At 46.0% G+C, this 138065-nt stretch overlaps 15 protein-coding genes, 3 long non-coding RNA genes, 1 other non-coding gene and 1 pseudogene across 22 annotated transcripts; 11 read left to right on the top strand and 9 right to left on the bottom strand.

Moving 5' to 3' along the window:
- Positions 1-13607: 13607 nt before the first annotated feature.
- On the bottom strand, positions 13608-16298 carry LOC117856882 (uncharacterized). The gene is made up of 3 exons (XR_004640668.2): positions 16075-16298; positions 14508-14590; positions 13608-13966 (listed from the first exon to the last, which is right to left on the bottom strand). It is a non-coding gene; the product is annotated as an uncharacterized lncRNA (long non-coding RNA).
- Positions 16299-16324: 26 nt separating this feature from the next.
- Positions 16325-17827, top strand: LOC117856878 (universal stress protein PHOS32). The gene is made up of 4 exons (XM_034739316.2): positions 16325-16726; positions 16804-16913; positions 17038-17156; positions 17501-17827. The coding sequence occupies exons 1-4, from the start codon at positions 16555-16557 to the stop codon at positions 17574-17576; spliced, it is 477 nt and encodes a 158-aa protein (XP_034595207.1). The 5' UTR covers positions 16325-16554; the 3' UTR covers positions 17577-17827.
- A 286-nt stretch (positions 17828-18113) lies between these two features.
- On the bottom strand, positions 18114-18823 carry LOC140222750 (uncharacterized). Its single transcript, XM_072293825.1, has one exon. It carries the CDS (start codon positions 18500-18502, stop codon positions 18296-18298), a length of 207 nt encoding a protein of 68 aa, XP_072149926.1. The 5' UTR covers positions 18503-18823; the 3' UTR covers positions 18114-18295.
- A 2639-nt stretch (positions 18824-21462) lies between these two features.
- Positions 21463-25143, top strand: LOC117856877 (rop guanine nucleotide exchange factor 7). The gene is made up of 7 exons (XM_034739315.2): positions 21463-22108; positions 22220-22336; positions 22420-22574; positions 23432-23506; positions 23595-23885; positions 23996-24355; positions 24449-25143. The coding sequence occupies exons 1-7, from the start codon at positions 21895-21897 to the stop codon at positions 24869-24871; spliced, it is 1635 nt and encodes a 544-aa protein (XP_034595206.1). The 5' UTR covers positions 21463-21894; the 3' UTR covers positions 24872-25143.
- A 646-nt stretch (positions 25144-25789) lies between these two features.
- LOC117856881 (uncharacterized) lies at positions 25790-26566 on the top strand. Its single transcript, XM_034739319.2, has 2 exons — positions 25790-26245; positions 26367-26566. The coding sequence occupies exons 1-2, from the start codon at positions 25906-25908 to the stop codon at positions 26381-26383; spliced, it is 357 nt and encodes a 118-aa protein (XP_034595210.1). The 5' UTR covers positions 25790-25905; the 3' UTR covers positions 26384-26566.
- Positions 26567-26633: 67 nt separating this feature from the next.
- Positions 26634-29877, bottom strand: LOC117856880 (uncharacterized). Of its 4 annotated transcripts, XR_004640667.2 has the most exons (7): positions 29605-29877; positions 29112-29187; positions 28577-28755; positions 28396-28450; positions 28257-28305; positions 27690-27740; positions 26634-26986 (listed from the first exon to the last, which is right to left on the bottom strand). XR_004640667.2 is itself a non-coding variant. In XM_034739318.2 (6 exons), the coding sequence occupies exons 1-5, from the start codon at positions 29749-29751 to the stop codon at positions 28289-28291; spliced, it is 474 nt and encodes a 157-aa protein (XP_034595209.1). In that variant the 5' UTR covers positions 29752-29877; the 3' UTR covers positions 26634-27740; positions 28257-28288. The 4 variants fall into 4 exon arrangements, 2 of the variants coding, with proteins under 2 accessions (XP_034595209.1, XP_034595208.1); XR_004640666.1 differs by having other exon boundaries at positions 27690-28305; positions 29605-29876; XM_034739318.2 differs by having other exon boundaries at positions 26634-27740.
- Positions 29878-47348: 17471 nt separating this feature from the next.
- Positions 47349-51169, top strand: LOC117856847 (transketolase, chloroplastic). The gene is made up of 7 exons (XM_034739275.2): positions 47349-47830; positions 48303-48393; positions 48489-48594; positions 48689-48971; positions 49058-49206; positions 49614-49767; positions 49876-51169. Exons 1-7 carry the CDS (start codon positions 47411-47413, stop codon positions 50830-50832), a joined length of 2160 nt encoding a protein of 719 aa, XP_034595166.1. The 5' UTR covers positions 47349-47410; the 3' UTR covers positions 50833-51169.
- A 1069-nt stretch (positions 51170-52238) lies between these two features.
- On the top strand, positions 52239-54856 carry LOC117856848 (ras-related protein Rab11C). Its single transcript, XM_034739276.2, has 2 exons — positions 52239-52692; positions 54062-54856. Exons 1-2 carry the CDS (start codon positions 52528-52530, stop codon positions 54545-54547), a joined length of 651 nt encoding a protein of 216 aa, XP_034595167.1. The 5' UTR covers positions 52239-52527; the 3' UTR covers positions 54548-54856.
- A 12239-nt stretch (positions 54857-67095) lies between these two features.
- LOC117857559 (uncharacterized) lies at positions 67096-72002 on the top strand. Its single transcript, XM_034740288.2, has 4 exons — positions 67096-68407; positions 69302-69675; positions 70896-70956; positions 71132-72002. The coding sequence occupies exons 1-4, from the start codon at positions 67643-67645 to the stop codon at positions 71735-71737; spliced, it is 1806 nt and encodes a 601-aa protein (XP_034596179.1). The 5' UTR covers positions 67096-67642; the 3' UTR covers positions 71738-72002.
- A 2604-nt stretch (positions 72003-74606) lies between these two features.
- On the top strand, positions 74607-77105 carry LOC117857151 (pentatricopeptide repeat-containing protein CRR2, chloroplastic). Its single transcript, XM_034739659.2, has one exon. It carries the CDS (start codon positions 74780-74782, stop codon positions 76751-76753), a length of 1974 nt encoding a protein of 657 aa, XP_034595550.1. The 5' UTR covers positions 74607-74779; the 3' UTR covers positions 76754-77105.
- A 376-nt stretch (positions 77106-77481) lies between these two features.
- On the bottom strand, positions 77482-84138 carry LOC117857150 (delta-1-pyrroline-5-carboxylate synthase 2). The gene is made up of 21 exons (XM_034739658.2): positions 83916-84138; positions 83167-83238; positions 82976-83079; positions 82787-82889; positions 82531-82692; positions 82078-82355; positions 81364-81514; positions 81089-81253; positions 80919-80996; positions 80699-80788; positions 80531-80617; positions 80340-80426; positions 80174-80270; positions 79980-80083; positions 79327-79402; positions 79048-79198; positions 78906-78974; positions 78697-78763; positions 78201-78271; positions 77958-78037; positions 77482-77844 (listed from the first exon to the last, which is right to left on the bottom strand). The coding sequence occupies exons 1-20, from the start codon at positions 84006-84008 to the stop codon at positions 77959-77961; spliced, it is 2184 nt and encodes a 727-aa protein (XP_034595549.1). The 5' UTR covers positions 84009-84138; the 3' UTR covers positions 77482-77844; position 77958.
- A 5119-nt stretch (positions 84139-89257) lies between these two features.
- On the top strand, positions 89258-89331 carry TRNAV-CAC (transfer RNA valine (anticodon CAC)). The gene has a single exon. It is a non-coding gene; the product is annotated as a tRNA-Val (tRNA).
- Positions 89332-89830: 499 nt separating this feature from the next.
- On the bottom strand, positions 89831-90633 carry LOC117856064 (uncharacterized). Its single transcript, XR_004640607.2, has 2 exons — positions 90493-90633; positions 89831-90414 (listed from the first exon to the last, which is right to left on the bottom strand). It is a non-coding gene; the product is annotated as an uncharacterized lncRNA (long non-coding RNA).
- Positions 90634-90744: 111 nt separating this feature from the next.
- LOC117856061 (PRA1 family protein A1) lies at positions 90745-94542 on the top strand. The gene is made up of 8 exons (XM_034738484.2): positions 90745-90902; positions 91586-91626; positions 91729-91807; positions 93336-93422; positions 93521-93609; positions 93720-93791; positions 93874-93999; positions 94204-94542. The coding sequence occupies exons 1-7, from the start codon at positions 90745-90747 to the stop codon at positions 93975-93977; spliced, it is 630 nt and encodes a 209-aa protein (XP_034594375.1). The 3' UTR covers positions 93978-93999; positions 94204-94542.
- A 4230-nt stretch (positions 94543-98772) lies between these two features.
- On the bottom strand, positions 98773-100913 carry LOC117856062 (NADPH-dependent aldo-keto reductase, chloroplastic). Its single transcript, XM_034738485.2, has 7 exons — positions 100703-100913; positions 100499-100549; positions 100313-100389; positions 100110-100197; positions 99742-100014; positions 99436-99666; positions 98773-99189 (listed from the first exon to the last, which is right to left on the bottom strand). Exons 1-7 carry the CDS (start codon positions 100811-100813, stop codon positions 99106-99108), a joined length of 915 nt encoding a protein of 304 aa, XP_034594376.1. The 5' UTR covers positions 100814-100913; the 3' UTR covers positions 98773-99105.
- A 567-nt stretch (positions 100914-101480) lies between these two features.
- Positions 101481-105347, bottom strand: LOC117856060 (aldo-keto reductase family 4 member C10). Its single transcript, XM_034738483.2, has 7 exons — positions 105000-105347; positions 104782-104832; positions 104230-104306; positions 104015-104102; positions 103167-103439; positions 102792-103040; positions 101481-101812 (listed from the first exon to the last, which is right to left on the bottom strand). Exons 1-7 carry the CDS (start codon positions 105108-105110, stop codon positions 101729-101731), a joined length of 933 nt encoding a protein of 310 aa, XP_034594374.1. The 5' UTR covers positions 105111-105347; the 3' UTR covers positions 101481-101728.
- A 1405-nt stretch (positions 105348-106752) lies between these two features.
- LOC117855648 (NADPH-dependent aldo-keto reductase, chloroplastic) lies at positions 106753-115686 on the bottom strand. Its single transcript, XM_034738032.2, is given in 13 exon segments — positions 106753-107064; positions 107467-107715; positions 107801-108076; positions 108822-108909; positions 109042-109118; positions 109288-109338; positions 109574-109721; positions 113762-114033; positions 114035-114073; positions 114252-114339; positions 114494-114570; positions 115033-115083; positions 115167-115686. Coding segments are annotated over 13 exon segments (1602 nt in total). The 5' UTR covers positions 115269-115686; the 3' UTR covers positions 106753-106980.
- A 4386-nt stretch (positions 115687-120072) lies between these two features.
- Positions 120073-122807, top strand: LOC117855775 (CASP-like protein 5B1; annotated as a pseudogene).
- Positions 122808-124080: 1273 nt separating this feature from the next.
- LOC117858294 (probable mannose-1-phosphate guanylyltransferase 3) lies at positions 124081-126769 on the bottom strand. The gene is made up of 5 exons (XM_034741340.2): positions 126566-126769; positions 126162-126302; positions 125570-125632; positions 125241-125480; positions 124081-125170 (listed from the first exon to the last, which is right to left on the bottom strand). Exons 2-5 carry the CDS (start codon positions 126270-126272, stop codon positions 124499-124501), a joined length of 1086 nt encoding a protein of 361 aa, XP_034597231.1. The 5' UTR covers positions 126273-126302; positions 126566-126769; the 3' UTR covers positions 124081-124498.
- A 154-nt stretch (positions 126770-126923) lies between these two features.
- On the top strand, positions 126924-128401 carry LOC117858295 (uncharacterized). The gene is made up of 2 exons (XR_004640943.1): positions 126924-127229; positions 127331-128401. It is a non-coding gene; the product is annotated as an uncharacterized lncRNA (long non-coding RNA).
- The last annotated feature ends 9664 nt before the right edge of the window (positions 128402-138065 follow it).

The following is a 138065-nucleotide window of genomic DNA, read 5'->3' as shown; positions in this document are numbered from 1 at the left end:
TCCTTTAGAAGTTGTTTGGGTTCAATAGCAATCGTGTCGTGCTATCCGTAATGTTGTTTCTTGTCCGTTGATTAGTAGCTCGGTATATAGTTTTGCGTGAGAAAGCCATACTCCACAACATCAAAGAACACGACGATTACATACCCGTGATTAAAACAATTCGTTCTAGTGCTAATCAATACATGAAATATTGTCCCTCAAAAAAATACATGAAACATCGGATGGCAGCTGTAGTGCTCAAATCATGGTCCTCTTTCCTTAGATTGAGTTGTTTCCAACCTAAACCGAGTTCTTATCGCTAGATTGAGCATCCTCCCATCAATCAAATTGATCGTTCTTGAATTGAGATTGCATCCAACCAAATTCAGTTTCATGTGCACCTAACACAAAATATAACGGTACATCTAAATTTCTTTTTTTATGAATTTATGAATATTTATTAATTGTATTGGACATAGACTCTTTGAGTTAGTCTATTTATTAGGCCAGTCTTAGTGCACAATTTCATTGCACCGTTACTAAAACTACCATGTCAGCTTTATAATGGAATGAAAAAGTCTAGTGCACAATTTAATTGCACTGTTTCATAGATATGCTGCAACATTTTATCCGTGCATGGTGTTGTGATTAGATGTGTCTTGTGATAAAACTATAACATTCTCAGTACACGTTTCATTGTGTTTCTTGGGGCTTGGTAACTAAACTTGGTGGGTTTCATGGGGATGAAACTCTCCCTTGTCTCTTCATAATGAGCTAGCCAAGTCATGACATGTCTTATAATTTAAAGTCCGTAAAACGCTCATGACACCTCCAATGAGACTGGCCTTAATCGTATTGGACATGGAGTCTCTGACCTACCCTAGACCGTTAGATCTTTATAAAATCTGATGGTGTATATTTTCTATTTTTCTGATTAACGTGGTAATTTGTAGATCCTCTCGACCAACGTGGGTTGTCACGTTCTCTTTCCAACGTTAGAGCGCTGCCACACAAGACATCGTGATCATATTGTACTATGGAATTGTTTGTCTTGGCCAGCATGTATACCACGTGGGGCTATGCTACATGGCTACCACTTTAACAGATCTCGTGTTGTTTGTTTCTCATTGTGCGAGGTCTTGTGTTGCTTTTCATCTGGGCATCCTACAGTCCCATCGTGTAACATCCCGCGTTTTAGAGTATTCAAAAATATAGACTTTTTTAAATTTTTCTCTGAACATAAACTAAACTTCTTTTCCTGAAATATTCAAAACCTATTTTGTAAAATAAACCTTGCATTAACCCTACATGTCTGATGCACTTGATTATTTTAGAAACCCATTCCAAACCAAACTCTCAAATCCCAAAGATAATAATTTTTTTTCCTAAATTAATATTCAAACCAAATTTGAATATTAATTTCCAAATTGAACTCCTGTGAAGACCCTATTCAACCCTAGCCGTACCCCAAAATTTATACATTTCAAATTCCTCCAAGATGTCCCATATCTATGTCTATTCCAAGCCTCACCTCAAACTTCATTTAAGATGTTGTTTGGTTGGAGAAATGGTAACATAAATGTAAACGTAATGAGATCGCAGGGGTTTCCGTTCCGGAATGAACGATTGCGTCCTTTGTTTGGTTACAAGATGTAATGGTATGACTTTTCAGAAGGAAATGAACAACAGTTTGGACTGACAGACAAATTGGAAGCATCGAAGGCCTGCATCAGCAACGGGGCAAGGTTGGCTCGTTCAAGCGTCAATCCACTCGAGCCCCCGACAATGACGACAAGGTAATCTCTCCCTCGTCCGGTCGCCATTAAATCAAGCTCAGTTCGAACTTTGTTTCCAAATCAAGCTTCCTGTCAGCTAATGGAGTTCGATTTCCCTCAAATCGAGCGATCGGCCATAAACTCTAACAACAATCGAGCAATTGCTTGAATCTTGCACAAAATCTTAAAGTATCGTTGACAAGAATCTGAATCCGAAATCCTCCGTGAACTCCGCTGCACCAAACTCCATGGCGACAGGAGCAAAGAGCAGTGAGTACAGGGGTGAGGAGTGTATGTTTGATTACATGGCAGCTGCGTCAGTAGCGGAGCCACAGGTGCCGACCATGGCAATGGCAGCGGCACAGCCACCGGAGTCAACGGCGGCGGCGGCGCAGCCATGGGAGTTGACAGCGATGGAGGCGGCGGCGGTGCAGTCATGGAGGCGGTGGCGGAGGCATGGGCACAGAGCTGGACCTTGGGCAGTGTAGTTCGCATCGGGGGTGGTATTCTGATTATAGTGGGGAACGAGGAGTAATAGATTTGTATAAGCCTGTTATCTGATTACAGGGCTAATTGATTATGGATGACTTGAAACAAACAACAGTATCGTGATTTGTTACCGCCCCTAAAGTGATTGCGTTACATTTTATTGAACCAAACACTATCTAAATTTAAAATATAAATCAAAACCTAACTCAAAAACCATTTCAAACAATTATAAAACCTATGGGCCGTAACCTCCTATTCAGCCTGTTTCCCTTGTGGCCCGACTTGTTCTTGCCTCTTTCCCGCACTCATCTCGGCCTGGTCCTTTTCACCTGGCCCAGCTCCCTCTTGGCCCACCTACGATCGGCCCAGCACGCCACGGCCTTTCGGCCCAGATCATCTCGCCCTAGCCCAACCTGCCTCCTTCGTAGCCCACCTACGTGCAATGGCCAGTTGGCCCAGTCGCCCACATGACTCAACGCCGCCACCTTCCGGCACCCGCCTCCCTCGGCGCTGTCGTCCGTCAGAGTTACCGCACCACCGCGTCGGTTTAGCATGGCTCTACACCTCTGCACTCATGCACCTCCCGGAAGCTTGCCTTGCCCCCAAGCAAGATACCCCTCTGCCACCTTATCCACTCACCTCCCGCCTAAACCCTGCCACTGCCAGCCAATAATGGCTGTCGTAACCCTATCCTTGGTGGCCATAATCTTATACTTCCCTCTCTCCCTTCCTTGGCCACCAAGCGACCTCCGGTGACATGGCCGCCTCCGGCCTATAAAAGGCCCCCCAACCTTCACCGGAGCTCTCACCCTGAGCTGGCCACTCCCTCACTTTTTCCTTCGCAGCCAAGACCCTTCCTCCCTCTCTCTCAGCCTGCAGTACCCCATGTTGCTCGCCTCGTTCCCCTCTCCCTCCTTACCTACTTCGCGGGGCCGACAGTGACCGAGCCATTCCGGCGTGGTTCCGGTGGCTCGCATGGCGGCGACCATGGTGCCCCGGTGGCGCCGCCCGACCCCGGCATCTTTCCAGCTCACCGTTCAGCCCCGTTCCCCTCTGCCATTATCAGTATCTCTCTAAGTCAACCTGACAGTTGGGCCACCCGGCCAACGCCATCAGCTCCCGCCGTCCTCTCCCATCCCCTTCCGCTCGTGTACCCAAACCACGTGACCTACACACCCAGCCCACACCTCAGCCCACGGCCTGAGTCCACGGGTCCATGGCATAGTAGCCGTGCCACCCCCTACCCGTCAACCTCTGGTAATTGCTAGGTCTACCCAGCCATGTGCACCCCAAAGCTTACTTCAAGCCCTTACACACCTCCAAAAATTCCCCAGAAATACTAGGACATATTCTAAACCCAACCATATACTTCTTTGCCACTGTTCATCCCAAAAATGCCCTATACATATTGTCCTATCTTTTCTTTAATAGAAAACCCCCTTCTCATGTACACAAGTCACGTACCGCTCAATCTTCTTCTGAAAATTCCTAGAAATACTGTAGAGCAATCCTCTGCCTCAACGACCAAAGTGAGTTCGTCGAGCAAGCTCTGGCACTGATTTTCGATCCGCTTGACCTTGCCCGTTTCCACCTGACGCCGCGTGTCTATCTCCTAGCACCGGGTTAGGATGTCTAATGTGCAAGATCTCTAGCATCCGTTCTTGTCCTACCAGATCTTGCACGACTCCACTCCAGCGGTCGAAGAAAGTCCGTCGAGCAAGCTCTCTGGCTTCTACTTGATCTTACCGACAACGTCTGTCGCCGCATTGAGACAGATCGTTCGTTGTACAAGCTCTCAAGTTCTGCTCTTACCCTAAGATAAGGGAACTTGGCCAGCTCCACCTACTGTAGGGGTAAGCCCTAGGTGACGAGCACTGCCACGCAAGTCTCCTTTACCGTAGCCCTTGGCTCACCATATAATCCCCTAGCGATCCCCAACCCATAAGGATCTATCCAAATCTCCAATACGTTCCACCACATAGCCGTTATGCTGCCCAATTAGAAACCTAGATATCAACTAGGTCCACCGTTATGCCGCCCAACTGAAACTTCGATTATCATCTTCCCTTAGCCGATATCTCGCTTGACCTAAATCTCAATTCTCATGTCAACCTAGCTATAGTGCCTCCCATCCAAAATCTCAAATTATCATCCCAACCTAGCCTTTGTGCTGCCCGACCGAAATCCGAGAATTTCCGAAAAATCCAGCCACCCGACCCATTAATTATTTAGAAACATAATTCTAAATAATTAATATTTATCCATCCATGCCTAGGAATTCACCTTTAATTATCGGGTAATTCCCAGAATACTCATCATTTTCCTTTCTTTTCATTCCTTAGGAAATTTATTGGTGTATTATTTTATTGATTGTTATTTTATGCGCTATTATTGGTCGGTAGACGACCAGGTTCCACCCCGACACCAAGGATCCAGAAGGACGTTAAGGATTTCCGATGAAGGCAAGTCCCGACTCCTAGCTCATGCTTTGTCCTATTGAGCGTGAGAGCAATAATATGACCAAATTAAAATGGATTGCATTATTTTAAAATAAAAATTTAGGATACATGCTTGCTAGATTTACCCTTTGCTATTGAAAAGCCACCGGCCAAACTATCCTAGGAAAACTACTATTCCCTCCAACCCTCCCTATAGTAGATACGCTAGGTAAATGAGTCACGCCCCGTAAAGGGGGATAAAATATGGTTGGATCCTCTAACGGGAGGATTTAACACCCCACCATAAAATTTATTTTTATATAAAAGACTTAGGAAGGGTTTTTCGTTTTGGGGAGCGCATGAGTTAATTAAAAATGATAGTAACTGAACCCCTTGGGTGTATTTTGTGCCTGTGGGTAAGAGGACAGCCTCACTTACCTTGGTCATGTGAGGATCAGTTCATTGGGAGAGTCTTTCTTGTGACACGTACTGCCATAGTGCCTAAAAGGTACAGCCTTCGGTAGTACATGTTCATGTGAGGCGTTGATTCGAACCCCGCTAGCTAAACCTAGTCATCCATCCCAAGGGGCCAACGTGGGCAACGGATATGCCGGAGCAGGACCTTCGCATAGTCCCAGGTCCAGTCGGCACGGGTTGAATGTTTAGAGTGTCGGAGACCCTGAGGGCCGGAAGCCCTATTTTATATATTTGTGCACATTTTTCAGGATTGGATCCGCAAGGCGGATGTTAGTGGGCCCTGTTTAGACCCCAGTATATCCGTGGATGGACCTAGGGACTGCTGTCTAGAGATAGACATAGGCGGGTCATGGGTGTCGTAGGTCAGTACCGCCTAGGATCAAGGTATGAGTTGATTGAATGTATGGATATGTACATCTCTGCGCAAAGTTTTAATCTAACGATGGCCGAGGCTCGCGGTTATGAGCCAACTTTGTTAAAGCCCCCAAGATTAGTCTTTGGGTGGGAATTAGTGTGATGAAAATGCTGGATTAAGGTCATGGACTGGATTCCAGAATTGAAACCTTGGGACTGGTAGGGGAGGTAGTTTCCCTATCCAGGACCACAACTTTCATTATATAATATAATAAGAACCTCTTAGATAGTCTTTATAAAACTCACATTTTTAAATCCACTTTGCTTATGTGAGATGCTTTAGGCATAGGTTTGCCTCTCAATCATATTCCTTGACCACCTCCCATATTGCATTTAATCCCATATTGCATTTAATATACTAGTTAAGGTTGGGATTTGCTGAGTACCAACCATAAGTATACTCAGCCTTACTTTCATCTAACAGGTCTCCAGGTGTTGTAGACCATCTAGTTAGTTTATGAGCACCTGTGCTTCCCTTCGATGCGCTAAGGTAAAAACCTTTCATATATTAAATTGCACACCCTTTATTGCTTAAAATACGGAACTGTGATTGTAATTGTATTAGCTTACTGATCCAGGGACTAATACAGGTAATCAGCGCGGAGGGAGGTCCCCACACGTCGTGTCATCTCCTTCCATCTTCCTTCTCCTATGCTAGTTTCTCAATGCATTATAGTTAATGGATGCAAGTCCTCTTCTCACCTTTTTCCTTCTGTTTGAGGCTAAGCTATATTTCAAATTAAAGTTGCATTGTTGTACTTTACTCTTGTATCGGAATAATCAGTCAACAGTGCTGGTGGAGATATTTCTTTTTGTTTATTTATTAACATGGTAATTTACATGGGATCTTTAGGTCAGCCTAGACCTTTAGATCCTCATAAAATCCAAGAGTGTTTTTTTTTCTCTTTTTCACTCTGATGTGTGAACACTTTATCAATTTACATCATAAGTATTCACAAATCTTCTTGGGTGGATACACGCGCGCAACTCAAAGTTCGTTCAACGGTAGTTGCTGGTCTTAAGGACCTTCATCTCGTGCGCACGAACATACATGGTTTTACATGACTTTCATTTGTTGCTTCTTTGGATGCAGTGGACACTTTAGCATGCTTACATATATACATATATGGGAAATAAAGAAATCAAGTCTGTCTTTTCTTTACTCTAAAGGAGTAAAAGGGCCATGCACTTCCGTTATAAGCTTCGGACCCTAAGTGTGTTTTTTTCAACGGCAAGATGGCGTTATTATTATTGAATTAGATGGATGGTTATATACTTTTGGTTAACGTGGGAACATGTCAATTAAGACATGTATTAAGTTAGGAAGGGAAAGTAGATTTTTTTAAGACAGTCCGTTAGATCCTTATAAAATTTAATGGTGTGTATTTTTCTCTTTTGCCCGAGGCGGCGTCGCCGCCACCGCGAGTTGCTGTCCTAAGGCTGCTGTATGCTACGAAGTCAGCGAGAGCAAGTTAACGTTTGACAAATCTCAAGCCTGTCACTGCATCATTGATCTGTCCTCATCTAGCGGACTGTGGTCATGCCCTCTCATCTCAAGAATACCCAGTCGAAGTATGCTTTTCGCCCTTTACTCCGTTAGCATAAATTCTTGTGGTGCTTCTTAGTATATTGTAAAACTCATGTAATATAGAAATCCAATCTGAATACTTTGGGTTTTTCCAAATATAAGGGTCCATTTGTATTTCGCACCAGGGTCTCAAAAATATTGGTACAGCCCTAATTGACTTACTTTATTTAACCTAATCCAGAGAAGAACATAGCTTACGCATGCGCACACTCATCCAATTTGCTATTTACCCATATAGGCAGCTGTGCATAGAATTTTATTTCACGACACTATTTCTTCACACGTTGGGAGCAATGACTGTACTTTATACTAACCAAAATATCTTCAATGGCTGAAGGGGAAAATGGTATAGGATACTGGAATATTTTTACTATTGTTTTTTTAAGTGTAGATCATTCCACAGTTTTTGGACGAAACGTGCTTAAAATTTGAGAATTTAACCGGAACATTGAATATTCTTTATTGTGCATCCACGCAGGCCTCTTTTATTTATTTATTTTTTCAATTCCTTTTTGACTTGTCAAATACATATGGTAACACATGGAATTAGCATGTGCGCCAGATACGTGTAAATGCACGGATGTGTATCTGACACAGATCCGTATCCCCCCTATCCCTGTTTCCAATTATGAAATCAGTTACTATATTGTTTAATTATGAATTTTACATTTATAACTCATATTTGATATGGACTCTTTGATTTAATATAGGTCATTATATTATCATTAAATCCAACTCCGCATATTCTTCTCTTTTTTAATTAACGTGAAAATTTCTAGCCCCTCTCGACGAACGTGGTGACTTTATTGTATTAATATAATAGATTGTTCTGAAAAAGTTAGAGTGCTCCTGATGTTATTGTTACGACCCGCAAAACATCCAAAGAGGCTATTTGCACAGAACTTTCGAGCACTTATTACAAGTTCTTAGCCAAAACTGATTTTTTTTAAAAAAAAGGAAACGTAGCAGCTCTAGTACTGGTATTCACTCACGCTTTAACCGAACAAGACGTTCCACTGCTACAATTGAATTCACCTCCCCAGAGGACCTATAAAACCTGAATTCGAATTTCCCCAACTCGTGCAAGCAGCAGAGAGCCCCTCCAAGCCAGAACCAGCACGCGAAAACTCTGACACGAAGAAATAACGAATGGCCCGGTTCCTCGCCATCGCAGCCTTCTTCCTCCTCGCGACCACGTCCATGATCGTGACGGCCCACGCCGCCGGCCGTGTTCTCGACGAGAAGAGGGGTTCATCCGTCGCATCGTTAGCACCGTCGCCGAGCACCACCAGTCAGGAGCTCTACGTCATCGAGGAGCCGGAGCGCGGCATCGATGAACGTACATATCTCGGGGCTCACTGCGACGAGAAATGTGCTTACGAAAAACTTGGAGAGTATGCACAAAAACATCGCATCTTTGGACCGTGGTGAGCTCCTGTACGTCTTTCCTCGTTCCGCTGCATATCCAATGAACAAGGAGAAGGCCGGCCCTTCAGTGACCAGACTGGATCTGCCTCCTGTCTTTCCTCGAAGGACTGAAGACGTTCGAGATGCTCCATTTTTCCCCTCACTTTTCAATCCATGTGTTATAATAAAAATTGTATAAGAGATGCAAGAGACCTGAATGTTGTGATTTCTATTCCTATAAAAAACTAACTACTAAAGAAAAACATGCTTTATTGGTTTTAACTCTTAACCAGACATAATCAGGTCAGCCGTTGCTCAATAGCAGGCTACACTTAAGATGTGTTTGGTTGCATGCACCACATGATGCATGCATGAATGATCTTGGATAGGGTGGTTCAACGCTTGTACCATATGATTCACTCTAATTAGTAGAATAATGCATTAAGTGGAATGACATCATCCTGGATGAGCAACCAAACAAAAATATTTCATACATGAATCAAATGATACAACTAACCAAACCAAATACACTAAGTCGTGTCCTACGCGCTCGATATGTCAGGCCAGGGAGTACGCCGCTCTTCTAGACTGAATCAACCCATGGCCAGCGTCACTGAAATGCAGCCAACGACAGCAACCTCTGACAGCCGCTTATACGATAACCTTTGTACGATTGGAGGAATTATCATCCCGGTCTACACACTTCCCAGGCAGTTGTTGTCCTGAATTGCTTGTCGTGAGAAAATCGCAGGACTGGACGCGCACCAAATGCGTCAAGTTGCTTTGCTGATTTAAGCACGCAGTATTTAGTAGGACCAGTACATCGAACGGATGTGTTCTGAGAGAGACAGACCGGGCACTCCTCTCTTCTCGAAGGTGATGTGAAGTGCAATCCAAGTCTTAATCCCAAGTCTAAACCTCCCCATCATGCACGGACAAGTCTGTGTAATCCGAAGCAAGGGCGACGGACCGTGGCCATCTTCCCCGCCGTTGCACCTGCGGAGACCGTACACGCCTTTGGGCATTCGGCGACGAAAAGTTTTGCCCGGCCGAGCAGCTCGCGGGAACCACTGACGCCGATCGACTTGCCCCGCAATCATCCCCTAACCCACCAAACACCAAATCAACCTGAAGGCAGTTCCCGATTAATTTCATTTCACGACGCCTGACGTACAGCAAAATTATTGGACGCACTCCGGCCGGCCTGTTCGACAAGACACGATGCGTGCTGTGTTGCGTTTCTTCCTGTCATTCTGAACTGTCGCGACGAATTATCTTCGAGTGGTCTCGGCTCGTTCAGCCTTGGCCAATTCATTGAGTCGCGGCGCCTTACAAAAAAGAAAAAAAAAAGGAAAAGCAAAGGAAAAAAAGTACTAGCTGGGAAAGTGATGAGACGGTGGGTTTGGTGCAGCGTTTTCCTGCCAGCGACCTAACCGGTGACCGCCCGGCGAAGACGAGCGCAAATAATTGGTCGGGTTCGCCGGACAGTGACGTCGGGGACTTGAGGTTGCAGGATAGCCGTGCATAGTGCACACCGAGCGCTAGCTTATCGGCTTATCGCCGTTCGCCGGCAGATGGAACAGGTCTCCCGACCCAAAGAGTGCCGGGACTCCGACCCGACGATGGCCCGGAGACTTGAGCTACCGAAACCGCTAGAAGATGGTGAAGTGGAGCAGCGTTGAGCGACCGTCGGAGTTGACCGCGGACAAGAATGGGATGGGATGGCTCTCCAATTACACTTGTCAGTGCCTAGATGCTTTGCTTGTTCGACAACTTTGGGCGATGGGGGCATGTGCGCGCGTGTTCCTAACCTCATCATCCTGTGACAGGCATTTTTATTTGCTAATGATGTCTGACCTTAACCTGAATTGAGCATCATGCCATCATGTCTGACACTCTGACCTTAACCTGAATTGAGCTTCGCTAAACAAGGAAGGCCAGAACCTGGATCTAACAGGCCGCACCCGCAGAAACTAGCAATGACGGGACGTTTTTTTTAATACTTGATGGGACGTTGTGACGGGCTCAAAGTATACACTGCATGCATGTGAACAGCCAGAAGGCCCACGAGTCAAGTTCGCAACTCATGTGCGTTTCCACATTGAGAAGTCAGGGGTTTGCATGAGTGAAGAGGCAGAGGCAGAGCATCTCACCATGTGAAATCGCTTTTTCAGGTTGCAGAGGCAGAGCATCTCACCATGATTTCCACCCGAGATTGGAGACCCAATTAAGCAAAACATCATGAATCGTAGCTAAGAGCCCCCCAAAAAAGGGAACATCAAGTTCTATGAAAACCAATGGCGCCACCAATTCTGTGAAACTGTACTACATAGTAAAATTCATTGGATTGAGCCTAGCACCGAGAACAGTAATCGCAGCACTTGTCTTGATCAGAAATACCAAGAAAATTCTCCAATTTGTTCCTAGCGACCGGGGCTCCGAGGAGACTAACCAACGTGGGGAGTTTTTATAACCTTGCCGTATCTGTCCACCATGATCCGAACGCGATGTGAGCGGTAACGCATGGTTAGCAACTGGTTCACGGAGACGACCTCACAGTAGACTCCCGGGCAATCTCGCTTGATCACCCTCTCTGCCTCACTCGCTGTAAGGCCAACGACCCGCGGCCACGACCAGCCATGGTATGGGAGACTGTCAACAGGCACCATTTTCTAGGTTGCTCTCGTCGAACCTGACAATGAGCAGACGGCAGATGAGGAAATCGTATGACATCGAGAAGGAAAATATGATAAGGGGGTGTTTGGATACGAGGTACTAAACTTTAGGAGGGGTCACATCGGATGTTCGGACGCTAATTAGGAGGACTAAACATGAACTAATTATAAAACTAACTGCAGAACCCCTATACTAATTCGCGAGACGAATCTATTAAGCCTAATTAATCCATCATTAGCAAATGGTTACTGTAGCATCACATTGTCAAATCATGGACTAATTAGGCTTAATAGATTCGTCTTGCAAATTAGACTCCATCTGTGTAATTAGTTTTGTAATTAGATTATATTTAATACTTCTAATCAGTATCTAAACATCCGATGTGACATGTCATAAACTTTATGACTTCGCATCCAAACAGCCCCTAAGATTTCTATATATCTTCAAATCAAAGCAGGTACATCCATGTCTTGCTGCCAAATAAAATTTGTGAATGGAAGAACAATTTAGCAATTGGCATATGAGAGATGAGGAAATTGTATAGCATTAAAAAGAAATATATGATAAGATATCCATATATCTTCAAATCAAATCAGGAGGTATATGCATAGCTTGCCGCCAAATAAAATTTGTGAATGGACAACATCTGGCAATCGACATCGTGACGTGATGAGATGGTAACTATGTCTAGACAAATCGAAATCCAGAACTCACTTGTACTACCACAAATACATAGGATAAATCAAACGAATACACGCTCAAAACTTCAAAATTGGACGATTAAGCTATCATACTTTAGTCCTTTTGTTCTCCTTTGGAGAACGAACCTTGAACGATTCCCTTGTAACACTCTGAAAAAGAAGGCGCCCATTGCGTACCTAGATTACAAGCATAACCATAAGAATAGTCTGTTTTGCGTATCATTACAACTGGAATGGGCCGTATACAGCAAGCTCTTAATACAAGGTAATACCAAGCTAGCTAGCACTTTACGAGCAGAAAAAGACATTCAAAATAAGAACATTGGATACATGTAGTAGAGGTTGCATTTATCATGATACAGGTAATATAGACGTATGATGGGTAGAAGTAATATCTACTAGTCGCACTGTATTTTTGTTACAATCCTCGCTGCTGGCAATATAAAGTGGTCGCCCTTTTTTCGAGGATAAAGTGGCTGTGATTGATCTGGACTACAATTTGTCAAAAATTGGACACGGGACTTTTCTCAAGCTGGAAGTTCCTGGTAGAATCAAATTGATTCAAACAGGACCCTAACGCTATAATCTGGGACTACATCTTTTACGTAGAATACCATAACCAAAGGACCATTTGGAATGAATAGATGTTAAGGTTTCTCTTGACGGATTCTCTTGACGGTTTCTCTTGGCTTTCTAGATCACACACACACACACAAAAAAAAAAGATGGTTAATCTTAATCGCTAGAGCGTCAGCCGCAGCAACTGCAGTGCAGTGCAGCGCTGCGCTTGCAGTCTTAACAACGGCAGCATCTTCAGTTCATCACAGAAATTGTATTTTCCTATCAAGAATTTCACCATTTAAAAACAGAAGAAAACAAAACGTAAGGACAGGGAAAGCTAACAGATGGTACCTGCTCGGAAGGGGCGGCAGCGGAGTCAACGTGCAGAGCGGAATAGAGATGATTTTATAGATGCGGAAATTAGGGTTGGATCGGTGAAGGTGAAACCGGATTTGATTCTGAGACTGTACAAGTTACAAGGAGAGAAATCCTGATCGGGCTGGCCTTGACATAATAATGCGCCGGTTACTATTTTTTATCATTTGGACCATGGGCTGGGCCATCATCAGTGTGATTGCCCGCGCGCTCCGCATCCAGCCTGGCCCACGCGCTTCTCACATGATGACATGAAGGCGAAACCCGGCAAATCCTGGTTGGGCTAAACAAGGAGGGCCACTAGCACGCACGGGACGTTGTGACGGGCTGGGTTCAAAGCATACAGCAACCATGATGCTTGCTTGGGAACAGGCAAAAAGCCCACGAGGCCACGAGTCATGTTGCGAACTTTCAAACTGTCAAGCATATGCAGACATCATTGAGATGCATAGAGATGTATTTTTCGCATTAAAAAGAGAGAGGAAACATCATTTTAAGTGCTTGTGTCGTACTATGACTGACGACTAATTGTGCATCTTTCTGTCTGTCTACCATCTACCTCTTTCAGTTGATATTTTCCTTAACTGTTTGCAAATACAAAGCATCTACCTATGATGTTCAGTCGAGACTAGAGACCCAATTAGGAAAACATCATAAACTTGCCTGGATCTGCATAAAGGTCTATGAAAACCCATGGTAACACACATTGTATGAAACAGTGGTGATTCTTATGATGGATCCTAGCTAGCACCGAGAACAGTTGTGGCAGCACTTGTCTTGATCAGAAAACCAAGGGAAAAAAGGTCTCATTTTATTCCTAGCAGTTGGGCTTTGATGAGACTATCCAACGTGGGGAATTTTTACAACCTCGCCATATCTATCCACCAAGATCCGAACGCGATGTGAGCAGTAACACATGGTCAGCAGCTGGTTCACAGAGACGACCTCACAGTAGAGTTCCGGGCAATCTCGCTCGATCTCCCTCTCGGCCTCGCACGCTGTTTGGCCAACCAGGTGCGGCCACGATCTCCCAAAGTATGGGAGATGGACAGCAGGCCTCGATCTTATTGGTTGTTCTCGTCGAACCTGACAAGGAGCAGACAACAGATGAGGAATTTGTATGCATTGAAAAGGAAATTAAGGGGGTGTTTGGATACCCTGCTAAACTTTAGCACCTGTCACATCGGATGTTTGAATACTAATTAGAAGTATTAAATATAATCTAATTACAAAACTAATTGCATAGATGGAATCTAATTCGCGAGACGAATCTATTAAGCCTAATTAGTCCATGATTTGATAATGTGATGCTACAGTAACCATTTGCTAATGATGGATTAATTAGCTTTAATAGATTCGTCTCGCGAATTAGACTCCATCTGTGCAATTAGTTTTGTAATTAGCTCATGTTTAGTCCTCCTAATTAACATCCGATGTGACACTGCTGAAGTTTAGCACCTCGTATCAAACACCCCCTAACGTGATGAGATTTTCATGCGTTTTCAAGATCAGACAGGTATATGTATGGCTAAATACATAGGAACATGGCATCAATGTAAACCAAGGCAAATGAACTGTATTCCTTTTGACTCAGCTTTAGGATGGATAGACTATTAAGCATTTAGACCTTGGTCCTTTTTCTCTTTTTTGGAGAATGAAGCTTAGACGTTCCCCTTAGAACTTTGAAAAAGAACCCTCCCATTGTTGTGCCTACATCAAAAGTATAGCCATAAGAATAATCTTATAAAATAGCAACAAAAAAAACACATGTGCCAACTACTCTATGTTTTGGCTATTACAACAGGATTATACAGCGTGCAGAAATAACTTAGTACATATAGTAATAATAAACTGAAGTTTTAGTGTTTTAGTTTTGGAATCCTCACAAGCCAGAACATTTAGAAAGACATTCAAAATAAAAGATGTATTAGCAGGGACAGAGAGCTCAGTGAGCCAGGAATCATATAAAATGAAGTCAACTAGCCCACTTGTTAGTTTTTGCAAAGCATATCCACAAGGCATAAATCTGATAGTCGATAGATAAATAACATTTCTCTTTAGATATTTATCTTATAATCGTCAACACAAAAGGAGTCCCAAGCATAAAGTGTTTTGGCATGTTATATTGGTTTCACTTTGAGAAAAAAGTGGGATATTATTTCAATCCCCTATGTTTAAATGAACTGAAAGCACATAAATTTGTTCCTTAATTTTTTGTCAAAATGAAAACAATATAATGTCTTCATTTGTTGTTGACATTACAAATCACAAACACTATGTGGCTAGCCAAAGCCTAATTTGGCCTCCACTAGTCTCCACTCCTGAGCATGAGGGGGCAATGGCCCCCCATGTTCCCCTACTAACACCGTACACACATCTCGCATTTGCACATGATTTGTCATGATGATAATTTGTTGAAATCTAAATCTAACTAATATAAGCTAGTATTTGTTGATAGAATCAAATTGGTTGAAATAGGATTCCAACACGAATGGATTGAGGTTAACACTTCACTTGGATACCATATGCATTTGATAAAAGCGACCAAGACCAATCGGTGGTACTGATGAAAAACCAAACATAACTTACTTATTGCACTAGCCATGGTTGATCTCTAGACCGTCAGCCGCCCGCCTTCATTCTAATATGGCCGTTAGTATTTCAATTCATTACTGAAATTGCATTTTTTTTAAGAAACAGGAGGGGCAAGCTCCTACTGAAATTTATTATTAAAGAAAATCAAGTTCCAAAACAAGCAGAAAGAAAGAAAGACGAAAGATGAAAAATGAAAAATTACAGCCATCATATCAGGTTGCACCAAAGGTTTCACTCTATGCAAGCCAGCAGAGAGTATTTCTGCGATGAATTTTCTTCTGACCCCTTAGACCGATGGAGAGGAACCGTTAAATGTCCAGTCATTTTTCTGATCGACCGGATACTCCACGTCATCAAAATAATGACTTCCATGAAAAAAGAAATATTCAGTCTTCTCTGAATTTGATTGAAGATTCTGAGTGGTTCCTGGAAGCTATATAGGTGATGCCGATGGATGCCCAACAAGCTTTGGCAAAGCTACTGAAATTGCATTTTCTTACTACTAGTGCTGCTGCTATCACGAATATCAATTTTGATGGCAACCCAAACCGGAGGTTAACGACAAGGGAAGCCTATGAGGGAGCCAGGGAGGGGTGTACCTGATCGGAAGCGGCGGCGACGCGTACAAACTGAGAGCAGGAATAGATACGATTTTATTTTATATAGTTGCGGGGTTAGGGTTGGATCGATCGAGAACCAAGATAAATACCGATCTGCCAGGCAACGCGTCGATCCGCATAACACGTTGGTATTTATTGGTGATGAGGCGGTTACCGGTTTGGACCGTGGGCTAGGCTGGGCCTCATACAAGTGCATAAGGCCTGTGGGCCAGAACCAAACCAAGCGCACCGCCTGCCAGCAGGCCACGTCGCGTCGACCCGCGCGCTTCTCGTGACAGGCAGAGTCCGCGCCTCGCGGCGCGCCGATCCTCGTCGTCGTCGTCGTCTCGCGCAAGTGGGAGAGCCGCGGCCAGGGGATCGCACTCCACAAGCTTTGTTTGTCACGGGAGATCGAGGCCGACGCAATAATAACCAAAGCGAAAGCGAAAGGGGAAATCTAGCGGGCACGAGGCAGCGGCGATGGCGGAGCGGAGGATCGGCGTGGCGATGGACTTCTCGGCGAGCAGCAAGAAGGCGCTGCGGTGGGCGGCCGACAACCTGGTCCGCAAGGGCGACACGCTCGTGCTCCTCCACGTCCGCCACCACGGCCGCGAGGAGGCCAAGAACGTCCTCTGGTCCCACACCGGATCGCGTAAGCCACGACTCGATCGCCATGGCGTCCAATCCATCTGTTCGTTTGGTAATCTTGATGATTTGGATCGGTGGCAGCACTGATCCCATTCGAGGAGCTCATGGAGCCGCCGGTGAGGCAGCGCTACGACATGCCGGAGGACCCCGAGGTGTTCGACATGCTCAACGCCCTGGCACTGCAGAAGGAGGTGCGTGGCGCTCATCGATCGATCCATGCCTTTGCTTTATTACACTGTGCGTCTTGCCGTTCAAGCCCTGTAGCGGTGGTGATTTCTTTTTTTCTTTTGGTTCCATGCGTGGGTGATCGATCAGCTCTGCGTGGTGGTGAAGATGTATTGGGGCGACCCGAGGGAGAAGGTGTGCGACGCGGTGGGGGAGCTCAACCTCCAGTCGCTCGTCATGGGCAGCCGCGGCCTCGGCCAGATCCAGAGGTACGCTACGCTGCAGCAATAGCTGCATTACCAATTTCATTTCCTGGAAGAACCATCTGTCAGTTTACTATCTGCTCGTCTCAACGATTTGGAATTCATCAGGCACAAAACGCAACCATGCATTGCTTCTTGACAGTACTACGTAAATACAGTTTACTTGCATGATTGTAACCTCGAAGCTGGGACGTGGAGGAGCACGAGCGTGTCTCCATCATGCCGTCGGCATAAGCATAATACCGGCCAGTATTGTGCTGACGACATGATGGAACATGGTTATCATTTCATTTCTAGCTTTGCTTAATTTTTACCCTGACCATGCATTTTATCTGCCCGTCAATCTACAGGATTCTGCTGGGAAGTGTGACGAACTACGTGCTGTCGAATGCATCATGCCCTGTGACCGTCGTCAAGTCAAAGTAGTGAGTGTCCTTCGCAGTTTACAGGAGTACCAATCCGCAACTGGAACCTGGGCAAAACCCAAAGAGTAAATCCGATGTATTGCATCTTACAGTACTTTCAGCTGCTATTACTTCATATCGCGTTTACAATCACTTGTTGCCTACAGACATGAATAAGTCAATGATTAATCTGTCTGTGGGCTAAATTTTCAGTATCTTTTGTCTGCCTGAACGAAGATCTGCAAGCTATATGTAGCTGGTTTCCCGGCCTAAGGTTTTCTGAATTACTGGTAGCGGACTAGCAAGTGCAGGAATTTGCACTAGGCACACTGTGACGTTCAAATTGTTCCTGACAAATTTGAATCAGACGCTGTCGAAATCCATGGGATTGTCAAAATTTTGTATCCTTCCGTTAGCAATTTTCAGACATCATGCATGCCATGCTGCATGTCGATGAAAATTGACACGAAACTTTGATCGAAACAAACCACTTTTTTGAGGGGCATGCATTCTGAAGTCTGAAACTCTGAACCAAACTTGATCTTTTCGGAACAAGGAATTCCAAGAACATCTGAGTTCGCCCTTTAGTTCTTTATTGCTCAACGAGGAAGATATGGAGAAAATACATACAAGCATCCTCTGATTCAAGTAACAAAACTAAGCCCCAAAACTATAGAGCACGAAAATTTAAACGTTGAAGCACTAGCACATGCAGAGGGGGGAAAAGACACGCTCACATCATCAGATGTAGAGATGAGGCTCCAGGATGACGAGGAAGAGCATGAGCAGCAGGAAGTAGATGATGGCGTGGACGAGCATGGACGGCAGGCTGGTCTTCAGGTTCATGACGTCGACCGGCCGCTGCCGACCTGGCATCTGCAGGACGCCGCCCGGGCACAGCAGCGCGAACAGCGCCGTCGCGATGATCGGCGGCGCCCAGTCCCTCATCGCCGCTTCCCTGCTACTCTGCTACGCAGGCACTGCTCTGTTCAACTGGCAAGCAGGATGTGCAGGAGAGGGAGAAGTGGAACCAATGGAAGAGATCAAGAGACGGGCACGGGCGACAGGGAAGATATGCTCTGGTGATAAAAAGGTGGAGGGAAAGCATGGCATCGGGCGCCGAGCAGTCGAGCACACTAGGGCTGTCGACGAGGGAATCAGTGGACTGATTGATTGAGGAGGGGAGTCATCATAGCGGCGGATCGGGACCTTTTGGGCATGGGAACGGGGCTTTTGCGGTGGGATTAGTTGGGGGCTATCGTGTCTCGGCAAGCTTAGCACGGCGGTCGGCGGATAAGTGTTTCTCAGTACTCTAGTACTATTTGGGAAGAGCTTGATTGATGGCATGAGTGTGACTTGTGCTGACGACCTGAGTCGTGACTCGTGAGCCTGTTCGGGGGTGTTTGGATACACCCCGTAAACTTCAGTACCTGTCATATCGGATGTTTGGATACTAATTAGGACTATTAAATATAGTCTAATTACAAAACTAATTGCACAGATGGAGTCTAATTCGCGAGACGAATCTATTAAGCTTAATTAGTCCATGATTTGACAATGTGGTGCTACAGTAACCATTTGCTAATGATGGATTAATTAGGCTTAATAGATTCGTCTCGTGAATTAGTATAGGGATTATGCAGTTAGTTTTATAATTAGCTCATATTTAGTCCTCCTAATTAACGTCCGAACATTCGATGTGGCCCTCTTAAAGTTTAGTACCTCACATCCAAAAGTCCAGCCAGAGCAGTTCGTGGATTGCAGAATCGGGATTCAGTTTACGAGCGCGAAGTTATGCACGTAAACGTCTCCCTTGGATACTACTCCGTATTTTCAACTGAATTTTCCTGGAATTGAAGTTTCTCTGCAGCTGTTGACATGCATGAACGGGATATTTCGGAGCTGAAATGTTCTGTGATGTATTGCAAGGGCATTTACGAATACCACACAGAAAACCTCCCGTCTCGTCATTTTGCTTTCAGCTAAACTGTGCGCTCCTAGTCCTAGTCGGTGTCCGCGGCATGTGAGGTGTTGCTTCAGGATTCGTTGTTCTTGTTCTTGCACCACGGGCAGTGCCGGTGAAGTGAGCCAGGAGCCTTATCGTGTGACGTTGAAGGACGGCATCCTTATCGTCCAGCTCCCAGTAGCCACATGAACCTCCATGCTCTCATCAATCCCAGCCACGCTCCCCAGTTTTAGACGTAAATTCGGAAAATTCGCCGTGCGCTCGTGAGTAGCACGAGTTCATCAAGCAGAGGTCGGTCACCGCCCGCGGGACGCGGCGGGTACATGCTTTCAACTGGGACAGCCGGCTGCTAATAACCTGGGCACTTAGCCCAACGATGACAATGACAAGATGCTAAACCTAAACGCGCGCATCAGATGCGCTTTCCCCCGGGCTTCCAAGTGAAGACTGCATTTTCTGTAGCCTTTTTCTTACCTGATCCCCAGTTCATAGGAGCCCAGCTTATCTCAGTTAGAACGGCAAGTACGAACAGGAGATCTCACGTTGTCAGAAGTTGTATGCATGTAGCCTGAACAAGAAATCTCACCTTGTCAGAACAATGGTTGTATGCTTGCAGCAGCCGAGATCTTGCAACGCAGGAGGAACAGTGGTTGAAAATGCCAGACGCTGGCAGTCCGGCACAGTGGCACAAACCGGCGCACCACGGCACCAGAAAACCAGCACGGCTTCAAACGGAACACCGGGCGAGCCAAAATTTTGTCCCGAGCCAAACGATACACGGGCCTGCCGCCTGCGTGTATCGGAAATCAGGCAGACACAGGAGTACATGCTCCCCATTTGACATTTTCGGGTCCTACAGTAGTTTCTAAACGTTGGAGCGCTCACATGAGGTGACAGACAGACTGGCACTCCTGACACTCTCTGTCACTGCCCAAGCCGCTTGTTTATGGCCTTTATTCTAACACAAGGCCTGACATCTTGCTCCCTCGAGAAGTCAAGCGTGCTCATGTGTTACCTGGCTGCGAGCCTGTGACTGACAAACCGGTGAATCACAATGCATGATCGGCGCACGGCAAAGGACAAATCCCCTGTAGAACACCTGTAAAATCGGAGGGTTATGACTGGCAGCTTTAGAAGCATTCCGTTTGGACAGATAACACAGTCAGGGTGTTTGTTTAACACCTGTCGTCGTATCGGATGTTTCATATTAATTAAAAGTATTAAATATAAGTTAATTATAAAACTAATTGCAGTCTAATTCGCGAGACAAATCTATTAAACCTAATTAGTTCATGATTTGATAATGTGGTGCTACAGTAACCATTTGCTAATGATAGATTAATTAGGTTTAATAGATTCGTCTCGCGAATTAGCCTGTGATTCTGCAAATAGTTTTATAATTAACTTATATTTAATCATTCTAATTAGCATCCGAACATCCGATATAACATTACTAAAATTTAGCACCTGTTATCAAACACCCGTTAATCCATCGCCGACGCTGCTGCTGTACCGACGGGAACCATGACAGGATACGATCCAGAGTGGCCCCGATCGGATCAGGCCCTACTTACAGGTGCGTTTCTTCGCTTCCGGTGGAAGTGAGCGAGTGCGAGTGGCACCAACCCGGCGCTGAAAATTTAAGGCGGTTAGGGACGGGTTAGTTGTAACCAAGAGTACTCCTTTTTTTCCCCCCTCCGTCCATCATGAGTCATGACTATGCTCCCTTTGCGTGCCTGCCACCGATTCTTTCGTGTGTGGCGTTACTTCTCCAGTCCTCACCAAGGAGTGGGAGCTCTCACACCTTCAGCGTGGTGAGTGATACACGCACGGCAGGCGCATCGCCGCGGAGCGTGCCCTTCACGGGGCCTCACCTCACGCCGATCCGGCCGCTTCATTATTCCCACGCCTCGCTCCCACTCCGTATAACCCAGCAGTAACCGTTGCCGGCTGCCGGTGCCGCCCGCCCGTTCCATTCCACCTCGGCGTCTCTCCGCTGAAAAGTATACTCCGTAAGCCCAGGCCAACGGTCACTCTTCCCCCGGCGACCACCCAGACTTTTTTAAAGCCTCCGCCCCCCCGCCCTCGTCGTCTCCTCCTGCTCTCCCTCCTCTCCCCGCGCCGCGCCCGAGACCGAAACGCCAAGAGGAGCCCGGACAAGCCACTCCGCTCCGCTCCACTCCACTCCCGCTGCTCGAATCGCACACCCACGCGCTCGCCTCGTCGCGCGCACTCGGGGCCCGGCCGAGGAACGGAGCGGGGGTGCACCGCACTGCAGCAGCACGGTGCACGACGACGCCACCGGCGCGCGCGCGCGTACAGGCACGTGTGTTGGTACTTGACACTTGCTCCGCGGCAATTCCGAGCAAGGGGGATGGGGAGCGCGGGGGAGGAGGAGGAGGAGAGGGAGGCGCGAAGCGAGGCGGCGTTCACGGACTCCGTCGACGGGAGCAGCTCCAGCTCCGACGCCGCGTCCACCGACGAGTGGCTGCCCGTGCCGGCCCCGGCGAGGAAGCCGCCGGGCTGCTGCGCCCCCGACTCCGAGGTGGCCAAGCAGCAGCACAAGCACAAGCGCAGAGCGCCGTCAGGTGATTTTGCCGCCACTCGTACCTTCACGGCCTCGGATTCTCGCCTTCTCGGTGGCCAATTTGTCTGACGCGCGCGCGCGCGCCGGCTCTTGTGTTTTCGACGAATGGCAGAGATGGAGCTGATGAAGGAGCGGTTCGCCAAGCTACTGCTCGGCGAGGACATGTCCGGGAGCGGCAAGGGCGTCTGCACGGCGCTCGCCATCGCCAACGCCATCACCAACCTCTGCGGTGGGAAATCGTCGGCATTGCTTTTCTTTGGGAGTGGGGATTTTGCTAAATTCCTAATTAACGGGTGCCTCTTGCGTTCGCAGCCACCATCTTCGGGCAGCTCTGGAGGCTGGAGCCGCTCCCGCCGGAGAAGAAGGCAATGTGGCGGCGGGAGATGGACTGGCTGCTCTGCGTCAGCGACCACATCGTCGAGCTGGTCCCCACGTGGCAGTCATTCCCCGACGGAACCAGGCTCGAGGTATATACCTCGCCTTCGACATCCTCCATTTTCCTCGCTTCACATTCTAGTATTCTACTGTTCTAGCCGTAGCACCTAGAGCTGAAATTTGCAGCGACTATCACGCGCTTTCCCCATCTAAGAGTACGGTTCCGATACTGAGTGTGCAATCTCAATTTACGTGTTGGAAATTCAAATGGCTGATCAGATTTCTTGCTTGTACGGTGAATGAACTTTATATCACAAGTTGATAATCGAGCACCGCCCCACCCAAGAGTGACGATATGGTGGTTTGAAAATGGAATTCATATTTTCTGGAGAAGGTACTAATATCGTGGTTGTTCAAGAGCAAGTACAACAGCTGGGTTTTGATAGAAGCGTTAAGTGCACTAGAACTGTTTATAATGGGGCTATAGATGCATATGGACCACTAGGACATGTCGCTTAGCTCCCTTGGATTTGGTACCAAGTACTTACTTGATTTCGTTTTCATGCCGAAAAGAAAAAAACCATGGGAGAAAAGGTTAGCTGAATTGCTGAAAGGTGTACTAGCCATAGAAATTGCTGAACTAGTATTACGAGTTATTAATCTTATCAGTACAATTGCGTGCCTAATTTTTGGAATAGACACAAGAAGTTTCATACAGAAGACAGAAATAATCAATGAGTATCTGTTTATGCAGCTTGTAAATTTCCAACTGAAAGCTATTAATGAGTGTTGCTAAGGGAGCTGTAATCTAATGCCTGTACTCATTGCTTATGAATCACACACTGAACTCTGATGCAATCATGAAAATCATGGCGTACCAACAAGCATATTGCATATGCCTTTGCCACTCAATAACTGATTGAACAAATTTCTTAATGCTGTATCTCAGATCATGACAAGTAGACCACGGTCAGATTTATACATCAATCTGCCAGCCCTTCGGAAGCTCGATCATATGCTGCTTGTGAGTTATTCTGAACTGGAGCACAAATTTAGGACATGAGTTGATTGGAGGAAAAAATCGGTTATCTAACAGCAGGATCTTCTGACAGGAAATCCTGGAAAGCTTCAGAGATCCAGAGTTCTGGTATGTTGAGCAAGGTATTGCTGCACCGGATTGCGATGGCTCCGCCTCCTTCAGGGCGGCCTTTCACCGCCGTGATGAGAAATGGTGGCTACCGGTGCCTCGTGTCCCTCCTGGAGGCCTTCACGACAAAACAAGGAAGCAGCTGCAGCACAAACGTGATTGTGCAAATCAAATCTTGAAGGCTGCCATGGCCATCAACAGCAATTCTTTAGCTGAGATGGAGGTCCCTGAATCATACCTCGACTCCCTACCGAAGGTATACCATGCCTTATTCCCTGATCAAAACATATGTCATGTGCTATGCCCACTGCATGTATAATGTATTGGTCTCAACTCTGAACATGTTGCGGTAATCATGGATTTCAGAATGGAAGGGCAACCTTGGGTGACATCATATACCGCTACATAACGTCTGATCAGTTCTCCCCTGAGTGCCTTCTTGACTGCCTAGACCTATCCACGGAGTACCAGGCCCTGGAAATCGCAAACCGTGTCGAGGCGTCAGTCTATGTGTGGCGCCGGAGGGTTGCTGCAAAACCAGTAAACGGCTTGGGCCGTAGCAGCAGTGCTAGATCATCTTGGGGCATGGTGAAGGATATGATGGTAGACACAGAGAAGAGGGAGCTGCTCGCTGAACGAGCAGAGGGCCTGCTAATATGCTTGAAGCAAAGGTTTCCTGGATTGACACAGACAAGCTTGGACATGAGCAAGATTCAGTACAACAAGGTTTGTATCTCTATCTGTTTCTCCCTTTATTTTAGCCATTGTCATTTGTCAAGTCAGTAACTGATGCCACTCCTGTTGGTCAACAACTGTCAGGATGTGGGCAAATCAATCCTGGAGAGTTATTCAAGGGTGCTAGAAAGTTTGGCTTCAAACATCGTCACCCGCATCGACGATCTGCTGAACATCGATGAGCTGAACAGACACGCCGAACAGTTCTCAGCAACAGGTGATGCAGACTGCAAGATTGCTTGCAGCCAAGCTGCAGTTACATCCTTCCCAGTGCCTGCCTCAGGCACACCATTCATGACGGCATATGCCACGCCTAGCTTCTCGCCGGCGCAACTGGCGAGCCCGTCAAAGAAAGAGAGGACGTCCCTGACTCCAGGCAGACGGTCTCAGCATAGCAGGAGTACCGGTGCAAAGAAAGCCTTGACGGATCATGTCAGTACAGAAGTGAAGGGGATGATAATTAGCAGCGGTATGATGATTGATGTCTCAACGACTACGGAGCTGTAAAATCTAGGCAGATAGCTCATGAGATTGCCAAGAGTAGTAGTATGTGTGTATAAGTGCAATATGTGTGTGTGTGTGTGTCTGAGTTTTTACTGGCATACTGCATTTCTGATCTGTTGATGATAAGGTGTGTGCACTGCTGTTTGCTGACAGCCTGATCTACTCTACTGATAGCATAGACGGGTGCTGTTACATACTCTGTATGAGGAGCTTCGATCTGATTTAAATTTGTTGAGTTTGTACTGTTGAAATTAAGAAAGATGTGATTGGGGACAGTTGATGTGAAAACAAACTCTTGGTCTTACAATGGTCTTTGGCCTGAAATACAACCATTTCTGATTGCAGCCCCTTTGATCAACGCTCATCCAACATTCCAAACTAAAGGCTGGGCGGCGTTTCAAGCAAAGTTTGAGCCTGGGAGTCAAATCCCATTGGTTTCAGCAGAAAAGAGTCGCATGCCATTGGTAGCAACCCCAGTTAACTCTGAAGCTCTTGCCGCTCCAAGTTCTTACAGCCCTGTGATTCAGGGTCCTGAGTACCCTGCAAAAGGCCGTGTGACTCGGTTCCCGCGTTTTCAAGAACTCCGGCCTGCTCTCCAATCCCAAAAGTCAGGCCACCGACACGCCCCTAATGGTAGTGAACCAACAAAGGAGCCGAATCTTCGATCACAGGCCATTTACGTGGCAGATGTTCAGAGACTTGTATGGTCGTTAAGCCTGCCTCGCCATAGTGGATTGCAGTAGGTAAATGCTACTCAAACAGAGAGCACGGCGCATGCAGTGCAAAGACGACGCTAGTTGCCTAGTGCAGCGCCCACTTCTCCCCTTTCACACCATGAGCCACGCAAAACCTCAAGCAAACAATGATGGCTTCCGTTCACGCTCGAGGCACCCGGGCTGTATATATATACCCACCTCCCTGATGCCGAGAAGATCATCGCTTCATCAGAGTTCAGCTCAGTTCAGTTCTATGCAGTGCAGTGCCGGGGCAGGAGAGCGCGAGCTGTGAAGTGCACTAGGCTCTCTAGGCAGCTAGGAATGGAGCTCCAGGCGAGGTGCCTCTGCGTCGTCGCGATGCTCGTGGTGGCCGGCCTGGCGGGGATGGAGACGGCGCACGGCGCCGGGGAGTGCGGCCGGGTGCCCGTGGACCAGGTGGCGCTCAAGCTGGCCCCGTGCGCGGCGGCCACGCAGAACCCGCGCGCCAGGGTGCCGCCGAGCTGCTGCGCGCAGGTGCGCGCCATCGGGCGTAACCCCAAGTGCCTCTGCGCCGTCATGCTGTCGGACACGGCGCGGAAGGCCGGCGTGAAGCCCGCCGTCGCCATGACCATCCCCAAGCGCTGCGCCATCGCCAACCGCCCCGTCGGCTACAAATGCGGCCGTATGCACCCCTCCCCCCAGTGGATCCTCAAACGTTTTCCCTAGAACGAAAGATCGCCGTATTGCATCGACATCACCTGCTTTATTCTGCTTTGCTCACTGTCTGCTTTTTCACCGTGCAGCATATACCCTGCCATGAGAGGCCGTGAGAGGCGTTGATGAGGAACAAAGTGATGGCGCTGGCACCTGACGGGCTCCAAACTCTGAATGTCCAGATATGCTGTGATCTCTGTCGCGTGGAGCTTTTCACAGATCCCCTGAATAATGTGGCTGTAACAATGCCTGAACTTTGGAATAAAAAAATACTTTTTTTCAGAAACCATTTATACTGCAAAATGTAGTGACAAGAACAGTTTCCAACTTCAGTCAAATTCCAGATGGTAAAGGTGTGCAATGAAGTGATCACCGCTTCTCCAGCATTTTATTTTATATTTTGCTTTGGAGCGACGACCCAATTGTACATACATTTGACTCTAGGGAGTCAGATACCAAACTGCTTGATATTATTGGCAGATTGGACAGGGACCTTTTTATGCAACCTAACTCATACTGTGCTACTTCATTACATTGCACATCTAAAGCAGCGACTATGAAAGACACACACTACATCTGCCCAGGTGTGGTGACGCTTCTAAATATTGGCACCACCATTGGACGAAAGCGGGTCCACTATGATGCAGGTAACTGATGACACTACCAATAGTCAAGGAAATCGAACTTCACTGTCTCCCCCTTTTAGTTCCTGCCATACAGAATCCAATAGACTGGTGAGAGAAGTTGACAAAACTATTAATAACAAGCTGCGACAATGTTGTACATGAATAAATATTCATCAAAACACCGCATAACAACAGGCAGGGAATCATGCATCCAGATCTTTGAAATTGTAATCAAACATTGCTTCTCATATGAGAACTGTTGACAAAATAGCATTCTATCTTTGACAAAAGAACGGTTAATAAATTGATTTTCAGGATCCTCAAAATACCACATATCGTTCCTAAACAAACATTAAGTTCTTAGTCTCTTAGAGATAATATGTATTCCAAAAGAACAAAATGATGGAATGGAACTACAAGTAGTGTAGTTCGATAGAGTTAAAACTAAAATCGTTCTTACTTTCTTACATGGAACTTGGAGATATCATTTATTTACACTATTGTCTTAAGAATTCCCTGAGGCTCCAATAGAAATGAAACATCACATCAGTGTGCTCAACAGGCAAGTGTGCTTTCCTTGATTGCAATCTAATTCTAAGTGGGTTTATATGACACAATGCTAGCCAATGTACCATACTGCAAACGTTGTAACTAAATATTGGCCTAAAATAATACTGAAAACGATGTACCTAAGTATTGGCATACATCCCTATGAAAATGATGTAAAGCTAGGTGTTAACTAAAGCTTTTACTCCAAGACAGTTAGCCATTTTTCCACCCACTGACCTTAGCCTGTCTCCACAAGTACATCATTGCACATCAATTTGGCAGCTAGTTCTGCAGAAAAATAATTATCTACCAAGCTTTGATAAAAGCGCAAAGTGCACAAATAAATAAGTTTTCTTTTGATAGGTTAATACTGCAAACAGGAAAGGTAGACATGTAAATAGACTAAGCGTTGAACTCTGAGTCATTTAGGATGTACTATGAATTGGTTGGAAATCTATTTTTAGGCAAAAGTTGTTCGGACACTTATCCCTACAGATGTCAATAGAAACTTGATTTCCTTGCATAGAAAACCTTCGAGAAACTTGTGTCATGCTATAACTGTATGTTCTGACTTTTGGGGGAAAAAAAGGAGAGAGCATATGTTCCTCTTCTATCTAAAGAACTAAGATAACACGTGATGAACAGGACAGGTCAACATGTACGAACTATCAGCTGCTGATGTTAATATGGCATTGGAAAAGGATATTCACTGGTACAAAAATGTAAAGTGAATAACATATGTAAAGGCAGAGCATAGCATTAAACTTGGTAGCCCAAACAGTAACAGGATCTTCCCCCATTTACCTTGTTCTCCAAGGGAGAGGCCCCCAGATCACCTAGTAGTAAAATGAGCCTGTGAGCCCCACAACAGAAAATCAGAGTTAATGATCAGAAGCTTGAACAGATAGTCATGATCTGCCTTAATATTACAATAATGCTATACCTTGCCACCAGTCGCCATGAGAATCTGCGGCTGGATCCTTCTTGTCCGCCTTGTACTGGAAAAGAAACACACACATTAAATTCAAAGCCTTGCAGGCGTGCAGAGTAATTCACAATGATATAAAAACTGTGAAGTAACTACAAATTACAATAATTCTATTTCTGGGTATAGTATTTCTTACATTAGTGGAGGATTCTGTCCCTTGCTTGGTTGTAGAGCTGCCGTAGAAATAATCTCGACCACCATAATGCACAGATGACCCAAAACAAGATGTATCAACCGAATCATGTGGCAGTGAATGTTTACTATCCTTGGTGTATGTGGAACGACTCTTGGAAGGAGTCCATTGGGGTTTACCATCTGGAAATCAAATTAATATTTCTTCAGTTCATTTGCAGTTCCAACATGCCTCAGTGCTTTCAAATTAACCATGTAAGATGATAAACACAGATATTAAACAGTCGAAAGTCATGGAGACAAGAGTTAGAGGTCAAAAGTATTTCTGAGTTAACAAACCCATGTAGTCATATACACACTGAACTCCTACATCTATCATCTCTACAAATGGTAATTATAGCCTACATGGTTGTCAAGATTTGTCTGGGAATGGAATTATTCTCTTGCTACAAAGGCTGCCCGGTTTTATTAGCACAACAGTTTCCTCCTAATAGCATATAGGTAAGCAGAAATAACACTAGACTGAGTTCCACTAGTACCTGTCATGCCAGGTTGTGCGCTGCCGCTCTGCCCTTTGTAGAGAATGCTGTACAAGTCCTGATCTTTCCCATTTGCCTTGAAAACGAAAGGAAAAAAAAGGCAAGAAGAACGAATTTTACTAATGTATACCAACGACAAAGAAATGCTTGGCAACTATATATATCATCTTTTATAGGGAAATTACGTATCCATATCACCATCACGCTTAATAACCCTATAAAATTGGTTTCCGAGAAACACTACGATAATAGCACGTCCTCATAAAAGGGGTCGTATCCACATAAAAGAACACATCAAACTTTTGTGAGCTTTAACAAAAATGGAAAGGGGAAAATTATGGTATGTATAAACTAGTAACGCGCCTGCACGCGAGGAAAAACCCATCTGCATCATCGTAAACAGTAAAGTTAAAGAGAAAAAAAATCCACGTCGAGCGCCGAACCTCTCACGGAGGCAAAACATCGAACAGGAGAGGGACATCAAGAAACGTACCCCTGGTGCCGGCGGGTAGAACAAGCTGCTCAACGGGGACTCGGCGTCGTTGGCGGCGGCGGCGGCGGCTCCGGCGCCGCGGGGAGAGGACTTCTTCGGCTCCATGGCGTGAGGCTGGTGCTGAGCGGAGGACTTCTTGGGCTCCATTTGGGGTCGGAAAGGGGAGCTGCGAGGGATTAGGGCACGTGAAGCGGTTGCAGGCGGCGGCGGAGAGACGGGTACTCTAGGGAACACTCAACTGCTCGCCTCGTGGCGTTCTGTGCTCCGGCCTCCATGCGTGACCCGCATTTAAAGGCCCGGGGCGGGGACTTCGGTCGGTGGTTTCGTTGATCTATAAGGGGTTTCTCGTAAAAATGTAGATATGCTCACACATTACTTTGCCCATAAGAAAATCTTTATTTAATACAGGCTTCCATGTCTGCTGCATGCATATCCAATCTTCCAACAACTAATGGGTAGTTGGGATGGTATATATAGAGATGCTGCCTGCTATAAGTTCATATGTGGTAGGGATGCAAAATTTATTTTTGAAGTGTTTGGACATGTTGTACTTCAAAGAGAAGTATAGAGAAGTATAGTAGGGTGTCCGGTGAGAAATTTAAAAGAATCAGATGCACAGTTACTTTAGTGGCAATGATATGGTAGCATACAAATCAAGAAACGCACGAGTGTAATAAATTATTTTCCTAACATTATATCTTGTTGTTGCCTAAAAAACATTATATCTTGTTGTTGAAGTTAAACTAGTGTGTTGTGCTAGGTAACGGAAATGCATGGCAATCAAAATAAGTGGAGGCGTTTCGATACGGCAGCAATCAAGATGCATGCTGGTAATGAAACATTTCTCTCATCTTTGTTTCTTGTTCTTAAAGTTAAACTAGTGTGCAGTGCAAGGTGACGTAAAGGCATGAAGATTGAAGAGGCGGTGGCACTTAAGCGGTGAGTAGAGACAATAGAGGCTGATAAAGGTTAGATGTAGTGACACTTCAGCAGCGAGTAGAGACAATAGAGGCTGACAAAGGTTAGAGGCAGTAGCATAGCAATCAAGATATGCATGAGTGTAATAAATTATTTTCCTAACATTAGGTCTTGTTGTTGAAGTTAAACTAGTGTGTGGTGCTAGGTAACGTAAATGCATGGTGATCAAAATAGGCGGAGGCATTTCGATATGGAAGCAATCAAGATTGCATGCTGGTAATGAAACATTTCTCTCTTTGTATCTTGTTCTTAAAGTTAAACTAGTGTGTAGTGCAAGGTGACGTAAAGGCACGAAGATCAAAGAGGCGGTGGCACTTCAGCAGCGAGTAGAGACAATAGAGGTTGACAAAGGTTAGATGCAATGTAACGACCTAGCCTAGGAAAACAGCTCATGCCCACTCTACACGCTGAGTGGACCACATCTACACTGCAACTCGCTTACACTTTCGTCATCGCTTCACGTAAAAGGGTTAACCTAAGGTTGAAGTGCTTCCTAGAGCTAGCTATTTAGGTTGGCTCATCCCACTCTCCACTTCTAGAACTGGCATCATAGCTAGGTTATGGAAAGAACCCTAGTTAGCTCAGCTAGGTGGGTAATTAAAAGAGAAAAATCTACACCTAATGACCTACTTATACCAGTTAAAAGTGTTTAATTTCTAAGTGTATCATTCTCTTTATCTCTTACCTATCTTAGAGCTATCCTCTCCTCATGCTTAACCAATTAAATGTGTCAATTTATTCTTAACTTTTCCTATCTATCATGTATGCGTGCATAGGTAATGTCCTTCTATATCGGTGCTACTCCAAGGTTTTGTATCTTGTCTAACCTCAATGGCACTTCAGCGGCGAGTAGAAACAATAGAGGCTGGCAAAGGTTAGACACAGTGGTATATCTGTTAGTTGGGTGGCCTAATGGTAGAAGAGTATAAGGAAGAGAGCAATGTGGCATGCCGTCTAGGCATAGAAAGCGGTTGGTCGGTGGTAGATATGGACATGGCAAAGGGGGGCAGTGCCACGACAACTGTTCGGTGGCAGAGGCAAACAAAAGAGAAGAAGAAACGGCACGCCAACCATGAGAGGAGTGCTTATTTAGATGTAGACGTGGACAAGGAAAAAGACAATGGAAACTTGGGATATCTGCGATGGTTGGACGGTATGGTGGCAAGGTGTCATATTGGGGGACTATATGGATCGAGTCGTGGGATGGCGGTGCTGTAGAAAGACACGCATGTTAGGATATAAGAGAGAACTAGTAATGGATTTTTGTTATAAAGGGACTATGTTTTTATAGGAATTGTGAGGAGAAATGAACAAAAGGAAGAAAATGGTAGCATGTTTGATAGTGATTAGAGACAACAGAGGTAGATGGCTAGTGACACAAGCAAATAAGGGGATGAGAAGGCGGCACATCAGCTAAGGTGAAAGGAGGTTGGTGGTGGTAGAACATAAGAGAGGTTGATTGTACATCAATCACGATCGATAAAACCGTAATATAGGTGGACAATGGGAATGAGCTGGTAGCATTGTCGTCAATGAAGATATACGAGGTAGTATAAAGGTAGACACGACTGAGAGAAAGGATGATAGTAGCAGGGCGCCCTCTGCCCTACAAAATTCCTGGGCCAGCGTATTCCATTAGCCAAAGAGAGGTAAGCGGTAAACATTCTAGTGCAACCCTTAACGTATTGTTATTTGCGTTCCGATGCAGGCAACACGTCGAATTGTGGTGTGCGCACGGAAGATGGTCCGGTTTGGGATAAGACAGCGTATGTGGGGGCCCACGGGCCATGGCATCCGCGAGTGGGACCTAGGCCCACTTGGCCTAGTCATGAGCGACACGTGTGCAGATGGCAGGAGAAATGACGCAGCAAATGGGCACAAAATCAAATAGTGAAAGATAAGCTATTCAGTCAACATTCGACATCGTTTGTGCCATCACGTGTGAGAAGGAAATGCCAAGAGAACGAACATGCCACGGAATTGGCCATGTGTGTGTATTCAGAGATGTATGGACCTAATTTTACGGCGAATTTTCTATGTTCCGCTTGGGGCAAGAACATGTGCAATTTCCACCACCAAGGAGTTCCTTCACTGGCCCTCAAAGTAAATGGAAAAGGTTGTTCCGTCCCTCTACAGAACTATAGCCTACACTACACAGGTGACAAGAGCAAGAAGAAACCGGCCCGGCCGGGAGGGATCAGGATTGTAGTGCGGGAACTATCAGATAGAAAGATAGAAATTCCCATCGGCACGGCGCGTCACACTCATGCACACGCTGACTTCGCACTGGCGAAGAATCCACATGCCACTGGGGTTGCTATAGCCGGGGCACGGCATATACCCAGGAGGCCCCACGAACCCAACCAAACCCGGCTTTGCTCGCTTGCTTGCCTCGCCCCTTTGACCTCGCTGATTCCATTCATTCCCTCCCCGCCGGTGATGTTGAGCCCCCGCCCTTATCGCCGCCTCCTCTTTCCACCCCCCACGGCCATGGCCATCGATCGCCGCGCCATAATATCCCACCTCTCCTCCGGCCACACGCACCTTTCCCTCCCCCGGCCGGCGGCCTCTTTCCGTGCCGGATTCCACGAGCTTTCCGTGTGTGTATTCCTCATATCCGTCGCGAGTCAGCATAGCAACAAGTGTCGTCGCACGAGCCCCGTGTTCGCGAGTCACCACACTGCACCGGATTCCTGGCAGTTTGCGTTGCTCGGATCGAGGCTTTCCGTGAGGTGTCTCGCCGCTTTGAGAGCGCCGCGTCAGTTGGAGTGCCTGCGACGAAACAAACACCGCGGCAGGCAACCGTGACTACTAGCTCCTGCGATGCGGCGAATGCGAATCTCGCTGAGCACGCACGGCACCTGTAGCTTCAGCATAGGCCGGAACATGGCCACCGGCTGCGTGTGTGTCGATCAGCGTGTGCATGGAGTGATCTGTGCGGGCGTAGACCCTACGGGCCGGTGCTCTGAATGAACTCACCGAACTCCAATCCATCGGTTGGTTGCGCTGGTCCAAAAGGCACGGCAAGATCGCAACATTTCAACGCCCGGATCTTGGAAAGGAACCTCGCGAACGGGGTGGGATATGAGTCCCTGCCTGTTCCAAGAAGTTGGCCGGCCACGGCCAGCCTCATCCGCTTACTTGTTGCCCCGCATTGATCGAGCTAGGACACGCTACGCGCACCGTGGCGGCGTTCCTCGTCCACACATCTGTCGCGCCACCATAGGCTCCAGACGCATGTTGTAATCAGGCGCGCTGTGTCAATCGAGGGTCAGGCACGTCAAATCATCAACACCAACGCGTACCGTGTCGCGCCATGGTCGTGCGAGCGGAGCACGCGCATCGTCATCAGTCGCCTATCTTGACTGGATAATCTGTACTCATGTATCTATCCTTCTATCCTGAGCTTGATGAGTGCCTGATCCGGCAGTGGGGACGGACTGGAGGCTGTCTGTGGCTAGCTAGTGGAGATGTTATCTGAAGCGGATTTGCGTTCGTGGAGCAAAGATGCTGTCTGCTTTTGGGGCAAGCAGGCGATCGAGAGCACCAGCCGCGCGCGGCGAGAACATGAGAACATGCACGGTGCACGTACGCGCGCACTGCACGCATCGCGGCCCGGCGCGGCGATCATCCTTATCTCGATATCCCTGCTGCCCCCAAGATTCCGCCGCCGAGATCGATCGAGCTAGATCCGTCCAGGTCCGTCGAGGCCACTCGCGGCGGTGGCCGGTGGTGGCAGCGCCCGGCCGGCCGGCGGGGCGGGGGTCCCTTTGAGAATCGGCGTGAAACCGGCAGCCTCCGGCGTCCCGTCCACACGACCCGATTCGCCCTCGCGATTTTTTCCACGCCCCTGCCGCGATCCCGCGCGACCCAGCAACGCTCGCGCGCTGGTGCTGAGAGCCTGAGACCACGTGGCTGGTCACCCAATAATCGCTGCGTCCTCCGGAGACCGGAGCCTCTCTACACGTGCACGCGAGGCCCGGCATGCGGCATCGGCCGGTAGGCCCGCGCCGACGTGTCACTGATGCGGGGCGGTCCGTCCAGCCGGCTGCCGCCTGCCGATCTCACTAGCCGCTACCCCATCCGGGCCGGGAACCCGTCCGTGTCCATCCCGGCCGGGCACGGCGCCAGCAGCGGAAAAGCAGGGGTTTGTATCCGGCGAAAAGCACCGGGTGATGGGGGAGAAATCAAAGAATCATTCGCGTGCCGAGGACGGGGCGCTCGAGCTGGTCGAGGCGGCCGTCGCCCCCCCTCGTCCATGGTCGACACGCTGGGCTGTCGAGCTGGTGGGCGCGGCATGGGGGAGCTCGGACGGGATAAGGAAGAGAATTCGGCGCCGGGCATGTTAGGCGAATGGGGCGGGAAGCTTTCGGGAGCCGTCTAATCCGGCTCGGGATCGGATCAATCGCTGGGCCTGGGGACAAACAAAGCAGGATAAACCAGCTCGAGAGATCCGATCGCGGGTAAAGGTGTCAGGGCTGAGGTTCGGGCTGATCCTGGAATTGGATGTGGATGTTGTTCGCTCTGTTCGGGCTAGCCAGTAGATCGATAGATTTGTCGGGGCAGGGGTTCTAGACCGTTGGAGTGGTGTCGGGAGAGACGTGATTGGCCGGAATTGACAGCAGATCGAGTTTATGAGAGTTTCTAAGGCCAGTACGCAATCTTCCAAGTAATATATGTTCTTAAGCACTAATAAATAACTTGTGAAGTTTGTTTTTTGAGGCATCCCTTCGGCTTAGACCTTGGACCGTTTATTTATTTATTATATAGATAGCAAAGTAGGTTTTGTTCTCAATTTCTCATACATACTACACGAGTCCGCACTCAACCATCCATTACAGCAATTCACATCCTCCGCCCAGCAACCAGTTCTCAAAACTAAAACAAAGTGAATGGAACCAACTTATACTATTAGACATCCACCCATTTTGTAAAACAAGTAAACATCCATCCATAACTTGCCAAGATTTCCATGGCCCTCGTTTTAACGTACACCACCTAGAACCAGATTCATAATCCACTGTGTCGCCCTGCAGATTTCTTGCATGAAAGAGCATATTCTTTTCTTGGCGAAATCCATATAACCCAGCATACATCGTTCGCCCATGTTAGATTTGGAGACTCATTGCTGAGTCTCCAAATTTTTACCAATTCTCAAACAAGTTAGCAATATATTCTAGGAAAAAAATAAACAATATGCGACTTGGTATATTCTCCAAATAAATATAGAAACATGGCCACAAAAAAGTTTGTGTTTGATAGCTTCCTTCTTGTCACGTAAACAACATCTATCGCTACTCTTTTCAATTAGTCTTTATAACCTTTTGTTAAAACACTCCTTTGACTAAGAACTTTTAGAACTAATTTAAATGTTCAAAGAAATTAATTTGGAGATAAATATTACTATGATTCATATAATATAATTATATATTCATTGAACCATAAAAGTACCGTGTTAATGATTACACTTGAACACGTTTAATATAATCATCGACGACTGCCTATAATGTAATTATGCAATTAAATTAATGCATGTTTAAATTGATTGCACAACAAAGTCGGGTGATCAACACAGTTGTGTCGATAACATACAACCTCTTCTCAGTGGGTTGATTCCTTCGTTCAGTTCCGAACTGTTGATTTGAATTTAACTCAGACTTAGATGAATATTAAAGTGTACATTAATGTAGGTGAATCGAGCATAGTTTGATCACCTAAATTTGAGGAGATATTCATATTTTCAGCTAATTATTCTTTTGTGTAGTAGACATGGCAGCGAGACGCTCGTGGACTCGTGGTGCATGCACTCGAGTATATCTCCGTTAGATAAAAGGTAATGACTTCAGTACAACCGGCTGTCCTTTAAATGATTGCTACAGCCTCTAAGTATCTATCACTTATGTTCAATCAATAATTTACTGATGTGATAGTCTTTCCGATGCGAGAGTGTTTTGCATGTGTAACTGACAGGTCCTTAGACTTTTCACCCCCACGTGTCAAATCTGAAAAAGTTATAATTCTTAAACCGGGCATCAAACTCAAATTCCGATTGCACAGTTGCATTTCTTTTAATGATACCTTCAAAACAAGATCTCACTTGCATATGTTTTGACAATAATTTTTTAAGAGACATAAACTGCTTATATAGAATAAAAAATGCCGAACCCAATTGGTTAAAATGCTTAATTGATTTGCCTAAGTGACCTATCATTAAGCATGCATGAAATATCTGCTAAGTTGTGTTGCTCTCTTTCTGATCACACCGTACAATCTATCCTCGCAATATCACCATGAGTATCCACTTAATTCAACTAAGCAATTTTTTGTAAAGTTATAGGCAACTTTTATAAAAGTTGTAAACAAGTTGAATACACTAAAAAGCATTTTCTCATATAAGAAAAACATCACTAAAATATAAAGAAACGCAATGGTGCAATCTGATTTTGATTTGAAGGCCTATGAATTTTTATTTTTCAAAATCCCATGCATGCGTTGTAATTATGGATCTGTTCTTTTATCTTTTTACATGCATGCATGCGCTTCTTTTCTCCTAGAAACGGAGGCTGTACGCTCGTTCTAAATTACATCCGGCTGTAAGCTAGCCGGGTCCTAAATAAAATACCTATTTTTCCTCTAAAGATTTCCTATATTTTTTCCCTTTATATTCTTGGGTTTGGGCTAGGGACTATAAAGGCCCGGAAGTCGTTTCTCTTCTGGGCCGGACGGGCCAGGCCGCAACCAAACTCTCGCTTCAAACTCGCTCAGTAAACCCAGCTAGCCCGTCGCGGCCACGTCGCCCACCACATCATTTTCGCCATCCGATTCGATCAGTTTCTCCGTGAAACCCTCGCCGTCCGACAGTTCCTGCGGCCTCGCCTTCCCTCCACAGACTCCCAGTCTGCTCTTAATCCCCTGTTCAAGGGAAATTTTGCGTACGAAATAATGACCCTGTGACGGCCAGCTTGTAGGTCGGATTGGACCCGGGTCATCTGGAGATTGCTCGCCGGCTAGATGGAACCGGCGGCGGGGCATGATCAGGATCATCAGGCGAAGAGAAGGAAACCCCTAGACCATGCAGCGGCAGGAGGAGGAGGAAGAATGGAATAGGAGAAGCGTGAGAGGAGGATGACGAGATCGTTAGCCTCCGTCGCGACTGGGTACGATGCTACGCTAATGATTTCGGCTCATTCGATGCCCCAGGCCCCGGTAGACAAGCCAATTAAAACTAGTTTCAACTCGATCATCCAACGAGATTGGTCGAATAATTTACTTCATGGAATCTTGCTGTAGCTGAGTCCCCAATGCGCGCTATACGTTTGGGACCATCCCACAGTTTGCCGGCACCGATCGACAACGGAGTGCAGATCTTCTCAGTTGAAGTCCGCAAGATCATGGAGGGCCACTGCATGTCTATGGCTGGATCGCCACCAGAGACTCGGTAGGATCCCAGGCGCAACCTTGTTTTCCAACGCACTAGGGATCACTGTCAAATCATCACTCAAGAAGTATGTAACCATGTAACTATGTTCATTCATATTGAATTTCTTGTATCATCCTTCCTCAATGATAATGTGCTTTCCTGTTGAATGGTGTTGCTTGCAGGATCCATTTTTTGATGTTAACACGGGCCCATCTCGAGCAATTACGTTAATTGATCCGGTTACTTTCGAAGTCCAACTGAAAGCAAAGGGCAACACTGACTCTGAAGATAAAGTGCTGTGTTTCGAGGTCTACTATTCCCAGTATATCCTTGCGCTTATCTGGGGTATCGTCCTCCCCACATATTTACAGTAAGTTTCTCCCGCAACTGCTGCAAACTCGAGCTTGCGTTTGCAGTATTTGCTCGATCGATCGAGACCACTATCTAAGTTGACGGGTCATGGCCAGATGATCTCAAAGGGTTTATCGCTACCGGCGCTGCCAGCATCGACCACACGGGCATCGTGATTCTCGGATGGAAGAAGAATGGCCGTCAGCGGTTCTGGTGCGGTTCAGCTCTCGAGACGTGTTGTTTCCTGTGGAACTGGAATGAGAGAGCTGAAAATTGGTGCGGTGGCTTCATATGTCGATGGTTGCTACTCGGCTGTTGTCGTCGCAGATGGTCAAGTTGTTTTCACGTCTAAAGAGGCCGCCGTTAGTAGCCAGACTTGTGATCTAGGCTTCTGTAAGCTGAGAATCGCCGTTGCTTGGTCGCTCATGCCTACGTTGGGTTTAACTCCAGAGATATTCGCTGAGATCTAATAAGGTGACAGTGCAGATACATTATGCTATCAAACTATAGATCACTTTCAGACTGCTTATTTTTAAAATGTAACTTTTACGTCAATGAATTTGTCTAGCTATTATTTGTCGATCGATTAGTAGGTTCCTGTTATCTCTATCTCTATATAACGAATCCTGCACCAAGCTCTGCACTGTCATTGGGCCATCGTTATCTCGATTTCCCAACCGTTAGATCTCTTGCTAGGATTCGTCGTGCTTTTGCTTGTTTGTTTATAGAATGTGAATCCTTTGCTTGGTTCACCGGTGGCTGGCAAATTGTTTTGTTCCGCAACGAAAAAACTCCATCCGCTTCTATTTTGTTGTGAATTGTTATGGATCGGATCATTCTAGGAACGTTTTGTAAAGCCAATCAAACCAATAATTCAAAACCCATTCTTTGCAATTGGCTCACCCAATACTACAATCTCACTAGGAAGCTCATAAACTCTGCTCTTGTGCTCATGCGTTTGTCGCAACATAACATCCATAGGATAGGCTGCTGAGAGCACCATCGGTACACAATTGTTTGATGAAACCGGGAAAGTCAAGTTAATGTGAACATTCGGAGCAACTCTTCAGAGCAATACATATAATACTCCTATGTATTCCCTCCGTCCTAAATTACGTTTTTCTAGGTACATACCTTTTGATATGCACTTAGATATATATTATGTCTAGGTAACTCAAAACGAATAATAATTTGGGATGAAGGGAGTATAAAGCAAGTTGGTTCTTTCAGACATACTATTCGGGATGAAGGGAGTATGAAGCAAGTTGGTTCTTTCAGACAAAGGTGAAACATCTAAAATTATGAGCCATTCGTTACAAAAGTGAAATATAGCTCCGATAAATTGCAATTATTTCCTTACCAAGCAACTACAACTGCATATTTGTACTCACCTATGTACCAAGATGTCAGAAGGGTGGCTAATAACTCATTCTAGTGTATTGTTCAAGAGTAAATTTGCCATCCACAGCAAGCTCGGTTTATGTGAATCTGTACGATAAATGCATTCTCCAACACACACTAGAGCCTTTCTGCATATATCATCTTTAACACAGTAAAAAATATTTTTTGCTTAGCATTTTAATAATGCACAAGACTACTTGCTTGTTATGTTTAAGCTGTCAAAAATTTATTCATCGAATGAGAGCTTAAGAACTCAGAAGGGCCTCCCAATTGGGAAGCTAGTTCGCTCAAAACAGGGCACGACAAAGCCATGTCGGTGTTTCTAGTTCAAAACGAGGTTTATGTTCCAGATACGGTAATGCTACTGGTCTTACATCCGATAAAAGCAAAATATCGGACGGCTCATCCACGCGTCCAGCCTCACACCACACATATATCCTTTTATCCTTCCTCTCATTTTTTTTGACCGGTGGCTTTTCCGTGTGTTCTTTTGCTCCCCGCACATCGCCTCCCTGCTCTGCAGCTCAGGCCTTCCCTGAGCCGTGCCGCTCTAATCACTACTGGCGATTGCGTTCTCAGCTCCCTCTCCCTTAGAGCTAGTTTGGGAGCATAAAATCCCGCTAAAATCCTGCTAGGATCCTAGCCTTTTCCCCGGACAGGCAGCCCGCATGGAAACTGAGGCACGGACCAAAACTCCTCGCCATTTGGAAGCCCACGCCGTGGGGCTAGGCGACCCGTTCCTCACGACTTCCCCAAGGTAGGTCCTCCGCACCTCGAAGGTCCGGACGCCGCATCCCTGTGCAGCTCCCCGTGCGACACGCCAACGCCGATCGGTCTCCTCGTCCAGGCGTCGCTGCCCCTCCGCCTCCCGTCCTAGCGCCGCCCCCCCTCCGCCTCCCGTCCAAGTGACACCGTCGCTCCAAGCCTCGACTCCTCGTCCAGGCACCGCCGTCTCTCTGCCTCTGCGTCCACGGGTCGCCATGTCCCCTCCCCGTCGTCTAAAATGCCGCCTCTACCCACGGACCTCTACCTCCGCTGCCTCCTCCGCATCCACCATGGCGCCTCGACCTCGTCTTCGTCCTCGACACCTACCATGATGTGAGTTCTTCCTCCTGCTTCCTCCTCTATCAGATTGCCTAGGGTTTGCACTTCTCATGCCTGCAATGTGAGTTCTCGTAGTTAACATCTCAATTTCCAATTGTTCTGTCTGAGATCCAATCCTGGGAACATCAACTAACCAGCACGAGCACCAACACTGATTCAATTTTTTTAGTTAGATATATAGGTTCAAGTCCCAGATGAATCAGATATATACTCATCATATTTGTTATGAACACAAATATTGCAGTAAGAATGTATAAACACAAACATTGCAGTAAGAATGTATAGTTATATGTTTCTTGCCTCTTTCATTTTGCTTATCACATTCTCCTTGTCAAGCATCCATTTGTTTGTGCTGTCATTTCAGTAGGTTATTTGAATCGGAAAAAAAATGTTTACATTGATGCTGCACAATCCTATTAATTAGTTAACTTTACTGCAACAAAAAATGCATGCCTTGTTTCTTAACTAAATTGAATTTTAGTTAACTTTGACATCTTACTAGCTGCTGCTGAATAGTTCTTCTTAGCACTATTGTGGTTATTAGTAACTTTCCGTGCTGCCTCTATTTGTGGGGTCATATTTAAGAATGGAGCAGACAAGGACGCAAGGAAAAGAAGCTAGTCTATCTCTGCTGGATAGGCAGCTTCAGAGGTACAAAACCCTTACTATTCCTCACCTGGATTGGGGAAATTATATTTGTCTTTCCATTCTATATTGCGGTACTTTGCATAAACTGCAACAATCTATTTGTGGTGATATCGAGTTTGAATTCTGTTGGTGCATCTCAACTGATTACTGCAAGAAGGTTTATTGAATTCTGAAATATTTTTCTAAGACAGAATTATGATTAGTATGGACCATTGCTTATATATTATTGGGTATTAGTTATCTTCATAATAAAGATTTGATCACTTTCTACTTTCAACTTTCTTTGTTATTGTTATTGTAGAGCCTTGGTGAAACATCTATAAACTTTGACAGTGCTATGAACAAACTTTCAGGCTACAAATTATATGAACATCAAGGGACCTTGCTTGACAGACCTGGTTCGATTGCGCTGATCACCCATCAAAGGTCTTGCGGTTTCTTTCTTTCCTAATATTCCAAGGTGTGTACATCATCAGCTGCAACTTTAGTTCTTCTTATGCATTTGGTCACATAATGCAAAGTTTGGGCTGCATGGCCAGTTCGTGATCATCAGTTTATCAGCAGTGAGCAACTTGCTTTGCACCAGAAGCCAAGGAAAAAATTCCGATGCTGGTGTCCTGTCGGGCCATGTTATCTTGTCCTGGGCATTGTAGTATAGGTACCTTATTTAGTTTGACTATTAACTAGGTAGACTCTGGAGTAGCATAGGTATCGTATTCCTTCTAACTAGTAACTTGTCCTGGGCAATGTTTGATTTTGGGAATAATGGCACACTTGCTCAGTGGTTTGTTAACAAAATTACTTACCCATATTTACTTGAGTTGCTGACCTTTGCAGCTTCTAGATGTAAAAATATATATACTTTCTTTGACTTACCTGGTCTTTAACATGGTCAGATATAACTTGCAAGCTTTACCTGATCAGTTTTCTAGACCATTTTCAGCAGTGACTCCATTATTATTGATCTAATTGCAGATGTCTTATGGATTACACCAACCATAGGCTTCTTGAGGGACTCGACTTGCTTTGTATCTATGTCTACCATTGTCAGAGTGTATAATATTTTAGCTGGCTTCTAAATTTGTAACGCTAGAAAACTGTCCTTTTATGTCTCTTGCATCAGCTGAATGAATGTATTTTAGCTGGCTTCTAAATTTGTAACGCACAGAAAACTGTCCTTTTATGTCTCTTGCATTAGCTGAATGAATGCCATTTGTATCGGCTGAAACTTGGTACTTTCTCATAGATTGATTTGTCTAAATTTCTAGAAAACATCACGTACCATACAATGTGATGGCCTGATGACTTGGTGATAGATTTTGCTTGTTTATCAGCATGTCATCCCAAATGTGCTGCTCATGAATATAGTGATGGCTCGCTCATGTACAAAATAAAGGTAATGTTATTAACTTAGGATTACTACTATATGTCATATTGTCATGTATTCTTGGTTGGTATTTTTTTTAAAAAGAGCATGCATGGTGGTGGCACAGTCAACCGAACTAATTAAACATCATCGCAAGTTGCTCCCACAGAGCTGCCCCGCGTCAGGACCTCCTCCAAACAGCGACAGGGGAGGGGGCAGCACTGCCCTGCCGGTGGAGGGGAATTTCCAAGTTCAAAGTAATTCTCGTTGGGTCATTTTTTCCCGAGGCTAATCAACCATAAGCTGCCAAGCTAGCCCTTCTGCCCCTCCGCTTCCCCAGTGTCATCCCTGCCCCAAATCACGGATGTGGCCGCCAGTTCCACGCTCCATGGTTTGGTCGATAAGTTGGTTGGGAATCGGATAGTACTAGTGCTTGGCGATGCGATGAGATGGCGGCGACTGGCGAGCTATTTCAATTTGTGCCGTTGGCGGCCTTGCTCGTCGTCGGAGGATGTCGGCCTTGCCGACGGAATCAGAGTCGGTGGTGACCAGTGCAGGATGGCGACGACGCCCTAGGTATGCAGTTGATGTGATTTTCAATGGAGTAAAATGCACGGCTAGCCCACAAACTTCAAAGGGTATGTCATTTAGGTCATCGAACTCCAAAAGTGCATGTTGAGATCCTCAAACTTGCTAATCGGTTCTTGTGAGGTCCAGATCAACATAACACGTGTTAAACTGGATGCGTGGCATGGTAACTGTGTGCTAACGTTGATCTGACATGTGGGGCCTGCATGTCAGGCCCACCTATCTCTCCTTTCTCCCCTCTTCTCCCTCCCCCCTCTCTCCATCATACCTGGTGCCGCCGGCTCCTCCCAATCGTGTGCCGCTCCGGCCGAGCCCACCCCTATCACAGCTGTCAAGATACTGGGCGGGCATGCGACAGCGGTGGCGGCGGCAACGGACAACAGTGGGCGTGGGCTCGAATCGGCGAGCGAAGGGGTGGAGTGGCAAGCTGGCAGCGGCGGCCGGCCAGGGGGCGTGCGCAACGGTTGCGAGCTTAGATGCGTGGACGAATGGGTGGAGCGGCGAGCCGGTGCTGGCAGCAGGCGCAGGTGCCGGCGAGGAGGCGAACTGCAGGAGCTCAAGCACCACCGTCCACTGCCGCCAAGGTCCTGAGCTCGAGCGCCAGCACCAAGGTCCGCGTAGCACCTCACCTCCGCATCCCACATCGGCGCTGGGACCAGAGTGGCCTCGCTCGCCGTATCTTGCCTCCGCTCACACTCCCATCCTCCTCCACGGAAGGGCCTGTGGGGTAGCAGCGGCCGGCGGAAGGGAGGCCGACGGCCACGCGTGGGAGAAAGCAGGGTGGCCAGTGGATGGCCATCAGCTTGGGCACGAGCTTGAGCGCCGCCGCCCGCCGCCGCCGAGGGGCTCGAGTCCGGCGACGGAGAAGAGAGGGGAGGGAGTGGGCCTGACACGTTGGATCCGCATGTTAGGTCCACGTCAACGCAGTCACCATGCCACGCAAGCAGTTTAACACGGATTATGTTGATTTGAACCTCATGTGAACCGATTAGCAAGTTTGGGAACCTCAATGTGCATTTTCGGAGTTCGAGGACCTAAATGACACACCAGTTTGTGAGCCGGCCGTGTATTTTACTCTTTTCAATGTTGCATTATATTATCTCACGTCGCAGGAAATGGTTTTGGTGTTGGAGCATGTCACAAACTTTTCATGGTGTCTACAAGAAATATTATTTGTTGCATTACTTATTTTCAATGTTGCATAAGATGTTTTTAGATGCTTCAGCTGTTGTTTTTCCAAAGTTGTAATTCTTAGGAGAAACCCACGGACGGGAGGCCATCTCCAAGTGTCTCGAATCTGATGTACAGACAGCTAGAGAGACAGACCGTATAACCCACAGACAGGGGTTGTCTACAAACTGTTTAATACTTTACACGTACATTCATAAATATTATTTTGTATAACATTATATTTGCTATTTAATATGTGCAAGTGTTAGTTCACTAGAAATAAGACCACAGCAAGTAATATGTACAAGTATTCAGTTTACTAGAACAACAAGAATTCTCTTTCACATATAAATCATCATCTGTACATATATTGAATCTTCAATGATTACTAATATTCACAGGTACTGAAATTACTCTATGATAGAACAGCAATGGATGATTCAAGAGCCACTCAATTTGTAGAAAAATATTTTAGGACTGAGAACCAAGTGTCATTCAGTTCATCTCTTGTTCATGCAAGACAGGCATATAAACATTTTGCAAAAGAGCATCACTAACAAAAACATTTTGCAAAAGAGCATCACTAATAAAATCATTCCACCAACAAATTAGTGCAACTGCTATTCAATTTTGCATATATTAGAGCTGAAACTGAACTGCAACCACCAAAAATAGAACTGCAATTTTCTGAAAAATAGATAAGAGGAAACTAAGTTCAATGCGAGGGATAGAAAAAATAAGGTTTCTCACATCTCCTTCTTCTCCAATCTTCTCACTTCTCATGACATTACTCTGTAATATATATGTGCAGAAATAAAGCTATACACACAATTGCAATTAGAACAAATGAACAACCAGGTAAGCTATACACATAATTCCAGCACAAATTCTCCTCCCTTGCTTGCGTTCTCCGTTCCCTTTTTAGTCGTGCTGCCACTGGAATCGATCCAAGAGATCAAGGTGGTTGCACGAAGCCACTAAAGATGAGGAGAAATCGGGCTGGCTCCAGTGCATCCTCAATTGTTGTCGAATGGGGACAAATCGATGGCGCCAGATGAAGGTGTGGAGGAATCCGTCGCCACCAAGCTATTGCCGCCACCCGTGAAATTTGGGACCCCGCCGCCATGACTACGTCCTTGCTCTTCCTTGCCAGCGCCACGCCCTAGAACTCTTCCATCACCGCACGCTCGACTCGCTGGGAGAGAACAGACGCGGATGGATCAGTGCGTCCTGCAGGGTGGAAACAAAAAGATTCACACATGTTCATACCAGAGGCAGTAGCTTGACAGAGTCCAGGTGGAAACTTAACAGTAGAATTAGGATCTTACTTTTGGGCAAGAAGGAAACTAAATCAGTTTTTGCATCCAAAACATTGAACAACTTGTACATTCAATAGACAACTTGTACGTTCAATCAGTCCAGGATTGAAAATTGAAATAATCCCAAACTTATAATCACAGATTCATGAGTTTTGAGTGATTACCATGGTGCATCCCAAGCTGCTGAACGCCCAAATCCAGCGCAAGAGGGATCACATCGGCCGCATCCTACCAAGCTAGGGACGGGGGTGAAGGGGAACATGTGGTGGCGGCGCGTTCCGACCAGCAGCAGCGGCGCAGCCTGGCACGGCGCGCGACGGTGGCGCCTCGCGCCTGGCCAGCAACCAACAACCCCAGCGTGGCCATGGCGCACGAGAGAGGGCCACAGCCCTGCCGGCCACGGTGGCGTGCCATGGCGCGAGGGGGGGCGTAGCCGCGCAGGCCAAGGCTAGAGGCGGCGTGGCCTGGCAGGAGCCGCGGCGCAGTCGTGGCGATCGAGGTAGGTGGAGGCAGCGCTCCCCGACCAGGCGAAAGACGAACGGGCGGAGACGGCGCTTCCATTCCGAATCCCCACGAAAAAACTTCGAGAAGCACCAAATCCCCACGGCCATCGGTCAGGCCGGGGGCGGCGCTGTTCTCATGCTCCGCGTTGACAGGGCCACCGACGAGCTCATCGCCGCTCGCCTCTTCGACCCCCTCGCAGAGCACGCCGGGGATGGAGATGGATGAGGGGGAAAGCGAGGACACGGGGAGAGGAGGTGGAGATGGATTTGGCACGCAAAAATCCCGCGCGCGCCCAAATCAGCTGTTGTCCGCGCGGAATCCGAGTGTGCGGTTGACCCTCGGAGACGAGACTGTACAACGGTGCTGCGGCGTCTATTCCCACCTCGGAGCACGGGACGTGGCCGTCGTCTTGCGAGGTGACGGCGCGCCCGTCGCCTGGCTGAGAGGATGTCATTTTTGCACCGGCTCGCAGATAGTTCCCAATCACCCGTTGTACGTGCTTTGAGGGGATACAGAGGACATTGCATGAAACATGTCCATTTGCTGTGGTGGGATTTTTTTCCCACACAATCTGTTGAAATCGGATGCATGCGGGCTGTTAATTTTGTGGTGTGCTTTTTTATGATGCAAAAGATATTTTTGAATGCTCCAAATCCTTCAGGATCAGAAGTGGAACGCTAAGCAAGGGTGGGGAGGCTGCGAGCTCCGCGTCGAACAGAAAGAAGCAAGCTGGGGGACGGGATATTTTCAGATACGGACGGGCCGGGAAAGAAAATCCAGAAGAGAACACGTCAGGTCCAACGCGGCGCCAGTTCAGTTGTTTACGTGCCGGGCCCACCACATTCCGTTAGCACTTTCCCGAGACCAGGTGTCACGCCACCTCCGTACTCCCGCAGCGACTCGCCCTCTTCGTTAACGTGACCGCGACGCGCGTCCGAGAAGCATCCGCCCGCAACCATGGCAGCACCAACCCCCACCACCTCCGCCGCCGCAGCGCCCGGCTCCGGCCGCGGCGTCGTCCGCCTCCTCCGCTCTTCCGCCGGCTCCCGCCTTCCATTCGCCGCTGCAGTCAGGCCCGGCGGCCGACCGGCCACCGCGCTCCGCGCCAGGGCCCCGCCAGCGGCGCCCAAGCTGGTGGAGCAGTCGGTGAACACGATCCGGTTCTTGGCGGTGGACGCCGTGGAGAAGGCGCAGTCGGGCCACCCGGGCCTCCCCATGGGGTGCGCGCCGCTGGGCCACGTCCTGTTCGACGAGTTCCTCCGCTTCAACCCGAAGAACCCTGCCTGGTTCGACCGCGACCGCTTCGTGCTCTCCGCGGGCCATGGGTGCATGCTCCAGTACGCGCTGCTCCACCTCGCCGGGTACGACAGCGTCACGGTGAGCTCTTGAAGGACTCCCCGGCCCTGTCGGATTTTTGAGGTTTTTGTAGGAGTCGAGAAAATTTTGCAAATCGATGGCTGGTAAAGACTGGTAAAGACTGGTGTCGATGATTTTTGGGCTGCAAAATTAAAATAGTTACTCCCGAACGGGACTAATCCTTGACTGGCGATCAGTGACTCTCAATCCCTGCCAGACTTTACTTTAGGGGAAGGTTTGAGGAGAGTGTGTGAATCAAACCTGTAGGACGGTTTGATGGATTTAAAGTTTGTGAATCCAAATAGATAGTCCTGGAAAGTGGAAGGGCTCAAAGATTTTCTTCCAATATACTACAACTAAAGGGCACAAAGCTGTTGCAGTGTTGCTGTCCGTTCGATAAAAGGGCACAAAGCTTTGCAACATGGTACTATATTTCATATCCATGAACATCTTACTCTGCTTTCAATTTTGATAATCATGTTTGACGTTGCAGATGGATGACCTGAAAGCTTTTCGACAGTGGAGAAGCAGAACTCCTGGCCATCCAGAGAATTTCGAAACACCTGGAGTTGAAGTCACCACCGGTTTACCTGCTGAAACGTTCTAATTTTTTTTTCCTATACTCTGCCTTTTCTTTTGTGAACGATACTGATTTCTGAGCTTTTCTGTTGTCATATAGGTCCTCTGGGACAGGGTTTCGCAAATGCTGTTGGACTAGCACTTGCAGAGAAACATCTTGCTGCTCGTTTCAACAAGACTGATTTGAACATCGTGGACCACTACACGTAAATTATTAGCTACATGCTTGATAATTGTAGCAACTTTTGTAATGCACATATGGGACGGTGGTAATATGATGTTGTTACTTGATGCTCTTAGGTATGTAATCCTTGGGGATGGTTGCCAAATGGAAGGTGTTTCAAATGAAGCGGCCTCTCTAGCTGGTCACTGGGGCCTTGGAAAATTGATTGCTTTCTATGATGACAACCATATATCAATTGATGGTAATACAGATATTGCTTTCACCGAAAATGTGTCTGCCAGATATGAGGCACTAGGATGGCATACTATCTGGGTGAAGAATGGCAACACGGGGTATGATGACATTCGTGCTGCAATCAAGGAAGCAAAGAGGGTTAAAGATAAGCCAACTCTTATCAAGGTAACCGATAAATTGGTTATACTATTTATTGTATTCATTTTACCTGTCATTTAGTGCAGCCACATCATATTAATGGCAATTTATAGGTGACTACCACAATTGGTTTTGGATCTCCGAACAAGGCGAACACTTATAGTGTTCATGGAAGTGCTTTAGGATCCAAGGAAGTAGAGGCTACTAGAAGCAATCTTCAGTGGTTTCATGAGCCTTTCCATGTTCCAGATGAGGTGAAGAGGTACCTACTCAGTAATTAAGTTATAGCTAAATTCGTGCTGCACAATATTCTTGTAAGAGAAGTTACTGTACATAGGTGTTTGGGTCCGGTTCAATCAAACAGTAAGGTGATCTGTAATAAAAAAAAAAAAGAGTAAATCATAGTGGTATACTGGGAGCTGGTCTCAAAAGTACAGGAAGGGGGCAGAATGAATTCTCGCTATGCTACATAACACCTGTACCCATTGCTTTGCTTCTTTTTCCCTGATGAAATCATTACGATCATCAGTGCATATGTTTAGAATATTCTGCCTGTATAAGTCCTCGCATGCTTGATGATGTTTGCATATAATATTTAGGAGTAAGACAGTGTAATCAACTTAATATGTTTTGCACAGAGGTTTAATTAGATAAATTTATCAATTGCAGGCACTGGAGTCACCATATTGATGAGGGTGCTTCGCTTGAAGCTGAATGGAATGCAAAGTTTGCAGAATATGAAAAGAAATACCACCAGGAGGCTGCTGAGTTAAAGAGCATAATTTCAGGGGAACTGCCTTCAAGGTGGGACAATGCTCTTCCAGTAAGTGTTCTTCTGAAGCTCAACTGTCATGTACAATCAAAATTTCACTAGCTGTGAATGGTAGATATATTTGCATTTAATTGTTTTGTTCATTTGCCTCAATTGCAGACCTATACTCCTGAAAGCTCTCCTGATGCTACTAGGAACTTATCTCAACAGTGTTTGAATTCACTTGCGAAAGTAATACCTGGATTTCTTGGAGGTAGTGCTGATCTTGCAACATCAAATATGACATTGCTTAAGATGTTTGGTGACTTCCAGAGGGATACACCTGAAGAGAGAAACATTCGTTTTGGTGTGAGAGAGCATGGAATGGGTGCCATTTCTAATGGCATCGCAGTTCATAGCCCTGGCCTGATACCTTATTGTGCTACATTCTTTGTGTTCACTGACTATATGAGAGCGGCCATCCGCCTTTCTGCCCTAAGTGAATCTGGAGTGATCTTTGTGATGACTCATGACTCCATTGGCCTTGGAGAAGATGGACCAACCCATCAGCCTGTTGAGCAGTTGTTCAGCCTTCGAGCAATGCCTAACATTTTAATGCTCCGGCCTGCTGATGGAAATGAGACATCTGGGGCTTACAAGGTTGCAGTTCTTAATAGGAAAAGGCCCTCTGTCATTGCCCTCTCACGACAGAAGCTTCCACAGCTGAAAGGAACATCGGTTGATTCTGTTTCTAAAGGAGGATATATTATTTCCGATAACTCATCAGACAACAAACCAGATCTCATTGTCATTGGCACTGGCTCCGAGCTTGAGATTGCAGAAAAAGCTGCAGATGAGCTGAGGAAAGAGGGGAGGACTGTACGAGTTGTTTCACTTGTTTGCTGGGAATTGTTTGAAGAGCAGCCTGAGAAGTACAAGGAAAGTGTTCTTCCAAGTGAGGTTACTTCTAGGATTAGCATTGAGGCTGGGGTCACATTTGGATGGGAGAAGTATATCGGACAGAAAGGCAAAGCTATTGGCATCGACAGTTTCGGTATAAGTGCTCCTGCTGGGAAAATATTCAAGGAACTTGGTTTGACAGTGGAAAATGTCATTGCAGCAGCCAAGGCCCTGTGAACGATCATTGCGTTACTGAGCATACATGATTTGAAAGGTATGTTTGGGTCAGATCTGGATAATGTCAGCTGCTTTTAAGCACTATACATACCGATGTGGTTATATGTGAACTTTTGAGGATATTTTCTACTAGATGCAAGTTGTCCGTTAATACACCTAATAATGCATAGATAATCTGGCAAATTTGCTCGTTGCTCCTAGGAGCACAAGAGTTTCAGCATATCCGGAGAAACTCATATAGCATGCACATCACTGATGTCATGAAATAAAATGCTAGTGATACTATCACCTGTAATCGTGATCCAAATTTGAGATATTGTGGTATTCACTTCTTCAACCTTCTTCTACCACTTCTTCAGATGCATAGACAACGAGAGGCAATTTCTTATGTGATACAAGGTAGAGTACCAGGTTCAGTAGAAATTTGGGTAAGACACATTGAAAGGAAAAAAAAAAGACTTCGCTACTATTCCCATTTCACAACGCACAAGTAACTCTAGCACGGCCATTGCAGCGCCAGGACGTCAGCTCAGAACATCTGATTGCCATGGAAACAGAGATTTCGTCCAAAACTGCGGCCTTCGAGAGCAGGAACTTGGCAAGAATCCTGTCGAACTGGCGCCCTCTGTACCCTACAAGTCATCCTCTTCACCTTGTATTTGAGGCACCAATCGTTAGTCGTCCACAAGCTTTTGGGCACAAATACGTCGCCACCATCACGCAAGTACTACAAATTCTGGACCCCCTCCAGCATGGCCCCCGGCCGTCGCCCCTCCCGCCAAGGCCCGCGGGCGGTCCGAGTGGTCCTGCCGTATTCCAAGGCGTTTCTTCTCGTGTACCGCAGGGATTCTGGTTAGTGCCGACGTGAAATCGTCGTCCGTGCCGATGAAGGAAACGGAACCACGAAGCTGATGCGAATAGGTCAGTTATACGTGCCGGGTGAAAAACCAGTAAGAATGATGAGTATTCGAATCGGTGCTAATTATAGGTCAGTTATACGTGCAGGGTGAAAAACCAGTAAGAATGATGAGTATTCGAATAAGTGCTAAACTGCTAATTGGCGTCGGTAAACATATGTGTTCTGTCCTAGTATATAAAGAGAATTCTTAACGCCGGTCGGGCGTTCATCTACTTTGTGAAGATTGAAAGCCAACAGTGACCTTATTTTTTGGGGGCCCTAGTAAAGGCCCGCAGCAAAATGAGAAGGAATCATCCATCACCTCAGGCCCACTTAGATTTTCGGGAAAGAGCCCAAGCCCATTAACCAAATCATTCGATTCGGCCACCGACCGACGAGGGCACGGCACATTCCCCGTCCCAGATCTGATCTGACAGCTCCGCCACGCGCCGAGCCGAGCGGGGGCAAGCCAACAACAGCCAACGACGCGCCAGCCGTCCATTGGCTGGCCGTCGCAAGATACAGCCAAATCAACCGCCAATCACGTCCAGCTCAGCAGCGCACGGCCCTCCCCTCTCCTCCCTTCCACGGTCGCCGCCCATTCCCGTTTCCTCCTCCTCCCCGCATCCCCGCCTCGGATCTGCTGCCCCCACCGTTTCAAATCCCCACGCGAGCGGAAGAAACGAGCGGGCGAATCGAATCCCGTCCCGTTCGGCGAGCGGCGGCGTCCCGTCCGGCAGCAAGAGCAGGACCTCGTCGTCGGCTGGGCCTGGTTCGGGGGGCTCGCGCTCGATCAGATGGCGCACCGGGTGGACAACGAGTACGACTACCTCTTCAAGATCGTGCTCATCGGCGACTCCGGCGTCGGCAAGTCCAACATCCTCTCCAGATTCACCCGCAACGAGTTCTGCCTCGAGTCCAAGTCCACCATCGGCGTCGAGTTCGCCACCCGGACCCTACAGGTACCTAATCTACCCGAGCCTCCGATCTGATCGCGCCCCAATGTCGCAATGCGTGGTAGAATTGCGCATGATGCGGCGTCCGCTCGGCGTCATTTGGTCCTATGCGTCTGTTTTTTTTTATTTCTAAGATCTCGTGCCAATTTTTCTTGTTTAGGCTGGTAAGACAGAGAATTACGTTTTGACATCGTGTGCAACTACCGCTCGGTTTTCTCTGTTTTAGAACGCGATATCATGGATGAACGGTCTTCTGTTTTACCATTTGACTCTGACAAGTGACAACGATGTGCTGATTGGTAACCGTAGCATGGTTTCAATGACAATGAAATGCAGGAAACGCCACATTCTGACACACAATGGAAAATGCTATAGTTTTTGTTGTTATTGACTAGGTGAAATGGAAATGCAGCAAAATTGGAAATAAAGGCCGGACAGAGTATTGTGTGTTTTCTCACAGCAGTACATACCACATACAAAATGCATGTGCATAGTGATAATAGCTCACTAAATGTATAATTGGTAACCCAAGCACTTACATCGGTATTGTGTTGGGGAAATCAGTCTAGACTCTAGAGAAAAATAAACCGTCATCCCATAACGTATAACAGGGTTGGCGTCCCACCTGCTGGCGCAGATCTTGCAGTAGTGTTGGTAGATTGGTTGCTAGGAACCTTGCTCCTTTGGGTCAACATATATAGTCATGTACAAGCCTCATTGAGTTGTCAGCCAAATGAATTTGGTACTAATTCTCTCCATCAGTCTTCATGATAGAATCATAGAGATGGCCTTAAATGTCTCTTTTGCCAGTCATGTCCAATCTTGGTTTTATTTAATAGCGTGAGTGTACAATGGAACAATGAGGTACCATGATTGCTGTACTTTCATTTATACGTGCGCTGGAAGTATTTTATCACAAGTACATTATCTTGATTCATATGTAGGGACTCAAATAAAATTAAAATAATGGTGAAATTTGTGGTTAGATACTGTGATGAGATCTGTAGCCATTCTTTTTAATATATGGTGAAGATATCCTCGGAGATTTTGCCACTGTCTTTGGCTTTCAATGTGTTTATTACTAGGTTTAAAACTACTGTCATGAGATCTATGGTTCTCGTTACTGATTGTATGGCTAGGTAGCTTAAGCACATGTAGATCAGAGTTTTCCTTGCCTATTTTGTTTATCCAGTAGATCTCTTGATGTTCAGCACACAAAAATGTTGTTGTGCCACCCATTGTTCACCAGCACTTTTGAAAGTGGCCATTTGCGTTGTTGAGTTGGAAACTTAATTTTCTTACTATTGGTGTTGCATTCTGAACTTGTGTTCTGCATCATCTCAGAAGTGGTTCCTTTTCTCTTTTGTTGAGACAGATTGATGGGAAGACTGTCAAAGCACAGATATGGGACACGGCTGGTCAGGAGAGGTACCGTGCAATCACTAGTGCTTACTACAGAGGCGCAGTTGGAGCACTCCTTGTCTACGACATAACAAAGAAGCAAACTTTTGACAACGTTCAGAGGTGGCTCCGAGAGCTCCGGGATCATGCAGACGCCAACATTGTTGTCATGTTGGTTGGTAACAAGTCGGACTTGAACCACTTGAGATCGGTCCCTGAGGAAGACGGCCAAGCATTTTCTGAGAAGGAAGGCCTATCCTTCCTCGAGACATCTGCGCTGGAGGCGGTCAACGTCGAGAAGGCGTTCCACACCATATTGAGCGAGATTCACCAGACAGTAAGCAAGAAGGCGCTCGCAGCGCAGGAGTCTGCATCCGCCAGCGGTCGCTCCATGCAAGGAACCACCATTAACGTTGCAGAATCATCCACCGCCACGAAAGGTTCGTGCTGTTCTAGCTGAAGAACTGCGCCCAGCGAAAGAGGAGAGGTCCGGAAACATTCGTTTCTGCAGAGCTGCACATTGCTGCGCCTAGGTTGTAGATTGCTTCGCGTTATCTGCTTTCCAAAGCCATTAACTGGTGATTCTTTCATCAAAGGAACCTTTTCTAGTATCATACATGTAACCTGCCAGATCAAATCATATTCCTTTTGCATTTGTTGTTTTTAACTTATCCCTGTATACTTGGAAGGATCGAAGAACATCCTGTACTCTGTAACACATTCTTCTCCTGATGGCAATAATAAATCTCCAGTACCATTTCGACCTGCTGATCCAGCAGCGTGGCAATTGAGATATTCTCTGTAGGCTGCAGGGTCCTGACGTGATGTTAGACTGGTTGGTGGTATCTAGAGTCTTGAAGCCCACACACAACTTGCAAGCCGGGGCTCACAAACTACTGTCGGTATCCCTGTGTTTACAAGGCCTCCTCCAACGGAGCCACATCAGCTATCTCATAGCTTTCCATGTAGGATTCCCGCTGTCATGGAAGAGGAGAAAGCAAGGAAAACTCAACGCTAGCGTGCAACGTCTACAGGCCAAGATGAAGCTGAAGCCAATGGGCCGCGAAGGGGGGACTCAGGCCCGGAAGGAGAACTCACGTGTGCAAGGCCCAGAGTGGGAGTAGTCTGTTGTGCGTGTGCGCGTGATATATCATGAGAGTCCGTGAGAGAAGAGGGTATCAAGAAGAAAAACAACTCCTCCTCAATACAATCCTTCCTCTGTGCTTATCCTGTTCTTCCCAAACTCTCAATTCTTCTACTCCTCTACTTCCCAACTGCCCTTCAGCTAACATCTTGGCCTGTAGACGTTGTACTAACAATCCACTCTCGGCGTCCGTGCCATCCATGGTGTGGCTCAGCTCCGTGTAGCTTCGGATGGATGGACGCGAACCAAGCTTTTTTTTTCTATCGGATGAGGACGAGACGTGGAGGAAGAACTCGGGAAGATGAGGATAGGCATTATTCTATCTTTATATGTGGGACCCACTGTTTATATAGTATATTGTGCTAAGAGATGGATCTTTGGAGGATTAATCTCCTGTGATAACTGATGATGATGTGGAGATGACACCTAATACTGTAAGCTAGTTGCTGACTCTTATTGTTGGAGGAGGCCTAATACGTGATCCACTGCACCAGTGTTTCTGATCACCGTGGGTCCTTGTAACTGCCAAAACAACGACAGCGGCAGCGTGTACGTGCCATTGCCATCGTGACTGCGTTGTTGTCGCGGCCTCTGTTCCTTGCCCTCCCCCGTGCCGTGACCGCGCTCCAGCCATGTCGCAGTGGGCTTCCCATCGGCCTGATGGCCTCCCGGCAACCACTCGCATCCATCCACCGCACCGCACTCTTCTTCTAGGCGCTCGACCTCCGCCTCAAACACGCCGATCGCTTGCCGCGGTGGTTCACGCTTCGTTCTTGGATGGGATGTGCGGACGTGACCATGAGTAACTGCTGCATGGCCTACCACCCTGCCGAGCTCCGTGGATCCATCCTCCCCTGCGGTGCCCCCATCTCATGGCCTAGTAACAAAATCAACACGCTGAAATAAAGGGATGTGCTCGATCGAGATGTTACGCAGAACACTGAACACAAGGGGGCACGACACCGGGAGCAAAGTTTATGTGACGATTTTGAGTCACATGTTAGTGGCGTAGGAGATGCTAATTGCCTGGTTTTATTTGGCAAATTTGTTTGACCGATCGAAATGGTACGCAGAAGGGAATATGAGAGCACGGGGAGCGTAGTTTAATTGATAAAAATTGAGCCATTCGAAGCCAAGGAGATGCGTGCTATTTTATATCGAAATCTGCCGTACTTCATCCCGAAATATCTCCATGCCTGTGAGACCGTGAGGTTGCTTGTCGATCGCTGCTCAATCTATGCTAACCTCTGCACCTTGGATCATTTGAAAGACTGCGATATGCTTTCATATCACAACATGGGCGGAGCTTTGCTGAAATTAAAGGGGGTTTTGCGCCGCCTGTTTCTCAAATATTCTCCTTAATTTCACTACTAAGCAACTAAGCAGTGACCAAAGACAAACTACACGTTGTAATAATTAATTGTCATTAAAGAATCGTATATCAACAATTTTGTTCTGGTAGAACTAGGGATTAGATCTTCCGCAACATGTGTAAAATGCGGTAACAAAGAATTACATAGTTTATAAACATTATTACACTATCGAGACCAACTGAAAAGTGATATGCACTAGTAGTATGCGCATAGCATATGGAGGCAAATGCCCCTCACCCTATCTTCGCCCAAGTTTAAGCATATCGAGTTTTTTTTAAGGAGATAAGCAGATCGAGTTATATCTTCTCCACTGAGTTCAAGCATATCACGTTGCGCGTGAAGGACATCAGTTTTTCTTTCACATCTTTATTGGCCTAGTATAACCTCAATGTAGACGAGATTAGTATCAATGAAAATTACTTTCTTCATATATAAGAGCACATAATAATTGTACTAAGTTGCCTATAAATATCCACGTATACTACTAGTAACTTCCTATATCTACAGCAAACCTCATGCTGCCCATAGCAATGAATTAAGGAGCAAAAGGCCTACAAAGATGAGGGCATCCAAGATAATTCATGCAGACCGATAATGTTATTATTTTTTAGTTCCTCGGGAAGTAAATAAAGTTACCAGATCTCAATGGTACTTAAAAAAGATCAACAGTCGACACTATTTTGGCCATCAGAATTAATCCGAAGTGTAGTCAAAGCCAATATAGAGGAATAAACAGAAGCTGCTCTTAAGATAAAAAGCTGAATTAACTCTGTCGTACTTTTTTAACGAGAACGTGCGAGCAAACTCTGTCGTACTTCATCCTGAATTATCTCCATGTCACATTTTAGAGGTGCGAGACCGTAAGAGTCACTGCTGGAAAACTGATTGGTCCTAACCGCTTTTAGTATCGGTTTGTTTTCGACCAACCGGTTGGGAGCTCCCAACCGGTACTAAAAGTCACCCATAAGTATTAATGCAACGTAGTATTATTCATAAATATATATGTAGAAGATGTCTATATATATAATATTATCTCAAATGTAATATTATTGAAGGCGCTTTCCTAGCCCACAGTAGGCTACGACCCAAAGGGTGGGCTGGGCTGCCTATGCTAACGCAACTTTGGATCGTTTGATCCATAAGCTTCACCTTTCTATTTCTTTAATCCCAACTAGTCTTAGACATTGTGCTAAAAAAAACTAGTCTTAGATATGGGTCTAAAAAATAGTCTTAGACATATCTTACGAATAACTTGCCCTTTTCCGCTAGGAATGTGTTCTTGGGACCCTAACACAGCAGAAAACCTGTACTAATCCCTATCCTCGACCGATCAGAACTCACTGCTGCTGCTGCTACACTCTCTGCATTTTTTAGGCACAACACCGTGCCCACCCACTGCCTTTGGCACGCTTATTATACAATTGTTAAAGGATCTTGAGGGCTTGGTTGTCTAGGGACAACTTTTGTGCCTTGACATAGCATGTACCGCTGTCATGTCACATTTAGGCCACTGCAAACAAAGTGGTGGCATGTACATCCTTCCATTATCAGACCGCTTTCTATCCGGATACCGCATCCATCGCCAGTAGATCCTGCTGCCAGAGAGACTAGAGTGTCAGCGTCAGGAAAATCCTTAGTGTTAGGTGATAGCATGTTGAGTATCATTATCATCACCGAGCCGCGGTGCGCCTCGTCGCGTAGCTGTAGCCGTAGGATATGATCGGTGATCTCGCCTAATTTTAAACTCGAGGTGGAGCGGCGCGCGGGCGCGGCGGCGTGTGTCCGCCCATGCCGGACGGCGGCCGCTCCGGGGGCCACCGGCCGGTAGCTGCCGGGACAAGCCACGAACCCGAGACGAGCTGAAAAATTTTGTGCCCATGCATGCAATGCAAATGCAAAGCACCTATCGGCTATCGAGCATGGCCATGCATGGCGGTGTGATTTTCATACGGGGGAAATGCCGGTGTCAAGCCCATGACTCGCAGCCTTGTGCTGATCTTAATTTGGCGAAGCCAAGGGCCAATGCATGCACGCGGCTGGCTGGGTGGTGTTCTGGAGCGCATTGAATAGACTTCAGTTCTCGAACGGCGTGCTCATGTTTTGGCTGACGCCTGACGGGCGGCGACTCCATGCATGCATCAGCAGTTCAGCAGTCAGCATGCTCGGCCCGATCGACGGAGAGGGACCGGGAGGCAGGTCCGTCAGAAGCCAAGCGTAAATGCTTTGCGCAAGTGATCTGCTCCAGTGCTCCCGGACTTCCGGTCGCGGCCAGCAGCAGCAAGTAACCCGGCGAGCACGAGCAGCACAGCAGGTCAACGATCCACGGACTGACTACCAGTGGCGTACCCGCACATGTTCACGTCACCACAGCAGCTGCTGCAGTCGCCCGCACGCGACGACGGCCACTGTTACCCGCATGAGTTCCGTGTCCTGCATGCAAGGGCGCGCACCGAAAGCGACCATGGCCTCGCTTGTTCGCTCGTGGGGGCGATCGATCGGGCAAGCGAGCTGCAAGCGAGCGACCAGCCGAGCACCCGGCCTGTTCCGGTGTCAAATCACGGTCACTCTGATGACATGGCCGCTGGAGGAATGCAGCAAGCAAAGGAGAGATGCTCTCATCTCATCTCATCCGGGCTTGTACTGCACGTCACCTACGTAGGCATGCACACCCACTGATGCTGCCACCGCCTGCATCCATGTCAATCAAATACTGTCACCACCATCATCGCCGGTTCACCGGCTTCCTCCAGAGTCTCCAGTCGTCAGAGCCTCAGAGGGATCTCTTGATCGCTTTGCGCTTTGAATGAATGCTACGCCTACTGCCCGTCTGCGGCGTAGCCTGACGTACTAGCGTGGAGTGCATAGGGAATACGGACAGGGGACGGGACTGTGAGTGGCCAAAGTTCCTGAAAGAGAGAAGGAACCAAACAGATACGTACATTGGCATGCATCCGGTCCGTCAGTTTGTGCAGGCTTCTCTGAACTGACACTGGGGTCGTCTCTTAACTCGGACTAAATGATTCTTCAGAGAGACGCAATCTACCAGCTAGTCAGACTGCGAGTCGTTTCATTCGTGCCGAAATAAGGAAAGGAACTGTTTAAGCGTCATCGCATCCTCCCTCCCATTTTACCTGCGGGGTTCAAATATTTTCCTAAATTCACTGCAGCTATTGGCGTGTGCATTGGCCCAGGCGCCAGCTCCATTTATTAATTAAAAAGAATTAAGTACACCAGCTGGGCCTGAAAACTGGAACGGTCTACTTCCTTCCACTCGTTTCTTCTATACGACCAGCATCTCGCACCGCTCACCTTCGCATCGCCGCTCACTTCTGCTGCCCTGGATCCAGCGACGCGTTAAAACACCTTCGCATCGCCACTCGCTTCGGCTGCTCTGGATCCAGCGACGCGTTAAAAATCAGAGCCCTAGCTAGCTAGGAGTAGCAAGGAGAGCCAGGACTCTGGGAACATTTTTCTGTTGTACTCCGCTGGGAAAAAAACAAAAAGTATTCAAATGTAGGTTTTGAACTTTACTTTTTTAAGTATATTATCAACCACAAAACCGACTTTAACTTAAAATTTCTTTAAACATGAAACTTTTGATGCAACTTTTGTATACTTATTAACATACATTTTTAGATCATCAATTGTTGGTAGTGGTTAGTGAAGATTGGTAATTCTAGAATAGATTGTGCCAGCAGGTTTGCTCCTGATTTTGTAGGGTCTGTAGTCCAGTTCCGAGTGGAACGTAGGTAATTTTTTGGTGGACTGGTGGATAAGAAGTATTAATCAGGTTTAATATTGGCACGTTTATTTATTTGTTTAATTTGATTTGGTGCCATGGTAGTATCAACAAACTGACCTTGTTTGGGACTATAAACTTATAATTGAAGTTGTAGGGTGGCTTATACTAGAAAAGGGTTGAGAATCCACATGAACGACTTGCTAGCCTAAATTGTAAGTATATATAATAATTCAAAGTGTTCTGTATGTTACTAGATTAAATTGTACATACAACACCTGAAAAAGGTTCATCCATTGCAAGCCTAAATTGTAACTAGGACCTAAGGAACTCGAAATCCTATGTACTTTAAAGCATCAGTTTGTAACTACAAAACCATGTACTTTCATGGCAGCTAGAGATGCTTACAAGTTTTCTATAGTTCTTTTCTATATGCTACTTTACGATCTAGTCCTGTGGTAGAAATGGGGGCATAATTCTTACTCAACAATACATAGGCCCTGTTTAGACTTTAGTTAGCTAGAAATTAATCCCGATGTTCAAATGGTGGGGCTAAAGGTCCCAATTTTAGTTCATTAGCCCTTCAGACTAAGTTAATGTCAGTTAATTTTAGACATGAATTGTAAAAGATCAAAAACCCTCCTACTAAAAATCGTACCATTTCTTCCCCGCACCTACGAGAGGTAAAATGAAATATTATCAACAGGTTGGTTAAAAATTAGTTCTGACTCCAAATAGAACACCAAATAGAGCAAGGCTAATTTTAGATAGCTAAAGTTTAGACGTTTAAACTTCAGTCAATCCATCCAAATAGCACATATTCATAGATAGCAAAATTAAATGGACGGCATTTTTTTTTCTAAAAAGAAAATATTTGTTGCATCTCTTATGTGCGTCGACGAAGTTCAAACATGTAAACGACACACTTCTGTACAAGTTTTTAAATCCAGCTCAAAACCCACCAGAATATAAATAGGTTCCGCACAAACACTACAATGCACACGCACGCATGAGTGGCTAATTGTTGCTAACATATACAAAATATTTCAAACTTAGGAGTCATGTGCATCATCTTTTTTACCTACAAGTTTAACATCATTTTGAGGATAAAAAGAAATTCTTACATAGAAAGTTTCACCTATTTTTCGTACGTTTTAAGCCAATTAAATGCTAGGTTTTTGTCCACGGATCCGCTAGGAGAGGCTCAGCCTATGCCTTAGGGTGTGTGTTTTCAACCTTGGTTGTTAGCTCCAACACAAAATGAGCTAACCAATCGGACTAGAGCCTATTCCAACACCTGTGAGAATCGATACCTACACGCGTGTATCAGTAGCTAGTTGTTGTGCCATATACAATGACATAAACCTGTTGATCTTACAACGTATCTAAACATATCTTTTGTCTTACCTAGAGGTTCATTTCCGAAGAAATGCTAGATTTCTGCATTGCAAATCTAAAGTAGGCTTGGAACCAGTTTGGTACTCATCCAAAATTAGGTACATCTCTTGTCAAATGTTGCAATCCGCACAAGTCTAATGATAGGTGGGCTCTAGAGTTGGAAAAACCATGCGCGAACTAGCATAAACAACTGCCACAGAAAAGTTTGGAAGGGAAACAACTTTTGCCTTAGCATTTAGCAAGCGGAAGAAACGCATTTCCAAACCGGTTTCTAACTCCAACTCCAAACAAGCTAAGCAACTTGCCTAGACTCTATTCCTACAATTTTGCGACAGAGAACTAAACACACTCTTATTTAGATTCGCTGCCCCCTGTATGGCTATCGTTATCACTTTAAAATTTCTTCCTTTGGTAAGCCTATTTGGTTTCTTTAGTCCATGGACTAGTTCCTATCCTGTTTGAATCTATGGACTAAAGTCCATTAATGTAGATGAACAAAGATGGTATTACTCCTATTTTGAAGATGGAAACTCCCTGCTCAGATTCGTGAAGGTGAAGGCCTAAAGGGAGAGATTTCTGCTTCCCGTCGCTGTGGCTGCGGCCGACGACGAGCTCCTCGATGCGGCGTCACCGCGTGATGGAGCCCGTGGACCCACTCTTCCGCGGCGGCCACAAGGGCGAGGACGTTGGTGACGACCCGAGCGCCCAGAGGCAGTAGCTGTCAGGCAGCGCGTCGTCGAGCCCCGCTTCAGCGTCTGCCGTTGATGCCGACGATGAAGACAACAAGGAGGATGTGGACGCGACGGACCCGTCCGTGCCTGCTCCAGCTGGAGCTGTCGCCCAACGGCGCCCTCGAGCTCGGTGCCGGCGTCGTCAACACCAAGCTGAACACCGGGTAGAACGCCCAGATGCGGCCGCCCGCAAAGAGCTCGTTTGCCGTCATGGCTCCCCCAGCCATCGCCGCCGGCTCCCCCAACGGGAGGTAGGCCGGCAGCGGGGGTTGCGGTAGCTAGGGTGGCGTGAGGGAGGGTGGCGGGACGGAGGTTGGCGGAGGGGGCTGGGCGGGAGGGAGGCAATAAATGAGGGGCAGAGGTGTCTCCAAGACCGTTTAGTTCACTTTAATCTACTCTTGATCAGAGGACTAAAGGATTTAGTCCACATTTTAGTCCATGTGTTTGGCACTTAGGGACCTAAGCATAGATTTCTAGCCTAGCCTTTTCTTAGCAGTTTTACATTTCAGCCAAAGCAGGCAGCCGATACTTTACCCGGCGCACCAAAAATTGGCTACAAATCATTGGACCGTGCGGGCCTGTGGCCCTGTGGGAACCATGGAGCGAGCAGCTAGCGCGCCCATACCGCGCAATGAAGCTGCCTTTCCGGTCTCACCCTTCCGCTTTGACACGCATGTAGTCATCTCTGTGCATGCACGCTCCATACAGTAGCGCGGGGCCCCTCTTCCTCGCATAGCCCTGTAGCATTTGGATGTCCCCGGTTCCTAGACCATCCCTACAGGCCACAGGCGCGCCCTCGCACGCATGTGTGACTTTGCCGTGCCGTGTCCCTCCATGATTGCAACCCAGCAGGAGCGCGCGCCGCTGTGGTGGCTCTACGCTGCCGCGGCTCGCAGGGCCGGGCCGGACGTGGACGTGGCGATCACACGTGTCCTTGGCCTGGCCGGGCCGCGTACGGAAGCCTGTAGCCGGCTAGCACGTGCGCCCGGGGAAACTGGCAAACGCCGCGCCGCGCCAGGGTGCTCGCACAGTGTCGCGAACGCACGGCCACGGGCACGGGCGGGGCGTGGGGATCGTGCGGCCTCGTGCGCCAAGGCACACAGCGGCGGGCATAGAGGAACGGGCGCACCCGATCGCCGGCGTCCGGATATGAGCCCAGGCCCCAGCCGCAGGCAGCCAGCAATGCTTGCTTTGCTTTCCTCGAGGCTCGCGACGGCTTTGGCGCGATGGAACGCCGTGGTGGATTGGATGCAAGCGGACGGAGCGATCCATGCATCATGCATGCACGACGCAGCACGCACTGATGCCCGGTGCCCGGAGCGGGTGGTGCCCCTTTTCTTTCGCTTTCCCCCTTCTCTCTCCGTGATCCCGGCCTGCGGCTCGCGCTCACGAAGCAAAAGATCGCGTTGCAGAGGCAGGCCGCGCAGCGCAGGTCGCTAGCGTCCACGGAGACGTATCCCCATGCAGCGGCAGGCGTAGGACACGCATGTGTCCGTGCGAGCCTTTGCCCAGCGCTGTCAGCTGCGCTAGCGCTACAGCGCGAGCCGAGCCTGACGACGCCACCTCCCCCCTCGTCCATCGCCTCTGTGCTTGTGCGGTGTGCCCGTCCGGAGCCTGGAATCAGTGCGGTGCGGGGCAAGAAAACAAAGCAGCAGAGGCCCGACCCGGCTCGGCTGGGTCAGCTGGCCGTGAATGACCACTGTGATATCGATCGGTGAGCGCAGCTGCAGAGGAGCAGCCGTGCACTGCATGCATGCTTTGCCTCGCTTCACGTCTCCATCTCGCCCGTGACCGGTTTCCGATGCACACTGCACAGCACGGCGTGACGGGCTGAAGAAATACAGCAATGATATGATGGTGCCAACACCTGGGCGCAGGCTGGTCCGGACATTTCTACCGCAGCAGCACCTGAAGACAACCAGGCCGGGCGCGGGCGTACACATACGGATGTCGCATTGCGTGTACCTGTACGCGTGATCAATGGCTGCGACGATACGTCTCCGACAATTTGCTGTGGACCAAACATTACGTACTACTACTTGTTGTTTTTTTTGAAACTATTTTTTGTTAGGCCTGTTCGGTTACCCGGACTAACTTTAGTTCATCCATTTTAACCACTTTAGTACGAAATATAGGGATTAAAATGTGGACCTTTAATCCTCTAATCCCTTGGAGTGAATTAATGTGGACTAAAAACTCTGGAAAATACCCTTGCCGCTTATTTATTTCAAATGTACCAAACCGACCGAATTATTTTGCAACGTATTAAGGTTACAAGGTATCCTCTCCCGAAGTATCGATAAGGCCGAATACCAAGAGGTAAAAAAGAGCAATTTAATTATGCACATTCTTCACTTCGTAATCGTCTTTTGGAGTTTTGAGATGAAGTGGAGGATTTTGTTAGATCTATCGAGTTATCCGATGCCAAAGTAAAGTCAAATAATTATCGCATGCATGGCACTTCATAATTTCATTCGAGAGAGTTTTTTGGATGCGAACTTTGATTTGGTTGATCATGATGAAAACTATGTTCCATTGTCCTAAGCATCATCTTCTCAAGGTAATATAGCAAATACACGTCACGGGGACGAAGATCAAATTATGCTCAGTTTCTGTGATTGGATAGCCGATAGTTTGTTTAGTAGATCATAGCTGTGATGGTTTCGAATGTATAGATAATTTTTGGAATGTATGACTAATTTTCTGATGTATGAGAAATTTTGAAGATTTGCCCGGCGCACAGCAGAACCGGCTAGCAGGCGTCCTGAGTAGTGCGTGGAATGATCGGAGATAATATCATTTTTATTCATAATTTTAGTTTTTGTTTTTAATCTAAATAGGTAAAACTTTAGTCCAAACTTTAGATAGGAACTAAAGGGAGCAGTACGGTCGATTTGATTGGGTGGCTGGGGAGGTTGTTGTGAAAAAAGAGTTCAAAGTTTCACCTCAAACGACCTCGGCGTCTCAACTTCACCTCGGCATTTGAACTCTCACCTTGCGTCCCACGTGACAGCAGCTACCAGCAGGCAGCGGCAAGCAAGCGATCGAAAACGTGCGGCTCTAGCAGTACGGTCCTGTTGCGGCAGTACACGACTACCACAGCTTTGCTTTTTGCCTGTGTGCATGTGCTCACACGAAAGATTGCACAGTGCCCTAAAGCGACGCTGCCGGGCGGGCCCCGTGCCCAAAGGTTTACTGTGCTTCTACTGTAGCGCGCGCACCCAGGGTGCTCCACTTTCGCCATTTTATGCAGTCACGCAGATGCTACAGCTAGGCAGCCTAACCCCTGGCTCTACGAAGGAGCCTACTACAGTGACGACGAAAGCTTATCCCCCGGAGGAGTGGTTCCTTCACCCAGGGCCGTGCTCTCGGCATCTCCCTCTCTGCATGCGGATGGACGGATCCCGAATGGACGGGTGGATGATGTGGTTAATGGGCAACAGCAGCCACGTCATATTCCCAGGCCTAAGCTTCGCTAGCCCTGCTCTGCACAGCAGCAGCACGCATCATGCCGTCGTAATCCTCGGCCATTACGCGGCGGCGCCCTAATCCCGCCGGCCGGCAGCTGACGCGTGACGTGCGTCGCAGAGGCCCGGAACGGCAGGAAGAGAGCCCCCCGTATCCCCGGGAAGCCGCGGGTGTTACGGGGACGGTGTGCTGGCCCCGCCGGTCGGCGTGTCGCCGTCTGTAGCGTAGCGGGCGCCGGGGGTGGGTGACGCGGAGCCGGCTGGGCCGTGGGCCAGGGTGCTATGTTTGGTCTTGTCGCGGGGGTGGGCCAGGGGGAGGGTTGATTGCTTGTTCTTGGGCCCAATTATGAGTGACCCGTGGGCCCGGACCCGGTGCCCAATGGGCGGGTTTGGTTTGGTTGGGAGGGCAGCGCATTGAAGGGCGCGTATGATTTGCTGCTTCCCCCTCCTCCTGCCGCTGCAGCTACAGTGCCACTGCTGCTACTCGCGTCAAGAAAGCTGGGGATCGCCAGGCGGGCAGGCTTGGCTGGGGAAAGCGCACCCATGTACTCTCCTCTCCTCGCAGTTGGGGCGCAGCAGCTCCAACGCAAGCTGCCAAATTAGCGGCTTTGTTACGGTCGTCTGGTCTGGGGTTTCGTCGCCTAACCTAGGGAGCGGTTCGTGGGGTTATCGCAAGGCATTCCATTTTTGAGGATTACTGCTCACTCCTACAGGAGCTGCGGGTGTGGCCGTGCAGCGGTGTGCGGTGCACGGGGCGCATTGATTTGTGAACATTTAGGAGCACGCTGCGGGTGTGGTCATGCAGCGGCAGTAGCTGTGGATGGCACTGTGCAGGCCAGTTAGCGCTAGTACATACTCCATTTATTAAGTGGCCTTAATCGCGCTGCACATGGAATGTCTTCTACTCCTGCTTCCTGGAGTGGTCAAACCGACGCGGGCCGGCGTGCCAACAGCGCAGGGGCGGGAAGGGAAGTGCACGTCCGGCTCCAACCAGGCCGCGGTAAAACCCTGGCCCGGCTTTAGTTACCGTGGTCCGTCCCTCGCCGCCAAGAGCGAGCCGGACGGACGGATTAGCCTTGTCCGGAGAGGAGAGAGAACGTACTCCTACAGGTACAGGAGGGGCGCGGGCGGTGTCTATTTTACCCCTCCCGCTCCGCCCCTGCTGCCGCCGCGCCTCACCTGGTCGCTCTGTGCTTTCCGGCTTTCGCTTTCACGGCTCGCCATCGCCCTACCCCTCCAGCGGGCACAGGCCGCAGCTAGCTCTAGCTACCCTCTTTTCCGCCAGGCCTCCGGTCCTCTCTCGGTTGAGTTCTCGGTCTCGGCTTTGCCGAAAGAAAGGCACCCGGAACCCAACGACAGCGGCAGCAGTCGAGTCCCCGGGCCGGGGCAGGGCAAAGCGGGGATGAGGATGGAAAGGGGGGCGGAATAAAAAGGCGGGGGTGGAGGCCTGCAGGGGAGAGGAGGCTACAGCGGCGGCAGGGGGTAGGGGGCAGCAGAGCGCAGCGCACCGCAGGGCCGGGCAGCAGGACCGCCGCTCGGAAAGTGCGGAGCCGTTTCCCCTCTAGCCTCTCTACTTGCCCACGCCCACGCCTCGGGCGCTCTCCTCCAGGGGGCCAGGTGCTCTCGATCGCCTGCTGCGAGCCCCGAGGCGGGCGCGCAGGATCGCCCTCGCGCGCGTGCTTGATCGCCCTCGCGCGCGCACCATGTCGTCCGCCGCGGGAGGGTACGGCGCCGGGGCGGGGAGCGGCACCGAGCCCCACTGCCACGGCCGCGGCCACGGCGACTTCCCGCTTCACCACCATGCACAGCACGTGGCCGCGCAGCAGCTCTACCACGTCCCGCAGCACAGCCGCCGCGAGAAGCTGCGGTTCCCGCCGGACGACTCGCCACCGCACGCCTCCGCTTCCGGCCCGCAGCACCAGAACCACCACCAGCACCAGCAGCACGCCGGGGCGGGGTGGCCGCCGCCTCCGCCGGGGTTCTACTCCTACGCGACCTCCTCCACGTCGTCCTACTCCCCACACAGCCCCACGCTGGCGGGGCAGGCGCAGCTCGTCGTGGCGCCGCACGGCCACGGCCTCGCCGCGCCGCTCTCGTCGCAGATCCCGACGCAGAACTTCGCGCTCTCGCTCTCCTCCTCGTCCTCGAACCCGCCGCCCGCGCAGGCGAGGAGGACGCTCGCCGCGCCCTCGGGGCCGTTCGGGCCCTTCACCGGCTACGCGGCGGTGCTCGGCCGGTCCCGGTTCCTCGCCCCCGCGGAGAAGCTGCTAGAGGAGATCTGCGACGTGGGAGGCGCTGCCCCGCGCGTGGACCGGAGCGCCTCCGACGAGGGCCTGCTCGACGCGGATCCGATGGAGGGCATCGATCACGACATGGACGGCGCCGACCGCGCCGCCTCCGACGCTGGGCCGATCTCCGGCGCCGAGCAGCAGTGGAAGAAGACCAGGCTCATCTCCATGATGGAAGAGGTGAGCTCTAGCTATCTTGCTTGCTTGTTTTGCCGGCTTCGTCTCGGTTCCTCCTTCCAGGTTTTCTTGTGGCATGGTATCCATCCTCCATGCTCCATGCATCTTTAATTCACCGGCCTTGTTCCGGAATTGCAATTATCGCTCCTTCTGGGTGGAGAAGAATCTTGCTTATAGAGGTCACATCACCACTGCAGTTGTGGCCTGCTTTTGTTCACTGTAGTTGCATGTGCTTTTGATTTGATGATGATTTCCTCTGCTGTTGATACTCACAGGACATCTTTCCGAGTTTTTTTTTCGCTATAGTCATTACGTGGTTGTGAGCTCTAACAGTTCGTACTGTTCATTCAACAGTTGTGTTCGTTCAATTTTCTGATACGTGGTAGGATTTGGATCGGCTGTTTAGCAGGAGTTGCTTCAGAGATAGTACTTGTAATCTACATGAAATTAGAAGTAAAAATACGCTAACTGCTATGAACTCTCTTTCTAATATAACCTGATGGGGGGAAAATGGCGTCGCCTCTTAGATGTTTCCTGAATCTGTTGATTCGTCCTTGCTTGGCTCGTCGTAGCGTCCCCTGCGACCGGGAGCATGGGGCAGCAACACGCGAGCATCCACGTACAAATGTCTCTAGCTTCCATTTTTGGCACCCTGAATAGCCGATTGTGTTTGGCAGAGTTCTTTAATGGCATCTCGCTTCCATAATTGGGAAGCAGGCCTGCTTTGTTGATGTCATGTCTTCATGCAAACAAAAGCAACCTGCTCCCTTTTCCCAGCATGGAGTTTCTTCTTTGTTTAAAAGCCTATTACGCTATTAGCTGTCTAATTTAGATGATGATTGCAGCCTCCCTTATTGAGTTGTAATCCAATAATTACAACGTCCTTTTTTCCCTTAGGTTTGCAAGAGGTACCGACTGTACTACCAGCAGGTCCAGACTGTGATCAACTCGTTCGAGACGGTCGCAGGGTTCAGCAACGCCGCTCCGTTCGCGGCCATGGCGCTGAGGGCCATGGCGAAGCATTTCAAGTGCCTCAAGGGCATGATACTGAGCCAGCTGAGGAACGCGTCCAAGGCTGCTGCCAGCAAAGAGGGATTCAGCAAGGACATCGCCATGTTCGGGCTCGCCAGCGGCAGTGCCGCCGCCCTCCAGAGAGCAAGCAGCGTGGCTGCGTTCGGCCAGCCGCACAACATCTGGCGGCCGCAGCGTGGGCTCCCAGAGCGAGCCGTCTCCGTGCTTCGTGCTTGGCTGTTCGAACACTTCCTGCATCCGTAAGTCCTCTTGCCTTTTCAAAATGTTCATTTTTGCATAGAAATGAAATGCCATTAGGACATGACTACAGTGCACTTGTTTCAAGATGATGATGACGTTAAGGATGATTAGCGTCGCGATGACTCTTAGGTTACTTTTAGTGATTAGGATTGGAAGCTCAATATCTACTCTAGGTAGCTAATGGGGCATGGAGACCTGTCAACTTGACCATTCATGATGAGTTGCTGTTTGTTGGACATGGCGCCATGATGCCGTTCTAAAATGATGATTTGTGATTTGATACATGCATGGAGAGAGTATGGGATTAGATGTTTTGGTGACACCACAGCAGACATTCCTGGGTGTCCGAATCATTGTGTTAAACTTGCGTGATAGAATGCCATGGCTTCCAAATCATTACGTTGGAGTTTCTAACATGATGGTTGCCCAGACTTTATACCTGTACGTGAAATGCATTTTTGAGCTGTTCCCATCATAAATATGCAGGAGGTTCCTGCTTAGTGGGTCTAAGGACGCTGTTGCAATCTCTATTAGATAGTACTCATTACTTCGAAGTACTGTAAGGTGCGTTGTTGCATTGGTTTGGTAAGGAACCCTATGTCTGATGGGTATGGCAGCACAGTCACGACAACTCTGAAAGTGAGCTTTACTTCCAACCAAATTTAGATAGTACCACAATGATTTACTAGTTTGTTCTGCAGATTATGCTTAGCTTTCATAGTACAGTTGCTTTGCATGATGTATGATCTAAAAGTTGAAATTGTGTATCATCAGTTACATCGAAATTATTGGTACAACCTCAAGATGCTGAGTTGCTGATAATTTGTAACTTTAGAGTTTGTATCTGGAGTTCAGTCAGTTTCATAATTGTTGGTACTAGTCTTTCCTGGCTTATGGTGGAAAAAGGTTTCCGATCCACAGTTGGTCAATTTTGTCCTTTGGTTAGATCCCATATCAATCAGTGCTTGATGTCTATTTGTCCAACCTTCCTTTAACATCAACATACCACATTGCTCAACCATGGATATAATAAAGATACTGAATGTGCTTGACCACAACAGTTGTCTTTGATGTGCTGATCTAAGGTCACCTGGTTCCTTCTTGTACATTGTCAATGTGTGCACTGTTGTATATGTGCCCCTTTTGACTATTGTTGATTCATTCACCTTTTAATATTCTCCAATGGCATGGATCTCTGTCTGATAATCTAATTGTCCAGATATCCAACTGATGGTGACAAGCAAATGCTAGCTAAACAGACGGGTTTAACGCGGAACCAGGTAAATAGCCATGCTGCTTGTTGAATTTTGCTATAGATAGTAAGATAGGGTAGTAGTAGCTCATGTTCTTTTTATTACAGTGATTGTTATGTACTTGTTTCAACTAGTTTCGGCATATTTGGTATTAAATTCTAATTCCTGAAACTTTCTGATGGTTTATTATAACACTTTGCAGGTATCGAATTGGTTTATCAATGCAAGAGTCCGGCTGTGGAAACCGATGGTGGAAGAAATCCACAACCTCGAGATGAGGCAGGTCCACAAGCATCCAGCCCTTGACAAGAGCCAGCGCGCTATGCATCACCAGACCCAGCATTCTTCTGAGAGCAGCGGGAAGCCCTCCGATCCTTCGGACTCCCAGCTCGGCCAAAGCAGCAGCATCACTCGGAACCACGCCATCCCTGCCTCTCAGGGCTTCCCGGATGAGCTCTCCCAGATGTCCCACTCCATCCAGCAGGGGCAGGTCACCTTCGCATACAATGGCCTGTCGACGCCGCAGCATCAGCACAGCCTCGCGTCATCGCAGCACCACCAGCAGCTCGGATCAATGAGCGGCATCGGCGGGGCGGGGAACGGTGGTGTGTCCCTCACCCTCGGCCTCCACCAGAACAACAGGGTGTGCATCGCCGAGCCGCTCCCGGCGTCCCTCCCGCCCAACCTCGCCCACCGTTTCGGGCTGGAGGAGGTCAGTGATGCCTACATGATGGGTTCGTTCGGAGGCCAGGACCGGCATTTCGGCAAGGAGATGGGTGGCCATTTGGTGCATGATTTTGTTGGCTGATATGGCTGCTAATGCTATTGCTGCTGCTGCATCTGTCAGTTTGCTGATGGTGCATAACCTTGTATTGTACCGCTACTAGTATGTTAGAATGGTATATAAGTGGATCACTTGGTGGCTTTGGCGTGATCAGTTTGAATCAATTTCTTTGGAGGGTGGAGAAAGAAACATTGCTGACTTGGTGAGCCCCTGTAGATCGAGGTGTGCTGTCAAATATTTGACTTGTTGGGCTAATAGAGAGCATGAGAATACCTTCCCAAGTTGCCAATACACGTTTGCTCTGAGATGAGATTTTATAAATATGGTGAGACGTTGTTGCTGTTCCTTTAGCCTGGTATTGTGAAGTCTAGGCGTTGTCACATATTCCCAAAGGAAGTGTGTGTTACCAAATGCCAGGAAAAAAAAAAGTCAGCTATTGTTCATGACCAAAAGTGGGGATGCTGCTACTGTACACTGTGCTGAAGATTTAACTTGTCCCTGGACAACATGAACAACTGGCCTTGGTCTTTCAGCTTGATTTGCTTGCCTTTTTGTGTGTATTAAACTACTAAGCAAGCAGACATTTTGTGATGCATCTTGCATCCTTGTACGGGGTAGCCTCCTAAAGCCTGGACAAAAGTATGATTTGCCCACTTGCTAACGTTTAGTAGCCCGTTTTGTCACGCTAACAGACTATGTTGGGGCTGTCAGCTGCTGATTGGTTTACCTTCTGATCTTTGGATTAAACTACCGTCACAGTACCCCAAATGGCAAAGATATGATGGATCCTGCTTTGTCAACCATGTTGCCTTGGCATGCGTTGTCATGCAGTAGCTGCGATTCTTGGTTTTGCAGCATGAGACATTTGTGATTTTGGCCAATATAGAATGGTACCTGGAGATAGGCTTCTCTGGGGGTCCATTATCCTTGACTGGCTTCATGCACGTTGTATTTTTGTTTGGAAGGAATCCATGCACGTCAGTGACTGCTGTCAGGACCCTCTAAAGAAAGGCGTAGCACCTGCTGTAGCTACTGTTCATATTTAAAAGAATACTGCTCATGTCCTTTTTTAGGCGTCAGGTACTCAGGGCCTCGGGGGGTTGAAATGTTCTTTCGGCCTATCGCGTATGTAATAGCCGCTGACAACACTACACGTCGGTGGTGTACTATTGTTTTTTTCCTTTCGAAAATTGGTGGCGTACGAATTACCAGTACAACGTTAGCGCACTTGTCAAGTTGTCATGACATCAATCGAGGTCAATTTCTGAATATATACCAAATAAAAAGTGTGCTAGCTGTTCATCTTGTCCTCCAATTTTTTTATAGTACTACTGTTGTTGCAGAAACAATGAGTAGTTTGTGCTGTGTTCACTCTCAGAAAAGAAAAGTTCAGAGCTGCAGCTAGAGTAGTACTTGTATGGAACTTAGTTATGGTATGGTATGATTGGTGAAACCTATGTTATTTTCTAGCTCTTTGGCGCACCATTGGCGCCGTCGAAAGCTTCAGTAAAACGAGGCCTCCATCTGCTGCACTGCTTGCTTCCTTCTCCAGGTACATGCCTCTCGAAAGCAAGGCTTTGTTCCGTCCCCACCGCCAATCAATTGCCTTTTTTTTTTCCCTTTGCACATATCTCCGGGAGCCTCCGCCAGCCAGCATGGGCACGGCCAGCCACACACAAGCACATGATCAAAAGCATATGCCGTTTCCACTCTAAGATATGGCTGATCCGATCCCTGTTTGGATTTGGAACGCCTTTAAAAATGCCCGCTCGGTTTGGTCCGTCTGGTCTGGTATCAGCATCACGCGCCATCACCCCCGGTGTCTCTTGGCCAATCCGGGTCCGATGCAAGCGGTGAGGCAAGCGAAGGTGCAGTGCAGCTGCAAGCTGTGCCGACGATGCTGCCGCGGCCGGTTGCTCCCACCACTACCCGCCACTGGCACTGGCAGTGGCACACATCACCTGCTTTTGTCTCGGAAATGACAGGCTCATACTGTTCTGCTGCATAGAATAACTGGCGGGCTTTCATCGGAAATGACACGGAGGAGCAGTGTCCAGTAGGCACCGGGCGCGGGCGGGATTGGCCAGGGGATGCGGCCGGCACCAGCCATCGCTTTCCCATCAGCGCACGCCCCCTTTCGACTGGGACTGGGAGTGCCTGCTGCTAGTGCGGACTGCCGCGCCGCGCCGCGCCGAGGTTTTGTGGCCTGGCGTCTCTTTTCAGGTGTCGAGCAATCATGAGATAATCCAGCGCGAGCTGTCATCGGCACATCGGCTGCTAGCCTGATAGCACTAGTATCTAGCACACTCAGCGCTTGCTAGGTGCCTGATTGATATAGGTGCAAGATGAATAGTAGTACTCCGTATGGATGCCCAAGCGGGAAATGGACGGGACGTTGAAGTCTTCAAATGTTACCTGGCTATTCTCAATTTCTCATGAGCAGACGGCATCTCTCGTTCTCCAACTAAAACACAGGTGTTTTCCCTCTGTTGCTCTATATAGAGCTTGTCTCGGCAACCCCAACAATTAATCCAATGTCTAACAAACGCATGGAGAGTAGACAAAGGAGGAACACGCGGACAAGAGGCAGCATTGATCCATCACTAGCGGGCAACCGTGACAGTCGTGGTCGTCTTTTTTTTTTTTACAGGGTAGTTTCGGCCTTACAAAGTTACAACATCATTTTGGGCTGTTCGTGTACAACTACAAAATGGGATACTTATGCTGGCCCACTCACCAATAAAATCTCACCATCCGACCGAAGCCGAAACGACGTTTCTCATCCTGGCCCATTGCTAGCCCAACACACACACCACGCCGCTCCAGAAAACGAGCCCACTGGCCTTCCAAGCCTCAAAAATCTACGGAGTAGTACAGTACACGCTTCTCCCTCCACCTGCGCGCGGCGCTGCCCGTTCCGTTCGTTCCGCCTCCGCTCTCCACCCGCTCTGTCCGAGCTCCGACCAAACCCAACCTAACCCACCTCGAAATATCCCCCGCGCCGCCGCACGGTGAAGCCTGAAGCCCCTCCTCGCCTTCCGCCGCCTCCGCCTCCGCTCCACCCCCATGTCCGCCCCCGCCTCCCCGCACACCTCCCTACTCCACTTCCCCCACCGCCCGTTCGGGTCCCGGCGGCCGAAGCTGACGCGCCTCAGGTGCCTCGCGTCGCTCGCGCCCGCGTCATCGGGCGCTTCGCCGGCGAACGACAACCACCTAATACAGACGCTCTGCGCCCACGGGCGCCTCGCCCGGGCCGCGGCGCTCCTCCAGGGGCTCCCGGCGCCCACGCAGCGCACCTACGAATCGCTCCTCCTCGCCGCCGCGCGGGCCGGGGACGCCGCGCTCGCCGCCGCCGTGCACCGCCGGCTCGAGGCCGACCCGGTGTTCCGCTCGGACCCCTTCCTGTCGACCCGCCTCATCGACGCCTACGCAGCGCTCAGCGCGCTCCCGGCCGCGCGCCAGGTGTTCGACGAGGCGCCCGAGAAGAACATCTTCGTGTGGAACGCGATGCTCAAGGCGCTCGCGCTCGCCGACCATGGCGAGGAGGCGCTCGCGCGTCTGGCCGACATGGGCCGGCTAGGCGTCCCCGTCGACAGCTACAGCTACGCGCACGGGCTTAAGGCCTGCATTGCAGGGTCAGCGTCGCACGCACCGGCCTCTGCCCGTGTACGGGAGATGCACGCTCATGCCATTCGTCGCGGCTATGGATTGCACACGCATGTCGCCACCACTCTTATTGACTGCTATGCGAAGCTTGGGATTGTCACCTATGCAGAGCGTGTGTTTGCTTGGATGCCCGAGAGGAATGTTGTGTCATGGAGTGCCATGATTGGATGCTACGCCAAGAATGAGCGCCCTGGTGATGCGATTGAGCTCTTCCAGGAGATGATAGCTTCTGATGCAGACCTGGTACCGAACTCAATCACAATTGTTAGCGTTTTGCATGCTTGTGCTGTGGTGAATGCGCTTGGGCAGGGCAAAGTGCTGCATGCATATATCCTTCGGAGGGGTTTTGACTCACTTGTTTCCGTGCTCAACGCATTGATGGCAATGTACATCAAATGTGGATGCCTTCAAATCGGGCGGTACATCTTCGATTGGATAGGACGTAGGAGGGATGTTGTGTCATGGAATTCACTTATATCTGGATATGGAATGCATGGCTTTGGGCGTGAGTCACTCCAAGTGTTTGAGGAGATGATCAAGGAGGGCATTTCACCAAGTATCATCACATTTGTCAGTGTGCTTGGGGCTTGTAGCCATGCTGGATTTGTGGAGGAGGGAAAGAAGCTCTTTGAATCAATGGTGGAGTACAATGTCACACCTCGTGCAGAGCACTATGCTTGCATGGTTGACCTTCTTGGTCGTGCTGGGCGTTTGGATGAAGCTGTGGAGTTGATACAGAGCATGCGCATTGGACCAAGCCCTCAAGTTTGGGGCTCACTTCTTGGAGCTTGCAGGATTCATGGCCATGTTGAGTATGCTGAGATGGCATGCTCTCATCTCTTCGATCTTGAACCCCGAAATGCTGGAAATTATATCCTGCTGGCAGATATTTATGCTCAAGCTAAATTGCAGAACCAAGTTGATGTGCTAAAGGAGCTACTTGAAGAGCATGCTTTGGAGAAGGTGCCAGGTTGTAGCTGGATAGAGGTTAAGAAGAAGCTGTACTCTTTTGGCTCTGTGGATGACAAGAACCCACAGGTGGAGGAGCTGCAAGCCCTGATAGGTGAGTTTGTGACACAGATGAAGAACGAGGGTTATGTTCCTGACACACGAACTGTTCTGTATGATATTGAAGAGGAGGAAAAGGAGAGGATTCTGCTTGGCCATAGTGAGAAATTGGCAGTTGCTTTTGGGCTTATCAACACCAGCAGGGGAGAGCCTATCAGGATCACCAAGAACCTGAGGCTGTGCGAGGACTGTCATTCAGTCACCAAGTTCATCTCCAAATTCACAGAGCGAGAGATTATCGTGAGGGATGTGAATCGGTTTCACCACTTCAGGGATGGAGTTTGCTCATGCAGGGACTATTGGTGAAGATGTTGCAAACTCCTCTTACTGATTATACTAGATGATCACTGAAGGAGACATTTTTTTTACACCATTCTGTACAGCCTAACTTATTTCATTAGACTAGGCATGGTGATATCTTTGAAGGAGGGGGCCTCAGATTGATTACTGAGTCTGGAGAAAAGGCACTCATACCAGACAATTTTGACAAATTTGTAACGATAGCCCCCTTCAACACATCTTTGCAGTCTTCGTCCATGTCACATTTGCAACACTAAATCTGCAACCGTGTATGGACAATGTCAATTGATACGAATCTTGTATACGCCAACTAATCTGGCTATGTGCCTGTGATATAAAGCTGCAAATCATTTAGACATTTTTTCAGTGTCCATTGATCTGGTATGTGATGCGGTCATTGCATTCTGAATATTACGGACTGTGGAGATTAAGGGACCTGATAGTCTTGTGAGATTTTGATGTGTTTTATTGATGAATTATTTATGCAATTAATTTCTATATGTTCACTGTTTTTGACTCAAAGATCACTCAAAAGGCCAGGAGCCAAGGTGCACGGCCCCAGTCCGGCAACTTCGGGGGTGCCGCAAGCCAAGCCCACATGCTCCAGAAACAGACCAACACCTCCCTCCCTCTGATAGTCAGATGCAGTGGCCAGGTTCCGCATGACACTCAGGCCGCCGCCAGTGGCAGTATGATGGCATCATTGCATAATCATTCCACAAGACGAATCTAAGTTGACAAATTTCAGGCGCACAACACACATTATCATAGCCTAGAAACAGATACAAACTTCATCCGGAGCCATCGCACCTCTCTAGCTACCACACCTCTAATACAGATGTCTCGAAGGAAGTACCATAGTTACACCGGCAAGTACACAACAAGCAACAAGTACACCTTACAGGCACCAAAATGGTCCAAGCAAATCCAACATAATGAGCAGCAGGCATCGCAGAACTACATAGTACCAGTTCCTTCCCCTCTTTTTTAAACGACACTAGACATCATCTTTGCACCATGGAATGAAGAAAAGGTACTTAAACGGGGGAGTCCAGCCATTTGTTCCAAGCGATTGTTCGCCAGCAGAGGTTCTATTCCTGCAAAGAAGGCACAAGTTGGTGATTAGTGACCGTGGTAAAGTGAAGACGCAAGTTGATGTTTAGTGACCATGGTAAAGCATTCTTTTGAAGCCGCGTGAAACATCACTTGCCTCATTGCAACGGAAGATCCCTGTGGGTGTAAACCACTCCCTTGTCACCATTTACCACTTGTCCACTACCTCGTAGAATGCTACATATGGTGAAAGGATAAAGATCATAAGTATCACGTGGACATAGTAATAGCTTGAGCAAAAGTACATTATTTCCCTCTGGTGATGATAAAGCATCAGAGCTGGGGAAAAAAAATCTCTCAATCAAATATGGAAACACATTTCATTGTGTTAAAAGCATACCAGCGGGTAGTTAGAAGCCCATCAACACCAACAGGTCCACGAGCATGTATGCGCCCAGTACTTATGCCAACCTATGCAAAGCCATTGGACAAGATTAGACAAGCGAAATAATTTGATGATAAGCGCACCAGCATCACACCCTAAACCTTTTAGCTTACACCAATTTCACATCTATGGTTTAATTTGACCCTACTAAGATTCTCCAGGATGGTTTTAGACTTCATATACCCCATTATCCTTCCAGCAAAAAGAACACAGTTCGAACATTCGATAGAAGAAAAATGCTGTTCACAAACTACATTACTTTAATGGTTTGTACTTCAAACAAGATTTTGTTATCTTGATAAATAGTTCAGCCATTCAAGGTTTCAAGCAAATCTTAGTAGCTAAATCGAATTAAATGGCCGTGGCATCTAAAACCAAACTGTTCACGTTATAAAATGACAAAAGTATGTACATATAGTAGTATGCAGAAAACAGAGTCAAAAGGGTACACCTCTGCACCTAGACCAAAGCGCGTCCCATCACAGAACCTTGTGCTTGCATTATGAAACACAGCCGCACTGTTCCAGTTCAACAGAAATGTCATGGCACTCATTAAATTCAAAATCATCATAAAACAGAAGTTTTATCGAATAAATCAATCATAAATGATACTTAGATAAGCAATTCCAACCACAAGAATGGTGGAAAGAGCTTCAATACCTATCAACTTGCTGCAGAAAAGATTCTGCAGCCTTTTCATCAGTTGTGATAATGCAATCTGTGTGTGCACTGAAAAGAAACCAAATTTGGTCAAAGGTAGACAAGTGGTGAGGTTAGATACCAAAAAGAAAACCACCTTTACCTTCCATAACGATTTATATGATCAATTGCTGAATGCACATCATCAACAAATTCAAGGGTGCATGCCATTGAGCTATACTCATGACGAAATGAATCTACCTTGGGCAGTTTCAGTTTGTCATGTGCAATAGGACCACCATAAATGACTACTCCTGCAATATGAAACTTAAAGTAATGATACACTGATTCTAACTATTCAGTATTCACTACTGTGTCTGAATCATTTTTTATCCACATTTTGCTAACAAATGAAAGAAAGTAATATATTTGGAATTCAGACCTTCTTTTTCAAGTTCCACTAATAGATCATCAAGGCCCTCACTCTTGCTCAGATCTTTATGAATAAGTAATGTTTCCTGCAAAATTGTTACAGAATCTACATTATATTCTAAAATAAACCAATGGCTTCAGTGAAATCCACGCTCTTCTAAGATGATAAAGAATATTTTAATAAATATGTTGAGGTAGGTAACCCAACTTAGAAAATAGAGATTTAAGAACTCATTTAGGGCTACAAGTCACAAAACTGTGAGCTGAATTTAAAATACATAAGTAACTTAAATAAATGGCTCAACAAATAACAATAAAATTTTGTTTAGCAAATATTAAAGGTATAAGAAAATAAATAGAAATGTAAAATATTATGATATTTTTGGCAGGGAAAAGCTTGTCTTCTAGGCAGGAGTTGAAATGTATATGTTGTGGAGTCAGCTCAAGGAACCTATCAGCTCAACAAGGACCATATTTCTATGAGGCTATGATATTTTTTCAAGAAAGTGTATAATTTCTTTTTTTCCCCAGGAAAGTGTCTATTGGACAATAATAAATGATTAATTTAACGGAGGAACATGGCCAATGAATATTTTGCACTCACCGAACTACTAAATTAGCTATGTACATGGCATCAATAAGGTACTAAATAAGAGAATGTACCATTGCATTACATGCAGCTGGATAATCAACCTTAGCATCCAATACTATACGTTTTGCCATATCCATGTCAGCTGATTTATCAATGTAAACATGGCAGATACCATCTGAAGAGAAATGGAAAAACTTAGTTCAGTGTTAAATCACAAATTAAATTCTAACTAAAATTTAATATAACCATTTAACATATATCTTACCAGCATGGCCTAAGACTGGAATCTTGGTTGTTGCTTTTATCTGGGAGACAAGATTCTTACTTCCCCTTGGAATGACTAGGTCAATGACATCATCAAGCTGCAAAGTTTTGAGTTTAGACATATTTATGCACAAGTATCATTAAAAAGAATCATATTACATGCTCACCGCTAGCAAGTCAGCAATTTCATCTTTGCTAGTCACAAGGCCAATGAGCTTTTTACCAACAGCATCTGGAATCACCCCAGTTATGACCTAATGAAGAAAAACACAAATTAATAACTAGGAACCCCATCTAAGCTAAGAGATGTATTGTTACAGTACAAATAGCTCAAGAAAGCTAGTTCAATCCATACTACCTTGTGTAATATTGCATTTGATCTCATAGCTTCTTTTCCTCCTTTCAAAAGAAGACCATTCCCACTTCGGATTGCTAAAGTTGCAATCTGTGCAAAATTATATCAATCACAGATAATCATTGGTTTTGTCAATAATTGTTTATTTAGTTAATTTCTGAAAAAGGTTACCTGAACCAATGCATCAGGGCGAGACTCAAAAATAATGAGGAGAACACCCAATGGGCAATATGCTTTCTCAAAAACGAGGTCTTTAGCAACCTAAAAAGTGAGTCCTTGATTGGTTAAAAATTAGAATTCAGGAGCTTATCATCTAACCCTGGTAAAGAATATATCGCATCATGTATGTTTTTCCTATTTGAGATATAAAAAATTGATCTATAGGTTTCACCTCTGTTCTTTTCAATGTATGGGAAATAGGGTCCTCCATGTCAGCGATTGCACGAATGGATCTTGCAAGGTTTGTTATCTACACACATACAAAAATAAAATATTAGCACATTTAAGAAGATAATATTTAGTACAAAAACTAAAGGGCAAAAGAATAAAATGGAAAACTACCTTTCCTGGCTTTAGGGTCATCCTAGCAATCAACGATTTCTCATAACCAGCACCTTGTGCTGCTTCAACATCAGCTTCATTTTCAGACCTAATTGCATCCTCATTTGCTTCTAGAGCATCAGCAATATCTAGTAAAATCTTCTTACGCTCCTCTGATGACAACTTCTGTAAGGTGGAACATACAGCACGATAAATTAGTAAGGACAACCAGGAAACCTAAATATTATGATAATCTTATATTTAAAATAGTTTGCATGTTTCAAGAAAAATTATACCTGCAGGCGTCTTGAACAGTCTCTTGCTGCAACTGCCATCTCTCGGGCTGTAGCTTCCTTGGAACACTCCCACAGATTTGCTTCGTTGTGGAAAAGTGTACCAATCTTTTCTCCTTTGAGAACTTTAATAATGCTATCCGTTGCAAATCCACTGCACAGAAAGTAACAAAGTCAGATTCTAAGTTCACCAAAAGTAAACATTACTAGATTTGTCATAGGCTCATATAGCACAGTAGTAAATCACAAGGCTGCTGTTGGGAGTAGAGCGATCAATATTCAATAGGGATATAAAAGCACAACTCAACAAGCTTGCCTATTTATGGTAATGATAGACCGTCATCTCTTCAACAAAGCAATCAAAGATTTAACATTGCAAACAGAAATTTCAAGATTCAGGATTCTATGTTTAGAACACTATTCAATTAAATATGCAGTACAACTATACAAGCTCACCTAATGCAAATTTATAGGCATTAACTTTCCACGACTGTTACCAACTTTTGCACCGAGGTACATTTAAAATACCCTATTAATACAATGATAATTGGATTATAAAGACAACAGAGTATCAACAGTGTACCCTATTAGCATTAATAGTAGAAAATATGGTCCGTATGATGGATATGCAGGAGTCAGGAGGTGGTGTGGCATATTTAGTAGATATGAAAATTTCTCCATTTTGTTCTAAAATAACATCAAAAGAGTTTAACAAACCTGGCAATGACAACAGGTACGCCTTTTGATGCAGCATTAGCAGCAGCAAACACTTTAGCTTGCATGCCACCTCTTCCAACACGAGACTTTTCTCCGAAACTAATTAGCTTCCCATGTTTTTCATTAACATATGTGTGGATGATCTTTGATTGAGGATCACTTGGTGGGCCACTATAAAGTCCCTCCACATCACTTAGCATGATAAGAAGGTCAGCATTAAGTTCTGCTGCCAACAGAGCGGCCAGACTGTCGTTATCCCAGAATATACCAGATGGATCCTGCAAAATAAGTTCAGTACTGCAATCAGAAAGTAGAAACACAAAGAAGGGCTCAGTTGTCGTTATTATCGGATTTGGAAGGTCGATATATATTGTCGTTATTATCCGATTTGGAAGGTTGATATATGGCAATAAATCAAACTCCCAGTGCAGAAACCAAATTAAGGGAATACACCTCATATGGTTGTCTCCTGGTACTGATGGCATCGTTCTCATTAAATAGTGGTATTACTTTAAGATCCAACAGCGCAAAAACAGTCTCACGGAGCTGGTCCCCAAAACTTGGATCCTTAAAGTCTCGGTCCGTTACAAGAAGTTGAGATGACGTTACATCAAGCTGCAATCATACAAACATCCTGTTAGAAACAGTTTAACATCGAACTTCTTTTATTACAAGTTGAATACAAATTTGTCAGATCAAGCACACTCACTTGGCTGAACATCGTGTCATATATCGCCATCAAACCACTTTGACCAACGGCAGCACAGGCCTTTCCATCAAAGTCCATCTGCGGGTTCTGCAGATCAGCGAAGCTGCAAGCAAGGAAAATGGTCAGCAAAAGATACTTAAGCCAGAGGATACTGGCAAGCCGTTAATAGAGTCTGAAACTCTCTGCAACCTGCTATGGATAAGCTTCCGGTACTGGAGCCTCTGCCTCCCAACACCAACGGCGCCTGATGTTACCAGAATCACCTCATACCCTTGAAAGTTCAGTTGTTTCACCTGAATAATGAAGCAATCTTACTATTTAAGTGACTGAAAGTCTGAAACCACAAACACCATGGGTGAAAGCATATTTTTAATATTTACCTGTTCACACAGAGACCCAAGCCTGCCCATAGCCAATCGGCCATTCTGCCCAGTTACAACAGCTGTGCCCACCTGCAAGCAACAGGACATATAATAAATAAATGAAACCGGGTAACGTGACGACAAAACTCGCAATTTCTTTTGTTTGAAACAGAAATCTGCGGCTTATTTTTAATCCTCATCTTTGTTTAGTGAGGGATCCAAAAATATCTAGCATGTGAATCTTCAACTGCAACTGAGTACACATCCTATCCTAATGACTGTCCTGCTACTCGAAAAAAGAATCTGAACTATCTGGAGTTGTTCTTGTTTTTTAAAAAAAACAGCTGGACTTGTTTTTCCCCATCCAAGTTTCACCGATCGCAGGTCAATCAGCTCCGCCAAAACAGGGAACACGCGAAACACTGACTGAAATAATAGCACCTGAGAAACATTAAAACGTCCTCCCTTCCCAACAAATATTTACGGGGTCGCAGATCCCCAAGCGAACAACCCTTTGAGTTGGGGATGAAAAGAAAACATCACCGATTTTTTCCCCAAAATATTTTTAAAAAAATACTGTTGCAAACACGTCGCAAAACAATGTGAGATCAGATTGAGATTGAATTCTCAACCCTCGCATTCCAGCGAGCAAAAATCACTAGTCCCCGGGACAAGAGCAGTCGAACAGAACAGCATCGTCCGCATCCGCACAAGACGAGACGATTAAAAAAAATAGAGAAACAACAGAGGATGTATAGACCATTCACCTTGATGATGATGCGCTTGACGTCCTTGACGAATGCCCGAGTGGAGTCGGCAGTCTCCATGGCCACCGCACCTCCGATCCCTCCCCTCCCCATTCTCTCCTCGCCGTGGCGGCTCGGTCGCGAGTGGCTCGGATGCGGCGGTGCCTGCCTGTGCCACCGGCGCTGGTGCTGAAGGCCGACGCCGAACAGAAACTCTACGGTGCCGGGTGGGGGGAATGCTGCTGGGGGGCTCGGCTTTATAAAGGAAAGCCGCGTCGCGTCGCCTCTTCCGCCTCCCCCACGGGCCAGACAGGTGGCGAGATCGAACGTGCGCTGCCTGGCCCGTCCCCTTGGATCGTCTGCGGCGAGCAGGGCCCGTGACGGCCCGTGACCGTCCGCTGAGCCCGCCCCACGCTAGCCTCGGAGGAGGGATCGAGCCACACCACGTGTGGCGCCGCTTGTGGAATCAGGCAGGTCGTTGCCCCAAAATATCGTCGACCGAGCCGAGCGGAGGAGATATAGGGCAGGTGGTTGCGTTACGGCCTCGCGGGCCTTCGACCCATCAGCCATTCAGCCGGACAGTCCTGTGCAGGTGACTTGTTGCTCAGCCATTCGATGGCAGGTCGTCAATGAGTGCTCCAACGTGTCACACAGCCACAAGCTAGAATGCAATGCGATAAAGATGAAGGTCATTGCCACCTGTAGTAATCTGTCCTGTTTTTTCAACCTGTTCTGTGAAATTAAGCATTTGGAAATGTGCCTGTCGATTTGGCATCCACACAGTATACTAGGGGTTTACAACCAAATAGCACGCAACACGTTAGGTACGGACCATTGTGGATAAATAGCATGTGGTCATTCAAGTTTAGGATTGTGTGGCTATTGCCAAAACTAAAGGTTGCGCTAGACATGGACTCTAGGATGGATAAATAACATGTAGGTTATTCTAGTGGGGTTCTGTGGTGACAAAATCTCTTAGCAAGAGTCTAGCTGTCACCATGAAAGAAAAACTTGGTTTGGTCATGTTTTTCCTCAGAATAACATGTGTAGTACTAAAAGAGAAAGAACTTTGGAAGATATTTGTTCATATATATATAGGAGTAGGAGGAGCCATATGTTAAATTACTGACCTCATGATTGTGCGTGGAGATTTGTGCATGCCTTCTTCTCTAGTGATCACCACATGCACTCCGACGAGCTTCACTAACTTCGACGAAACTAGGTTCTTGGGTTCGGTTTTGGGGATTTGAGGCTTTTTGTTTGTCTTTGGATGCAAAGGGAAGGCTGAGGAGATTGCGAGCTTGATGATGGAGGCGGGTGGGGGCGGGATGGTGAGGCGGCGGGAGCGTCGCTCACCATAGTGATGGGGCAATGCTAGTTAGCAAGGGAAGGATGGTGGTAGCGGATTTGGCACATAGGAGCCGCCGGAGGCAAAGGAGATGGGCAGAGCAAGGGCAACGGAGCGGAAAATGAAAACAATGAGGCAATGGTGGGAGAGGAAGACCAAAAGATCTCACTAGCAATAGCGAAGGAAGGTCAGCAAGCCTGACCGGCTATAGAAGAAGCGATGACGAGGTGCCTAGGATGCGTGACACGATTATGGCTAGAGGAGGCGGTGGCGTTGGACGACGTGCTTAGTTTGGCTGATTGTTGGGTTGCATGTATGCATCATTGAGGTAGAAATAGGAAATAGGCCACTGGATCTCCAAACGAGGGTTGAAGTTCTGACAAGCTTTTGGTACAATAAGCAATCGACATAAGTTGAATAACTAACCTCAGGATTGTGTGCGGAGATCTGTGCAGGCTTTCTTCTCCGATGAGCACCGCATGAACTCCGATGAGCTCCATAAACTTTGATAAAATTAGGGTTTTGGGTTCAAGTTTGGATCTTTGAGGTTCTGCTAGCCTCCAAATGTCAAGGGAAGGTCGGGAAATCGTGGGCTTGATGGTGGAGGGTGGGTTGGTGAGGCGGTGGGGTGTTGGCTGCCGTAGCGGTGGGGCATGTCCGTATGGGAAAAGCTGGCGAACAGGAGTTGCATTTCGTATTTGTTATCGAGGGAATGGTGGTGGTGGCGAATTCGTCGCACGGGATTCTTTTAAGGTGGAGGAGATGGGCAGAGGAGGGGGGAGTGGGAGAAGAAAACCACGAGAGAAAAAAGAGCTCACATGGATGGCAGTAATAGGGAAGGAAAATTAAAGTATCTCACTAGCAGTGGCAGAGGAAGGTTAGCTAGCCCAACTGGCAATAGAGATCTAGAAGCGGTAGTGAGGTGCTTGGGATGGGTGACGCGCTGATGGTAGAAGGAGGAGGAGAAGGCGTGTTTCTCAATTTGGCCAATTGTTGGGTCAGTCGTGCTACCATTATTGAGGTAGTAAGGGGAATAAAGGAAATAGGGTTGAAAATCTAATAAAATTTTTGTACAATAAGCCAAAAGAGAAAAATCCATGTTAGTTCAACCAACCATACGTGCTGCTCTAGTAAATAATGGCCTCACAATGTGTCTAAAAATTTCAAAGTGAAGTTAGGGCAATAATGGCCTCACAATGTGTCTAAAAATTTCAAAGTGAAGTTAGGGCAATAATGGCCTCACAATGTGTCTAGAAATTCAAAATAAAGTTAGGGAATGAACAATCACCCATACATATTATATCTTAGTCAATCATATGTGCCACACAACCACGTGTTAAAATGGAAAGATGGAAACCAATGCTTTGTCTTAAACATTTATTTCTTCCCTTCTTGTTCTCCCTCTTATTCCGAATTCAAACTTATGGAAATGTGCATTTTTATTTGGTGTTTATATTAGAGTTGGTTTCATGCTTAGAAAAGATGAATGTCAATCACACAATGTATTATATAATAAACATAATGAGTTTGATGGCAGAAACTTTTGCCTGCTGGAGAAGATATGAGTTGTGAATGGAAAGAAGTTGATCGAATTGAGTAGGTTTCATGGTACATTTCCACACACATATCGTGCGTCCTACTTTAAATATATACTGCACATCATAATGTGTCCATAGATTTGAAATGGAGTATGTCTACTCAACCAAATGCATATATACAACAACATATAACTCCTATGGGAGAGGCAATACTTGATTGGCTAGTGGAAATTTGATGCATATGAACTTTACAATTATTGACCCACCCGATACGAATACTAGTCCAATAAGTTCTCTTCAAAGAATTAGGTGAAACCATTATGGCCTTATTCAAAATAGATATTCATGCTAACATGTCTCACCAATTGTGAGCAATATCAAAGATGGAGCACTAGCTAGAAAATTCTAAGATGACAGATGTTATTGCACTGCTGCTATCAAACCTTCGGATTGTAGAAATTTTTTTGTGTGTGTTTTTGGATTTGAGATGTTGCTCAATGTAGTCCATGAGATGTAAACAATCAATGTTTCTTTCAAGTAGAAGTATTTGATTCGCCAAAAAAAGTAGAAGTATTTGAATTTCTTATAGCTAGTATTTTAAGAACGACGGACAAACACTAACAAAAATAAATATAGAAATGAATTCTTCCCATGCCTCCCATGCCCTTATGAGGAGGCATGCCCTTATGAGTTATGACCTCATGGTCTATCATGACCATCTATTTTCAAATCAACGTTTGGATGAACATGGGTAGGTGAGAAAATCAATGACTGCTATCACGATCATCTATTTTCAAATCAACGGTAGGATGAATTATGGGTATGTGGGAGAATCAGGGATGGGTGAGAAAATCAATGCATCAATGTTGCTATTAAGTAGAGGTTTTTTTTGACCGAAGTCAGCAGGGGAAGCCCCTACCTATTTTTTTTATTTTTTATTCCAGTCCCATTTAATTTGCTCTTACGGGAGCCGAACCTGAGCCTGCTAGGTGCTACTTTGGTGCTCTAACCACTAGAGGTATTTGATTTTCTTGTAGCTAGTCTTTTAAGAACAACATAGAAAATGCCAACAGAAATAAATGAGGACATGGATTTTTCCCATGCTCTTGTGATGGAATGGTCTATCATGGCCACTTATTTCGAAACCAATGGTTGGATGAATCATGGGTAGGTGGGAGAATCGTGGTAGGTGAAAAACAGTCATCTACTTTCAAACCAATGGTTGGATGAATCATGGATATGTGAGAATTGCTTTTAAGCAGAAGTATTTGATTTTCTTGTCGCTAGTCTTTTAAAGACAGCTAAGAAACACCAATAGCCATAAACACAGACATGGATTTTTCCTATGCGCATGTGATAGTATGGTCTAACGAACATGGATTATACGCATGCCTTTGTGACAACGGCTGGATGAACTATGGGTAGGTGAGAGAATCAGGAGTAGGTGAGAAAAATCAATGCATTAATGTTACCTTTTAGTAAGAGTGTTTGATTTTCTTGTAACGGGACTTTAAAAAAAATAGGAGAGAAACATCAGTAGAAACAAATGCGGATACGAATTTTGCATGCTCTTGTGACCGCATGGTTTGTAATGGCCATCTTATCCTCACCTACTCACCTACTCATGTTTAATCCAGGCCATGATAGATGTGCAATTACAAGGCTATGGGAAAAATTCATGTCCCCAAATAAACGTGTACGTCCTTTACATTTACAATATGGAAATGTAAATATTTTATTCGAGTAGTAACCTTCTGCTTGTGAATTGTGATATCTAGTAACGGCTCAAGATCATATTAAGCTGGCTTTGTACAGGGTGTCAAGGAATAACGGAGGCGAGATCCAACTAGCACACGGCAAACGAGCTAATGATTGCGTTTGAGTCCCAACAAAAAAACACGTCATGTGGCTTTACTGTACATCCTGAGTCCCAACAAATACATGACCTGTTATTTGCCAAGTACACCGCAAGCAAAAGGAAAGAGAGGAGAAAGCCAAATTGACATACGGCAACCACCAGTGGTTAAACTACTTTGCACTCCACTAATCATGGGAGGAAAGATCAGATTAGTGCAGCACTCAAAGATAAATAAAATAATCAAGGAGCCTAACATGGCGGCGATCAGCCTGCAAATCTGGTGGTCTAGCTCAGGTCCTCTTCTGTTGTCTCCACCTGCAGGAGTCTTCAGGGCGTCAGAGCTGTGTGCACATGCGCGCACCACGTTGCCTCGCGGGATTCGGCGGGATCAAGCGCCGCCTGATTATGCGGGAAGGGAAAGGTTCCTCGCGCATTGGTGATGACAAGTGGATTTTGGGAGCTAGCACGAACTTTTCACCCGTGATCTACGCTCAGAGCATATACGGTAGTGTAGGGACCACAACCAAGATCCAAAGAGAATCATCTGGGTGGTGTAGTTTGGATTGCCTCTTTATAACATTTTTTTATATACCTACAATGAAGCTTGCATAACACAATTGTCTGGGTGGTGTAGTTGGTTATCACGTTAGTCTCACACACTAAAGGTCCCCAGTTCGAACCTGGGCTCAGACAAAGTTGTTTTTCATTTTTCTATAATTTTAGTCTTTTCTATAATAATGTTTCTTTTAGTCTGGTTGTTTTTTTTTGTTTGACCGAAAGATCTGGTTGTCTTAACTTTCATGTTCATTTTTTCTGTTCTAATATTCTTTTAGGTCTGGTTGTCTTACCAGCGTACAGGTTGGTGTTTTCTTTGTTGCAACTGTGGGAATAATAAGTTTAGGTATGAAAGCAGAAGCGTAAAGCACGCTTATATCATAGAAAAAGAGTTGGCATAGTGTTTTTCCTACAAAAGTCTCGGAAATGGTATAAACAGCACCCTCTCTAAAAAACATAACATGTAAAACTCACTGTTAGGATCTAAAATATTTCATTGACTAGCCGTATTCCATTCACGTTAGTATAAGGCAAGGGTCATAAATATTGAAGCGTACAATTTTACGACTTTATGATACGCAGTACCAACAATACAAACTTGAATAGCCATGGACCATGGTATTGGTTCAAGCTCAACTTAGCCAATAGCTCAAGAGCTAAAGCACGCTTAGTAATGTTTTGTCGATACCCATTGACGCATTAGATCCATCAATGTTGCTACCATCTAGTGTTACATAGAGATGAGCCGTGTCTAGATTTGTTTTTTCCATCCAGGATTGGTAACGCAAAATACAAGAACATATAGACCTGAGTGGATCAATGATACCAGTTACATTAAATTTTTTTTTTTGGAGTGCACCTGGAGTACTTGAACCTATTTAGCTAACGCTTGAGTTTCTTGGTGTCTTCCTTTTGATCCAGGGTTTTGCGTTAGTTCTAGTCTTCTGTAGTCTTCTGTTCTCTCGTTCTCGTTCGTCTCTCTTTCCGACAGGGGCGGAGCTGCAGCCATCCATCGGGGTCCGGCGACCGCGATGACTACCTGCGAATGCCCTTTGATCACCGTTGTTTATATGAAATGACCCCAAAGAAAAATAAGATTACTCTACCCTGACACCGGTACTTAAATCTTCTGGCTTCGCCCTTGCTTTTCGGCCATTTTTATGAGATGATCATCGTATTCTTAAAAGAAGTCCTTGCAAACCCAATCCATGTGAAGTGTCCCTGCTTTTTTCGAATTCAATTTTGATGAAATGCTCAGCGTATAGGAAGAATGGAAGATATCAAGTAGCAAGTTCCTACCAGGGCCTGAAGCACCCTCGATCTCAACCGCTGATCCTCAATTGGAAGGCCGTAAATTTGTGCAGTCGTGTGTAGTTTTCGACTTCTCGTCATCACAGGGCTTCGGTCCGAAGCCGAGTCGCCGAAGGCCGAACGGCACGGGCCCACCGTTCCCAGTTCACATCGAACCATCTAGAACTGTCGCCGTCTCCCCGCTGGACTCCGGAGTCGACGGCGACCTCGTAGGCGGCGGCGGCGGCGGCAGCGGAAGCGATGGATTGGAGCTCTGTGACGGCGGAGGACCTGGTGGACGCGCTGCGGGAGGTGGACTGGTCGACGCCGCCGCGCCCTGTCTCTGAGTTCTTCTCCCGCTTCACCGCCCCCCGATCCTACTCCAAGTGGACCAGCCGCCTCAAATGCAACCTCTACTAGTACGATCCGCCACCCGAATCTCCCCACTTGTATGGCTTGATGCTTATCTTATCACCAATCGAAGAATCGGCGAGGTAGATTGGTTCATCTCATGAAAGTTTGGGTGGTTTAGAGTGGGGTTGCGTATTCAAGTGGACCTTGCTGGGTCAGGACCGACGATGAGCTATCAACTCTCGTTAGTTCATACGGAATGGTGCAGCAACTAGTGGAGAGAGGTTACATATATGATTGATGGTTGTCACTGATCTGCTTTCGAACGAGTACTAGCTACTTTGGAGTTTAACATGTTGAATCTAAACGTCATTATAGTGTGGTACGGTGCTTGTCTGCTTGAGATTTGAGTTTGGTACTTAGAAGAGCCTTAAACTACTTGCCATAAGATATTTGATATTTATCGCAACGATAGGCTTCGAAATTTTTTACTATCTGGCTAAAATGTTTTCTCTGAAAGCTTGTTCTCAAGTGGTAGCTTATGATTGAGGAATGTGTGACTGTGATATATACTTTGATTATATTGATGGATGAGTAGAAGGCGTTCCTAAGCGTCAAGATACATGGGGGAAGCTTAGGAATTTGGCAAGCTAGTTTAAATTATGAACTGATTTGTACTAGTATACCATATTTTTACCATTCCATTTATATCTTATCAAGTCTCCTTTCCATCTGTTTTGCTCCTTTACAGCTACCGGACGAACTACTTCATCTTGGTGATGTTCATTCTTGGTAGGTAACAACACCTATGTGTGGCAGAATTGCTCTTCCTCTGCTATTTAGCTTGGATTTTGTTTTTTATTCCTCCTGCATGACTGCGTCTTGCATCTGCAGGAATGGGCTTTCTTAGGAAGCCACTTGCAATCCTTGCAGCTTTAGCAACTGGCGTCAGCATTGCATTTCTCAATGACAGGTGATTTTAACTTGCGCTGAAATGTTCATATTATGCTTACAATATGGTTCATGGAGTGTTCTTAATTCTATACACTATTCTCCCCATGATCTGAAAGTCTGGAAAGCATTTTCATGCTTAGCAAACCACTTTCAACTGAATATTTAAGTTAAGGTGAGCTTGTATTACAAATTTAAGTGCATAATTGCCATGTAGTTAGCTTCCGGTGACTTTATGGCTTTGGTCTCTGTATTCCCATGCGAGGTTTAGTATTGTGTTGAAAAGGAAAACATCAAATTCACATTCTTGAAACAATAATTTGAATATACAAATCTGTAATCTTCTTGCTCTTTTTTTTCAGAGTTAAAAAGAAAGTTAAAAAAATGCAACATTTTAAGTAGAATCAGTGACGCATCTTTGTAGCATGATTGAAATACTACAGTTTGTTTGTTTTGCATTATATATCATATGCTAAAATTGAATGAAGGGCTGTTTTTTCTTTCTCCATATTCTCACAAATAAAATTACTCCGCGCGACAGTCATTAATTACACTCCTATGTATCTTTTGCTGTGAAATACTCCCTCTTCTTTTTGTAAGGTGCGCACTCAATCCAATGTTTGAACTTTTCAATCTTTGATTGACACTTAGCCTTTGAGTTTACAGATTATACTATACAAATTTGATATCATTAGATTCATATTTGAAAGCACTTTCATATGATATCAATTTCACAGTCACAAACATTGTAATATATGGGATGTCAACCGTCAAAATGTGGCGTTAGAGCCCACACCGGCTCAAACCGTGCATTAGATTTTGAGAAGGGGTACTGCTTGGAGCCTTGGGCATTTCTCATAGTTTCTTTTTTCCAGTAGGCTTAAATATACTACAAACTCTGCCTCTGTGATTGAATCAGATGTTAAGGGAGTGTGTTAGCTTATTTGAGCTGATCTTATTACGATATGCTTGAGATACATCACAGTTATTTTCTGATAACTTTCACTCTTTTGGTACCGGATTCCTGGTTCAAATACAAACTTTCATACAGCTTCATTCTCCAATGATCATGATACTATAATTGTTGAATATGGCTTTGATTCTACTGCACACTTAATAACTTTAGATAGCTAGAGCCTCTGATGGTCTGGATTAATTATTACACCATTTTGTTTTACTTAACAGAACTGTTTAGTTTATTGATATGCTGGTACAGCGTTCGTGGTTCTCTTCTCTTCACTTATAAGTACTTCTGTTTTTAGTGATTAATGAGTACTTCTGTTCATTCCCTTCCATTCCAACTAAAAAGAGCATAAGTGTTATCAACGTCTTTCCTTTTGAATCTATTAAGCATCTTTTATTATTGACAGACGAAATAGGATTAGGTTATCCGTAACATTTACTTCCTATAAAGTGCTCATTGTTATTAACCGACAGCTCCCTCGTTTTGTCCAATTGTGTTTTTTCTGTTATAAATTATTTATTTTCCCCTCCATATAGAATGCTCTCATCACTGAGAACAATGATAATTCTCATGTCTGAGATTGCAGTTTTGCGGTTACTTTCAATGAGAAAGTCACAAGGAGTGTCAGACAATTTTCACCACACTTAGCTGCAAAGATGAGGCCACCCACAACGTGAGGATCTTGTTTTCCCCCCTCCAATAACTCTTTGATATTCTTGTTTTGTCCTGAATCTCTGGAAGATATGCTAATGCTAGAAATGACAATTTCAGGCCTGTCATCCGAGGCCGACCAAGTAAAAGAAGATCAATTCATATCTGTGGTCGACCTCGGTGGGTCCTTGTCCTGTTGTTTTCCGCAGGTTGGTAGCACAGGCACAGCTTCCTCCATACCTACCATTCTTCACCCTAGATTAGAAAAATTTCAGTCACGACAGACAAGAAAAAATCAAATATCAACTGCATGTTTCAGTTAGCTGCATGCTCTGGTTGACTTCATGCAGCCTCCTCACGGTTTTGTGGGCCCTACTTATTGGTCTGCTTGGTAAGCCCAACTAGATGTTTAGAATTTTGAAGTAAATTGTATACACCACGATGTGCCTGACAGCTGATTTTCTGCCTTGCAGCAACCTTGCTTCATGCCAGCTTCAGAACACCTAATCTGAAAGCACGTTTGAACACATTCAGGGAGGAATTTCGAGCAGTATGGCGGAATTACAGCGAGCTGTGATTGTCTTCTTTGTTTGTTCCATGTGAGTGCCTTCCTGAATATTAGCTTGGAGACCGCTGCATGTTTTAGAATGCTGCAACGTGTTATGTGAGCGCATCATAGCAGATATGCCTGTTGTCTATTGGTGGGCACCCTGGGATGGTTGACTGTTGTATATGATGTGGGAGCACCCTGCATTAGCCTGTGTACTAATCTTGGGCTTCTTTTTTTTGTTCCTTCGGTGCAGGCTTTTCATAAAAGGATAGTGCAAGTGTCAAAACTGTCAGTGCTGCTCTCTGGGCCTTTTTCTTTTTCTTTTTGAAATGTACTCTCTGGGCCTTTTTCTTGCGGGAGAATTCGCCAGGATACCTCCTCCTTGCTTCTCGTCGGATTGCAACTCTGTAGATATCATTGGATGGAGTCATGGAGATATATCTCAGTGTCCAGTTTCCACCGTAGTTTTAGCTTATCTCGTTTCGAAAGTTTGGGAGAAAGTATGTGTAAAGGTTGTGTAAAGCTATTCTGGAGCGAACAAGGAAAGATACTGAACAAGGATGTGAAAAATGCGCCTCGAGCATCTTCTTTATGGTGACTTTGTTATTGGTATTGATTTTTTTGGTAGTATTGGTGTTGATTTTCTTTATAGTGACTAGTGAGTATGTTATTGGCAGCTTGATTTGGTTCAATCTAAGTACCTTTTTGACAATATTCAGATGCTGGATGTAAGCCGGCTCGCATTTATTTATACCAAACCGTAATTTTTGAAAAAGCGATGCGCACTACAAAAGGGATCATAAATACACGTAAGAGTTGGGCCGGGTAACTTGGGCTTTCCTGTATGGCTCGTTTTTATCGAAGGAGTTGGGTGGGCTGTGCAACTATAGTTTTTGCCCAAACCATCAGACCAGAGAGGTTCAGTGCAAGTTTTCACGGCACCTTGAGGACTTGATGAGAGCCCGTGCAAGTGCAAAGTGCAAGACGCAACGACGAGAGAGATTACTAGAGATGCATTAGTTTCTCAGATATGGAAATACTTCTCAATGCAAGGTGAAAGGAGATGCATTTGTACTAATCTGATTGGCATTACAGTCACCGTAACTTTTGGGTCGTGACCCCCCACGCGAAAAGCCAAAGGTTGTACTGAGAGCAAAGCTGCAAGCCTGCAACCAGCTACCATTGTCGTCAAGCAATAATGTATTTTTTTTAACAAAATGCATCTGATTAGATTTCTTATGAGCCGGATAAGCAATACGCATGGTGCCGGAAGTATCGTTTATGCACATAGTGAATTGGGAACGGGATGGGGGAGCGCGTGGCCGTGCTGCGACACCTGCAGCGTGCGCACCAGGTCCTTCCCGCCCAGGTGCCGGTGCGCGGACTCGTCGCCCCGCGGGTGCCACTCGGCGTGCAGGAGTCCAGCGATGACGACGGCAGCGAGGTCTTCCGTTGCGCCGACATGATCACCAACTCGCCGCTGCACGCCGGCCGCATGATTTGGAGTCATCACCAACTTCTGCACGCCTGCAGCAGCTGGTGCATAGTACTTGGGCGGTCGGCTGAATACTTGCTCAAGATGCAGAGACCAGAGGGGAAATAAAAGTGATGATTGCTCGTCGTTCCTTACTGTAAACTGTGTTTCTGGAATAATGGGCTGTGGTATGCTCAAAGCTATGTGCTGAAATGATTTAATGTAACATTTGGCCAGGCAGCCTATTTGCAATATTTGAAGCGTGCCATTACAATTCTTACTCTAAGATGTCGTTATTTTCGTTATACCCGAGAAATGCCTCAGCGGGGAGATAGTTCTTGGGGAGAAAAAAAAGGTCGATCCGTCGATGGATGAGGAACGATGATGCGGTCCATCGTTCCGTAGTGCTTGCTCTTGCTCGTGCCAACTGTTAGACGTGTCATACGTCCTCTTCTAAGCACCCACTTTTTTACTATTTGTCATTTTGCTCCCTTCTCATCACTTTCTCTGTGCGCAAGCAAGCGGGGCAGCACACAGCTGTGACGGCCTGACGGGCATCCCTCCTACAAGATGGCCTGACGGTAGCAGGGAAATCCAAGCAACAGACTCGCCACACTGGCTGTTCCTGTTCGTTCTTGCAAGGAGAAACAAACATGAGTAGGCCTCAGGTGTTGCTCGTCGCACTGGCTGTTCTCGCCGTCCTCGCAACTCTGCCACTCTGCAAAGGTGAGAGAACTCCTCCCCCAATTTTTCAGAACCACTTGTTATTAGCTGGGAGACGCACGGTTACTTTGGCTCAACTGGTTGCCGCAGGAAGCGAGGAGGAGGAAGGAGGCGCGGCGTTCGCCATGGACACAAACGCGAGGGCGTGGCCGTGCTGCGACAAGTGCGGCCTGTGCCTCCTGATGTACCCGCCGCAGTGCAATTGCATGGACTTCTCGGAGCGCGGGTGCCACCCGGCGTGCAGGAAATGCGTCAGGTACACTGCCGACGGCAGCAGCATCAGCCAGGAACCGCCCGTCTACCGGTGCGCCGACTTGCTCACCAACTTCTGCCAGCGCCGCTGCACGCCTGCGACTGTTGTTGCATAACTTGGGGGTGTGGTGATCTGAATGCCGGCAAATGCTGATTATCTAGCTTGCCTTCTCTTTCGGCTTCAGAGAAGAAATCAGTGTTGCCGCTCGATGCTTTTCTCACCAGTTATCACTGTGTTTATTATGGAATAAAAGGGCTATGCTATGCCCAAAGCTAGCTCCGTGATCAGCTATGTGCTGAACAGCTGAGATAATGTAATAGAAACTTGGCTAGACCGGGATGTGACTATTCACTACTGCATTGTCTAAAAGCTACGATCAAAGCCATCGATAAAACGTGCACTAGCCACTAGAGCAGAAAGAAAAAGGAGAGTACTCGTAGTGTTGTAAATTTGTCTGTTCTATGCTTTATTCCTAGCCTCGTCACTGGATCCTCATGCGGACCATGCAACAATGCTGACGTCACTTAATCCTGCCAAACAAAAAATTGCAACAAAATGCACGCGATGCTCGTTTCTTTTTGAACGAACTTCACTACGACGGCATGATACCTACTTCTTTATTATTTTCCCTTCAAAGACAAAAGTGTGCCTATTTCGTGGCATGGATTTTTTTTTTGAAACTGTAGGCTTGTATTAATTAATAAAAGAGAGAGTTACAAGGCCTAAGCCAATAAAAAATAGGAAAAAAGGTATCACTGAAATATGTACAGTCGTATCAAAGAAAGAAAAGTGAAAAGTGGTCACTCTCCCAATTGGCATATAGAGCCTAGATGTTTTGCGCCGGTCAAGATCCAACATCGCACCTCCTCCTTGATCTTGCCGAGTATTTGTTCCAGACTTTAGAACTTGCGTTGGAAAACTCTAGTATTGCGTTCCTTCCAAACTTCCCAAGATACTAGGATGATCAGAGATCGTAATCCCTTCAGCTATATGTGCCCACCATTGGCCAACGGTTTGGAATTGAGACCAATCCCCTCTAGCAGGTACGTGTGCAGCCGTCCACTCAAATATTTTATCCTGGACTCGTATAGTATATCGGCATTGCGTAAGGAGATGTAGCAGTGTTTCGTTGTGCGAGTGATAGAGCATGCAAACTTTTTGGTTGGACCAACCTCTAATTATCAGTCGGTCCTCTGTCCATAGCCGATTTTGATAGACCAGCCATGAGAAAAATTTACACTTGGGCGGTGCACAAGTTCTCCAGATGAGGCACTCCATGTCGGAGGGTGTCGAAGATTGGAACTGCGCCATGTATGCCGAAGTAGTTGTGTCTCACTGTGCTTGGTCAAATTCCAGGTTATGGAGTCTAGCGTTCCTTGGTTTAGTTGAATTGATCTTGTTCGAGCCCAGAGTAAAGTGAATTCTAATAGGTGTGTGGGAGTAAAGTGAATTCTGATAGGTGTGTGGGTGACGAAATGATAGCCACGTTAATGTCTGATATCCACCTGTCTATTGTTAATGCGTCCTTGACCATTCTTTTCTTTCTTTTTGATATTTCGTACACCGCCGGCGCAATATTTTTCGATGCCTCCCCTTGCAGCCAAGCCGACTCCCAGAATTTAGCCTTCTTCCCGTCTCCTAACGTGATGGTCGTTGCTGAAGCGAACAGAGTTCTATCTCTCTCATTACACGGTGTTGGCATGTCGACTCATGGTTTGCGCGGCTCTTTCCATTCGTGCCATAGCCAGCGTAGTCTTAGGGCTCTTGCGAACTTCTTTAGATGTAGAATTCCTAGGCCACCCAATTTAGTTGGCTTGCATGCTGTGCGCCATGCAACCTTGCACTTCCCTCCCGCGATCTGGTCCGTGCCGGTCCAAAGGAAACACTTTTGTTGTCCGTCAATTTCTTCTAGTATTGACGCTGGAGCATTCAGGGCGGAGATGTAGTAAATCGACTGCGAAGAAAGGATCGCTCTGACTAGTGTTCTACCTACTGGGGTGAGCAGCTTGCCAGCCTAGTTGGCAGGGGTGAGCAGCTTGCCAGCCTAGTTGGCTAACCTTGCACTCACTTTGTCGGAGAGTGTCTGGAAGTGAACTTTTTGCAGTCTGCCCAAAGAGAGAGAGGTAGGCCCAGGTATTTGATTGGAAATGATGTTTTGGCTGCCGGGAAGGGAGCTAGGATCAAATCTAGGTTGATTCCGTTGCAACAGATGGGAGCCATCGAGCTTTTCTAAATGTTAGTGCTTAGGCCTGGGACACGGCCAAATCTGTCCAGCAGGTCTTTGATGTTCCGCACGTTTGCTGTTGTCGGGTTTATGAAAATTGCTGCGTCGTCCGTGTATAAAGATAGGCGTAGCTGAGCACTTTTACCTCTTAGTTTCAACATAGCCCTATTTTTAGTCGCAAGGTGCAGTAATTTTTGCAGAGGGTCGATTGCTAGGACGAAAAGAAGCGGTGATAGCAGGTCCCCTTATCGGAGGCCTCTGCCATGCTAGATGTCCTCTCCCGACGTGCCATTCAGGAGGACCTTGGATGTGACGGTGCTTAGTAAAGTTGTGACCTAGCTTCTCCATCTTGGCGGAAATCCTCGGCGTTGCAGTAGGTCTAGCAAGTAGTCCCAACGCACAGAGTCGAAAGCTTTGGAAATGTCGAGCTTCAGTATTACACTGGTCACGGATTCGATTTCATACCGGCGATGATTTTCATTCATATCTCACCGTCCCAGAGCTCCTCAATTGTTTTGTACATACCCTGAGGGTGCACGAAGGAATCGTTTCTGATTTGCTTAACCTGTTCACCATGAAGAAGACATATTTCAGTTGCAGTTCTATCAATTCTCAATTTTTCATATAAAATCAGTAAGCAAAGCAGTCATATACTTATGTGTTAGTTATGGCGTTCTATTAAACTGAAGTACTTCTATGTTACAAACCTTATATATGCAGACTTGCACATATCCAAATTTTACTGATGAAAAGTAGAGTTAAGAAAATGCATTTTATGCACCTCAGCTAAACAACTGAAAAGGGGCTTTACCTGTTCAATTTCAGAAAACTTGGCACACAGTTCCTCAGGAATAGACCAACCAAACAGGTCGATGTTCTCCTTCAACCTTGACTCATTGGCACTTTTAGGAAGCACGCTCTGACCCTGTTGGATCCCCCACCGTAGAGCAACTTGCGCCGGAGTCTTCCCCAAGCTCTCGGCTATTGATGTCACCACCGGGTTATTTGCAACGACTTTCATCCTGCCCAGCGGCGCATACGCCTGAAGAAAGAACATGAGCACGGTGCCCAGAATCTTTACATGCCAAGTATAAAGCTTCAAATCATGTTGACTTACAGAGAAATGAACTCCAGTGGAGTGGCAGAACGATCTGAGTTTCGCTTGTTGCCAGCCGGGGTGGCACTCCACCTGATTAACGGCGGGAGGAACACGGGCTAAAGCAAGCAAATCGGCCAACTTCTTCGTCGTAAAATTGCTCACGCCGACCGCGCGAGCTTTGCCAAAATCGTACAGCTTCTCCATTGCTTGCCAGGTCTTGGGCATGTCGAACTGGATGAAGTTCTCACGGCTGATTTCACTGCCTTTCTTGATCTGAAAGGGCCAGTGAATCTACAGAGATCCCAAAGTTGTCACCTGTCAGTACCAAGACGAAATGGCAAGCCTTTTTTTTTTGCCCAATGTTGTACTGTAAATAGTCAATTTACCAGGTACAGATCAAGATAATCCAGCTGCAAATCATTCAGAGTGCTGTCGATTGCCAGCGAAACGTCTTCGGGTGCGAGATCGCTGCACCTGCAAAGCTTGATTCTCCGGTTGTGACGAGATTGATGGACAGGAGCAAGTGACTAAATGGGAATCAATACCCTGAGCAGCTGAGCTTCAGTGGTAACTCCAAGAGAATCAATACCATATCTTGGAGGTGACGAACAGGTCTTCTCGCTTGACGACGCCATCAGCGAAGACTTTCTTCAGAGCAACACCAATCTAGGCACACAAAAAGGTTTACCGATTTGCACCAACAGAAAATGACACAGGAATTCGTAAAATTGAGGTGGCACTTTGCCACGCGATTTATGGGATAGATTAGTGCTACCTCCTTCTCGTTGTTGTACAGGGACGCGCAGTCGATGTGCCGGTACCCGGCCTGCCATGACGAGCAAGCAAGCAGAATCAACAATCAAGGCCCGGGCTCTGAAGCAGCACGCGTGCAGAGCATGCTTCTGAGCAAAACAAGCTCGGAACAGCAAAAGCGGGTGTAAAGCTCGGAACAAGAAAGTGTTTGGGAGGGAGATAAGACCTTGACGGCGGCGGCGATCGCGTCGCCGACGACGCCGGGGCCGGCCTTGTAGGTGCCGAGCCCCACCGAGGGGATGCGGGCCCCGGTGTTGAGCGTGAAATAGGCGGCCATCTCCTTCCTCTTGTTTTCTCTCCGCCTCTCTCCTCTCCGCCGCCGAGAGCGACGGTGGTGGCCTGGTGGGAGCCGAGCTGGGCACCGTTTGGAAGTTGGCACCACCACTTGACAGGGAGGGGTGAAGACCACCACCCATGACAACGCGACGGAATCTGACACGGACTGACGTGTCCCGGTCAGTGGAGCGCGCGGGCCAAGGAGACCCCGAGCTGAAGATGCCGGAACCGCGGGGCCCACATGTCAGTCGCACCTGGCCTGTATGTATACGCCAATATGGGCTGCGGACGGAATCTAACCTGTGTGCAATGCCACTGAACAAATCACGAGGGTGCAGAACGAAAACTGCTACGAGCTCATCACGCCGAACGGGAAGAGCACAGGTCGCATGCGCCGTAAACGGGACCGATTCTGGAGAGTGGAGACTCGAGAACGACAGCCTTCGACGATGAGGCTGCTAGTCCCGCCCCGGCTGAACCCGGACCGCAGCCGCGAGGAGGCTTCGCTCTCCGCCTCGTCACTGCACGTGCAGTGCAGACGCGCTCACAGAGCGGCTGCTCCTCGCACCGCTACCGGGGCAGGCAACACCGCACCAGCACGGTCATTCACTCATTTGTTTGCATAGGCTAGCATTTTTTTTTTTTTTGCGAAGGCATAGGCTAGCAAGTTAATCGAATTCAGAAAGAAAAATTAAGTAGATGCAATTTCGAGTGGCAGATACAAACTAGCACGTAGCACAGGACAAATTATGCCAGCAGATTAACTGCTTCGGTCACGGTTACCAGAAAACCAAGATCCAAAGCGACAGCGTAGTTCGTGATACAGGAGAATCAGGGCTTTCGCGCACTGAACCTTCATTTCTGACAAGCAAATCCAGAGATAAAAAATGAACCAACGGACCCTAACGTATCCTTCCTAAAGTTCACCGTCCCAGAGCTCCTCGTGGGTCTTGTAAACACTCTGCGGGCCAACAATGAAGTTGCCTCTGAGCAGCCTAGCCTGAAGATCACAAAATAAAATTGTCAGAATAAATATAGCAGAATAAATAGCAATAGACAAATTGTCAGAATCAATATAGAAGAATAAATAGCATTGCCCTATGTAGCAAGCAAATATGATCATTAGACAATGATGGTGGACTTGGTTCTACCCAAGGTAGCTAATACTGACACTGACAGTGTAATTAAAACAGCACTATATCCAGACTTGTTAGGTGTCAGTACATAGTAGCACACAGTTGAACACAAACAAGCACTTTCATGTCAGTCAGGCTTCACAATATTCAAAAATCAAGCATTGATAAAAGATGCATTTTATAAATTTTACAGCAAGTATTCTTGAAATCACACATCTTTTCTTCTCTCTCTCTCTTTTTGAGAATCTTAAGAGGGAAATGTTTCCCCACCTTATTACCAATCAAATCATGAAGCAAAAGTATGTACTGTGGCAGCATTTTCAAATAAGAAATAGTGCCCAAGGTTGTGTGTGCAAAGAATATCAGGGGCAGCTCAGTCATGGGGTTGATGATCTGTGGGTGCATGCCAAACTTTCAGCTGGTATTTGTGGGTGCATACCGTAAAGGGGAGGGGACAGCATCTCACTGAAATACAATTTAGTTAAAATTTTATAGCAAACATTGCAGCTGCATGTGTTTCTCTGCACAGGCATTATCAAGGGAAAAAAGAAGCAGGCACCCTTACTAGGATCCTGTCACAGAACCATCAGTTTACCAAGATCCAAGAAAGCCAAAAAAAAACTACAAATGCTACTTAGCCCTAGAAATTTAGCATTCTCCAAGTGAACAGACTCTCTAAAGGAGATATACACATGGATTTGTTTATCAGGATATAGTCAAATCATATGATTTTAAGAAAAACATAACATGGTAATTTTAAATATCAACTTATCATCATCAATATATATTAATGGAATTTTGTCCTCATCAAAGTATTGTTGTGGGTACTGAGTGCATATATACCTGCTTAATCTCAGAGAACTTTGCAAGCAAATCATCTGGAATAGACCAATCATAAACATCAAGGTTTTGCTTTATCCTTTCTTCATTCGTGCTCTTTGGTAATACACTGTGACCCATCTGAATGTTCCAGCGCAGGGCCACTTGTGCAGGCGTTTTCCCAAGTTTCTCAGCTATTGAGATGATTACTGGCTCTTTAAGGACATTACCATTCATCCAAGTTGTACCAGGTGAACCTAGTGGCGAGTAAGCCTGCAAAACACATACAGAATAAATAAATCAAAAATAAAAAAAATATTTCGCAAATGCAATCCAGCCCTTTTAGAGATAAGGAAATGCACAAGGTAAGATTAAAATACACGAGGCAATTAGACTTACAGTAAGATGAACACCAGTAGTCTGACAAAAGTTATGGAGCTTAGTTTGCTGCCAGCCAGGATGACACTCCACCTGATCAACAGCTGGAGGTACACGAGCTACAGCAAGCAAGTCACCCAATTTCTTTGATGAGAAGTTACTCACACCAATGGCGTGAGCTTTGCCAGCATCATATAACTTTTCCATTGCCGCCCAAGTAGCAGGGATGTCAGGTGTAATGAAGTTTTCAGGGCTGATGTTTGTTCCCTTCTTCACTCTAAATGGCCAATGGATCTACAAAATACAGAGATGGCCAGAGATTTAGTTTATTCGTAAAGGCCACAATAAACAGTTCCAACATGTAATCATCTAGCTCTAAGCTGAAGATACCAGAAAAAATGTTGAACAACGTAACTGACAAATCATTGAACATATATCATATTTTCTGCAATGTATTCAAGTTGCCAAAAACGAACAGCAGCAGTGACTAAACTGCAGACAAATTCACACCAAACAAGATGGAGAAACATCCATGGATGAAATATGGCTAACTGAATGGAAAAACTTAGGGAAAAGGACATATTCAACATATGACAGAGAAAACCATATTTCCACTTTCCACATTATAAACTATAGAAATAGCACAAAATATAATGGCATGGATAATATAATTTTGCTGGGAATTCTGATTAACTTTAAAGTATAATGTAGTTCAGACAGATGTTCCTTGCTTGTTGAGGAGATTTTTCTTAGTTGAATATAAAAAAAGTAGGGATATCAGTGCCCTCAAAGCAAAATATTAATGATATAGAGACCAGAATAGAGGAAATCAGATACTGAAATATGACTGCAAATAGAAAGATGCGTACAAGATAAAGATCCAAGTAATCAAGCTGCAAATCATTCAGGCTTTCATTTAGTGCCTCAGGCACATCTTCGGGAGCATGATGATCATTCCTGAAAACATAGCCATCCAGAAATCAGTTAAGACATGAATGGTTAAAGACTTCAAATAGGCATTTGTATATTCAACTTGAACTGCAGAGACATAAATACAGGAATATCACCAGAGATTTGAGCCTACCATAGCTTAGAGGTGATAAACAGATCTTCGCGCTTCACTACACCCTCTTCAAATAGCTTTTTCAGCGCCAAACCAATCTGGATAGTACAAAATGGATATCAGGCTTCTGGTAGTCCAACTGCTATCCAAAATCAAGACAGCTTTGCACACAGTGCATATATAATAGGACATAGGAGGGGTAAATGCTCCTTGTGAGCTGTAAATGCCTGCTAATTTGTTCGTTGAGCTTCTAAAATTGGACCTTACTTTCTAAATAGGTTCAAAGTCCATATCATAGAGTGATATTCTCTGCCCAAGTAAGTGATGTAATAGATTTACAGAAATAAAAAACAATCCCAGTATAGCGATATGTTGCTGGGATAAAAAAAAATGGCTTGCGAATTGCGTAACTTGCATTGTATGTATCCATATATACGTGTCAAGAGTATTCACACGAAAATAAATAGCAAGTTGTACGCAAACAGCAGCATCACACAAATACGTAAATCTATTGGAAGCCAACGCAGGAGTGATTCAAAGCTTTAGATGAACCTAGTTAGTACTAGCAGTTACCTCCTTTTCATTGCCGTAAACTCTGGCGCAATCGATGTGTCGGTACCCCGCCTGCACGAACCGAAAGCAGTTACATAGTATTCTCGATGGCCTCGGAGAGAAAAAAAACACTAAATCATGAAACGAGGTTATACGAAGGGATAAAATTGGGGAAAATTGTCTGGATAAAGGAGCACGTGGGGGGAGAAATGGGGGCAGAAGCGAATGTGCCTGCGGACCTTGACGGCGGCGTAGACGGCGTTGCCGACGACGCCGGGGTCGGACTGCCAGGTGCCGAGCCCGACCGAGGGGATCTTGGCGCCGGTGTTGAGCACGAAGTGCCTCGCCATCGCCGCCTCACTCTCTCTCTATCAGTCTGTCTCTGCCACCACACGCTCTGTCACACCCGCGCAACACTGAGTGATTGGGGGAATGCAGAGGGGGGGCGCAGCACGGGAAGGGAAGCAGCGGTGGTGGCGGGCGCAGGAGGGAGTGGTGTGCCTATATAGGGCGGCGGCCGGCGAGGTCGGCTCGGCTCGGCGTGGGCGTCGGGCACCGGTGGCTCGCGCGTTCGGGGGCCTTCGTTGCGACTAGCTGGTGCGCGTGCGCCAAGTGTCTTGCCGGGGTTTCTGGTCCCCTCCCCGGCCGCGACAACGACCGGCCACGGGCCACACTAGCAAGCAGCAAGGGATCGGATCTTTGACTTTTTTAGCCTCTCCGGAGCATTCCACCAATCGCCGTGACCCTTTTCCTTTTCGGTAAGGTGATTTGAATCGTTATATAGGGTTTTTTTTAGAAGGGAATCGTTATTGCAGGTAGGCTCTACATACAGCATACTCGAAACTTTACGCATGGGTTCCCAACGAGCCAAGCATATTGTCTTTTGTGGAGGACACGATGGGCACGAGCATGAAAATTATGGTTAACTACTCTTTGTCGATCGCGCCGTCCCCCGCCGGTGTTCGGTTCATCGTTTGCTATCGGAGGCCCGCCTAGAGACGGAACGAAAGTGATGTGGAGCCGGAGGACCTGCTTGTCCGCATCGTAGAGACGTACGACCGCAGAGGATGGGCATCGTCTGCGCTCTGCACCATCGGTGCTTCACCAAATAGGCGATTCATCGGCATCCCTGAGCGTAAGCAGTGACGGGATAAAAAAAAAATAGGCACACCTTTATCATCGATGGCGACGTACTCCAAGGCGCGTTAGGATCGGGAGCGGACACGCAGCCACCGGCCGAAGATCACCGATTCACCGTCGGGCAACTCCTGTGAGGAAGGGGCTTTCAAGTTTCAAACCGGGCGGCAGATCAGTCGAGCAAACTGCCGTCGACGGCAACCTGTCTCGTCTCGTCGGTTGCCCGGTTGGTGCTCTTCGGGGGTGCGCTCGGCCTCGGCGAGCATTTTGAGCGGAAGGGCCCCTGCCGCGGCCGGAGTTTCGCGTTTCCTCTAAGGCCCCGTTTGGGTCTAAGGAATTGGAATCTATTTAATGGAGTAGGCTAATTTATGTTGGAATGTGGCATTCCACAACTTTCCAAAGTTTAGATATAAGCCTATCTTAAATTCATGGGGTGGGAGATGGAAATTGATTCCATAGATTATGGTTATTAGATGGAATTCAATTCTTATAGCACGCTCTTAGACTCGCTTCTCTATAGTAGAAGTGTAGCATACAAGTATCTCTCCCATATCACCAACTATAATATACAACTATATTCCACATACAATTATATTAGCTTAATTAATTTGTGTCTAAATTATGATTATTAGGATGGAATTCAATTCCAATGATCCAAACGGGGCCTAAACTTTTTTGCGCGGGGAACTACGGTGACGGCCTGACGGGGTGGTGGCCTGGTGGGTGATGGGCTGATGGCCTGGTGGTGGCCTTGTGCGTGCTTCGGATTGGGCTTGATCCCGAAACCAAACCCATCATTAGCATGCGACGCACAAATGCACTGTGCTAATCAAACTCACAGGTAGCAGTAGCACAGGATAAAATGCTGCCAGAGGCTTGCCCAGATAACAAATCACGAGACAAAACCAACATCCAAGGTGACACCACAAACCAGTGACGAAATCGCTTACAAAGTCATAGCAGGCCGGCTCACGAAGTCAGGAGCACTAACCATCAATCCTTGGGCGCAAATGTGGAGAGACATACGAAGGCCCGGCCCTAATGTATGTTGCTCCCTGCTCAGGATAAACTCCAATATCCTTCCTAAATTTCCCCATCCCAGAGCTCTTCAAGGGTCTTGTAAACGCTCTGTGGATGAACAGTGAAGTCGCCTCTGGCCAGCTTAACCTGAAGGCCACAAAATAAAGCAGTTGCACTCACTCAGTCACTCTTCACTACTAAAAACATATCCAAGAAAGTTAAAAAATAACTTCTTTGTCCGAGAACCAAAAAAGGAGAGATCAAGAGGTCAAGAGTTTTTTTTTTTAAACCGTGCTCCAACAAAAAGGGGACCTATGTAGAGGCTTGATTCTGGAAAATTATCATGCTTCAACCAAGAACAGACTAAGTCTCTACAGCAGAGATTTACACAAATGGATTTCTTTATTCAGTAAGGGTAGAGTCAAATCATGTGAATTCATATGATGAAATTCCAACATATCATCTCATCCTATAAAAAATGCGTAATAGTAATAAAAATTTCAGTTGAGTTTTGTCCCAATTTAAGTATCACAAAGAGTATCAACAAACCTGCTTAATCTCAGAGAACTTCGTAAGCAAATCATCTGAAATAGACCAATCATAAACATCAAGATTTTGTTTTATCCTTTGCTCATTCAGGCTCTTTGGTAGTACACTGTGACCCATCTGAATGTTCCAGCGCAGGGCCACCTGTGCAGGAGTTTTCCCAAGTTTATCTGCTATTGAGGTGACGACCGGTTCCTTGAGGACATCACCGTTCATCCAAGCAGTACCAGGTGAACCTAGTGGCGAGTACGCCTGCAAAATGCAATAAGAACATTTAAAAAAAGCAAGCCAACCCTTAAAAGTGATAGAGAAATATACAAGTGTACTGCAGACTTACAGAGAGATGAATACCAGCTGACTGACAAAAGCTATGGAGCTTAGTTTGCTGCCAACCCGGATGACATTCCACCTGATTAACCGCTGGAGGTACACGAGCTACGGCAAGCAGGTCACCCAATTTCTTCGTTGAGAAGTTACTCACACCAATTGCGCGAGCTTTTCCGGTATCATATAACTTTTCCATTGCTCCCCAAGTAGCAGGGATGTCAGGTGGGACAAAGTTTTCAGGGTTACCCAAGCCGGTCCCCTTCTTGATTCTAAATGGCCAATGGATCTATAAAATTGTACGCTGATTAAACAACTATTATTCATCAAAACAGGGTTAAATAGCTCCAATAGGTAATCATCTAACCCTACCACAAAGGATAACATTATACAATTAAAATAAAAAAATAAAAGTCATCAAACATATAGTATCTTCCTAGTATTCAATATGCCAAAAATGATGCCCATAGTAAACTTGAGATAATAAACTAATCCATACCAGAAGTTAGAAACATAATATAAATCTGTAGCAAATCATATGGAACATGAGTTTTAAATAGTGAATAATTTAAAATAACTCTTTGAGTTGGATGTGGTCATGTGGATGTGTGACTAGATTACAGGAATAGGAACCCATATATCCATGGACAATATAGAGGAAACCACATTTCCCATTTACACGTTATAAACTATTAAATAACTAAGCAATGGGCGGGCATGATAACACAAATTTGTTGATGAACCCGGTAAAAGTTTTGAGTTTAGTGTACTCCAGATTAATACCCCAAGAGAACAGTAGCACAGAATTGTGTTGATATGATACTTGGACACAGAAACCTACTCTGCTGTTATTTTTTAACCGGCTGTACAGTTCATTTCTATACTAGTGGAAGATAAGAGGATTGCAATGTGCAACAGTGGAGTAGAATCTCAATATTCAATACAGACACACAGTGAGATAGTAAGAACACAAAAGCTAGATGAGGAAAAAAAACTAGGTAGTGAAATATAATTCTGAAATGGAAGATGCATACAAGATAAAGATCCAAGTACTCAAGCTGCAAGTCGTTCAGGCTTTTGTCTAGAGACTCCCGCACATCTTCTGGAGCATGATGATCATGCCTAAGAACATAGCCAATTACAGATTAATTAGACATGATGCATGGACTAAACCCTCCAAACAGGCATCTGGATACTCACTAAACCTGCACTGCAAAGAAATTCTTAAGGGCATCCACAGAGCTTTGATCTTACCATAACTTAGAGGTGATAAACAAATCTTCACGCTTCACTATACCCTCTTCAAACAGCTTTTGCAGCGCCAAACCAATCTGAATTCACAAAGATGGATGTTACATTTTTCCTTACTCTAGTTGTTTTGTTATTCAATATGAATCGAGACGATATTGCACACAAGCATGTAGTAATAATTAGTGTTGGAGCTGTAAATGCTGTTCGTGAATTGTGGATGTGTGATGCTTCGAATGCAGGAGTGATTACCTCCTCCTCGTTGCGGTAAGCCCTGGCACAATCGATGTGTCTGTATCCTGCCTGCACGATTCGGAAACAATTTCATTGATTCTGTCAGAGGAAATGGGTCGGGCTCGCAAAAAATTCAGCAACCCAGTCTTAAAAGAAAATCAGCAACCGATCGAGTCTTAAAAAAAAATCAGCAACCGAGAATAGACAAAGAGATCCTAGGGCGGCAGGTAAAGATAATCTGAAGAGACCAGTGCACGTGATGAGGTAGAGTCTAGAGATGGGGCCGAGTGGACGCTGCGCGAACCTTGACAGCGGCGTAGACGGAGTCGCCGACAACGTCAGGCTTGGACTGCCAGGTGCCGAGCCCCACCGAGGGGATCTCGGCGCCGGTGTTGAGCACGAAGCGCCGCGCCATCTCCTCCGCCTCACGCACACACACTGGCCGATGGCCGCTTCGTCACACACACAGCACGAGATTGATAGGTGTGCGCTGGTATATAGGGCGGCCGGCAACGCTTGCTGTCCACGAGCACCGAGCAGCGGCAGCCGGCGCGGCGGGCGGTGGGCGTTCGTTCGTTCGGCCGGGCACTTCAATTCGTGGTGGACTGGTGGTGACGGTTACTAGGATGGTCAGCTGGTGTACGGCACAGACACGATAAATTATGGGTAGCGGCTACCTGGATTTGATCGGCATCTCCGTCGTGATCGAAGAAAGAATTGGAGAAACTCTTTCGTCGTTATCGTAGCGTAGTCCCGTAATCTTTGGTGTCTACGTAAGGTACCTAACGCATGGGACGGCATCTGCATTATTTGAGGCAGTGGGTCGTGAGTCGTGACTCGTGAGTGTTCGAAGAGCGACGCGTCAGCGAATCCAGGCCGATTTGACAGAGCCTAACATGAAACGGCCGGCGTTGTTGATAGTGTTAACAAATCGCCAAAGCAACACGGGCGCTGCACGACAGCACGATACACATCCACAAGACACGAGGTCTCCCAGACTCCATCGCGTAGGCAATCAGGCATCACCAGCGTAAGCAGGGACGGGATAACAGCCGGGCCCGTCATCCTGTCGCGCTCGCGTCTTCTTACGAAGGAAGCGCAAGAAGTGCAGAAGATGCAAAAAAAAAAAAAAAGGCTACAAAATGAGCAATGGATTTTGGAGAAAATAAGGCTCCAAAGTCCCTCCTCGCGTCGTGGTTCAAAGTAATTTGTGAACCTTTTTTTCAGATCATAATTTGTGAGCCTGATGCTCGCGCTGCTCCTCGCTCCGGTCAGTCTCTCTGCACACGCCATCTCCGATTTCAATCCGGCGAGTCCGCCCAGCGGACTCGAACAGGTCGATTCGGCTACGAAAAGGTGATTGAAGCGAGCTGGGAAATTAAAGGAAGCCTCACGCAATAGCAGGCAAGCCAACCCCTAACCTAACGCCACGCCGTGCCCCGCAACAACACCTCGTCGTCCGGCGGGCCTTAGCCTTCTTTTTTGCTGTCAGGGTCCAGCAGGATCAGGCAAACTGACGAAGATCTGCCCGCGATAAGAACTTGATGATGAGCATGAGCACGATCGGGATTCGATCAGCGGGCGAGATTCACGAGGAGGGGCGCGAAGAGGATAAGCAAATCGTTATGCTTCGTCGTCATTGGGAAAACTGCTACGGCAAGCATTTGCGCTCTTTGGAAGCACGCTGTGACCCATCTGAATATTCCAACGCAGGGCCACTTGGGCAGGAATTTTTCCAAGTTTCTCTGCTTGAGATGATGACCGGTTTTTTAAGGACATTACCATTCATCCAAGGTGAGCCGCCTAGTGGAGAGTAAGCCTGCAAAACATAAATGCAAATAGTGGCGGAGCTAGAAACTCAAATTTTACCTTGTTAGGGGTTGTTTAACCAAAGTTTGAAATTTTAAGTGGAAATTGTGTGTGTGTGGGGGGGGGGGGGGGGGGGGGGGGGCTTCGCCGCGACCATATGTCGCGTAGCCATCGATGCACATGGCTCGTGACGTTTGACACGTCTCGTGCGTGGTTGGTTTCCGTGCGTGCGTCGAAGACGAGAGAGAGCAGGTACATATGTTGTTTCATTTTCTTTTTGTTTTATTTTTCACTTTCTATCCTTTTATTTTTGTTTTTCCTTTTTTCTCTTTTATATATTTTTTATTTTCCTCCCCTCTCCTTTTTAATAATGAGTTTTCTCTTTCCCTTTTCTCACTTTTTTTTCTTTATTTTCTTTGTTTTCGTTTTCTTTTTCCTGTCTCTTTGTTTTTTTATTTTTCTTTCTCTATTTTTTTATTTTTATTTTTTATTTCTTCTCTTTTATTTATTTATTTCCATGCCTTCTCCTTTTTCCATGTTCTCTTTTCCTTTCATTTTTTCTTCTCTCTTCTTCTTTTCTTTTCTTTACCATTTTGTGGTTACACCCTTTTTTCATTCCTTTTTATTTATTCTTTTGTCTCTTTTATATCATTTTTCTTTTTATTATGTCACTTCATATTTTGTTTTTCTATTTTAATTTAGATTCTCTTCTATATATTTCTTCTCGTACGTAGTTTACCTTTCTTTTTTCTCATTGATTTTATTTTCCTTTCTACATTACTTTACTTATTTTTACTTCTTCTCTTTTGTATTTTTATGACCATCTATATAGTTTTTAGTACATAATTTCTTCATTAGTTTTGTGTGTTCCTCGAGTAGCTATCTTATCTCAACTATGTAATAATTTTTCCTTTTCTTCATTTTATATTATTTTTCTTTTTCTTGTAGATACTTATATCTTTCATTGTGATTGGACTATTCATCAAGATTATATTTTTTTCCTTTTTCCTTAAATATTTTTTGTTTGTTCATGATGATTGAAGTAATTCTTGGCACAATATAATTTGTTCGTGGTATACAATATTTTGTACAATTGTTTAGGTAATGATATAGTTCTGTTTATTATACGCATAGAATTATTTATTTGCATGTTGAGCTATACATTCGAGGTGCATACTCATTTGTTCGCGTCATTTGACATTTTTGTTCTAAGTGTATACATACTTTATTCTGTGAGTTTCTACAATTTGTTCGAGGTATTTACAGATATTTTGTTCTGTGAGTCCATATAATTTGTTCGATGTATACTATTATTTTATTTTGTCGGTTTGTATAATTTATTCCGGGTGTATTTATTTATTATTATTAATTATTATTATTTTCTTTTCTTTTTCTTTTCTTTTTTAATTTATTATTAGTGATTAGAATATATCTATTTCATATTATTTTATCCTTTAATTTTCCTTTGGATAGTAAATTGTTTTGTTTAGGTGTATTGTTTTATTCTATGAGTTCATGCAATTTGTTCGATGTGCACAACATTTTGTTCAGTAAGTTTATATAAATTGTTCTAGATTTATAAATTATTGTTTTATGAATTCGTATAATTTGTTTGACATGTATAGTTGATTTGTTCTATAGGTTCATATAATTTGTTCGACGTGTATAGAAGACTGATTTGGCCATTTTCCCTCAACCGGCCCAATACACAATTAAATTTGGCAAAAATAGCTCAGGAGACTAGATTCGAACTCGCGACCATATTTGAACTCGCGACCTACTAGGTGGGATATTCAAGAGCTACCACTGCACTACTCAAATGTTCGTGATGTTCAATATTTTTGTTTGTATCGTACCATTTTTTATTTTTATGTTTACTTTTTTCGCATGAAATAGAAATTGTTCATGGTGTTCAAGTATTTGTTCGCATTAGTTAGATCTAATTAATCCGTATGTTAAAAAATATATTTTTTAAAAATATTATCCAAACATAGTCAAGTGAGGGGTCTTGTTTTGAAAATCTCGTTGTAATAAACATATTGGCGTAACTAAAATTTAATTTGGATGTTCGGTTTAGGAGTCATGACTTTTTTTTAGTTTTTAGATTTGCATGCATGTGGGTCACGTCATCATTTTTGTCTTTTTTGTATGTATGCATTCTCTCTCCACTAACTCTTGCATACACGGTGCATTTTTTTTCCACTAATTATTGCATGCATGGGTAAACCGGGAAGACCCTTCCGACTAATTATTGAGCTGAAAGAGGCCCGCCAATCCGCGCACGCGTGGCGGACGAACACGCTAATTAGAAGGTGAAACGCAGATTAGTCGCCTCTGGCAGCGTATAACCGTCCCGTGAGTTTTAGCCCATGCAAATTAATAACTTATAACAACAGAATAACTAGCTGTAACAAACCAGTTACATGAAGTGATAAGTAGACATAAAAGGTGTAATTCATACTTACAGAGAGATGATTATTGAGCTAATTATTAGGTCCATGCATCGGTAAAGCGGGGAGGCCCTTCCGCTAATTATTAGCTAATTATTAGGCTGAAAGCGGCCCACCAATCCACGCGTGCGCGTGGTGGACGGACGCGCCAATTAGAAGGTCTGGCGACGTATAACCGCACCCGAGAGCTTTGGCCCCTGCAAATTAATAACTTATAACAACAAAAGAAAAACTAGCTGTAACAAACCAGTTGCATGAAGTGATAAATAGAGAGATGAACACCATTTGCCTGACAAAAGCTATGGAGCTTAGTTTGCTGCCAACTAGGATGACATTCTACTTGATTAACAGCTGGAGGTACACGAGCTGCAGCAAGCAAGTCACCCAATTTCTTTGATGAGAAGTTACTGACACCAATTGCTCGAGCGTTCCCAGCATCGTATAACTTTTCCATGGCTCCCCAAGTAGCTGGGATATCAGGTTGGAGAAAGTTTTCAGTATTCTTTGGAGCTGGTTCCCTTCTTTACTCTAAACGGCCAGTGAATCTACAAAAATTTACCCGTGATTAAATTTTTCATTTTACATTCTTCATCAACGCTGTGCTAAACAATTTTATAGTAGATCTCCCTAAAATCTAACTCCAAGCCAAAGGTGCAATATAGAGACCATATTAGAGGAGAAAATCAGGTAATACAACATGGTTCTCAAATAGAAGATGCATACGAGGTAAAGATACAAGTACTCAAGTTGCAAGTCGTTCAGGCTTTTATTTAGTGATTCACGAACATCTTCTGGATCATGATGATCATTCCTGGAAACGTTGTCAGATACAGATCAGTTAGACCTGAAGGACTATAAAAAGTTCCAAGCAGATATCTAGATAGCTAGCTTGAGATGTGTGCAAAAAAAAAAAGGAGGAAGCTGTGAAGAATTTTCTACCGGCATTCTGCAAACTTTAAGCTTACCACAACTTAGAGGTAATAAACAGATCCTCACGTGTCACAACACCCTCTTGAAATAGCTTCTGCAGCGCCAAACCAACCTGGACAATCCAAAAACGGATGTCACGCTTTCATTACTGCAATTGCTATCCAACCTGAATCGAGATGAAATTACACATAGGCGAGAGTGTTCGGTGTAAGAGGGTTAAATGCTGCTTGAGACTTGTTAATCGTCCCATGCCTAATTGGTCCCTTTGCTTAGGGAGGTGACGAACAGATCTTCAGTTCAAGTTCATAATTGCATATTTGCATTAGTGCTTAGTGCTTTGGCAACATTTTTTCCACACAAATGGCGAAATGCTTGGACACAGGTCCAAACTAATATCATAATGACATGTTCCTCAGACATATCCCCCCTCTTTAGTTCTTGTAGTAGTAGTTTTTGAGTCAAAGTATATGCCGAAGTGCACACAATCGAACAGCAGGATCAGAGTGAATATAATCCATCGTCAGGCATGGTTAGAGTGCAGAGTGATTCAGAGCTTCAGAGAAAACTGAGTTACCTCCTTTTCGCTGCCGTAAGCTCTTGCACAGTCGATGTGCCGGTACCCCGCCTGCACAATAGGGAAACGATCACACATTCACTATTCTCGTGGAGGAAAACACAGCGGCAAGGGAAAGAACGCTGCGTGCATACCTTGACGGCGGCGTAGACGGCGCCGGCGGGGTCGCCAAGCAAGGTGCCGAGCCCCACCGAGGGGATCGTGGCGCCGGTGTTGAGCACGAAGTGATTCGCCATCTTCTTTCCGCCGGCAGCTGCGTCACACGCAACGCACGAGATTGGAGGAGGGCGAGGCCGAGGACGCAGCGGCGGTGGCGTCTGGTGTCTGCAGCTGAAAGGCCGGCTCCGGCCGTCACGGGCGCTGGCCGCTGGGCACCAATGCGTTTGTTCGTTGACGAGTGACGAGGCAACTACATGCTTGGTAGAGACACCTTCTTGAAGTCCCCCGAACAGAACTTTTCTTTTCACCGAAAATAGCGATTTGTTAATTCTCAATAATGTTTACAGCTACTATTTGGTGACGAACCAAACATGATGATTGAGCATTAGCTTCCCTGCTACCATGACGAAAGACGACGCCTCCAGCATGCTTATCTTTGCATGATAATTGAGCAACTGTACTAAAACTTGGTGGCAACTTTTTTAGCGCGCGGACAAGAAAAACCATGGTAGCCTAATCTTGTCGCTGGTGCTGCTTCCCGCCAAGGATTGGCATCCCAGGCCAAGGCAGGCCTGCAAGGTCCTTAGATTATGTGAGATGCCAAGGCGTGGTTGTGTCAGCATGAACGTATCTGCATTATCCGAGACTTCGCGACAGTGACTCGTGACTGAAGCGCGACTAATGATTGATGAACCGATGCGCTGAGAGAATTTTAGGTTAGGCAAACAAATAGCAGTCCATGTATGCAAATGCGATGACGGGTGGGACCTGATGACCCGTTGCTAAATCAGCAAAACCTCATGAAAATTCACTTTGAAATGGTCATGAGGGATAGCTTGATTGGTTTGGAAGGTTAATGGATCTACGATTTATGGTTTCAAGTTCAGGAGGGTTTCGAATTTAAAGACAAGTTCATGGGGCGTAAAATGAACTGTACTGTTTTTTTTCTTGAGTGTATTCAAGTGCCAAACCCTAGAATAACCTTAAGATAGTAAATCAATTCAATACACGATTTCGTTTCTTAACTTACTCAACTTTTATATGGACTTTCTTTAACGTCCCTCTGCCTGTTCATGTTGATGCGCAGCGGAAAACGTCGATAGCAGTGGAGCATTCACCTTTCCATGTTATTTTCTATCATTATCCTTCCCGTTATACAATCAAGAAGCATCCAACACTAGCTAATGTTCGTGATTGACAATTCTTGTTATACGCTGAATCTTAATTGTCTCTATGTGCAGTAGCTCTTGCTATCATGGTTTAAGGGTTACTCTTTAGATTGGCTGTAAAGCTTCATCTAATTATTCCACGAAAAGTTATAAATAGCCCGTGCACTTGTGGTAGTAATAGTATGCATATAACAGACACCAACAATGTCATTTATAAAAACCATATAGTCGACGACCATACGTTAATAATAGATTTCATTATGTTATTTATTTTCAAAATGATAATTTAATGTTTTCTTTTTTCTCTCTCATTTTAAAGGCCCACCATAGGTGAACTTCCCCTCAGTACTGATCCGGGATACAGAATAGATGTTCTCGTCATTCAACATTCATGTAGATAGGTTGATCTCGTGGAACTCTTCTTGTTTCACCATTCTGATCAATGAGCTGAATATTGCTAAACGAGGCGGATTTTGCATTGTTTGGAAGGAATCCACTTCCCATTCGAGCCAATTGGGTCGTGCGAGTCGCCACAAATCCACCAAGCCGGATGTTATCCACTTTGTCTCCTAGGCTAGTGAACAAGGATTTCGGGAAGCAGTATGGTTCTGAATCAAATCCAATATGCATTAACCAATCTCCAGCATTATCCTAGAATAGTTTGAAAAATAGAGTGTGTTAGGTTTGATTAAAAATACACCGCGTCTTATTGTTCTAAAGATAGAAATATGTAGCATAACTACCTAAGAGTATCGCAAGCATGCTATACTTGCATCATTAATATTAGGCAAGGTACAATATTTTTACTACCTTGAAAATTTTGAAGATGATGGTACGTTTGACACCATTAGGGTCAGAGACTGCATCAATGGCAATTCCTAGAAACTGTAGGCACGTTAGGTTCGGGCACATAGTCAGGACATTGTAAATTGTAGCAACCTATTATCTTATAACCATCACGCTATAATATAACCATAAACAAGTTAGCCTTAATAAAAAAAGGTAATACATTTATTGAAACAAGAAAGATATTATACTGTCCAATAAACATAAAAATGTGCTTTGGAGTCACCATATAAGCGTGGATTAACCTATAAAAAAGAGAACGATATGAGCATGAGAACAAAACATATTTGGGAAAATGATCATAGTTTTGGCTAGAATTATATGTTGTTCAGCATCATCTCATAAGTAAGAGGGAGAAGATAATTACATGCCATCCAAAATTAATTGAGTTGCGAATGGATTCTCTTCCATCACCAATATTGTTAACTTGAACAAATACTCCACTCTGTTCATCTTTGTGTGATGGAAAACCATACACATCACTTGCTACTTCAATCCCATACTAACTCTCTGAGTTCATAGCATGATTTGCAATCTAAATAAAAAATAAATCAAAAGTTTGTGTTAAACTAAAACCAGATGTAGCAACAAATTGAAATGAATGCCAAAATTGCTTTTGTATTACTCAACCCATTGGATAGTTGGATACTTTTACATTATATCGATGCTAGTCCTTATTATGTATATCTTTGAGCTTTAGATACATACCGGAAATCTCTAAATACAAAGCAAAGAAAATATAAGTCATAAATAAATCTAACTTACATATACTGATATTGCACCAGAATCAAGTTGGGGTGTATCTTTATCTTTGGGTTGCGGAATTGTGTTAGAAACTTCATGATCATAAAAAATAATGGATCCATGCGAGGGTGAGTTAATCCATCAAATCTTATATCCTATATAAGAACCTTCAGTGTATTACCCTACAAAGAAGCCAGAGGAGCAAACCATGGCAAATTGTTATCGCTTCATTCCATCCCAAGGGGATGTTTGGTTCTTTGAGCTAAAGTTTGAGCTAAAGTTTAGTCCCTATCATATCGAATATTCGGAAGCTAATTAGGAGGACTAAATATGAGTTAATTATAAAATGAATGCACAGATGGAGGCTAAACGGCGAGACGAATCTATTAAGCCTAATTAACCATTATTAGCAAATAGTTAATCCATTATTAGCAAATAGTTAGATTCGTCTCGCCGTTTAGCTTCCATCTGTGCAATGAGTTTTTATAAATAGTCTATGTTTAATACTTCTCTAATTAGTATCTAAACATTTGATGTGACGGGGCTAAATTTTAATGGGTGGAACCAAATACCCCATTAAGCACTAAAGTAGCCCCTGTACAATAAGATGCCCCGAGGAGAGAGAAATGGCTAGCACCTGGACTACACGCTGGAGCAAGAGCCTGGCAGTCCAATTCGCTTAGCACGACTGCACGAGTGTCCAACTCTGAAGTAGTGGCGGGACCCAGCAATTATCACAGCACCTTGGTGAGTGAGCTACACGCTAGAGAGAGATATGAAGGTATGCACCTACGTGACCTGTCAAGCTTTAGCATTACCTCCTGATTTACACGCTGCTGCTCTAATAAATTGAGATCATAAACTAATTTAATACACAGCTCTGGCGAGGATAGCGGCACCAGATGATCAGAAGCTGAGGGATTGCTAGCTAGAGCTAGAATCATCGATACACCGGAGTAGTTTCACTGTAATATTTTCATAGCTAACTTTCCTGAAAATCAGAAGGTACTGCCACCTGCCGCATGGAGGAGAGCCTGTGCGCCAACCAATGAGCGGCGGCGGGACACCACCAGGTGCCATGCGGAGGGCTGGGGGACCGGGAGCACAGGTCCTGCACGGCAGGCAGGCAGCAGGGTCAGTTGCCGCTCATGGCCAGGGGCTACCGGGAGCACGGCGGCGCGCAATGACCAGTGGCGGATCTGGGCACCCGGCGAAATCAGGGAGCAACGTGAGGGACATGGCGAACTATTAGATTAGACACGGAGGGTTGTTGTGGACAAGTACGTTATGCCAAGTAGGCCTGCTGATGTGTCATGTCTACTCAGCAAAACTAGACTCCAGACCTGCCAAATTATCAAATCCGAGTTTCAAATGTATTAAAAGCTGTGTTTTGAACCGGTTTAGCGAAATCGGGGGAGGATTTTTGGACTTAGTCTATATATACTTCGGGTAGTAAATTGGACTTTTTTCTAAACTAATTTAATACACAGTTCTGGTAAGGATATGCTGCTAGGGTTTCGCTGGCTGACCGAGCTGAATCCGACTTGAAGTAGAGGTCGGATTGCGACCCAGCGGAGTTCTTCTTGTCTGCGTTGGGTCGGAGATCGTGGGCCTGTTCGCTTCAGCTTATAAGCCGGTTAAAAAGCTGAAACGGCTGATTTGTTGTGAGAGGAAAACACTGTTTGATGGCTGATAAGCCGGCTGAATAAACTGAAGCGAACAGGCCGCGTAATGCTGCCAATTTTCCTGACGACGTCGTCCAGCACCTCGCAGTGAACCGTCAGAGCAAGAAGTTGGTCCTTTAATTAGTTGAGGCTACGAGGTGACGATCGACGTTACATGCGCTGTTGATAACGCAACCCCATAAGCTAAAGATGAATTCTACACCTTCTTCAAATGCGACGTTAAAAATGAAGATGATCGGTGCCATCGAGTTCGCCGGAGCCAAAGCATCTATGGAAGACTAGTCATCATGAAATTTGAGTAATTACACATTTACACGCTCGAGAAGTTGATACCAGTAACTTTTCAGGAATTTCGCTCGCCCTAGGATTGGCGCGATGGCGCTAATGAGGTTGCCGTCCTCTTCTCCTCCCATAGATGCCAAGTTGAGCGTGGACTGGCTGACTGACAAAGCAAATGTCACTTTCAGTTGACCAAGAGACGCACCCAGATCATTAAACTCGAGCAAAGCAGTCCGCGTCTGCCTGCGGATTCGGCCGGCGGTTAACCGGCGCCTCCTCCCTCCAGTTCACTTGACTGACAGACCTTGCACCAACATCTGGTCGCCACCGATCCCAGGAACGCGCCACCTTTTCTCCCGTCCACCGCGGCGTCTCTAGTTCTCTACTCCGCCATCTTTGAAAGTTTCCAAATCCTGCTCATCCCCAAGGCCCCAGCCGCGCTGTTTCTTTCGCCCACGCCGCGTCGCGGCCCATCGAGACCCGCACCCATCCTCGTCTGCCCATATGAACGCCGACCGCCGACAAAGCGTCATCTTTTAAGCGGCGGCCGCCAGGGAGATGACGGAGATGGCCGGCCGCCCCGGGACGTCGGGCGGCCTGGTGCTGCGGGCTTGCCAGTTTGTCTTCGCCGCCACGTGCATCTGCGCCATGTCCTCCGCGCCCGGATTCACCAACTACACCGCCTTCTGGTACCGCCCGAGCCTGCCTGGCACACTCATGTGAATCCCTGATTGCTTAGGGCGTGATTGGTTATTTGGTTTCTGGACATGAGCGAACCAGGTCCGCCAGATGCAGGACCGGCTAGTTTGGTTGCCTGGTCGGCTCCGGGGGAACGAGGGAATCGAGCCTTTCTGCGGAGCCGGGCTCACGCGGTGCGGTGCGCGCGCGCGAGCGGGTCCGTGCGAGAGAGCGGCGGTGCGGGAAAAGCACGATGACCGGAGCCTGCCTGGTTCACAGGTGCAAGCCAGGCTACGCCGGATCAACCTACCAATCACGCCCTTAGCGTATCGCCTGTACGGTGGTGAACATCGTATATTCTGTAGGAGATATTGCGATTAAGGATGGTACTGTGGTAAGAGATCTGCTTCGTAGCAGCATCATTATTCTACTTGATTTTATTAGTTGTTTGTGTTGAGCCGTCTGCCCTGTTATTTGGCGTGGAGGGCCCGTGGCATTTGGATTCCCTGTGGGCAGCTTATTCTGTGTTCTTAATTGGAGTACTCATTTGCAAGATGACTCGTTTATTGATGCAATTTGTGCATTTGGGAAAACTGAATAAAAATATGTATGCACCTTAAAGTCAAGGATCAAGCCGGTGACCCGATTAATTGATTGACCAGCACTAGGAGGGGCATCCACTGATCCACTAGATGTTGAATTTATCCCTTTGCAGGAATGTCAAGTCGCTTAACCATACTTTCTGCGAACTGTTCTTCTAGGGAACAAATTGAAATTTCGTTCCTGTTAATTATAAGTATAACAAGGCATTCCTATTAAAAAGAGCTATAACAAAGAATTTGTGTAGTTCATTGCAACTGCTATGTTATTTTATACGCCTTTTGTATTCAGCTTGATGAGTAGCTTGTGCTTTCATTTCTACCAAATTTAGATATTGGCTACAAAGTCCATATTTGCATTTGTTGCATGCTCTGACAGGCGTGTGGATGAAAGTATCTGGTTCTGCAACCATTTGTGCCCATGCATGCCAAATTTGTTGACATCAAGGCATTACCTTCAGACTTTTTAAGCTAACATAGTTTCCAATTGTGCAACTGATTTTTGCCACTGCTATCCAATTCAGCTACTTGATTGCATCTACGGGACTACAGGCACTATGGAGTTTGGGGCATGCATGTCTTGATTGCTATGCCTTGATACTGAAAAGGGATCTCCTGCAGGCTTTTTTCATGAGCTTATTTATTGTTGGCGATTGGGTAACCGTTCATGACAGTTTTTATCCATGCTACATATTATTGAAACTCTTTTGTTTCTGCTACCATCCAAAGTGATCAATTAGCATATTCTATAATTACATTGAGTACCCAAATGTTTCTGGCAGTGTTTTCAGTGTATAAATCGTAGCACCTGGATGCCATATTCCTGCAGTATGTGGAGACACGTTAACCATTCCTCGATCATCCTCGGTTTTGTTTCTGTCAATATTTTTTTAGGATTCTGTCCATGTTTAACGTTACATGCTAAGAGACAACTATCCCCTTTTTTGTTGGTATTTTGCAGACTTGTAAAATCTCAGGAACACTGTGTACTACATACGCTGCCTTGCTTTACATGTTCATGAAGTCTAAGCTTCTTTTCCTAGTTTCATTTTGGAGTCATCCAAATTATCATCAGTACCAATTTGACCCTGAACTGAAACATGTGTTAAATTGTAATTTGCGAGTAATTTCTATGGTTTTATACACAGTTTTTTTATGAACAATAGGATCATATCCATGTTGATAATGGACAACATTTTATGAAACATGTTATACTTGTACCGCTGGTATTGAACTTTCAAAATGTTGATTCAGAATTTCTGAAAGAATGCTCAATATGATGCAGGTAACAGCAATTCTTTCATTTGCTGCAGCGTGCTCAGCAGGAGGTGTAGTCGTTCTTTTCGAAACGGATGCATAGTTGCATACTTCTGCAGGAGGGATCCCCAACTCCCTTGTGGAAGATTCGAAGTCGCAACTGCATTTGCATTTCTTTCCTGTGCATGCAGTGCTGTGTCTGCTCTTGTAGTGTTTTGGCTCCTTGCTTCGTTGTGAATAACCTTGTGTGAGCTCTGTTTGTAATGCCTCTTTGTATATGAGCTCATTTTTTAGGCAGACCACACAATAAAAATTCTGAAAAATTCTGGGAATTGGGTTCCATGCGCTCTTCTGTGCAAGGATGTCTGTCTCATCTGCCCAACCTCAAACATTTTTTCTCCAAATGCTTTGGATAAGAAATTTCTTTTCTAATACACATTTTTGTATTTTTGACAAAAAGCAGCTTGGTTCCTAGAATGATTGCTGCTTGTTAGCTTCTTCAATCATAGGTCATCGATGTCAGTTTCCAACCCATATTGCCCTGGAGAATGACACGTCGAGTGACCTCGTATGTTCTTCCCCCATTTTCTTCTAGCAGGCATAGCAAAAGTCCTTGGAATTTAATTTGACATGGACACCGATCTAACAGGTCTTCCAAAGGGTTCAAAGACAAGGATTGCAACGGAAAGAGATGTTATTTGAATTTTCTACCACATAAACCATCATATGATTGCCTCACAATTTATGCGGCTGCATTTCACAGTCTGTCCACTGGATGCATTTCTCCAGGCCACATTATGTATGTCTGTAGCCAATTCAGGAGTCTATCTAGAAAATAATACGATTCCAGTCCGCACAATTTCTCGGAGGCTCATGGCAAGACAAGCAGCATGATACGCTTGTTCCTCATTTTGTTGGCTGCAATTGCATGACGGACTCTTTCACTAAGGTAGTGTTTGGTTGGCTCAAATGTAACGTAATCTGATTACTGAAGGTAACGAATCCCATTACATATGTTTGGTTACGGTGGTTTGTAATCAATTGACACTGTAATCGAATCCCTTACCTAAATAATATCTATACAAGCTTGTTACCCCTCCTCCCCCACCGTAATCAGATATAGTACCCACACAGTAATCTAATTATGTTACCAGAGTGCAACCAAACAAAGAGGGCAATCACCCATTCCACCTCCAAATACACTGTAATCTGATTCCCTTTGCGTTTACATTACTTTAGCACTAGCACGAACCAAACACTATCTAAATTGATTGGGCGCCTCCAGCTGAAGTTCAGAACCAATAGTCCGTCACTCTTTCGGACAGTGCCCAAGTTTATTAGAAATAAAAGGGCCGGTGCAGAGAGAAAATAATACGAAGTCGTGATCATTTACTAGTATATGACTTGCTAAAACATTAAGCAACATCCCATGCATAATGCCATTGTTCCGACATTTTGTTGAAAATGAGAACTTAGTTTCAAAGATAGCATAGAGAGTAGCTCTCCGCAGCCGGATCAAAACAGGACATACCTCTCTGCTCACCAGTCACGACTAGTCTGCTCCTGCCAAAATTATATTTAAAAAAATAGAGAGGAAAAAAGGTAACCAAGAGTTGGGAACCACAGACAATGTAGCAGACCGACAGTACATTCATTGGTATAAAATTGCGTATACACAAAATTTAGTTACATCACACATGGGCTTCTGGGTACATTTCTACTGAACAGCATTTAGCACACAAACAGACTTAAGCGTACTCAAAGATACCTTGGACCACAATCTTTTTTAAAATTTATTCTTGCTATGTTATTGAACTTCTGCAGACACCAGAGTCCGAAACCTCGAAACTCAAGAGATCACAATCACTTGTTATTTGTGACTCATGAGTGTACACTAAATTTTCAACAAAAAACAAGGATACATTGTCAGATATATCAAGCTGTTTGCACTAGGACAAAGACACCAAGCTATATTGTTTATAAAAGGGGGATTTGCAATCCTCCCTGGGTAAAAGAACTTGAGAATGTACTGCAGCTAAAACAGGATAGCTCACATGACGATCTCAGGCTTCAGAATGCTTGACTTGATCTCTTTGTGTGGGAGAACAACACCACCATTGCTGTATACTTCATCGCATACGTGAACATCCTCCCCCAAGATAGTCATGTTCTCTATCCGTGCCCATTGTCCAACAGTTGAGTGCCACCCGATAATGCTGTTTGAGATACAAGCATGCTTCTTGATACGCACACCACGCATGACAGTGCAACGGGAAAGCCTCACACCATCCTCCACGACACATCCAGGTCCAATAGCGACATCAGGACCAATCAGACAACCCTCTCCAATCTTGGCACTCTCATGCACCAGGACGTTGCCCACGACATGTGCTCCAGAAGCCAGCTTGGCAGCTGATTTCTTCCTAAGTGAGTCTAGATAAAGACGCAAACCAGTAATGTAGTCCCTTGGCTGACCAACATCCATCCAAAATCCTGGAAGGACCATCGCATGGAGCTTTTGATCAGCTGCAATTTGAGGGAAGACCTCTTTCTCAATTGATGTTGGCCTCAGTTCAATGCGGTCAAGGACAGATGGGTTCAGCAAGTAAATCCCAGCATTAATCTTGTTGCCCACAAATATTTTTGGCTTCTCTACAAATCTTTCCACCCTTCCAGTTGCCTCCTCCATAACCACAACACCATATTTTGATGGTTCATCCACCTATATGGAAAAGAAAGTCAGCTCATGTATATTAGTTAACTCCACGAGACAATGGCCAACAAGAATTTACCTTCGTGACCATAATTGTTGCCTCACCACCATGGCTCTTGTGAAATTCGATGAGTTCAGCAAATGGGTATTCGCTTATGACATCACTGTTGAGGACAAAGAATGGCTCACCAGATCCATCTGCAAGCTTGTCCCTTGCTAGAGCAAGAGGGCCAGCAGTTCCTAAGGGCTCAGTCTCTTGAGAGCATGTAATTGTGATGCCAAGCTTATCCTCAAAATCCTTCAAGAAGTTAATCATCACCTGGAAGATACAGATCACACCAATTAGATAGATCATAGAAGTTAAGACTAGCTGTGACAGTGGGAAATATGAACGATCTGTTATTCTACCTCTGGGCGGTAGTTGATGGCTAAAACCACCTCCGTGACCCCAACTTCTTTCAAAGCTTCAATCTGCACAGAATGAGCAAGTTTTAATTCTTGCAACCAAGTTTCTTCATCTTCCCACACATGAAAAGAGCACTTTGTTGGTGCTTACATATGTACTTGGACACAAAGCAAAATTCCTAGAGATGATATCTGTTTGGAGAGGAACTTATGATGTAATACATAATGATTTTCCCAAGTTGATGCATAAATCTTATGATAAAAGAAAAGACGTTACCGCTAAAGAAAGTAATAGTTGCATGGTAAGCTAACTACATGCACAGCACAGTCAAAAGCTACTGATGAAGGATGCTTAAATGATGTGGACTTGGGTTCAAAAATACCACAGGAACTATAACTCTACAGCCATATCTAGTATTGAGCCCATTATTAGTTCCAAGGCAAATGATAACAGACTACCAAAAAAAAAAATGGCGCTCATGCCAATAGATAAAAGCAGTACGGGAATGCTGATCTGATAGCTCATATCCCGTTCCAAAACGAAAGAAGAAGAAGAATATACTAGAATGCTCGTATCAGCTCAAGGAGTATTTACCTGATGCAGAATCATGGGCTTGTTTGCAAAATCAACAAGGGGCTTTGGGAAGCTGAGAGTCAAAGGGCGAAGGCGGGTTCCGAAACCCCCAACAAGAATGAGCGCCTTCATGGTGAAGCACCTGATTTCCTTCCTCAATACCTGTTGGACACACATCATAGATCAAATCAGGAAGAAACAACAAAGAAAATGTGTGCGGCCGGCCTGCACAAGGCTGGAAATTATTTTGGCAAATAAAGCTTGCGGCCGCCCTAGGAACCAAGACCTACGGCGCCAACCGAGACCAATCAATCCCGTGCGCCGAGGAAGGGGAGCGCAGCTGAACAAATTCGCGAGTAACTGAACGGAGAGACAATCCATCTGAGCAAGCTCGGGGCTGCTTGCGAACAGAAGAAGAGAATTACCGCAGGGGACGGACGGCAGGGCGAGATTTGGGGCGCTCGCGCGGCACACTCCCTGCGTCGGCCGGTCGCCTCGCCTCGCGTCCTCCCCCTCTCCCCTTCCGGCCTTCCCAATCCCAGCGAAGAGGGACACCGCAACCAGACCAGACCGCTGCGAGCGAGAGGCTGGCCTGCCGCTTCTGGGTTCTGGCGATTGGACTCAGAGGCCCAGCCCCAGCGTCAGGGTCCAATTTATAGGGCCCACGGCCTCTGGCCGCGGCGCCGCGCCCTTTTGACCCCACCCGCGCCCGGCACGTCACCACGTGCTGCGCTGGCCTTACCCTCTCCGCTCGTCACACGTCGGACCCCCGTGCAACGCTGTCACTTTGCCGGCCTCCCGTGGGCCTTGGCTGCCATTCGGCGCGTGACTTGCGCCGTCGACGAGACATCGCCGGCTTTGGGCCCAAGCAACGACGCCGGGTTTCTGTCCATCACAGACAGAGCGTGTTTCTTCTCCGGCCGGAGGCATCAGGGCACGTACATAGGTTAGCCGGCCATCGTTTTTTTAGCGCCACATCAGCATAATCGTCCTCCGTGGCAAGCATTTACGGAGGAAAGAGAGGCTCACCGGCGCCTCGTTCGTCTACGGCAGGAGCTCGTGCTCCCACGCGATGCGACGGCTCCTGGGGTGCGTTGCAAGAGTCGTTGAGCCTGTTCGTTTCAGCTTATTCAGTTAGCTTATCAATCATCAAATAGTGTTTTTCTCTCCCAACAAATCAGCTGTTTCAGCTTTTCAGCCGGCTTATAAGCTGAAGCGAACAGACCCGTTGCCGTTCGTCGCCGGCCGCCTGCTCCACGCCACCAGTGCCGCGCCAGCCGCTGGACGTAACGCCGCCGAGCCACGCTTGCTGCTGGATTCCTGCCGCCGCACCCTCACAGATCGAGAATTCGAGAGACGAGAACGGGATTGAGAGAGAGAAGATACAGGAGTCAACGGGAGAAGGATAGTCCAGATAAGTTGCTATTTTTGCAATCTGTCCCTTAGTAGAATAAGAAATCAAAAAGAGATCCTTTAGACAGCTAAGAAGGCCGAAAATAAAATAAAAATATTACATTACAGCCTTTCTCGCATGATTGTATTCTTCTGCACTGCACGGCATGTACCACGTATTCTCTCAAATAAACGAAGTGATATACAAAGATTTATGCTTAATCATCATCCTTAATCGTGGAGATTGGCAGTGCCACAGGGACACCGATTGTATAAATATATATTATATTTATATTTTTTAAAAGATTTTATGTGATTTAATTTAATATCGTGCATTCTACCAGCACCGAAATGGCCATAAAAATCAAGCGTATATTTGATCACCGTTTCTATGAATGAATTAAATAGCTTGTAGACAACTAAATTAAATAGCTTGTAGACAACTAAATAGACGGTTTACTGTACAAACTGTTTTTTTAGCTGTTTGTGACTGACATGACAAATCAAATAAGCAGTCACTGTCTAAATTGTTGTGCGTGCCCTCACATATTCCGTCCTCGAAGGAAATCAGGCGCTTGCTTCTTCCGGTCCGGTTTCGAGTCTTCCATGGCCACTTTCCCGAGAACAAGGCACCGAGGAACGAGGAATTGAAGCAGCTTGTCTGCCTGTGCATGTGTAAGCTAGAGTGAAGCCGAGCTGAAGTGCCGAACACGCGCGGCCCTTTTTCTTGTTTTTTGACGAACAAGTTTTTCAAGACTGAAATTGGTATTGGTATCAGCTGTCTGAATATGGCAAAACCAGTCTACAAGTCGGTCATATCAGTTTTACAAATATTGTCAGATCTCTAATTGAACTTCACCATTGCAAGATGCAATCTTGTGCTGACCGGTCACACCGGTTGGGATAGGCGGTATGACCGGTTTGACTAGTCTAATCCAAATTAGGAGTTGTATTTTGACATAGGATTTACATAACCTTCTACTTCTACTGGGGCAAGACCTCCCCACCCTATAAATATAAAGGGCCACGGCCGATTGAGAACAACCCAATCGAATACTTTTTATCTCCTAAAATCCTCTTCCAATCTCCATGCTATTTATCTACTAATCTCCACGATCAGAGATGGGGTCCTAGGCTTGCTGGTCGACCTAGGGCACGCCGGTGATGTCCACGCCTTGACGGGGTCCCTCCCGGGCAAGAGTTTCAACGGCCTTTGCTAGTTTGCTCGTAAACTGGTCGTTCTTCGCCACGTAAGTGCGTTGGTTATTCCTTTACTGGTTTGCTTGTAAACCTAACCGTCCTCCATCAGTGCAGTAGTTATCCTCTTGAACAATCAACTCGGGCTAAACCCTCAACTCGGGCTAAACCTTAGGAAACCGGTCTAACCGGATTGCTAGACTAGTCTGACCGGTCTGGGCAACATACTGCCCCGTTCGGTCTGCTCGCGATCCGCATGCTATAATATTTTCATGTGTTGGCTCTAAATTTACTTCAACACAAGCACTACGAGTCCTCTAGTGGTCAGGCTTTTAGCATATTCTGTGAAGTGCTTGCTGATTCCTCAATGTCATGGGACCTATTTGTTTCAGCTTTTCTGAGTAGCGATTCTCTAGAAATCTAGCTACCCTGAAAAGCTATTATTCACAGAATCTGCTGGTAGGAGAAGCAGAGTGTTTGGCAACCTGATTTTTTTTGTTAGGGACAGGGAGCTCGATGGCAGGATGGTGCTCGGCGGCCGATGGCACTGACTGACGAGCGGCACAGGAGGTAGAGGGGCCGGGAGGAGCTGGCGGCGGGGCCACGCCGCCACCGGCGGCACGCGCAGGTGCTTCCTCTACACCGGCTCCTCTGACGGCTACGTCAAGGGACACCGCCTCGCCGGCGCCATAGCTAGGAGGGGCCGGCGGCGGGACCCGGTGGGGCCCGGCCGGCGGAGGGCGGGCAGCGAGGCTGGCAGCGGGGCACAGCGGGGCCGGCGGCACGCTGTGTGGCCAGGAGGGGCTGGTGGCGGGGAGCGGAGGGGCTGGCGAGGGGGCGCAAAGGGGTCAGCGGTGGCGCGTTGATGGGCTAGGAGGGGCCGGTGGTGGGGCGCGGCCAGGCTGGCGGAGGGGCCAGCAGCGGACGGTGCGGAGGACAAGCGGGAAGGTGCAGAGGGGAGAGGGGGTGCTGGAATCGGTGGGATTTTCCCGCAAGCGGCACCCCGGCCTGATTCTCACCTCACATTATACTTCCGCTCGGGAGAAAATCTGATTGCTATGGAATCAAACGAGAATCGTAGCGTTTGGGAGGGTTTGTTCGATTTTTTTTCACTAGAATTCGCCCAGAATCGGAAACAAACAAGCCCATGTCCATCAAGCCCATGGCCCATGGACCACCTGTGCTGGGGCTGTGATTATCTTATCCGATGCGACTGGCAATAACGCCAAGCACGCGCCTTCTGATGCGTCGCGAAACCCGGCAGATCTCGGGCGTTTTGAGGTCAAACCATGATGCAGTGTCGGTGAACCCAAGGAACCGGCCGGGTTGCCTTGCCTCCTGAAGCCGCAAGCGCGATCTGCGACCGACGGGCTATCAATGGATCTCATCGGTGCAGCGCAACGTGATACGCGTGGAGGTAAGTTTGCGCTTGGGCGCTGATTTTCTGTTGATTAGTAAAGTGCACGATGCGGCACCCAGTTGATTTAGAAAAAAAATATAGACTTATTACCGATCCATCGTACATCGGTATATTAAGAAAAAAGCAATATAATATTTTAGAAAACTCAAAACATACTATGAATATTTTCATCCATACATTAGCCAAATCAAATAAATAAAAATTTGTCCCACGTGACTAATGTAATGCTAAGGAGAATAAAAATTGAGATCAGCCATGAATGCATGATAGCAAAGGGTAAAAATTCTTCATCAAAATAAACATCCATTGGTATGTAATTACATCCATAACTTGCATCTAGGCAATGAAATCCATTTACAAACACTACGCTAGAAAAACTTTGTGTTGGCAGCTAGAACAAATTTGTGCTGGCGGGTATCGCACCCGCCAGCAACCTTGAGCCAGCACAGATACCGTCTCTGCTGGCGGGTACTTGCCCGTTAGCACAGACGGTTCTGTGCTGGCGGGCATCTTTAGCCACCCGCCAGCACAGATGAGCTTGCCCAGGGAAGCTTTGTGCTAGCGGGTGCCAATCCCACCCGCCAACACGCTAAATTCCCTGTGCCAGCCCAAATCAATTCTGGCGTAGTGGAAAAAATCATAATTTAGATAGACCCTAATGATAATGGTAAAGGTGAATTTCCAATTAAGCATTGATCAAACTCATGTATAGAGTCTGACATATTTAGCCTTGGGCAAGTTATCCGGCCTGTTCGCTTCAGCTTATTCAGCCGGCTTATCAGCCACCAAACAGTGTTTTCCTCTCACAACAAATCAGTCGTTTCAGCTTTTCAGCCGGCTTATAAGCTGAAGCGAACAGGCTCATCATTTCTACGTAGCAGTTGTCGCCATCATCCTTTGGGTCATGCTCTTTAAATAATTCCGTGCATATAAATATTCTTAAAAAACCATGTTCATAGCAATTTGAAAGCATTTTGAAATTCCATGTTCTAAAAAAAATACCTCTACGAGGCAAACATGGTCGTAACCCAATGATAACAATTTGGCCACTTGAAAGTTGATGTCCATGACATCGACAAGATTTTGTGTTGCGGCGTAGTGCCTGTTAAGTGTTGCAGCGTAGTGCCTGTTAAGTGTTGCAGCGTAGTGCTTGTTTTGCCCTCGGTCTTATTATGGTGATAATTTTTGCTGGACTTTGCACGCCTCCTCTCTCTTTACTCCTCCGGCAAATTGGTATAATTATCCTTTCTTTTTTTCCTTTTATATTCTGCTGCTGCTGTATCAACATTTTCAATTTCTTCACCACCTGCAACTTTAAAATACCATGGTCAAAACTAACGAAGACCAGGCAAAACCAAACCAAGTAATATGGATGAAAAAAATAAAAAAAACATATAAGTACCACGTTCCACGCTAGCCATTGTTTCTTCTACTAACAAACTAGGCCGACCAAACTCTCCTCTTGATCTTTTACGACCACGTCGAGAACTAGAGGTTGTTATGTTTGTCACATCAGTGGAAGACGATGATCCGTCGGTAGGAAACAATTATCAGTATTCTATTTCTAATATTATAAAGATCAATATGATAAACGATGTGTCAGTTCACACAGTGGTTACAAATGGTATGCGATTACCTGACAACCATGAAATAGCTCTCTCTACTGACCGCTCAGGTAATCATGTGCGTGCAAAGTTTATTGGACCAAAATCAAGAACCTCATATACGCGTGCACCAAAGTATAGTAGAGGACTGCTAAAATATATATTTAATTAATTGCAAATCAAGATAGGTTAACACGAACCAGACTTAGCTTAAATCTATACCTAAGACCCAAGAAACCTGTGAAGCATAGTCAGATTGATGGCAATGCATCAGGCCAAATGAGAAACATCATGAACCACATAGATTTAAGAGCAAAATGAGTATTGGCAGCACACGAGGATGTGCATTGCAAACGTATCATGCATGAAGTATAATAATGGAGCCCCCTGGAGACCCGTTTTTGGCCTCAGCAGCTTGCAACGGCGGCGAGACGGCAGCGAAGCAGCATCCCGCGATGTCATGGCAGCGGAGGAAGGCGACGATCTCTTCATCATTGCTCCGCGGCGGCGGCGGCTCCGGCCTCCGGCACGGCCGGGGGGCGAGGGAGCCGGTGGTGGCGATGCCAGCGTGGATGCGCGAGGCGGCGGGCGGCGAGGGTCGGCGCGGCCATTCCACATGGCGCTCACGGCCATGGACGCGGCCTACAGCCGGTGGCAGTGCTGGGTCATGTACTACTGGTACAAGCGAATGCAGGCGCACCCCGGCGGCGAGGCCATGGTCGGGTTTCATGCACGTACTGCATCTCGGGAAAGCCCGACGGGCTCATGGACGAGATCCCCACCTTCGTCGTCGACCCGCTGCCCGCTGGCAAGGACCACGTACGCAAACCGTAAACAGCAAAATCACCTCTTTTCTACCTCCGCCGGAACAATGATGAACAGATGATCGTTGGAAATAGGAAAAACCAAACAAGAGATGGACAGCAATATGTTCTTGCTTGCCTGTCGCTCCGCCAGGTTCTGCTATAAGACGTCGTCATCGTAGGCATCGGTGTGGGGGTCCTGACGCTCGAGTAACGTTGGGCTGGGCACGCACCCCTGATCTGTTCATGCACCCCCGACCTTGACCCTGAAACGGACGTCGGGTGGAGGGCAGGCCTGAGGGCGTGACGGGCACGATGGGATGGCAGCGACTGAAGGAAAGCAATAAAAAGGAAGGCTTCGGGGTTTCTGGAAGGTGAAAATCGCCGAGGGATCGGAGGTGAAAATCGCGAGGGCGGGTATCCGGGCGGTTATGTTTTTTCTGCGGTGAAAAAATGGTGGCGAAAAGATGGAATCATTTTCTAAAGTGTTGTTTTTATCCTTCGTCAAAACTTTGGTACCCCGTACTTCTGTAAGGGTAGGGGGAAATTGTTTTGGTGGGAAATATTTTCAATTGTTTTCGATCTTTAGTATAGAATAGATATAGTATGTATAGATATAGATAGGTGAAAAAAATGATGGCGAAAAGGCAGAACCATTTTCTAAAGTGTTGTTTTCACCTTTTGTCAAAACTTTGGTACCCCTCAACCTGCTAGGTGGGTCCTTCTGTAGGGGTAGGGGAAATTATTTTGGTGGGAAATGTTTTCAATTGTTTTCGATTTTTATAGTATAGATATAACATAGATTCTGAAGTACTCCCTCCGTTCCAAATTGTAGGTCGTTTTAGCTTTTGTTTAGTTCATAGATATTATTATGTATCTAGACATATACTATATCCAGATGTATAATAATATTGTTGACGCCAGATTTCGTCACTAGTAGAATCGGCGCCAAGAAGAGAGGGAATCGGAGAAGCACAGTTGGGAATCGGCCAAATGGCGCTACAGTGTGAGATCGGCCGGTGACTTCTGTCTCGCTTCGGGTCGAATATACCAGAGTCCCAATCGGTAGCCTTTTGCCGATGAGGAATCGGCCGATTAGGAGGATGGGCTAAATGGGCCTGTATGGGCTTGGAAAGGGATAGAAGGATAAGGTGGAAATCAGCCCACGAAGTGTGGAGTAACCAACCTAGCACGAATTGTGCATGTAGATATTCGTTTTCTGTTTGAATTAGGGATATAATTCTAGTCGGTTAAGAAGTTATCTGTACGGGGCTATAAATAGCTACCTTTGTAAATCTGTAATCACCAACAAATCAATACAACAAACTACTTTTTCCTCGTACTTACCTTCAAGCAGGCGACTTCGCCAATACTTTCCTCTTTTTCACGAGTTCGTGCGGGTTGGCAGGGCTGCATCAGCTTGATCTCCGGCCGATTCTGTAAGTTCCGCTTATCGAGTAATATCTAAGCTTTAACTTCGGGCGTATCGCTGTTGTTTCGTTTAGATTTATTCACTAGTTATCGATATTTGCTAGAATCATAGGTCTTACCTGTTTTTCTAGTTTTATCACCAGTTATCCAGCTAGGAATCGGTAGTTTCGGCTCTCTTTACGATCTGCTATTAAATTCATCTACTGCCGATTAGATCTATTCCTAGTGTTGTTGTCATAGCTTTGTATCGATTACTCCAATAGTTCTCTGTCTACAAGGCTACAGTGATCGGCTGCTTTATAGCCGATTCCTTTATTAAAGCAAATCGGCCGATTCGCCGATAAGCTCTTTTAAGATCGGAAACTGAGCCGATCGAGATTTCTGGACCTGACACGTATTCTTCCTTGCCAATCAACAGGTCAGATTGGCTGGCACGCCGCGCGAACCGCACCAGGGCAATCACCCGAACAGGAGCTAAGCAGATTCTCCCGGGTCGTGTGTCGGACGCTGGGATTCGGTTGACTGATTTCTAGCGCCAACAAATATATATGCACCTAGAAAAGTTAAAATGACCTACAATTTGGAATGGATGGAGTAGTACTAATTTTTCTGCAAAAGATTTTTATGCAACTTAATCCTGTATTCTTGTGTGGTGCCCTTGTCTGAACTCTGAACTAGCTGGATACTGTATTTTTGGTGATCCTTCTTCGAGATTTGATAGACCCAACCTGATTGTGCTAGGAGCTGGGACAACCAGTGAATAGGCTGAAATATTGGCTGCCTTGTTCCCCCGGCTACGCCTCATGCAGTGAAATTTTGGGGGGTTTGACAAGATGAACTTGGAAAGCAAGGTAAGGTGAATTGTTTTCTTTGTCAGAAGTTAAACAGGAAATTTTTAGCAACAATGTGCACCTTCTGCATCTTATTTTTATTTTTAGCTCCGAAACAACTCCCTCTCATGGAATCATGGCCCATTGGGCTAAAATCTTGGGCCACTAAATCTTAGGCCACTCATGGACATACTCAATTGGCCCGGCAAAGAATATGCGTCGTGTGGGAAAGAAATAAGTTGTGCACGACTCACAACGGACAAATGATAGGAAAAAGCTAACGAGCGCTCGATCGTGTCATTGTGCGAAACGCGTGACCCTCCACGGCCTGCTGTAGCCCAACAGCAGAGAGGTGGGCTGCCGTGGCCCACGGACATATTTTGGTATTTGCTTTCAAAAAATAATATGATAACTTATTGTCCATTTTCAATTCCGTTTACATCATCGTGCCTGTTGCGATAAGATCTACAAAACAAGACTCATAATGCATATATTTTGAAATAATTTTTATAAACTGGCAACTTATATTGAATGTACAATAGTTACTTATGCACTACGTGCGTGACAATTTATGCGTAAATCTCTCAACCAAATATGTAGATAAATTGCTAAAAAATAATTTTTACCCTCTATTATGTTGTTTACCTCTATGAGGATCTACGTAAGTAACCATATTGTATCTACATAAATTACTACCAAACAATACATAATATTGTCTGAATACGAGTTGGTACGCAATGTTTACATAAGTTGATAAATTTGTCGCAATGTAAATTCACTACTAGACCAGTAGAAATACAACATAAGTTGATGCATAAATTATTATATAGTATGTCACTCAACATAAGTTGTCAGGATCTATCTATAGTTATCGACTACTATCTGCATAAGTTTGATACATATGTTGTTACACAGTTTGTACATAAGTTACTACTTACAATCAATATAACTTGATCATCGTATAAAATAGGCTTAAAACATATAAAATATGATCTTATTGAAAAAAACACAATGATGCAATCAGATTTAAAAACGAGCACTTGACGAAAGAGTAATTGCCATCTAAAAAATAAAGAGGGTATTTGGATCTTTAGTCGGGACTAAAATTCATGTCACATCGAATATTCGAAGGCTAATTAGGAGGACTAAATATGAGCTAATTATAAAACTAACTATACAGATGGAGACTAATTCACAAGACAAATCTATTAAGCCTAATTAATCCATCATTAGCATATGTTTACTGTAGCATCACATTGTCAAATCATGGACTAATTAAGCTTAATAGATTCGTCTCGCAAATTAGTCTCCATCTGTGCAATTGATTTTGTAATTGATCTATGTTTAATACTCCTAATTAGTATCTAAACATTTAATGTGATAGGAATTTTAGGAGTGACTAGGGGTGGTTGGATCTTTAGTCCGGGCTAAAATTTATGTCACATCAAATATTCGTAGGCTAATTAGGAGGACTAAACATGAGCTAATTATAAAACTAATTAAATTGATTGGAGGCTAATTCATGAGATGAATCTATTAAGCCTAATTAATCCATCATTAGCACATGTTTACTGTAGCACCACATTGTCAAATCATGAACTAATTAGGCTTAATAGATTCATCTCGCAAATTAATCTCCATCTGTGCAATTGATTTTATAATTAGTCTATATTTAATACTTCTAATTAGTATGTAAACATTCGATGTGCCAGGAATTTTAGAATCGACTAAAGAAACAAACATCCCCGGAGAAACAAACACCCCAAAGCATTTTTCGTCGCTAAGGTCACCAACGAAAGCGACATCTACTAGTCTGTTCCATCCGTTGAAAAGGGGAAACAGTGAGTTGTTGCAGGTTGTAGCGTTGGATAGAGGTCGCGCGCTATTCGTTTGCGCGACCGGCCGCGCGTTAACCTCGTCCAAAGACAGAACTTCCCCCCCCAAAAAAGCAGAAGGATAGAATTAACCGTCCTGTACAATATACAGTTATACACTGCTATTGAGTGACGAGGAAATCATGGCGGCACCACTGTTCGCGACCATGATATATTACATGACTGGTTGCTGGTGCTATTGCGCACTTACTGGTTGCCTGTTTATTTTTGACACTACAAAACACTTGATGTCTAACTTTGCAAAGCCTCCTTTGAGACTTACATATGCCTCGTTACAACCTCCAGCGACAGTGGAAAAAAGGGCATAAAAGCTAGTAAAAACTGCACAGAACCTGAAAACCACTAAACCAGTATGTTCGTTTCCAGTTCGTACTATTGCTCGATGTCTTTGCACATGATCATACCATACATGTTCGTCTTGCGAGGCACCGCGCTTTGACCAGCAAATTCATTGATTAAAGATCCTAAGCTCGCCGGCGCAGCGTCGAGCATCGGATCGGAGACGCCCGCGCGGTGCAGGTGGTGACGGCCTCGGCGTGCACGGACGTCGAGCAGAGCTGCTGGTTCCTCTCGTCGCGGTGGCGGCCGTCAGAATCTCCCGGCAGGAGCACGTACGACGACACCGGCGAGGGCTCGTCGGAATCAGAGGTCAAGCCGCCGAAGGAGGCATGCTCTTCTTCCTTGTACTGAGCTATGACCTTGAAGACGAACGGGATGATGCCTTCCATGCTCGGCGAGAAGCTGTCTGAGAAATCAGAAGCTTTTGTGCTCTGTGACTTGAGTGAAAGAGCTGGATAGGGATGATGAGTAGTAGTGTGGCCAAGGACGGACGCTTGAGAGATGACGGGGTATATAAAGGGCGGGCAAAATCGCCATGGAAAGGGACATCAACAACTAATCCCATAGCCCAGCAAGAAAGGGTTTGGAAACTACTGTTCGAACTGAGACCGACCGGAACCCAAACGATGGGTCCAATACCGCTATGAAAGTCTAAATGTTAACAGTGTGCTATTCTCTAACTGACACGCATGCACCTTGAGCTTGATGTGCATGTCTGACGACGGATCGACAGCTCAATGGTTTGACGCTTTCGTTGCCCGCGGAATGCACAGCCAATGGGTTTTCGGGCAGCTCAATCCAGGTTCCAGGAATATTTGGAAGGGAATGGTTGCGTGGTCTCGCACGACGAGTCTGCCATTGGGAGATCATATCGGAAGTGCGTTTTTTTCAGAGCTCCGAAGCTTACAGCAGTGGAAAGTTTTAACTGCCGGGTGGCGTGATCCACTGGAAACTAAGGACCTGTTCGTTTCAGCTTATAAGCTGGCTGAAAAGCTGAAACGGCTGATTCGTTGT

This window comes from Setaria viridis, chromosome 5, assembly GCF_005286985.2.
Source record: "Setaria viridis chromosome 5, Setaria_viridis_v4.0, whole genome shotgun sequence".
Taxonomy (NCBI): Eukaryota; Viridiplantae; Streptophyta; class Magnoliopsida; order Poales; family Poaceae; genus Setaria; species Setaria viridis.
The sequence above is the reverse complement of the archived record's forward strand: the minus strand, read 5'-3'. Positions and strand labels throughout refer to the sequence as shown.

What these genes read in the sequence shown, in the direction of transcription:
- LOC117856878 (XM_034739316.2), top strand. Translation starts at nt 16,555, where the DNA reads ATGGCGGAGCGGAGGATCGGCGTGGCGATGGACTTCTCGGCGAGCAGC. An exon ending in CTGGTCCCACACCGGATCGC is followed by an intron (nt 16,727 to 16,803) that starts GTAAGCCACGAC and finishes GATCGGTGGCAG; the next exon opens with CACTGATCCCATTCGAGGAG. An exon ending in GGCCTCGGCCAGATCCAGAG is followed by an intron (nt 17,157 to 17,500) that starts GTACGCTACGCT and finishes GTCAATCTACAG; the next exon opens with GATTCTGCTGGGAAGTGTGA.
- LOC117856880 (XM_034739318.2), bottom strand. Translation starts at nt 29,751, where the DNA reads ATGGAGCCCAAGAAGTCCTCCGCTCAGCACCAGCCTCACGCCATGGAG. An exon ending in CGCACAACCTGGCATGACAG is followed by an intron (nt 28,756 to 29,111) that starts GTACTAGTGGAA and finishes TTTGATTTCCAG; the next exon opens with ATGGTAAACCCCAATGGACT. An exon ending in GGACAGAATCCTCCACTAAT is followed by an intron (nt 28,451 to 28,576) that starts GTAAGAAATACT and finishes TTTCTTTTCCAG; the next exon opens with TACAAGGCGGACAAGAAGGA.
- LOC117856848 (XM_034739276.2), top strand. Translation starts at nt 52,528, where the DNA reads ATGGCGCACCGGGTGGACAACGAGTACGACTACCTCTTCAAGATCGTG. An exon ending in TCGCCACCCGGACCCTACAG is followed by an intron (nt 52,693 to 54,061) that starts GTACCTAATCTA and finishes TTGTTGAGACAG; the next exon opens with ATTGATGGGAAGACTGTCAA.
- LOC117857151 (XM_034739659.2), top strand. Translation starts at nt 74,780, where the DNA reads ATGTCCGCCCCCGCCTCCCCGCACACCTCCCTACTCCACTTCCCCCAC.
- LOC117856881 (XM_034739319.2), top strand. Translation starts at nt 25,906, where the DNA reads ATGGAGCTCCAGGCGAGGTGCCTCTGCGTCGTCGCGATGCTCGTGGTG.
- LOC117856061 (XM_034738484.2), top strand. Translation starts at nt 90,745, where the DNA reads ATGGATTGGAGCTCTGTGACGGCGGAGGACCTGGTGGACGCGCTGCGG. An exon ending in CTCAAATGCAACCTCTACTA is followed by an intron (nt 90,903 to 91,585) that starts GTACGATCCGCC and finishes GCTCCTTTACAG; the next exon opens with CTACCGGACGAACTACTTCA. An exon ending in TGTCCTGTTGTTTTCCGCAG is followed by an intron (nt 93,610 to 93,719) that starts GTTGGTAGCACA and finishes TGCATGTTTCAG; the next exon opens with TTAGCTGCATGCTCTGGTTG.
- LOC117857150 (XM_034739658.2), bottom strand. Translation starts at nt 84,008, where the DNA reads ATGGGGAGGGGAGGGATCGGAGGTGCGGTGGCCATGGAGACTGCCGAC. An exon ending in GCCCTGATGCATTGGTTCAG is followed by an intron (nt 80,618 to 80,698) that starts GTAACCTTTTTC and finishes AATTTTGCACAG; the next exon opens with ATTGCAACTTTAGCAATCCG. An exon ending in AAATTGCTGACTTGCTAGCG is followed by an intron (nt 80,271 to 80,339) that starts GTGAGCATGTAA and finishes AAAACTTTGCAG; the next exon opens with CTTGATGATGTCATTGACCT.
- LOC117858294 (XM_034741340.2), bottom strand. Translation starts at nt 126,272, where the DNA reads ATGAAGGCGCTCATTCTTGTTGGGGGTTTCGGAACCCGCCTTCGCCCT. An exon ending in AGCCCATGATTCTGCATCAG is followed by an intron (nt 125,633 to 126,161) that starts GTAAATACTCCT and finishes CATTCTGTGCAG; the next exon opens with ATTGAAGCTTTGAAAGAAGT. An exon ending in CCATCAACTACCGCCCAGAG is followed by an intron (nt 125,481 to 125,569) that starts GTAGAATAACAG and finishes TGTATCTTCCAG; the next exon opens with GTGATGATTAACTTCTTGAA.
- LOC140222750 (XM_072293825.1), bottom strand. Translation starts at nt 18,502, where the DNA reads ATGAGGGACTGGGCGCCGCCGATCATCGCGACGGCGCTGTTCGCGCTG.
- LOC117856847 (XM_034739275.2), top strand. Translation starts at nt 47,411, where the DNA reads ATGGCAGCACCAACCCCCACCACCTCCGCCGCCGCAGCGCCCGGCTCC. An exon ending in CCGGGTACGACAGCGTCACG is followed by an intron (nt 47,831 to 48,302) that starts GTGAGCTCTTGA and finishes TTGACGTTGCAG; the next exon opens with ATGGATGACCTGAAAGCTTT. An exon ending in GGTGGGACAATGCTCTTCCA is followed by an intron (nt 49,768 to 49,875) that starts GTAAGTGTTCTT and finishes CCTCAATTGCAG; the next exon opens with ACCTATACTCCTGAAAGCTC.
- LOC117857559 (XM_034740288.2), top strand. Translation starts at nt 67,643, where the DNA reads ATGTCGTCCGCCGCGGGAGGGTACGGCGCCGGGGCGGGGAGCGGCACC. An exon ending in TCATCTCCATGATGGAAGAG is followed by an intron (nt 68,408 to 69,301) that starts GTGAGCTCTAGC and finishes TTTTTCCCTTAG; the next exon opens with GTTTGCAAGAGGTACCGACT. An exon ending in CGGGTTTAACGCGGAACCAG is followed by an intron (nt 70,957 to 71,131) that starts GTAAATAGCCAT and finishes AACACTTTGCAG; the next exon opens with GTATCGAATTGGTTTATCAA.
- LOC117856060 (XM_034738483.2), bottom strand. Translation starts at nt 105,110, where the DNA reads ATGGCGAGGCACTTCGTGCTCAACACCGGCGCCAAGATCCCCTCGGTC. An exon ending in ATTACTTGGATCTTTATCTT is followed by an intron (nt 103,440 to 104,014) that starts GTACGCATCTTT and finishes TGTATTTTGTAG; the next exon opens with ATCCATTGGCCATTTAGAGT. An exon ending in CTACTGGTGTTCATCTTACT is followed by an intron (nt 103,041 to 103,166) that starts GTAAGTCTAATT and finishes TGTGTTTTGCAG; the next exon opens with GCTTACTCGCCACTAGGTTC.
- LOC117856877 (XM_034739315.2), top strand. Translation starts at nt 21,895, where the DNA reads ATGGGGAGCGCGGGGGAGGAGGAGGAGGAGAGGGAGGCGCGAAGCGAG. An exon ending in AGCTCGATCATATGCTGCTT is followed by an intron (nt 23,507 to 23,594) that starts GTGAGTTATTCT and finishes ATCTTCTGACAG; the next exon opens with GAAATCCTGGAAAGCTTCAG. An exon ending in GCAAGATTCAGTACAACAAG is followed by an intron (nt 24,356 to 24,448) that starts GTTTGTATCTCT and finishes AACAACTGTCAG; the next exon opens with GATGTGGGCAAATCAATCCT.
- LOC117856062 (XM_034738485.2), bottom strand. Translation starts at nt 100,813, where the DNA reads ATGGCCGCCTATTTCACGCTCAACACCGGGGCCCGCATCCCCTCGGTG. An exon ending in TGTACAACAACGAGAAGGAG is followed by an intron (nt 100,390 to 100,498) that starts GTAGCACTAATC and finishes TTGTGTGCCTAG; the next exon opens with ATTGGTGTTGCTCTGAAGAA. An exon ending in ATTATCTTGATCTGTACCTG is followed by an intron (nt 100,015 to 100,109) that starts GTAAATTGACTA and finishes GGATCTCTGTAG; the next exon opens with ATTCACTGGCCCTTTCAGAT.